This window comes from Anabrus simplex, chromosome 1 (genome assembly GCF_040414725.1).
Source record: "Anabrus simplex isolate iqAnaSimp1 chromosome 1, ASM4041472v1, whole genome shotgun sequence".
Lineage (NCBI taxonomy): Eukaryota > Metazoa > Arthropoda > Insecta > Orthoptera > Tettigoniidae > Anabrus > Anabrus simplex.
This window is the reverse complement of record NC_090265.1, coordinates 371,060,800-371,198,051: the sequence shown is the minus strand read 5'-3', so window position 1 is coordinate 371,198,051 and position 137,252 is coordinate 371,060,800. Positions and strand designations below refer to the sequence as shown.

The window sequence follows — 137,252 nt, the reverse complement described above, 5'->3', positions numbered from 1 at the left end:
CTAAACCAAAAATAGTGTTTAGAAATACACAGCAGTGAAGTACGGTAGTGAAGGATGCTTTCATTCAAGCTTAATTCTTCAAAGTGGTACTAGGGAGGACATGTCATGAGACAATCAAACAAGTAGAGAAAGTTAAGTGGTAGAATGGATACCTATGCAGAGACAAAGAGGAAGGCAGAGAAAGAGATATGTGTGATGTTCTGAATGAATATGCACAACCATTATGGCTACAATAGTACAAAGCAGACACTGATGAAAACAAGTGGGAAGAACCTTTTCCCATTGGTAGAAGAGCAACACCACCATTATCATTTGCATAAGAGACAACATTAACCATCCCTATCAACATTATAAATGTATAACTGATTTGTTCATTGTTGGCTACGACATCTTTTGTCATCAGCCATGTGTACTAGTGTGTGCAGTGAATGTAAACAAGTTAAAATAAGTTGGGATATCCATTTTATACATTGTACTAGCAATTTCCCGCGGCTTCGCTCATGTGATTTCGTAATTTGACAAAAGTAATTGTTTCTTGGTACTGTACTAAGACATTATCTGAAAATCCCCAAGTATAAAATCTCACCGAAAAATATGAGTTTCATTTACCCCAGAAACGCTTTGTAAACCATGTTTGGTATTGCCTCTTAGGGAAAAGATGACCATGCGACATAGAACTGTACATGTGACAAACAGTCTTCTCTCAAGTCAAAAAATATAAATTTTTCTTTATTTTTTTATTTTAAAATGAGATTCCAAATACCTATTTCCACGTCAGTAACATCTTCAGTGTTTGAGATACAAGTAGAACGAATAAAAAGAATTCCACCCCTTTATCAATCCTTTTTTCACTCCCACCTAAGTGGCTTTCACTTAAATCGCAGTGGTACATATAAGTTAGGAAAGTTGTTTAGAAGGGTTATAGGCAGGTACATTCAGGGAAACAGGGTAGCGTAGGGAGCGGTGTTAAGCGAACAGGGAACTGGAAATCAAGTAGGGATGACATAAAAATATTAGTGCTCAATTGTAGAAGCATTGTAAACAAAAGAATTGAATTAAGTAATTTTTTTTGCTAGTTGCTTTACGTCGCACCGACACAAATACGTCTTATGGCGACGGTGGGACAGGAAAGGGTTAGAAGTGGGAAGGAAGCGGCCGTGGCCTTAATTAAGGTACAGCCTGGTGTGAAAATGGGAAACCACGGAAAACGATTTTCAGGGTTGCCGACAGTGGGGTTCGAACCTACTATCTCCCGAATACTGGACACTGGCCGCACTTAAGCGACTGCAGCTATCGAGCTTGGTAAATAAGTCATTTAATAGATAATGTATATACTTACCAGATATTGTAATAGGAGTTGAATCATGGCTGAGAAATGGTATAATGGATGCAGAAATATTCTCACGGAATTGGAGTGTGTCAATTTAAGATATTACTAAAATTTATTAGGATCAACCTATTCAATACAATAGAATTTACAAAGTTAGGACTTACATCCTATTAAACTAAAATTTGAAGGGACATGTTTCGCCCTTTAAAAGGGCATCATCAGCCTTTTTACACTCATACTCAAAGATAAAAATCAGGATCCTGACTGTCATGGTAAAAAATATAAAATGAGAATATAAGATTAGAGTGAAATTATACAATGTGAGAAATTGTTATGAGTTCTTAAATAATAATTTACAATTAAAACTTCATTTAAAATGTTTGTGATGAAAAAGTTGAAGTTGGTATGACATTACACTAGTAATTTTAAAATGATTTTATAAATTAGACAAACTAGGCCTTAACCACATAATAACAAGAAGGCCTATGGCTAAAGTTGCCGTATCAAAGTTCGAGTGAAATTCGGCTGGAAGCAACTTGATTTACATGTTGAAGAGAAGGTTAATGGAACTTAGTAGCCGCTTGAGATGATATTGAAACTTTCTTGTTGAAAAGTCGTAATATTTAACTGTAGTATGGCGCTATGTAGATGATAAAGTTGTATCCAACTAATTCATTAATCTCGTTATTTACGCAGTGGGTTCACGGTCTCCGTAATTTTGTTGAAGGAGTTATAAAGAGTTCATAATTGAATGTTGCCGTATAGATCTTTGTTAACTCGTATACTGATAGTTAAATGGGAACATTCTTACTTGTTGTTGGCTGTAGTTTTGAATATAGATTGACTATTGAAGGATATATGGTGAAGAATCTGTAATGAAAAGAGAATAAAGGATATGAAGTTTAGAGGAACCACATCTAGTTTAACCAAAACTCAAAACAGAACTAATGAAATTTGGCTCAAGCACAAAATCAAAACATCCTACAGAAAGAAAATGCTTTTAAATCTACTGTGATACAGAACATATTTGGCAATATCTCAATACGTATCCCCAATAAAATGGAGCTCATTTCAGCTACATGTAGATTATAAATTAAACTATTTCCTAAGTAGAAAACAAAAAACTTTGGACAAAAAGCTTGCATACTTAAAGGAAACTCAAGTAAAATCATCCAATAGGAACGTAGAAATAATAAAAAGCAATTCACCTTTCAACAACTCACCAGTCATAGTTAACACGACAAAGACAAACTTTTCAGAACAGGAAATTGACCTACTAAGCATAGGTCTAAAACATAATTGGCCAAGCACACGAAAAGGAAATGACATGATCAACACTGTAGCAGAGATTGAATCCAACATTACCAAACTCCCTTCAGATTTGCGGAACGATACTAGATACGAAATAAAAAAGAAACTACAAACAGTCACCAAAGAATTATATTAAAACTTCCGACTTCAATCATACAAACGTAATAAAAAGTTAAAAAACTAAGATCAACGACAACAATATCATAGTAACTAAAGCGGACAAAGGAGGGACTACCGTATTATTAGATAAGAACGAATTCATTACAAAAACAGAAAACTTTTTTGCAGATGGGACTTTTTCAATAGTTAATAAAGATCCTACCATCAGAATCCAGCGAAATTTGAAAACACTGATAAAGAATTCAACTTTTTTACTCAATGAACAAGAGCAACAAAAATTATTCACCATGAATCCTAATATTCCCACGGCCAGAGCTTTACCCAAACTACACAAAAAAGATACACCCATGCGTCCCATAATTAATTGCAAAAAAAGCCCAACTTACAAGACCTCAAACTACATCCACCATTTCCTTAAAAGACACTACACTTTTAACAACAAATCCCCTCTAAAGAACTCGGTTGATTTTTGCGATTTTTTAAAGAAATTTAACTTACTACCTAACCACATCATGTGCTCCTACGATATCACGAACATGTATTCTAACGTACCAACAAAACAAACAGTAAACATTATCAAGGACAACCTATCCAAACATAGCAATCTTAGCACCCCTGAAATAGACGAATTCATCAATACTCTAAACTTCGTACTAAAGAACAACTATTTCACTTTCAATGGCAAAATTTACCACCAAGACAATGGGCAATGGCAATGGGAGATCCCTTATCAGGCATCTTGGCAGATATATACATGGACTCGTTAGAACACCATAAAATAACTTCAAAAATAAAAGGACTCTCAGCCTGTGGCTCAGATACGTAGACGACACATTTGCAATAATCAACAGTAATCTCAACAATAGCAACAATATTTTAGATTTTTTAAACACCCTTGATCAAAATATCAAGTTCACCAAGGAGGTCGAGGTCAACAGATCCATCAACTTTTTAGACTTAACTACAACATGCGACAAGAACATATTTGATTTCCAAATTTACAGAAAACCCACCCACACTCCAGTAACAATCAAAAATTCATCTATACACCCCAACTCCCATAAACAAGCTACTTTTTACAGCTTAATTTACAGAGCTTTAAAAATCCCACTATCACCTAAGAGTCTAAAAACAGAAATTCATTATATTAAAAGCTTAGCAAAATTCAACGGTTTAAAATAGAAATAATCAACCGAATAATTAATAAAATCAAATATAAACTAGCAACAAACCTCGTCCTTGACAAACCTAAAAAAATCTAAATTCGCCACTTTTACATACAATAACCCAGGCATCTACCAAGCAACAAACCCTCTGAAAAAACAAAACATTAACATTGCCTTTAAGACGACAAACACCAACCGCAGCCTGTTTTTTAGTCACAATGCACTCAACATAAACAATAGTATTTACTCAAACTCAGGCATATACAGGCTCAAATGCACGCAATGTGAAAAATCATACATTGGGCAAACAGGCCGGAGCTTCCTTACTAGATATCAGGAGCACTATAATGCCAATAGACATAACAAATTTTCAGCCATGAGCTCTCATATGAAAGATACAGGTCATCATTTCACAACTATCGAACAGGACCTAACAATCATCAAAATAGTAGGCATAGGAAAATTAATGAACGAATTAGAAAACATTTACATATATCTGGATCAACATTACAACAAAGACCTAAATCTCAATGATCCCGTCGAAATAAAAAATCCCTTATACGAGACTTTACCCAATTTATTACAATCTTTAAATCCAAATTTAAATAAAATCCTTAAAAATCTTAAACTAACTTCCAATAAAAATCCCAACTTCCCCTTAAAGGTAACTCCCTCAGTTACCGCCCCTGCTAATCTTCCACAGCCAACAGCCCGTAAGCTCAACCCTCCGTCCACCTCCTCTTCTCCATTACACCCCTCTTCCTCAATTCCACATCTTCAACAGCCAATGGCGCACAAGCTCTAGGCTCCGCCCATTTCCTTTCCTCCATCACACCCCCCTCCCTCAGTTCCACACAGATACAACACACGACATTCAAATCTTACTCGTTCCAAGACCATACAGACAACCAGTTCATACTGCAAAAATTGAGAATGTAAGAAATTGAATATATATCATTTCGCCTAATTAACCGTTTTTTCCTCTAAACTTCATATCTTTTATTCTCTTTTCATTACAGATTCTTCACCATATATCCTTCAATAGTCAATCTATATTCAAAACTACAGCCAACAATAAGTAAGAATGTTCCCATTTGACTATCAGTATACGAGTTAACAAAGATCTATACAGCAACATTCAATTATGAACTCTTTATAACTCCTTCAACAAAATTACGGAGACCGTGAACCCACTGCGTAAATAACGAGATTAATGAATTAGTTGGATACAACTTTATCATCTACATAGCACCATACTACAGTTAAATATTACGACTTTTCAACAAGAAAGTTTCAATGTCATCTCAAGCGGCTACTAAGTTCCATTAACCTCCTCTTCAACATGTAAATCAAGTTGCTTCCAGCCGAATTTCACTCGAACTTTGACACGGCAACTTTAGCCATAGACCTTCTTGTTATTATGTGGTTAAGGCCTAGTTTGTCTAATTTATAAAATCATTTTAAAATTACTAGTGTTTTAAATGAAGTTTTAATTGTAAATTATTATTTAAGAACTCATAACAATTTCTCACATTGTATAATTTCACTCTAATCTTATATTCTCATTTTATATTTTTTACCATGACAATCAGGATCCTGATTTTTATCTTTGAGTATGAGTGTAAAAAGGCTGATGATGCCCTTTCAAAGGGTGAAACATGTCCCTTCAAATTTTAGTTTAATAGGATGTAAGTCCTAACTTTGTAAATTCTATTGTATTGAATAGGTTGATCCTAATAAATTTTATTAATATCTTAAATTGATGTACATTTCAATACGGACCAAATATGAAATTTGTAACATTGGAGTGTGTATCGTACAGATAGGATAGGAATGGTAGGAGGGGGAGTATTCATTCTGGTGAAAGAAGAATTTGTAAGCTACGAAAAAGTTAAGGATGAAAAACATGAAATTCTGGGTGTAAGGCTCATCTCTAAAGATAATAGGCAACTTGATGTCTTTGGAGTGTACAGACCGGGAAAGTGTAGCACTGATGCTGATTCAGATTATTTGATAAGATAATCAGCTATGTGGGAAACGATAAGGAAAGGAACGTGATTGTAGCAGGTGATCTCAGTTTACCAAATGTCAATTGGGAAGGTAATGCGAACAACAGGAAGCATGAACAACAAATGGCAAATAAGTTAATATGGGAAGGGCACCGGATTCAGAAAGTGATGGAACCAACTAGAGGGAAGAATATTTTGGATGTGGTGCTGATAAAACCAGATTAGCTCTATAGAGAAATTAAAGTAATAGATGGTATTAGTGATCACGAAGCTGTTTTTGTGGTAATTACAAATAAATGTGAAAGAAAGGAAGAGATTAAAATTAGGACTATTAGGCAGTACCATATGGCTGATAAAACAGGCATGAGGGAGTTTTTAATCAGTAAGTATCGGTGATAAACGGCAAATAAAAATGTAAACAGACTCTGGGTTGGGTTTAAAGCGATTGTTGAGGAATGTGAAAATAGATTTACACCTTTAAAGGTGGTAAGGAATGGTAAAGATCCTCTATATTATAACAGGGAAGTAAAGAGACTAAGAAGGAGGTGCAGACTGGAAAGAAATAGAGTTAGAAATGGCTGTGGAAGTAAGGAGAAATTGAAGGAACTTACAAGGAAGTTGACTCTAGCAAAGAAGTCAGCTAAGGATAACATGATGGTAAGCATAAATGGTGGTCATAGAAATTTTAGTGAAAAATGGTAGAGTATGTATAGTACTTTAAGGCAGAAAGAGATTCAAATAAGGACATTCCAGGAATCATTAATGAACAAGGGGAGTGTGTATGCGAGGATCTTCAAAAGGCAGAAGTATTTAGTTAGCAGTATGTAAAGACTGTTGGTTACAAGGATAATGTCCAGATAGGGGCTGTGAGTAATACTAAAGAAGTATTAAAATTTACCTATGATAACAATGACATTTACAGTATGATACAAAAGTTGAAAACTAGAAAAGCAGCTGGAATTGATAAGATTTCTGGGGATATACTAAAGGCAATGGGTTGGGATGTAGTAGCATATCTGAAATACTTATTTGATTATTGTTTGGTTGAAGGAGCTATACCAAATGAATGGAGAGTTGGATAATAGCCCCTGTGTATAAAGGAAAGGGTGATAGACATAAAGCTGAAAATTACAGGCCAGTCAGTTTGACATGCATTGCATGTAAGCTTTGGGAAAGCATTCTTTCTGATTATATTAGACATGTTTGCAAAATTATTAACTGGTTTGACAAAAGGCAGTTTGGGTTTAGGAAAGGTTATTCGACTGAAGCTCAGCTTGTAGGATTTCAGCAAGATATAGCAGATATCCTGGATTCAGGAGGCCAAATGGACTGTATTGAGATTGACCTACTTAAGGCATTTGATAGGGTAGATCATGGAAGACTACTGGCAAAAATGAGTGCTACTGGACTAGAACAAAGAGTGACTGAATGGGTGGCTATATTTCTAGAAAATAGAACTCAGAGAATTAGAGTGGGCAAAGCTTTATCTGACCCTGTAATAATTAAGAGGGGAATTCCTCAAGGCAGTATTATTGGACCTTTATGTTTTCTTTTATATATATCAATGATATGTGTAAAGAAGTGGAATCAGAGACAAGGCTGTTTGCAGATGATGTTATTCTGTACAGAGTAATAAATAAGTTACAAGATTGTGAGCAACTGCAAAATGACCTCGATAATGTTGTGAGATGGACAGTAGGCAATGGTATGATGATAAACGGGGATAAAAGTCAGGTTGTGAGTTTCACAAATAGGAAAAGTCCTCTCAGTTTCAATTACTGTGTTGATGGGGTGAAAGTTCCTTTTGGGGATCATTCTAAGTACCTAGGTGTTAATATAAGAAAAGACCTTCATTGGGGTTATCACATAAATATGATTGTTAATAAAGGGTACAGATCTCTCACTTTGTTATGAGGGTATTTAGGGGTTGTAGTAAGGATGTAAAGGAGACGGCATATAAGTCTCTGGTAAGACCCCAACTAGAGTATGGTTCCAGTGTATGGGAACCTCACCAGGATTACTTGATTCAAGAATTGGAAAAAATGCAAAGAAAAGCAGCTCGATTTGTTCTGGGTGATTTCTGAGAAAAGAGTAGCGTTACAAAAATGTTGCAAAGTTTGGGCTGGGAAGACTTGGGATAAAGGAGACAGCTGCTCGATTAAGTGGTATGTTCCGAGCTGTCAGTAGAGAGATGGTGTGGGAGGACATCAGTAGACGAATAAGTTTGAGTGGTGTCTTTAAAAGTAGGAAAGATTACAATATGAAGATAAAGTTGGAATTCAAGAGGACAAATTGGGGCAAATATTCGTTTATAGGAAGGGGAGTTAGGGATTGGAATAACTTACCAAGGGAAATGTTCAATAATTTTCCAATTTCTTTGCGATCATTTAAGAAAAGGCTAGGAAAACAACAGATAGGGAATCTGCCACCTGGGCGACTGCCCTAAATGCAGATCAGTAGCGATGTTTATTATTATTTTTTTGCTATTTGGTTTATGTCACACCGACACAGATAGGTCTTATGGTGACGACTCTTTAATGGAGATTCTAAATACTAATCTCCACGTCTGTTACATCTTCATTTTTTGGGATATAAGTAACACACATACATACATTATCATTATAGACTGTTATGCCATTCAGCGTTCAGTCTGCAAGCCTCTGAGAATTTACTAAACGTCGCCACAATCCTCGATTTGCAACTAGTGTTGTGGCCTCATTTAGTTCTATACCTCTTATCTTTAAATCATTAGAAACCGAGTCTAACCATCGTCGTCTTGGTCTCCCTCTACTTCTCTTACCCTCCATAACAGAGTCCATTATTCTCCTAGGTAACCTATCCTCCTCCATTCGTCTCACATGACCCCACCACCGAAGCCGGTTTATGCGTACAGCTTCATCCATCGAGTTCATTCCTAAATTAGCCTTTATCTCCTCATTTCAAATACCCTCCTGCCATTGTTCCCACCTGTTTGTACCAGCAATCATTCTTGCTACTTTCATGTCTGTTACTTCTAACTTATGAATAAGATATCCTGAGTCCACCCAGCTTTCGCTCCCGTAAAGCAAAGTTGGTCTGAAAACAGACTGATGTAAAGATAGTTTCGTCTGGGAGCTGACTTCCTTCTTACAGAATACTGCTGATCGCAACTGCGAGCTCACTGCATTAGCTTTACTACACCTTGATTCAATCTCACTTACTGTATTACCATCCTGGGAGAACACACAACCTAAATACTTGAAATTATCGACCTGTTCTAGCTTTGTATCACCAATCTGACATTCAATTCTGTTGAATTTCTTACCTACTGACATCAATTTAGTCTTCGAGAGGCTAATTTTCATACCATACTCATTGCACCTATTTTCAAGTTCCAAGATATTAGACTGCAGGCTTTCGGCACAGTCTGCCATTAAGACCAAGTCGTCAGCATAGGCCAAACTGCTTACTACATTTCCACCTAACTGAATCCCTCCCTGCCATTTTATACCTTTCAGCAGATGATCCATGTAAACTATGAACAGCAAAGGTGAAAGATTACAGCCTTGTCTAACTCCTGTAAGTACCCCGAACCAAGAACTCATTCTACCATCAATTCTCACTGAAGCCCAATTGTCAACATAAATGCCTTTGATTGATTTTAATAATCTACCTTTAATTCCATAGTCCCCCAGTATGGCGAACATCTTTTCCCTCGGTACCCTGTCATATGCTTTCTCTAGATTTACGAAACATAAACACAACTGCCTATTCCTCTCGTAGCATTTTTCAATTACCTGGCGCATACTGAAAATCTGATCCTGACAGCCTCTCTGTGGTCTGAAACCACACTGGTTTTCATCCAACTTCCTCTCAACGACTGATCGCACCCTCCCTTCCAGGATGCCAGTGAATACTTTGCCTAGTATACTAATCAATGAGATACCTTGATAGTTGTCGCAATCCTTCCTGTTTCCATGCTTGTAGATAGGTGCAATTACTGCTTTTGTCCAATCTGAAGGTACCTTACCAACACTCCACGCTAATTTTACTACTCTATGAAGCCATTTCATCCCTGCCTTCCCACTATACTTCACCATTTCAGGTCTAATTTCATCTATTCCTGCTGCCTTATGACAATGGAGTTTATTTACTATCCTTTCCACTTCCTCAAGCATAATTTCACCAACATCATTTTCCTCCTCCCCATGAGCTTGGCTGTTTGCAACACCACCATGATGATTTCCTTTTACATTGAGAAGATGTTCAAAATATTCCCTCCACCTCTCCAGTGATTCCCTGGGGTCTATTATGAGTTCACCTGAATTACTCAAAACACTGTTCATTTCCTTTTTCCCACCCTTCCTAAGATTTTTTATTACTGTCCAGAAAGGTTTCCCTGCTGCTTGACCTAGCCTTTCCATGTTATTACCAAAATCTTCCCATGACTTCTTTTTGGATTCAACAACTATTTGTTTCGCTCTGTTTCTTTCATCTACGTACCAATCCCTGTCTGCCTCGGCCCTTGTTTGGAGCCATTTCTGATAAGCCTTCTTTTTACGTTTACAGGCTGCTCTCACTTCATCATTCCACCAAGATGTTCGCCTTTTCCCATCTTTACACACAGTTGTTCCTAGGCATTCCCTTGCTGTTTCTACTACAGCATCCCTGTATGCCACCTATTCACTTTCTATATCCTGAACCTGCTTACTGTCTACTGTTCGAAACTTCTCACTAATCATATCCATGTACTTCTGTCTAATTTCCTCATCCTGGAGATTTTCTACCCTTATTCGTTTGCAGACAGATTTCACTTTCTCTACCCTAGGCCTAGAAATACTTAGTTCACTACAGATCAGATAGTGGTCTGTATCATCGAAAAATCCCCGAAAAACTCTTACATTCCTAACAGATTTCCTGAGTTCAAAGTCTGTTAAGATATAGTCTATTATGGATCTGGTACCCATGTGTAGCGGTGAATAGCCTTATGCTTGAAGAATGTATTCGTAACAGCTAAACCCATACTAGCATAGAAGTCCAGCAAACGCTTCCCATTCCCATTAGCTTCCATATCTTCCCCACATTTACCAATCACCCTTTCATATCCTTCAGTTCTATTCCCAACTCTCGCATTGAAATTGCCCATTAGCACTATTCTATCCTTGCTGTTGACCCTGACCACGATGTCATTCAATGCTTCATAAAACTTGTCAACTTCATCCTCATCTGCACCCTCACATGGTGAATACACAGACACAATTCTTGTCTTAATTCCTCCCACTGACAAATCTACCCACATCATTCGCTCATTTACGTGCCTAACAGAAACTATGTTGCGTGCAATGGTATTCCTGATAAAGAGCCCTACCCCAGACTCTGCCCTTCCCTTTCACACGCCCATCAAGTACACCTTATAATCTCCTATCTCTTCCTCATTATCTCCCCTTACCCGAATATCACTTACTCCTAGCACATCCAGATGCATCCTCTTTGCTGACTCAGCCAGTTCTACCTTCTTTCTTCCATAAGCCCCATTAATATTGATAGCTCCCCATCGAATTCCATTTCGTTCGCCAAGTTGTTTCCAAGGAGTCCCTCGCCTGTCAAATGGGAGTGGGACTCCATTACTCCCATAGGTCCGAGGCTTGCTTAAAGTGTTCTGAGCTCAGTAAATTCATGAAGCAGGATGCTGCCCTACTTGCACACAGTCCAAGTGAGGATCTCTCCTCTAACGGGTTATGGACCACCGGTGAATTGTATAGTCCTAGCCGCCTGAGCACAAGGAGGGCCACGACTCAGAATATGTCCGAGATGCCCACTCCCATTCAATAGCAACTGGTATCCCGACTCTCAGGACCACTTACTAGGCCACTCAGCCGTTGCCCATGGTTCACGAACTAGGACGTGACTACAGTAACCCCATAAAAAATAATTCAACTCATTTTCACTTCTTTTCACTCCCGTTAAGTGCCTTTTCTGACAAAAAACATGTTCCTGTATTTTTGAAGGACTTCCCAAATACCAAGTTTCTTGTCTGCAACCAATTCAACTCATTTTTCAATTCTTTCATCCCCCTTTAAGTGGATTATCCAGAAACAGAAGAATATGTGTTTCTTTGTTTTTGAAAAAGATTCCAAATACCAATTATCATTACTGTAACATTCTCAATTTTTGAGATCCTATGTATCCTCATAAAAAGAATTAAACTCCTTTTTTCACCCCCACCCCCCCATGTGGACTTTCCAAAAATGCATGTCTCTTTATATGTAACGGAGATTCCAAGCACCAGTTTTCACGTTTGTAACATCTTTAGGTTTTTTCAGATATAAATATTTTTCAATTTTTCAATTCTTTCACCCCCGTAAGTGGATTTTTCAAAAACAAAAGCATAGATATTTCTCTATTTTTAAAGGAGATTCTTTCAACAAAGAAATATGTATTTCTTTATTTTTAAAGGAGACTCCAAATATAAATTTTCACCTGTGTAACATCTTCAGTTTTTGAGACATAAGTATCCTCATGAAAGGAATTCAATCATTTTTCACTTCATTTTAACCACCTCCTTATGTGGATATTCCAAAAACGAAAGAATATGTGTTTCTTTATTTTTAAAGGAGATTCAAAATACCAATTTTCATGCCTGTGACCTTTTGTTTTTGAGATAATAGTATCCTCATAAAAATAATTCATAAATAATTTATCCACTTTCTTTCACTCTTCCCCCTTAAGTGGATTTTCTGAAAACAAAAAACGTGATTCTTTATTTATAAAGGAGATTCCAAATACCAATTTTCACGTCTGTAACATGTTAAGTTTTTAAGATATACTGTAGATATGCTGATTTTAAAAATTCACCCCTCTTTTCTCTTCCCCTGAACTGTATTTTCCAAAAACAAATTATGCATCTTCCTTTACTCTTACAGGAGATTCTAAATACCAATTTTCAAGTTTGAAACATGTTACGTGTTTTAGATATACTGTAGATATACTCATTTTTATAATTCACCCCCTTTTCCGTGGTCCAACTGTTCTGCACTCAGACCAGCCAACCAAGTAGAGGAGGAGTGACCACGGCTCTCCGTGGCTCTATGCCTCTGCATCCGGGAGATGGGACAGGTATAGACCTCACGGCTAGTCCCAACCGTCGGCTGTCCTGAGAATGGTTTTCCGTGGTTTTCCATTCTCCTGCAATAAGGCAAATGCCAAGAGTTCCTAGTATAGGCCACGGCCGCTAACCCTCTCACCTTCTCCGAGCATCTCCTTCACCATAACAAATCTCCTGGCCTGAGAGACGGCGTTACCGTCTAAGAGGCCCGCCTCCCTCTTCAGGGGGAGGAATGAAAACATTTTAGTAGTAGTAATAATAATGAATACCAGTCTTTATATATCAATTTCTTCCCAGCCCTCTAAGGGCTTTTTCTGCTTCCCAGTTTTATCAGGGAGGCTAGCATCAACGCTCATAAAGTGAATATCTTGACAAATCTTCAGTCCTGATGCAGAAAGTGTAAGATAAGTGGAGAGAGCCCATCTATTTAAATACAGCTGTGAATGAAGATATTGACAATGTCCTTGTCTCTTCTTTAAATCCCTCTTCCCACACTGACCTCTCATTGTGTGTATCCTAATATGTGGTTCTTTTCATGTTCTTATTAGGGCTAATAATGGGACTTGGGTAACTGGGTACTCATCGCGGGAGTTACCCAAAGCAAATATATCGAGTACAGATCCAAAAACCCTTGTAACCACCTATATATTACATCCAATACCAGTCAAACCCTATGAGAAGTTGCTTCCATGTATTCCCAGTGATGTGTCTGATTCCCTTTTCCCATGCAAGATTATTTCTCAGATCTGCCACCTTTCTCTCATCCTAACCAGTGTAAAGAATTGCAGCATGAGTCACTGCTGCCTTCTATATCATTCATCTGTTCAATATGAGATAAAATTTGATGTCAGAGTGCAAGAAACTCTATTATGAGTATTGTCTGCCTTCTGACCAACCTTCAACACAACACAACACAACACAACACAACACAACACAACACAACACAACACAACACAACACAACACAACACAACACAACTTCTTTATTGTCTGCCTCCGTAGTGTAACGGTTAGCATTATTAACTGCCATCCTCAGTGGCCCGAGTTTGATTCCCAGTACTGCCCAGAAACTTAAAAATGGCAGGACGGATGGTATGTGGTTAAAACGGTACCTGCAATTCACCTCCATTGGGTGAGTGTCTGAAAAGAGCTGCACCATATCGGAATGTGGACATAAGTTTACTTTACTTTTACTTGTTCATTAGCTTCAAATCTAATGGAGAGAAAACAAAAAATGCCAAATGAGTTGTCATATGGCAGATCACATCTGCAGTAAGAAAACATTTGCCATTCATTAGCTCAAAGATAGTGAACATCTTCTTGCCAGAAAACTGTTCCATAAGCAAAATATCAATTTCCATTACAGTATTTGGCAAATTCATAAAGATTGTAGAACCTAGATATAAGGTGCAGAATCCACAGGCAATTAGAGTCTGTCTCAAATTAACTTATAACCAATAGAGGGACAAGGTGAAACTTGTACTTCTGAACTCAACCACTTTGTCTGCACTTCTTTGATACCTGGAAACTGTGAAGCTTCAACTTATGCACATAGGCTATTGAAGAATGTTCTATCACAGAGAATTTGGCATTATCCTTACAGACAGTTTGAAAATAGCTCATAAATCTGATGTAATGCATGATAATGCAAGATAATGCAAATTCCATTACAGCTGCGGTTCAAGTCTTCGCTGATGTCAAGCACAGTATAAAATGTTTGGGTACATGCTCCAACGTTCCATAAAAGATACTTTAATAGGTACACAAGAATATTGTACTGTTTGTGATAAAGTAAGTCATGTTGTCAGTCATTTTAAGCACTCCACTGCCGCATCTTCTGTGATGCAGAAAAAGCAAACTCAGCCCGGTCTGAATGAAGAACAGCTTATTCAGATTTGCCCTACACAGTGGGATTCAACTTTCATGATATGCGACACTTTTCTACATAATCACAGACAAACATTCAAAGTGCTGCCACTGCAGCTAAACTTGAGGTCTGCAAATTTGATTGCTTCCTGCTAGAAACCCTTAAAAGCTGCTACAAAATAATTTTCTGATGAAAATAGGGTCGCTTTTTCAGTTGTCTACCCATTGATTACACATCTATTTGATAATCACTTCCATACAAATTAAATGGATGGTGAATTAGCAGCATCTCTCAAAACCTCTATTCCAATGTCCCTTACGTCTTGGTTTCAAAGTGGGTATAAATATAATGTTTAAGTCATTTTTCTATGTTTTTTAAAATCACTGACATAAGGACTTGCATGTCAAAAAGGAGACTGAAGGAGTCATGATTCGTCGGAAGGTGACTGACATTTCCTTAGTTATCATAACAACAATGGACGACAGGTTCCTGACCAGTCAGACAATATGAATTCACATCCAGGCCTTGTATCTGCTACACCCAAGAGAGATTGGGTGACACTTTATTATTTTTGTTATTTAAAAAATATACGTATACCTTCTGTAAACTAAATTTAGTTTGTTTATGTTCAGAAATAACTAACTCAATTTTCTGACAGATTTGTACTGTAAACTGGTTGGAATGTTAAAATATTCACCCATTATGCTTTATTTTTATTAATTAAAAGATCTAATGTGTGACCATCAGGTTTAAATGCAGGCCTAAGTAATATTTTTTAAAATAAAACAATTTAACTCGAAATAAAAGTTCAACTTATTAGGTCGTGTTCAGTACATATAGTACATATTGAAGAGATGTACAGAACAAAAATGGCCAACTGGACACCAGTGGGATCCAAACCCAGAATCTCCCGATTTTGTATACAATGTATTCATGAAAACTAAAATATTCATTTAAAAAATTTATCTTGAAGACTAAAAAATAGCCTATGACTAAAATAAATTCCAACTCATGTATGGGGGGGGATACACATATTTTTTATAAGAAAATCCCTCCCTTTCAAACTGGTGGATATGTGGAGGGAAAATGTAAACAAACTATTTTACATCAGTATTCACATGTCATTTATATGTCACAGCCATTATGTAGGGCACAAATTATTTTTTAACACACAAACTCTATTACTTTCTTGAGTAATAGGAAGATTTTTAAATAACCAATCTCTATTCATCCTCCACATTATAAGGTTATAGATTAACTTTTAAGCTTCTTATTACCCAGGTATGAAACACACTAGGAAATGCTCGGGTAGGCCAACAGAGCCCCCGAGTAACCAGTTATCACTAGCCTTAGTCTCTCTCTATACATATTTGCTCCTTTTCATTACTTATGAACTTGATGAGGAATACCACAGTGATGATGGATCCTATCAAGGCTGGGATTCAAACCTCAGATGTAGCTTTTTCAGTCCTGTTGAGAAGCAGACTTAAGTGCTAAACTATGGAGCAACGTTACTAGACAGAGGGAATGGGCAGAAATCAACCTAGAATTCTATTCCATCGCTGCCATGCTGAATCAAAGCTGGACTGGACCAAACAACAACCTAACTAGTGTTACACAGACTCCACCATACACTGTGTGTTTGTCCAGATTTTCACAAGCTCGAGAGAGACATATATTATTGCAACGACCTGTGTATCTATAGCTGTTAGGTTCTCCAGTCTGTTAAAACTAGCTTATGATTAATAAAATTTAGAAAATACCTGAAAAAGAAAACATTTAACAACAAATAATACCTGAAAAAGAAATAACTGAATAAAAATGGACTGACCCTACAGCAATATATATTATTACTTATGACAGTGAGAACACAGCATACATGGTTTCATATATAGTGTGCTATACAGGTGATACTGCTTAAATAGTTGTTTCGTTTTCAAGTGTAATCTGTTGTTAAACTGATAAGAAATGGCTCAACCTGTGTGAAAGTTATCATCGATTGTTTCAAGAGAAAGAACCCTTATGGGAATATTGTAAATCGTAAAGGTCATTTGTGCACAATTCATCAATAATAATAATAATAATAATAATAATAATAATAATAATAATAATAATAATAATAATATCTATTTTTTTTTTTTACGAGGGATTGTGGAAAATCTTCAAAAGACACTTGTGAAGGGTCCGCACTCCACAAGTGTGTGGGATTCTTACCCACTAAAAACCACACACCCTTTTCCCACGATGTGTATCATCACCCCGGAACCGCTCTCGCATTACTTCAGGGTGATATCGTGCTTTGTCTTTCAGACGTCTTCTTTCTTCATTTCTCCTTTACGAACGTTCGTGTGCTTTCAAATCCTTCTTCTTCTGACGAAGGACATTCTCCACGTACACTGCCACGCGATCCCAGGATTCCTGGTTTCGCAGCATCACCGAAATAATATTATCTGCTGTCAATTCTCCTAGTTCAGTTTCCACACATCTTCTCTGAATCGTCCAATGGCCGCATACAAAAAAGGTGTGAAATACGTCGTCAATGTCATCACAGTATATGCATGCTGCGTCATTCGCTCTGCCCACTTTATGCAGGAATTTCCGGAAATATCCATGCCCTGTTAGAAGCTGCGTGAGGTAGTAATTTACTTCACCATGGGCCCTTTCAACCCAGATATCCAAGCGTGGTATCAGTCGCTTGGTCCATTTGCCTCGAGGGTCACTTTCCCATCTGAGTTGCCATCGCCTCATCTGTTGACTGAAGGCACGCTTCTTTGCACATTTCTTTCCCAGCTCTCCTTGGGTTCGCCAGATTTCATGTCGCTCCAATGCAAGTAGGTCTATTGGGGCTATTGCTGCCACCGTGAGGATTGCAGGTTCGGAGACCGTGCGGTATGCGCATGCAATACGTAAAGCCGCTCTCCGTTGTACGGCAGCTATCCTTCTCCGATACCAAGCGAATCTCAGGGATTCAGCCCAGATTTCAGAGCCATATAAGAGCACTGACTGAACCGTCGACATGAGAAGACGTCGTTTGCTGGATTTCGGACCTTTAATATTTCCCATTAATCTGCTAAGTGCAGTCATGTATTTTACTGCCTTGTCTGTCGCTCTCTGAATATGATTCCAGAATGTGAGCTTGGAGTCAATAATAATAATAATAATAATAATAATAATAATAATAACAACAACAACAATACTGAAATTCTATATATAAATTGAGGGCTATACTCTTATAAATCAAAGGATGGGAAGAAAATAATCTAAATCACAGCAATTTCTTTCACGTTTTTATTTTGTTATGTTACTACAACATAGTATAAAGTACTATGCAGGTGATACTGCTTCAACAGTTGACTGCGTAGCTGAAGAAGAGATTCGACCAGGATTCTGAAAAATATAAAACAAATATACAGCAAATTATAGTGAAAGCACATCACACATGATCTCATACATAGTGCATTTGATTATACAGTTAACCCACATTATAAAACACTGTTGTTTGTTCTTGGAATAATAAAGAAGAAGGCATTAACTCGATGTCACGTTTTAAAACATTCATTTGAATGACTTATGCAATGTAGTGATATACTGTACAGGAATATCCTGGAATATTATTAATTCATCATTTAATTATGTAAGTATTCTGAATTCGTACAATACCATGACAGATGTTACATGTAAATTTTATACAGCTACCATAAGCAAAGTAAAGCCCATTTATTTAGGTCTGAAAAATTATTTCACTGGAGCATACAGATACACAGATAGGACTGAAGTTTGTAACAGGTCAAGGCGAGCTAGCACCAAGCTCTTTCCCCTCTAACTGCTTTGCCCAGGGTTCCAAAGCTATTCTCAGAAACAGTCCACAGTGTTAAGCTGTAAGTAAATTCCCACTGTACGCCATTATCATTCATTCAGAGCAAATGTAGTAAGTTTGTTGGGCTATGCCAATTGAGATAATGAGCTACTAATGAGGGTCAGTAGCATCCAGCCTGTTCACATTCCTAAAAGATTGGGTAAAAGCCACACTCCCATTGGAAGATAAATTTTCAGGGTTCCTGCCAATTTTTAAATCAACAGTTGATGGTATATAGAGTACACTTTTAACACTATACAACATTTCTGTACCTGTGCTACCAATGGCAAATGGCCATAGGTGAGGGTGGCATTATATCGAGGTAGTTTCTATGCTACTTTCATCACGCTCTACCGTGTCCAATATGGCAGTGTACATCAATTTCATTTCAGAATCTCTGGCCAGGAGGCAACAAGGGGATGTTGTTTACACAGACTTCTCCAAAGCCTTTGATTCAGTTCAACATGATCCTCTACTCATTGTCAGCATACGGGATACGAGGAAGTGCTTTGGAGTGGATTAGAAGCTATCTCACTAATAGGATTTGCGTAGTAAAAGCTGATGGTATTATGTCAAAGCCGTACTACCCTACTTCAGGTGTCCCCCAAGGCTCTTTACTGGGCCCTCTTTTCTTAATAATAATATTATTGGCTTTACATACCACTAACTAGTTGTACGGTTTTCGGAGACGCTGCGGTGCCAGAATTTAGTCCCACGGGAGTTCTTTTACGTGCCAGTAAATCTACCGACACAAGGCTGACGTATCTGAGCACCTTCAAATACCACTGGACTGCGCCAGGAACGAACCTGCGAAGTTGGCCAGCACTTCAACCCTCTTTTCTTTGTCATATTCATAAATGATATAACATCATTTATACAACACAGTAATTGCCTTCTCTATGCTGACGATCTAAAGATCTTTAGGGTGATCAATAGAGAGTTGGACTGTAGGTTGCTGCAGTCTAACTTACACCTCTTAAGTAACTGGTGTAAAAAGTGGCTGCTTGGTTTGAATACTTCAAAATGCAATGCAATTAAATTTTCACGTAAGCTGGAACCAGTAAATTTCCCTTACCATTTATGCAATTTCCAAATAGCTCATGTGAATGAAATAAATGATCTTAGTGTGACACTTTGAAACTGTTATGGTCTTTCCTTTGAGAAACATTTAGACAAGATTTCTAGGAAAGGGTTTAAATTACTTGCCTTTCTGAAAAGAAACTGTGCTGAATTTGTTTCTCCTAGAACTCTAATAACTTTGTTTTGCACTCTGATCAGGCTATCGTTAGAATACTGTTGCGAGGTGTGGCTACCTTCTCAGCAGTATTTAATACAAAACTTGGAAAGAGTCCGAATAAGGATCATGAAATTGATCAGCTACACGGGTTTGGGTATTTCTCTCTCTTCCTCAGATTACGAGTCTTTTTTGTGAGACTATGAGCATGAGGACCTTGCACTCACGCCACAGATGTGCCAATGCTCTCTTACTTTATGAGTATCTGACGAATAGAGTGGATTGCTCTACATTATTGAAGCTGATTCCATTACATGTTCTTCGTCGCAATACTAGGCAAAGGTATATTTTTCATCTGCCTAAAGTGAGAACTGTGGCTCGGGCTAACTCATGGCTTGTGAGGGCACTAACATCACTGAATGAGGTGGGTGATTCAGTGGACCTTTTTCACTCGTCCCTGTCTAAAATCAGACATGCCCTAATGACCTCATGAATGAAAGCCCTATCTGTAAAATATGTACATGTAAATATGTAAATGTTACTAGATGTAGTTTAATAATGTCAATTATTTAAGGAGATGTAGTTTTATTTGGTTATTTATTTATTTATTTATTTATTTATTTATTTATTTATTTATTTATTTATTTATTAGTTTATTAATTTAAGGTACTGTAAAATTGCAGTTTTGAATTTTATGTCATCTCTGTCTGTCTGTCTGTCTGTCTGTCTGTCTGTATGTATGTATGTATGTATGTACATGCATCACAAGAGAAAGGATAAACAGAATTTAATGAAAATCGGTATGCAATGTTGGAGTGTCGGCCTCCGGATCCTAAGATAGTGGGTTAAAACCCGGCAGAGGCAGTCGGACTTTTGAAGGACGGAAAAAAGTCCATTCGACACTCCATGTCGAATGATGTCGGCATGTAAAAGATCTCTGGTGAAACATTTGGTGTTTACCCGATAAAATTCATTAAATCTCAGCCATAGACACCCAAGAGAGTTTCAGTTTTCTCGGTCTGCCATCTAGTAGGCCTAGAGTAAAATGGAACATCAAAATTGACGAGCAGACAGCCAGATGGCATCAAACTGAAATGTCTGCACATGGTAGCCGAGGCCATACGATTATTATTATTATTATTATTATTATTATTATTATTATTATTATTTATTAACTAATTTTATTCAGCCTGGGCAAAATGATATTTTGGGGAAGGCCTAAAATTTTATTCTCATATATCTATGTTATTATTGGTCCTATCAAAAAACACTATATAACAAAATTTATAGATACAATAATTTACGATCACTTAACCCTCTACTACATGAATTATTTTTCGTTTCCGTTTGGTGAAGAAAATTTCAAGCTTTAATGTTCAACATACGCTCAGTGTTTTAGATGTATCAAAAATTCTTAACTGGGCCTAATAGCTTAACACTGGTATGTGATGTGGATTGCCATATTGGAATATATAGACGTTTTTTCTTGATTTTACGCTAAGCTTTTAACATTCAAAGACCGAACATGGGTACGTATTGCAGGGCGCAAGTATACTTGCACGACCGTTGGTCGGTAATGTCTTTGAGGTTGAGCCAGAGGTACTCCTGAAGCCTGTGGTAATATGACGGGGAGGGCCCACGTAAAATAAACGGTGGTTGGTACGTGTGGATGTTGACGGGGTGGAAGGAGTACCTTTGGTTGTAGGGCTGTTTTGTCTTAAGTTATGTAAAAAAAAAAAAAACAAGGCATCACTGGAATATATGTTTAATTAATTGTACAGTTGAAGGTGTGACGTAAAAATACCTCTACCTACAATATTTATCCATGTATACAGGTGAAAAGTTATTTGTTGCCTAATGGCAACAGTATGCAGTAGAGGGTTAAGTCTAATACTTTTTTTTATTTTTAGAATTTGCTTTACGTCGCAATGACATAGAGAGCTCTTATGGGATAGGAAAGTACTACGACAGTGAATGAAGGAAGCGGCTGTGGCCTTAACTAAGGTACAGCCCCAGCATTTGCCTGGTGTGAAAATGGGAGACCACGGAAAACTATCTCCAGGGCTGCCGGCAGTGGGATTTGAACCCACTATCTCCCGGATGCAAGCTCAAAGCTAGGCGCCTCTAACCGCACGAGCAACTTGCCCGGTTATACAGTTTTACTGTGACGGCTATGATAACAAAGATATTCATGAATTTCGATTTTTTATGCTTAGTCCATATCAATGCCGAGCCACAAGTAAATGGCTGAAAAAGAATTTAATGAAAATCGGCATAAAAATTCGGGGAATAAGGCAATATAGTCTAGGCTATAAATAATTTTATTCACGCTGGTTTAAATTGTAGATTAGGGAAAAATGAAATTTAATTATCAAATATCATTGTTTTTAGTGGTCCTATCTATAGATAATACGCAGATATTGGCAAGGAAATCTCTAGATGATTTAAAATGAGAAAAATTTGTGGAGGAATGTAATGAAAGGAGGAAGAAGGACTCTCTTCATGCTGGATGCCCTAATATCACAGTCAAAAGAAAAATAGATGTGAAAGCCTACAGTACTGGAACCCGATACTTCGCTTTCTTTTAAACCGGAAGGAAGAGATAAAATCAAGATGAGCAATAACACAAAAAAATATGAAACTGCAAAAAGCCACAGAAAGCAAGGAACCAAGTATGGCACAACAAGTCATTGACAGCGAGAGAGAGGCATGTCCACTTATCCACCTCACAATCTAGGGAACAACATGAGGGGTTCACAAAGAATATAATCATGCACATGCTAATTAATTATCCTGTCAACGATGAGTACTTCAGCTTGTATTTCATATGAATAAAGGGAGACAAAGATTAAATATATTTTGGATCCACCTTTTCAATACAATAATAGTTTTTTATGTAAATTATATTACATACCGTTCACAAAAGAGTGGTACTAGTTTTGATACTAATTCTGTGTCATCATCAGCCAATGATGTGAAGGTGCAAATTATAAATAGCCAAAGTCAATATAAAAAAACATGTCAAGAAATATACAATAGCCAATGATAAGTTAAAACTAAGCTTAAAAGTATGGTACAAAAACTTATAATGTAAATATGGTGCTTTAGACCATGGAGTAAAATTCTACAAAATCTTGAGTGAAGAACAAGGTTGTTAAACCTATGTACACATGATTGGTAATCTTGCTTAAAGTATATAAGTCTTTAAAATGTTTATATTTTGTACCTTGGTAAGAGGAAAGCGTAAAACATATGTCATCCATGTGAAAATATATCTTGTTATGGAAAAACTATGGTATTCGACAGTTTCATTCCTTGAAGTCTTAAATCAGGCGGTTCTACAGGAAACAAGGTGATCATGTGAAGATCTTACTTTACAAGAACCATGGTGGAGTTCCAGTTCGATACGGAACAAAAGAGATCTAATAAGAAAGACGAAAGCCAAATTAGGTATGATAAACTAATAATGCGAGGAAAGAGAAGAAAGAAGAAAGGTATTAGACTCACCTTGTGCAGCGTGTTGCAGTAGTTGATGAGAGGAGTGGAACCGGATTTCTGGAAGTGTGCAAGAGTGGAAGACAAAGCAGCAGAAAGGAGGGAGAGTAGGGAGAGGGTAGAGAGGAAGCAACAGCAGGGGAGTGGGATTACAGCAGAACAGAGGAGCAGGGTAGTGGAGATAACTGACGAGGGCATATTGCGCATAACGTGAAAAATCGAGCTCATGTTTGGAGATCTAACACTGATGATGACACAGAATTAGTGTCAAAACTAGTATCACTCTTTTGTGAACGGCATGTAATATAATTTACATCAAAAACCATTATTGTATTGAAAAGGTGGATCCAAAATATATTTAATCTTTGTAATCCCAGTTCAATACGGAACATTATGAAATTCGCAACTTTCAATAAAGGGAGAATAATAAGAAGGTACAACAGGTCTCCCCGAAACAACGCACAGGATGTAGTAAGTATACAAGAAGGAGAGGAAGGAAGGAGAGAAGTTGTAATATTATTAATAATAATGCTATTTGCTTTATGTCCCACTAACTACTTTTACAGTTTTCGGACACGCTGAGGTGCCAGAATTTTGTCCTGCAGGAGTTCTTTTGTGTGCCAGTAAATCTACTGACACAAGGCTGACGTATTTCAGCACCTTCAAATACCACCGGACTGAGCCAGGATCAAACCTGCCAAGTTGAAGTCAGAAGACCAGCGCCTCAACTGTCTGAGCCACTCAGCCCGGCAGAGAAGTTGTAAAAAACAAGTGGGCTAATGTATTAAGGGGAAGGAACTTGAAAGCCAAGGGGTCTAGTCAGGGGCAGAGTTCAGAAGAGGTATCAGTGAGGAATAAGAATGAGTAATTGCAGGGAGAATACCAGAGGGAAGACAAGGAACAGGGATATCTTAGAGAAGAGGAGGAGGGCTGTAAGAGAAAAGCAAAACACAGAGTAGAGGATAGGAAGCAGGAGGCTGAACAAGATCATAAGAGGGAGAACAGGGAGGATGAAGTAGGTTCTACAGCTGTCAGAAAATGAAGTGGACTAGGAGGGAAGGGAATCTGCTGACGTGGGTGGAGTTGAGGCTCTGGTCATGGAGAACTCTATTGTTAGGCACGAGGGGAAAGTGTGTGCAAGAAAGGGAACCATGGTCGAGTATTATCTAGGAATTATGTTACGGTAGATGTTGAGGTAAGTAGAAGGAGGTAAAAAAAACTAACCCCATGGCACTACAGCCCTGAATGGCCTTGGCCTACAAAAGTGACTGCTGCTCATCCCGAACACCTGCAGGTGTCATGTGGTCAACAAGACGAATCCTCTCGGCCGTTATTCTTGGCTTTCTAGGCGGGGGGCGCTATCTCAACGTCAGACCTCAGATCCAAGTAAAAATCTCTGACCTGGCCGGGAATCGAACCCGGGGCCTCCGGGTAAGAGGCAGGCACTCTACCCCTATACCACGGGGACGGCAAGTAGAAGGGAAGGAGGACGGTAACGAGTACGTGGTAGTTGGTACCAACAACAAAATGCAAGACTTTGGAGTGAGATTAGGATATCCTAATGGGTGGGTAGAGAAACAATACTGATATCATTACCATAGCCTATGAACTTCAATTATCGTGAGTTGGTTCATTATCATAACCTATAATGGCTCCTTTCCACTAAAGATGTTGTATCTAACTTGACCCAAAGAGGATAGGTGGCACTGATATGCCATCTGTCTCCAAAGATTTTCTCTGCCCTAACTCTCTCATTGTAATTCTTTTATTTGACTCTTTTAGATGAAGCATTATCTGATCCTGTAATGATTAAGAAGGGCATTCTGCAAGGCAGTGTTATTGGATCTTTTTATTTACAGATACAGTGAAACTTCCCCAGATGACCACCACTTTAATCAGACTGTCTGTTTCCATGACCATTTGCCTCTGACACAGAATTATTATTCCATTAGGCTAAGAACAGGAAGATGACCATCCCTTTTCCTGACTGACGACAACTCATTTTAGACCTGTCTTCCATAGCCACCTGAATATGACCACCTTTGTCTCGCAACCCCAACTGCAAACCATTTTTATATCATCAATTCTATTTTCTCAGGAATGTGGGAAACTGCATGTACAAATAAACTGTTGCTTCTATCTGCTGGTGGTGGGCCACCTTGTAATTCCATTCCTACATCCTAACGGTAATGTACTTTCACCCCCTCGTTTGCTGTATTCAGACTCAAGGCTCTAGAATACATCTCTACTGTACTGGTGCTTTGTGTTAAACCACTAACTCTAGGTCACTGACCATTGATTACGAGTAACGTGTTGTTCTCCTGTGAGGGTGTGAGAGCAGATAATAAGCTATTGTATTTCGTGTTAAAATCTTAAGAAATGCACTAGTAATTGTTCTGTCTTCAAAGGCAAAGCGAGAGCAACTTGTCACAACAAAGAGAAAAAAAGGTATGTTCTTTCTCTAGAAGAAAGAATTTCCATGATTACAGAAAGTGAAAAAGGATAACTGAAACGTGATTCAGTGAATCAATTTTAATTGCGGAAAAAGCCATAGTTTAAAAAAAAGTTATAAATATTGCACCGTATTGTTCATTCAGTAGTAGTAGTAGTAGTAGTAGTAGTAGTAGTAGCAGTAGCAGCAGCAGTAGTAGTAGTAGTAGTAGTAGTAGTAGTAGTAGAATGTTTTTCACATTCAAGATGACCACTCCTCTAAAAGACCAAATCTGTAAGTCTTTTAATCTGGTCGGCTTAAAGGGGATTTCACAGTATACTGTATATCAATTATATGAGTAAAGAACTGGAATCACAGATAAGGCTTTTTGCAGATGATGTTATGCTATATTAAGCAGTTCTTCACAAACTTTGAATGCCGCGCCCCCTTCTGGAGCTAACCTGTCTTGCGGCCCCATTACTTTTCCTTCCCTCCCGCTCATTACACATTACAGAGCACAAGATTCCAGTTGAAGACAACTTCTGTTAATAATAATAATAATAATAATAATAATAATAATAATAATAATAATAATAATAATAATAAGTGGCCTATGACAACAAATGATAACAGTTAACATTTTTTTATAAATATGGTAATAATAACTCATTTATTTAATGAAACTTAAAAAGTGCACCTTTGTGTGTGATCATAAAATAAGGCATTTGTCAAAGAAAGAGCCAATTCAGAAACTTCATTTACACTAACTAAAGCACGTTAAAGTTCTTAAAGCTCATGAAATTCCAATAAGTTTGTAGAAAATGATCCTGTAATATTGTGGTTCTTGTTGTTATTACTTAAAGCTGGCACCGAAGATTTAATATTACAACTATTGTAACTCGTAAATATTACTGGTTGCATGTACAGTGATCTAGCGTTGCAAAAACTGGTTCAATTCACTTCAGGAACATTGTCACTAATTAGTTTCTAACCAACCCACATCTGTGTTTCCATCGCTGGCATGGAATGACAGTAGTAGACAAATAAGCCTGAGTGGAGATTTAAAAGTAGAAAAGATCATAGCATGAAAATAACATTGGGATTCAAGAGGACTGATTGAGACACATGTCTGTTTATCATCTTCTACCGCTTTGCCCGCATCTGTGGGGTCGCAGGTGCGAATCGTCAAACATGCAGATTTGGCCTTGTTTTACGGCCGGATGCTCTTCCTAACACCAACCCTATATGGAGGGAAGTATAATTACTATTACGTGTTTCTGTAGTAGTTGGTAGTGTAGTGTGTTGTCTGAATATGAAGAGGAAAGTGTTGGAACAAACACCCAGTCCCTGGGCCAAAAGAATTAATCAGAAGCGATTAAAATTCCCGACCTGGCTGGGAATTCAACCCGAGACCCTCTAAACTGTGGAAGGTCTCAATGCTGACCATTCAGCCAAGGTGTCAGACAGACACATATTTGTTTATAAGAAGAGGAATTAGGGATTAGAATATTTTACTGAGTGGAAATGTTTGATAAATTTCCTACTTCTTTGAAATCATTTCAGTAAAGATTAGGTAAACAACTGACAGGGAATCTGCCACTTGGTGACAGCCCTAAATACAGAGCAGTGGTGACTGATTGGATGAAGCTGTTTAATTTTTGTTTCCTTACTTTATGTATAAAATTACACAATAAAAAATTAACTTCCCTGACCTTCTGAACTATGAATCATTTACTGTTCATTTAATGATTTATAAGCAGCAGCTATGCTATAAAACTGGGTTTAAGTACATCTCCCATCAACTGTGTTATGTCTGTCCTCAACTGTACTTCACTTTCAACAAACAATAACTGAAGTGTTCATACAACTGGTGGTAAATTTAATTATTTAAGAAGAAATCAGCCTAATTAGAAATTATGTAAAAGAAAAATAAAAGATTGTGAATATGTATATAGAGTGATTGAAAAGGTTGCACAGAAACTGAAGTAACCCATAGAGGGGTCAAAATACAACTATGAATAGGAACGTATAGTCTAGGATGAAAGCTTTCATTAAGGCAAGCCTGGGAATGTCAAAAATTACATAATGGACAATTTGTTAAATTTATTTTTCCAAAATGCTCTACATTCCTACATACCAGTATGACAACAGAGTGCCCGTCTTCATCCAGTCCGGTCACTCATTTCACCGTATTCCTCTACCAGAGCTTAATTTGCTGATATGCCTGTAATGTATGTGGTGGGCAACAGTTCAAACAGCTTTTGTAAACAACATTCAGTGTCCAGTGTCTAACTTCACTGATAATAACTCTTTCACTTGCTGTTTGCATTGTCTACTCTTAATACTCATTTGAACTCTTGATTCCACTGGTAACAACAGACAACTCTATCGATTGATTTCTCATTCCCTTACAATCATTTGAACATCTTACATTGAAGAGAGCACTTGCTATATCACACTTTTCTTCTAGCTCTGAAGACTTTCCTTCCTGTGCTGCTGGGCTGAGCGATTCAGACGGTTGAAGCGCTGGCTTTCTGACCCCAACTTAGCAGGTTCCATCCTGGCTCAGTCTGGTGATATCTGAAGGTGCTCAAATACGTCAGCCTCGTGCCAGTAGATTTATTAGCATGTAAAAGAACTCATGCGGGACTAAAATTCATCAGCACCTCGGCATCTCCAAAAACCATAAAAGTGCAGTTAGCGAGACGTAAAAACTAATAATTTATTAACACACTGTGCTCAGCACATAATACTGAAACATGAAAAATATAAACATCTTGTATGAATCCATAAAAATTATATTGATCGATCAATCAAGAAATCAATCAAAATACAAGAGAAGTATAATTGATCAAGACTCTTAACCCAAGAAGTGCCAAGGATCTCTAAAAGTAGCTCACTGCACTTTCCTGTGGTGCCAGGATTACTGTTTGATATCCTCAGTAAGTGTGTGTTTTCTTGATTATTATGTCATCTGCTGATGAAGCATTCGTACTACATCGATTTGAATGTCTCTATTTCACACTTATCACCACTATTGTTGCTTTCAGTAGTATTTGTTAGAGTTTCATGTCCATACAAATCTCGTATCTAGTAATGGCCATGTGACAGTAGTAAACAAACATGACAGCGTCAAAATCAAAAACATTGCTAACTGAATTGGATATTTTATAAGCTGTTGATGAGGGTAGTGAGTTTAGTGAAATTACTAGTTAAAATGATTCTCAGGACATTGAAAATCTAGGTGAGGCTAGAGGAAGTTTGGATAATTTGTCAGATGATGATACGTCATTGCAGAAAACTGAGGAAATGCACTGTATGTGCGACAACAGAAAAGCGAGGGCAATCCAGACATTGGTATTCAGGATGTAATGTGGGAGTACATAAAACAAGCTGGAATCAAGTAGAGCACTTCTTCAGAGCAAGGGTACACAAAAGGAAGAAAGCCCAGGAAGACGAAGTAGAATCAGAATAAGCTGCAAGGAAAAAGTGAATGTTTCCTTTTTCCACTATTGTGACATGAAGTATTCTAGGAGTGTTAATTACGTACAGATTTTCTTGAAACTTTCAGGGTTATTCTAGCACTGTATGGGGAACATTTTATATATTTCTGCTTTTTTTGTTATGACGACAGTTTTTTGTGCAAATTCACTTTGTATTTTCAAGAAAACAAAAATTCAAAACAACAAAAAGTTTGCTTTCTATAAAGGATCTTTAGTTTCAATATTTTCAGTTTTTATATGTCTTTTTACTGTAAAACCGCTCTTTCTGATCAAAATGGTGCATATGTTGTTGGTTTCTGATAATATTTACCAATTTTATAAAATAATTTCTAAACCACTACAGTTTCAGCATTAACGCATGGCACTACAGAATATAACATTGGCACTTGTAGGGTTATGATATCAACCAGTCTTCCCTACCTGTTAAATAAAAACTACCTTTGATAGAAAAATACCATGTTCTCTTGGCATAATCACTGCCAGGGCATGATTTCTGTCCCCTGATTTTACAGCACATAATTTGGTCTAAAAGGTTTTTCTCTGCATAATCGTTGCTATCATGTGGTCATATTTGCTAAGTAATTTTGAAACCACTGTATGATTCAGCAAATGCTCAGTGCTGTTATTCTCGGGTAACTTTGGGAAATTATAGTATCCATTGCAAGGGTGACTCACGGTTGAATAATGCCAGTTTTCTGACAAGTGCCTAACTACTGTAACTAGACATATTTATGGAGTGAATGTGTATTTTTAAACATGAGTTGTGCTATATATATATATTTTTTTTACAAGTTGCTTTACGTCACACCGATACAGATAGGTCTTACGGCGATGATGGGACAGGAAGGGGCTAGGAGTGCGAAGGAAGCGGCCGTGACCTTAATTAAGGTATAGCCCCAGCATTTGCTTGGCGTGAAAATCGGAAACTACGGAAAATCATTTTCAGGGCTGCCGACAGTGGGGTTTGAACCCACTAGCTCTCGAATACTGGATACTGGCCGCACGTAAGTGACTGAAGCTATCGAGCTCGGTGCTATATGTTTCCTTTGGTTTTGTTGAAATATAAAAAACATACAGCAATCTTCAAATTAATGTCATAGCATATGCTAAATGACACAAAAATTGAGCCGCTATAAGAGTTTTTTGTTTAGGAAAAGTTAATTCTTGCAGACAAGACCCCGAATATCTGAAATACTCTCTCTTCAGTATATCTTCAGTAGATACTCAACATTGACTTGGAAGTTGCTATCACTTTGGCATGTCACCAAGTAATGTCTTCAGGATGTTAAGTTGTACACCAAAACTAAATCTGTCATTCATGGCTTGGACCTAATACTGCAACTTGATTCATAACTGTAACGGCTTCCTTGTCAAATGGTTACTAATGAACATATCTTTGCTTTTTCTCTTATCTTGATTAAGCTTAACTTTTATTACTTCTATCAGGATTTGTTTATAAACTTCTTGACTATCCAGCTTGTCTTCCCAGTCTCTTCCAAAATCACATTTCTATGGTCTCCAGTTTCCAACTGTTCCCCTCTCATTTCTCATGATCATATGTCGTTATACAAAAAAAAAAAAAAAAAACAATGGTTTTAAGAAATATTTTTCTGTTTTTCAAGTTGCATATTTAACACTATATTCTTGTTATTATGGAAGACTTGTTTTACTATTAGTATTCATTTTCTGATCTGTATTAGGCATTTATCTACAGTGCCAAATATACTGCTGCAATAGCTAAAACTAATAAACATAAATTCACACAAGGACTTACCAAATTTTTTGCTCGGTTCTCCAAGATACCATACGCAAAGTGGTTTAGCTAAAAAAAAAAAAAGGAAATATATATATAAATTCAATAGAATTTTCAGCGACACAGAATGAAAGGAACAAAATTAGGAGTAATTTAAGAGAGTGTTTTGCCATAATCAAAAATTTTCTGTTTGAGCTTCAGAGACATGTAGTGTTGCAGGTTTCAATAACTTAACACGTTTCAAGGTGTGGTTTTTTTTTTGTTTTGTTTTTTAATAATATGAAGAATTGGTGAATTGAAAAATAGTTTCCTGCTTATAGCAAATTACTGTAAATATGGATGAAACATGAGTGCCCACTGTTCCTAACAAAACTCCCAAGATAATTAGCCCATAGGGACAAAATAAAAACAGTTTGCAATGTGTCTAGTGCAGAAAGGCAGAAAATAGTCACAGTTGTATGCTCTATGAGCACTAAAAGTATTTTTGTGCCACTTTCCTTGATTTTTCACAGAAAAATGATGAAGAACTTGTTATATAAAGATGCTCCAACAGGCATTTTGCCTCGGATTAGTGACACACAGTACATGAACACAGATCTTTTTCCTGACTGGTTGAAACAATTTGCAATGTACTGTATGTCAAATCCACAGAAGATGACCCAGTTTTATTGATAGCAGACAAACATTTGACTCATTGTTCACTCAATGTAGTTTTATTTTTTATTTTAGTTTCTTTTTTTAACCCTGCCTCTTTGTGCTAGTCGCTACATCCAACTTCTAGATAGGAGATTCTTTGCACCAATGAAGGCCACATAAACAGCTGAAGCAGAGAAGTGGCTAGTCTGAAACCCAGGAAAAGAGATAACATTTTACTAAATTTCAGGCATTTTCAGAGATGCTTACAGTGCCACTGCAAGAGTTCAACTTGCTGAAAGAGCATTTAAAGCAACTGGACTTGAGCTATTTAATCCTGATGTCATAAGTGAAGATAAGTTTGCTCCTCCATTAGTCACTGCCCAAACTTCCAATTAACATCATACAGTTAAACTAGTATCTCTTGAAGCTCAGAAGAACTCTACTCCTAAAAGATTTTCTTTCTTCAGAACAACTTCTAGAACCGGTACAATAAAAGTTAATATTCAGACAATTCTGCCATTTTTACAACACAAGCAGCAAGAAAACAAACACAAAAGATCAATTCAAAACTCATACATCATTACTTCATCCGCATTTATAAGTATTTTAGAAGAGGATGAGAAAGAGAATGTAAAACAAGAAACGGAGAAGGCTAAAGTTAATCCAGCTTTTCTAAAGCAAAAACATCAATCGAGAGAATGAGCAAGGAAACAAAAGATTTACATCAAAGAAAAAATCAACATTTAAAACTTTAAATCCAGTTCGTTCTACAAGTCATACCGAATCATCCACTGAAGCAATGATTTGCCGAGCTTGTAAAGAATCACGTGACAATGACTGGATCCAGGTTGGCATCTATAAAGAATGGTGGCATGAGAGCTGTACCAATTATGAAGATTTCGGACCATTTCTTTGCGGCTACTGTTAATGCACCTTCTTAACCTCACAGATGCGGCATCTTACTCACCTAGTTGGTTAAGAGTATGCAACTGACATGTTTTTCTACAAAGTTTTCAACAGTTTTGTGTTTAAGATGTAAAAAAAAAATTATGTTTTGTTGTTGTTTGAGTCATCAGTCCATAGACTGGTTTGATGCAGCACTCCATGCCACCCTATCCTGTGCTAACCTTTTCCTTTCTACGTAACTATTGCATCCTACATCTGCTCTAATCTGCTTGTCATATTCATACCTTGGTCTACCCCTACCATTCTTACCACCTACACTTCCTTCAAAAACCAACTGAACAAGTCCTGGGTGTCTTAAGATGTGTCCTACCATTCTATCTCTTCTTCTCGTCAAATTTAGCCAAATCGATCTTGTCTCACCAATTCGATTCAGTATCTCTGCTTTCGTGATTCGATCTATCCATCTCACCTTCAGCATTCTTCTGTAACACCACATTTCAAAAGCTTCTATTCTCTTTCTTTCTGAGCTAGTTATCGTCCATGTTTCACTTCTATACAATGCCACGCTTCACACGAAAGTCTTCAAAAACATTTTTCCAATTCCAATAAGAAGTTTACAGTTGAACAACATGTGTCACGAGAAAAACATAAACGTGGTGTGCAGCGACTTGAAGATAAAAGAAACCGTGGCTTACACCAGACACTACTGGGTGAATGTTCAATATTTTCTCCATTTTGTGAGAAACTGTGTACAGCATTTTTATGCGCCGATATTCCACTGAACAAATTGAACCATCCAAAGCTGCGTACATTCTTAGAAGAGGAGACTGGAAAATCTGTACTAGATCCCAGAACATTAAGAAGAACCTATGTAGGAAGATGCTATGACAAAACGTTACAAGAAATAAAGATAAGGGTAGGAGACGGTAACAGGTATGCATAGATGAAACAGACAGTATGGGACGATATATAGCCAACGTTATTGTAGGCGTCCTGGAAGCAGGGAATGCTGGAGAACCATTTCTACTACATTGTGAGCAATTGGACAAAGCTAACTGGTCAACAATTAGCAAACTGTTTGACCAGTCTTTGAGGCTATTGTGGCCCGATGGCATTTGGAATGACAATGTGCTGCTTTTAATAACAGATGCAGCACAATACACGGTAAAGGCTGCAAATTCGTTACAAGTGCTCTTCTCGAAAATGGTGCATGTCACATGCCTAGCCCAAGCGTTACATCGGACTGCGGAAGAGGTACGACATAATTTTCCTGAAGTTGACAAGTTAATTGGGTGCATAAAGAAAGTGTTTTTAAAAGCCCCATCTAGAGTTCTAGCATTCAAAACAGAAGCTCTTGAAATTCCCTTGCCCTTTTCACCTGTTTTGACTAGATGGGGAACGTGGATTGAGGCTTGTTGTTATTACTGCGAGAACTTTGAAGTTGTAAAGAAAGTGGTCGATTCCTTCGACAAAACTGAGGCTGGATCAATAAAAACAGCCCAGGAACTCTTGGCTGACAAAGAAATTGCAGGTAAACTTTCCTACATAAAAACAAATTTTGGATCCCTTCCTAATGCAATAAGTGCTCTAGAAAAATCCCAAGTGCCACTAGTGGAGCAGCTGCAAATTGTGTATTAAGTTGTGAATGATCTGAATTGTGTGTGTGGTAAAGTGGGTGAAGTTGTATCCATGAAATTGAATAAGGTGTTGCAAAAGAACAGTGGGTATAAAACTTTGTGTTCTATTGGCAAAGCATTGTCGGGTGAAAATTTTTCTCTTACTGACTGTGAATTGAATCCGGGAGATATTGCTTGTTTTCAGTATGCACCAATTGTTTCAGTTGAGGTAGAGAGAAGCTTTTCCATGTACAAATCGTTACTTGCAGACAATAGGCAATCGTTTTCATTTCAAAACCTACGCAAAGATTTTATTGTGCATTTCAATTGGAATTTATTGTAAACAGCCACTGAAGTTTGGTTTCTTAAATATTCTCTGTTAATTAAATGACACCTATTTGCTAGGAGAGTATTTGAAGAATATGCCAGATCTAAAATATTTCATTTTTTTTCACAAGGGGTGCAAAGTGATATTTACTTTGTTGTTGTTGTTGTTTGAGTCACCAGTCCACAGACTGGTTTGATACAGCTCTCCATGCCACCCTATCATGTGCTAACATTTTCATTTCTACGTAACTATTGCATCCTACATCTGTTCTAATCTGCTTGTTATATTCATACCTTGGTCTACCCCTACCGTTCTTACCACCTACACTTCCTTCAAAAACCAACTGAACAAGTCCTGGGTGTCTTAAGATGTGTGCTATCATTCTATCTCTTCTTCTCATCAAATTTAGCCAAATCGATCTCCTCTCACCAATTCGATTCAGTATCTCTTCATTCGTGATTCGATCTATCCATCTCACCTTCAGCATTCTTCTGTAACACCATATTTCAAAAGCTTCTATTCTCTTTCTTTCTGAGCTACTTATCGTCCATGTTTCACTTCCATACAATGCCACGCTCCACACGAAAGTCTTCAAAAACATCTTTCTAATTCCGATATCAATGTTTGAAGTGAGCAAATTTCTTTTCTTAAGAAAGCTCTTCCGTGCTTGTGCTAGTCTGCATTTTATGTCCTCCTTACTTCTGCCATCGTTAGTTATTTTACTACCCAAGTAACAATATTCATCTACTTCCTTTAAGACTTCATTTCCTAATCTAATATTTCCTACATCACCTGCCTTCGTTCGACTGCACTCCATTACTTTTGTTTTGGACTTATTTATTTTCATCTTGTACTCCTTACCCAAGACTTCATCCATACCATCCAGCAACTTCTCGAGATCTTCTGCAGTCTCAGATAAAATAACAATATCATCGGCAAATCTCAAGGTTTTGATTTCCTCTCCTTGGACTGTGATTCCCTTTCCAAATTTCTCTTTGATTTCCTTTACTGCCTGTTCTATGTAAGCATTGAAAAGGAGAGGTGACAAACTGCAGCCTTGCCTCACTCCTTTCTGGATTGCTGCTGCTTTTTCAAAGCCCTCGATTCTTATCACTGCAGACTGATTTTTATACAGATTGTAGATAATTCTTCGTTCTCGGTATCTGATCCCTATCATCTTCAGAATCATAAATAGCTTGGTCCAATCAACATTATCGAATGCCTTTTTTAGATCTACGAATGCCATGTACGTGGGCTTGTCCTTCTTGATTCGATCCTCTAAGATCAGACGTAAAGTCAGGATTGCTTCACGTGTTCCTACATTTCTTCTGAAGCCAAATTGATCTTCTCCCAACTCAGCTTCAACTTGTTTTTCCATTCTTCTGTAAATAATACGTGTTAAAATTTTGCCGGCATGAGATACTACTTACTTGTTACTTTGTTAGTAACAAAAATAATTAAAACTAAATGAATTGTCATCCATTAAAATTCTCTCTCAAATCAGCTAATTGTTTCTTAAAGGATTAATAAACAAGTGACTTACGATTAATTTATTGGTCATTTTTTTCAAATTTTGTGTCATTTTAAAACCATGTCATAAATGCATTTTTTATTTTGTATTTTCTTGCTATTTTTTGGTCATTAAATGCCTTGCCCTAGTGATTACATCCTTCCATATAAGGTTGGCACCAGGAAGGGCATCCAGCCATAAAACAGGGCGAAATCCATATGTGTGACACAGTTCGCACCCGCGACCCCACAGTTGTGGGAAAAGCAGTAGTAGAAGAAGAAGCAGACTAGAATGGAAATCAGATGAGTTTCCATATGAACTATTGATAGCATAGAAAGACAAACATAAGTAATGGTTTTTTTTTACCTGCTTATGTTTGTCTTCCTAGACATATGGCATTAATATTAAAAATGAAGCTCTACATTATTGGAAAAATAATGAAGTCAGCATACCAGAAAGCCACGAGGCAAAGCCACACCCTGGAATCGGTACCTCACACCATCAGCAGTTTCAATTCTATGGACCTGAAACAATACATAAAAAATACATCATTCATGAATATACTGTATACAGTACATCTGAAAAACTTTTCTAAAACATCAAAACAAAACAGGACTTACTGACTAAATTAACCCAAAAAAATAACAACTACTGGTAATTTCTTGGTAGTATTACTATGTTAGCCTCCGAATTCCACGGTCGTCAGTTCAACCTGGCAAATGTAGCTGGATTTTTGAAGGGTAGAGAGAAGTCACTTTAGCACTCCATTGTACAATGCCAGAATAAGAGCTCTGCATGACTGAGTATTAATTAAGATGACAGGCTAAATGAAATAGTCTGGCTAAATCAGCAAACCATTAAACATTTCTGTAAAGCAGTATGGTATACTACAATCAAGTGTGGAAGATCCAGCTAAATGTGCGTATGTTTGGTCCTTTCTGCTCTATATCAAATCTGTCCCTACAGGCAATTCCTTTCTTTGCTGTAGAATCGTACCACCAACACCACCAACATAGTCATATTACAACTTTTTATTATAATACTGGGTCCACCTTATTCAATACATAAAAATTGTTGCATAGATGTAATTACAACATATATTTTTTCAGCCAGTACTAGTTTCGACGCCTCACTGCGTCATCATCAGCTGATAGAAGTTTGTAGAAAAACTGACAATCATATAAGTTTATCAACGTCAAATTCATCACAATTTAAAACCATATAAACAACACAAAACTGTGTTAAAAATATACTGTATCTAAGTTCATAATTTCAACTAGTCAAAGACTTGCGAGTCTTAAGCCATAAACTGATAAAAACATATGTAAACTGGTTTGCTCACTTATGATATCAAGTGGATTTAAAAAAGAATATGGTTTTAAATTGTGATGAATTTAATGTTGATAAACTTATATGATTGTCAATTTTTCTACAAACTTCTATCAGCTGATGATGACGCAGGGAGGCGTCGAAACTAGTACCGATTGAAAAAATATATTTTGTAATTACATCTATGCAATAATTTTTATGTATTGAATAAGGTGGACCCAATATTATCATAAAAAGTTGTAATCTTGGTTCAATACAGACAAGCAATGAAATTTATTAATTTAACATGGTCATATGGTATGATGGATTTTTGCTCTGTTTTAATTCCAATTCTGAGTGATAAAATAATTTTGTTTAATTATTATACACTAGTCATCTATATATATAAAATAAGAGTTTTGTCTGTACATTGCTCAGAATTTGAAAAGAATGCCATTTTTGTATCGGTCATGTTCACAATAACAAGAAAATGCATTTTTTACATTTCCGTAATTTCTGTCTGTCTGTCTGTCTGTAGGTATGTACACGCATCACGAGAAAACGGTTGAAGAGAATTTAATGAAAATCGGAATGTAAAGTCGGGTGATGAACCGCTACAATCTAGGCTATAAATTATTTTAATCACGCTGAGTGAAATGGTAGTTTAGGGGAAGACTGAAATTTAATTCTCAAATATTTCTGTTATTAGTGGTCGTGTCTTAATGAAAATCGGTAGACAAAGATAGGAAATAAGTCGCCACAATATAGGCTATACACGCTGAGAATAATGGTAGTTTAGGGGTAGGCCTAAAATTTAATTGTCAAATATTTATTGTATTAGTGGTCTTATCTTCACGAAAATTAGTATGCAAAGTCGGGGAATAGGTCGCTATAATCTAGGCTATCAATAATGTTATTCACACTGAGTGAAATGGTAGTTTAGGGGAAGGGCTGAAATGTAATCTATATACAGAGTGAAGCGAAATTCGCGCACTCGGGCGTCGCAGTGCGACTCCCTACATGCCAGCAATAAAAAATGTCTTTCACAAAAGTTCGTCCTGCGAGTATATCAGGCAGAGAAAGGACGTTGAATAGTGGCAATCTGGCAACACTGTAACCACATGTACGGTAAGTACCTCTGTCAGAATCATGTATCCGTGCTGAGCAGTTGGTGCATTGGATAGGGTTTTGGGTTGGCATGCAGGTGGTAGAGAGTTCGATCCTGGGTTAAGGCGCATTTTTTTGTTTACTAATTTCCATCGGACATTACATACTGTAATACAGTAAGACACCGTACCTTAGGTCTCATGTATCCTACATTTACAACATTTTGTAACGCTGAACACAACAAATACCTTGCTAGGCCTACTGGTAACGTAAGCCCTTACGAAATACAATGGACTTGAACGAGGCAAGAATAACAGTTGCTACTAATCTATGAGATCGTTGGAGGACGGTAGAAAGAAAACAGGTTTCGCATTTAGTATATGAATTTGTGCGAATAATTTCACGCCCACGACGTGGAAAGGACGTCTTTCAAAGCTGACCAAGGGAAACGATTGTTCGTCCATTTGTAGGATCGTAGTATGTAAGTGCAAAGGGTTTCTAGAGGACCCGCTGCAATGGCTGTTGACGATTAAGTTGCCAGATACCATACCACCTGGACTACATTTATGATATAAAAAAAATACGCTTCAACCCAGGATCGACCCCTCGACCTCCTGAATGCTAACCCAAAACTGTAACCACTGCACCAACTGTACAGCACAAAGAATACGTGCTGACAGAGGTAGTTACCCTACATGTGGTTACAGTGTTGCCAGATTGCCACTCTTCAACGCCCTTTTTCTGCCGGATATACTCGAAGGATGAACTTTTGTGAGAGACATTTTTTTATTGCTGGCATGTGAGCAGTCGCGCTGCGACGCCTGAGTGCGCGAATTTCGCTTCACTCTGTATATAAATTAAGAGTTTTGTCTGTACATTGCTTATAATTTGAAAATAATGGTATTTCTGTATCGGTCATGTTCACAATAGCAAGAAAATGCATTTTTTACTTTTCCGTAATTTCTGTCTGTCTGTCTGTACACGCATCACGAGAAAACGATTGAAGAGAATTTAATGAAAATCGGAATGTAAAGTCGGGTGATTAACCGCTACAATCTAGGCTATAAATTATTTTGATCACGCTGAGTGAAATGATAGTTCAGGGGAAGGCCTGAAATGTAATTCTCAAATAAGTTATTTATGTCATTAGTGGTCGTATAGATAAATCTATATATATCAATCTCACAGCTGCGCGCCCCTAACCACACGGCCAACTCGCCTGGTCGTACCGACTGAAATAGCCTGCCTGTATATTGGCGGGAAGTAGCATGCCTATCCTCTGGTTCATACATTTTCTGATATATCTGGTTTGTAACACATTGGTTCATCATAGTATTCGAGCTATTCAATCCCTACTCGGAGGCACTGATTGGAATGAGTAGTGTGCATGTTTAACGGAATAATGACAGAGGAGTGTTCACGGCATTCTGCGACCTGGTGATTCCAGCTTTGGAACTTCGGACTCTTATATCGGCACCGTAGTACTGTTCGTTGAAAGTGAGAAAGTTTGCGGTGTTTCATTTGATCGAGTATTTTATATGATAACATTGCTTTCAATCGCTACATTCCTACTGACGTTTTTGTAATGACCTATGTTGGATTAAGTTAGGAAAACCACCAAGTCAGTCTTTCTGAGAATCCCGTAGCGAAGCACGGGTACATCAGCTAGTTAATTAATATACTTTACAACCCCATGCAAATTATTCAGGACAAGACAATAGCATACACATTAAATACTTTTTTCACTTACCTAATACATACCTTCCATCTTTCCTAATAGCTAGTATGTCTTATATAAGTTGCTTTACATGATTAGACATAGATTCCACAAACTTATGAGTATATATTTTTAAGTTCACCAACATGAAACCACATTTCAGCGTTCAGAGGGTCTCGCGTTTGAATCCTGGTCGGGTCAGGGATTTTAATTGCGTCTGAATAATTCTTCTGGCGTGGGGACTGGGTGTTTGTGTTTGTTCCAATACTTTCCTCTTCATATTCAGACAACACATAACACTATCAACCACCACAGAAACACCCAATAGTGATTACATCCCTCCATAAAGGGTTGGCACCAGGAAGGGCATCTGGCCGTAAAATAGGGCCCAATCAACATATGTGACACAGTTTGCACCTGCGATCCTACAGGTGTGTGGGGAAAGTAAGAAGAAGAAGAAGAAGAAACCACACTCTAACTAGAGACTCTAATCATGCATATTTTTGTTGAACAGTCCAGTTTTGTGCGTCTCTTTTATAAATAGCCCACAAGTTTTCTATTGGATTAAAGGGAGTGACCTAGCCACTCTAAGACATGAATATTGTTCTCACTGAAGAATTTCTTCACTTTCTTTGAAATATACCAAATCTTGCGGAAAAGATCTGTCACCATCTGGAGACCTCTTCTGCAGCTCACCAACAACTCTCCTTTCCAGTATTTGGATGTATCAATCAGAGTCAATCATCCATCAACTGGTACTAAGGGCCCCCAGCACTTCATGTGTGAAACACCCATAAAAAAATCTTCTTCTTGGGTTTTTAACAGTCTGTTGCAAATGTGAAGTTGGTGGCTCATTCTTCACTCGGTGCACATATTAAACCCTATGCCCCTTGCTCATCAGAAAAAATAAATCTCTTCCAGTGTTCCATTGTCCAATGCTGATGACTAAGTGCCTACAAGATTTCCTGCAAATTTCTCCTGTATTATTTATTAATCATGCCCGCCTGGTGGCCATGATTGTTAAGGCGTTGAGGTCTAAATGGTCTAACACCGTGGTTAGCCGGTTTGAGTCCCTCTGGTCGAAAATAATTTCACCATCAGAATGTTGTCCGGAAGGGAAGAGGAGGTGGTGGTATACAATTTCTTATCACTAGACTGCGTGCCAAAAGCCTGGATTAAATTCCAAACCTCTCCGCAGTGCTCATGTGGAGTGAAGGCGTATGCCGCTGTTGATGGTGATTCGTCCGTCGGATGGAGACATTAAGCCTTGAGCATACCCCTTGGTGCTATTCGACAGGAGTAGGCTATGTTCTGGCCCTGGGTTTCATCCTCTCGTTTCGTACTATCATATATCACGTCATCCATTTCATCTCATTTCATTAATATCACCCCAATTTGGCAGGTTCAATCCTGTGGTATTTGAAGGTGCTCAAACAAATCAACCTCCTGTCGGTAGATTTTCTGACACGTAAAAGAACTCCTGCAGGATAAAATTCCGGCACCTCAGTATCTCCAGAAACCGTCAAAAGTAGTTAGTGGGACATAAAACAAATTACATTTCTTTTTCACACTGTTATGCCCAACTGAGGAGCATGCTTGAATTTTTTTAGCTGATGTTTTTGCTTTCTTCTCTTCCCAAAATCTCTTCATCGTCTCACTGAAACTCTTCTTACGTTCTTCTGCCCAGGTTTTATTAGTTCTAGCTTTTGGCTCCGTGAAACAATGATTATTAATCAGTGTTCTGAAAGCAGATCGGTTCTTCACAGTTTCCTGGTTGATGTTGATTTCCTGAAGATCTGATTCTATTTCATTTAGCCAGTTGTTCTTGACTTTCAGTGTGAGGGCAAGATTTAGAATTCTTTTGGTCAGTCTATCATTGTTCATTCTGATAATGTGACCATAGAACTTCAACCTCCTTTTCCTGATAGTGTCTGAGATTTTTTCAGTATGGCAATAAATTTCATGAGATTTCTTTCCCTCTGTGCAGACTGGACCGAATATTTTCTGTAAAAATTTTCTTTCTTGCTATTCTATGTCTTTTATGAGTTATCTACCGACAATGATTAAGGTTTCCGAGGTGTATAATGCTTCAGGTTTTATTACTGTGATTCTCCTGTATTATTTATTAATCATGCCCGCCTGGTGGCCATGATCGTTAAGGCGTTGAGGTCTAAACGGTCTAACAGCATGGTTAGCCGGTTTGAGTCCCTTTGGTCGAAAATAATTTTTAAGGGTTATAAATTTCATGTTGTTGGTCCGTATTGAACTGAGAATAACATATAAGTAAACAACACAGTAAAGGTTTCCGCCTATTTAATACAAAATATATTCACAATATTTTAAAGTTACATGGAACTAGTTTCGACCCATCTAGGGGTCATCATCAGCCACATCAAAGCAGGAGGGAAGAGGAGGTGGTGGTATATGTCTTAGTTTTGTTTTCCGATTTTTTGTTATATGTATTCCACGTGATTCAATATGCTTTCTGTAATTTAGTAATTTTCTCCTTATTTGCTTCATGATTTAATCCAGAAGATTGAATGATTTCTCCAAGGTATTTGAATTTATTTATTTGGGAAATTTGTCCAAATTTAGTCATTATAGCTTGCCCATCTAGAAACTGCGAGGCTCCTTCCATGTACTGGGTTTTTTCATATGATATTTGAAGTCCTGTTTTGGCTGAAATTTCATGTAGGTTTTCGAGGGAATGGATTGCTTCTTGCCCATTATTAGAAAAAACTGACAGGTCATCTGCAAAAGCTAGACACCGCACATGAATTCTGCTTTTCAGTTGTCTACCAAGAGTCATTCCTTTAATTTCCTTTTCCCAGCTTCTGATTACTTTTTCTAGAACACGATTGAACAAGTGAGGTGACAGTCCATCTCCTTGTCGAACCCCTGTGTTGACATCAAAAGGCTCAGATATTTTTCCTAAGAATTTAACTCTGGAAGTAGTGTCAGTTAATGTTTGTCTGATCAGTTCTCTTGTTTTCCTGTCTACTTAAAATTCTTTGAGTACTTTGAAAAGTGTCTGTCAGTCTATGGAGTCATATGTTTTTCTAAAGCCTGCGAAGGTGATAACTATTTGTCTAGTTTTGCGCATTTGTAAGATAGTTTTGAGATTGAGTATTTGTTCTGTGCATGATCTACCCTTTCTGAAACCTGCTTGGTATTCTCCAGTGAGGTGATCTGTTTGTCTTTCAAGTCTTCTCAGTAGAACTCTGGAGAAAATTTTGTAGGTAACTGACACCAAGTAGATACCTCTATAGTTGTTGATGTCAGTTTTATCACCTTTTTTGTGCAGTGGGTGATTTTGTGCACATTTACAATCCTCAGGAATCTTTTCTGTGATCCAGATATTGCTGAGAATAGCATGAAGTTTCGAGGTAAGACTTTTGCCACCAATTTTCCACATTTTGGCAATTATACTGTCCTCACCTGGAGCTTTGTTATTTTTCAGTTCACTGATAATTTGTTTGATTTCTTAAAATGTAGGTGGTTATAAATCTGGATTTGGTGTAGATTTTTCAGAGGTGAGTTGTTCTCCAGGAGATTCGCAGTTTAAAAATTTCTGAAAATGGTTTGCTAACAGTTTGCAATTTTCCTGGTTATTTGTTTCTAGAGTTCCATCCGGACATTTGAAACAAAGGCTTGATGCCTGGTAATTTGATATTTTTTCTCTGAAAGTTCTGTAAAAGTTTTGTGTGTTAATTTTTGTGAATTCCAGTTCAATTTCTGCCAATCTTCTGTGATTATATTTGCACTTCTCACATCTGATGATTTTTGAGGTTTATTTCTGGATCTTAATGAATTCCTGCCATGTTTTTCCAGTTTTATGGGAATTCCAATCTCTCCAGGCTCTTGTTCTAAGTTCTATGGCCTTGTCACAGGATTCATTCCACCATCTGTGTTTGCATTTGCTGGGAGGGATGCCTATACTTTTGGAAGCTTCTACAAAGGATTCTTTGAGTTCTAACCAGTTGGATGGATTTTGGTTGGAGATATTTGCAATAATATTATTATTATTCATTAGTTTTCACTTCCAGCAAGCCAGGTAGGGTGTTTGAAAACACGCATCTTCCAAAGGTGCCTATTCAAAAAATTTGTTGTCCATGACAGATTTCCAATTCCATCCTCTTTCTCCACGTCTTCCCTCAGTTGGTCCATCCATCTTCTTCTTGGTCTTCCAGCTGGTCTTCTACCTGTTATTCTCTTTTCCAAATAAGCACATGGTAACCTTGTGCTATTCATTTGTTTAACATGCCCAAACCATTTAAGTCTAGATGACCTAAGTCTTCGTTCCATCGACTCATTTAGACCTAGGTTAGATCGGATCCCATCATTTTCCACGTGATCAATTCATGCCTAAAGGAGAGCAGTTCTAAGAAATTTCATTTCACAGGCTTGAATCCTACTACAATCCTTTGATGTTGGTGTACAGGTTTGCAGAGAATAAGTAAGGATGGGAATGAAATATGACTTGTACAGGATCATTTTTGTTCTTTGTGGGACCTTCTCATCCCATAGTAGGTGTCTAACGATACTGTAAAAGTTAGAGCCTTTGGTTTCTCTGTTTGTTATTTCTATCTCAGCTCTATTATTACTAGCCATTGCGTTTCTTAAATATCTGAAGTGGTGTACTACTTCAACTTGGTGGTCCTGTATTTTTATGATGCATTCTGTATTATGTCTGCTGATTTTCAATGCTACTGTTTTTGATGGGTTCAATTTCATTCCATAATCATCAAACTTCTTACACCATGCATTCAGATTATTTTGCACTCCCCCCCTCTGTTTCATCCCATATTGCCACATCGTCTGCAAACACCAGAGCCTGAAGATCTTTATAACCTTTTCCTTTTAGTTCCTTTAAAATGGTATCCATAACTGCTATGAATAGAAGAGGTGATAAGGCACTTCCCTGTTGTACTCCTTTGGTTGTATTGAACCATTCAGAGTGACCATCTCCAATACTGACACAGCTTTTGCAATTAGTAGATAGCATTTGCATCTTCAAAATAAGGTACTCCAGTACACCAAGTTTTCTAAGACTTTTCCAAATAGTTGATCTAGGAACATTCTCATACTCCTTTTCAAGGTCCATAAACACAATAATTAGGTCTTTTCCTCTTTCCCAGTGTTTCTCTGTCAACATCCTCAAAGCAAATATCAAATCTGTTGTGCTTCTTCCAGCCCTAAAGCCATGTTGTTCCTCTTCTAGGATAGGCTCTAGTATATCCCTTACTCTGGCCTCAGTGATCTTTTCCATAATTTTAAGGCCATGTGATAGGAGGGTAAATACCTCTGAAATTTTCACTTTTCCTTCTACTCCCTTTCTTAAAGATAGGAACTATCATCCCTTTTGTCCAATCTTCAGGTATTTCGTTATCCTTCCATGTTGTTCTGAGAACTATATACAGCCACTGTATTCCTGGTGGACCAGCAGCTTTAATCATGTCAGCTGTAACTTAATCAGCTCCTGCTTGACTTACCACTTCTCATCTTATGTCCATGTAATTGGGATATCTTCCTCTATTGTTTTCTGTCCTACATCCTCAACAGAGATCTCATTAGGGCCATTTAGGAGCTTGTCAAAATACTGTCCCATTGTATCCCTGATATCTTTCATATTGTGAACTATATTCCCATCTGCTGTCTCCAGAGCTGTAATTGCTTCTTTATCTGATCTTTTACTTTTTACTATTCCATATATCATTTTCATATTCCCTTCTTCCCTTATTCTTCTGTCAGACTTAGCCACATCAAGAGCTTTTTTGGCTTTATTCCTTCACATTATGACTTCTTTCACTTTATCATTCCACTATGGTGTTCTTTTCTCTCTAATTCTGCTTGTTCTTCCACATATTATTATTATTATTATTATTATTATCATCATCATCATCATCATCATCATCATCATCATCATCATCTTGAAAACCCCACTTCAACAAGTTAGATTTGCATCTTGCGACACCTGAGTGCAGTCTGCAGAGTGCTTTCCATGTCACCATATTTCTGTATGCCAAGGAGGAAGTTCCTCGCATGGTGTCATCCATTCTCCAGGACTATCGAGTCTCCCTCACCATTTACAAATTTGGGCTTGGTGTGCTGTCCCTTGAAGAGCCTCTGTTGTTCTGAGGAAACTTTTTCTAGGACCTAGGTGTGGGCATGCTGGCTGGTGGTCACACAGAGGGTGAGCTTCAGATGTGACCGCTTTTTTCTTCTCGCTCCGCTCCTTGCCGCTATCTCCCAATGGATGTCAAGAGGTGCAATTCCAGAAAGACAGTGCAATTTATCCAAAGGCATAGACAGCCTGTGATGATGCTGCAGGTCTCATTCAGTGCACTTGTCTTGTATGGCTAGATCTATACCACACTGGGCACACATACTCAGCAGCAGAATAGCACAGTACAAGTGAAAATATCCTCAGTGTATTGGCTGTACTCGCCCATTTGATGCCTGTCAGTTTCCATACCACACGGTTTTGATTACAAGGTATTAGAATCATTCCATACAGACGGTTTTCACTTTACCAAGGTAAAATTAAGTGTATCCTCCTAATTCAATACATCATATAATTCCATCATTAGATGGAGTGCTGTTTTGAGCTGACAATGTTTGCGTGATCTTAGAGCAGAGCTTCTTAAAGGTGACAGCACAATTCAAACTTACTCCCAAATGCATAAGGTTTGTACAGTATTCCAGAGTGACCCTTTCCCAAGTGATCTGGTGTGATCTAACAGCCTCTCTGTTTTTAATATTAAAAGCACACTCTTTTGTCTTGCAAGGATTCAGTTTCAATTGATTTTCCTTGTAGTAGGTTATTCAGGTTGCCAGAGAGCTTTTGGTCAACTGCAGCTGGCTTGTGCAGTATAGTATGGTCATCTGCGTAGATGAAGCTTTCCATTTCTTCAGGTAGAGGCTGGTCGTTGGTATAGATGTTGAAAAGGGATGGTGCAAGGATATTTTCTTGGGACAACTCCATTCTTCTGGGGTCTCCACCTACTTCTTTTTCTCCTGAAATTCAACAAATCTTCTTTGCCTGGTTTGTGAACAACAATGACCCTAACTTTCTTCCATTTTTGGGGATTTTGCATGATTGAATACAACTGTTCATAAGCTCAGTTAATCAGTGGATTGTTATGGGGCCAAAGTTCAACTCTTGTATTATGTACACCAGATGCTTTGCCATTCTTACATATCCTTATAACTCAGTGAGAGGTAGAGGCAGAATACTACTTTCTTGATTTGGCTGATGATCTATTGTTTTCTTTCCAATCCTAACATAATGAGGTTGTTTACTATTGTTGAAAGAACATGGGAGTTTGCTGTCATGTGTGATGGAGAGCTGTTTGGTTTCAGCCCAGGAAAAGAATGCCTCTCCATTATCACTGTCATGCAAGTAGTCCTCAAACATTACTTTGGCTGATGAAATTGCCTATCACTATAGATGTATTACTTCTGTTAAAGTTCCCTGATGGAGTGAAAGTAAACCTTACAGTGGGCAGCTTGTACACAAAGGTGAATACACAGTTGCCGAGTTCCAGAGATATGATCTTAATATCGTAATCATCTGTATAATGTACACTAGTGACTTCTATTTTAGGATTTACAAAGACAGCACTTCCATATTTTGCATGTGGTCTTTCTGCAATCAACATCATTCTGGGTATATTAAGACGTCTGTGCTGAAAATCTCTACGAGTTTCCTGAATGCATAAGACAAAACATCTCTTTTTATGACACAAGTTTACCTAGCAATTGTTGTTTGACTGATGTATGCCTTCAATATTTACAAAGATAAAGGTCAGGGTTGGTTCTAAAAATTGACGTTTGATTGCACTGCTATTTAAACAGGTGCTTCTGGCACGAGAGACTTGGCCATCAAGGAAATGTCCAAGTCCATTACCCAGGGAAAGCCCAGATGAATGTGATTAATATTCATAACACATTCTATGGGAAGGCTACTCTCATGTTCTCCTGTAAGAAGTGTGTCTTTACAGGTTTGCAGGCTTTCCTTCCAGCTGCCAAAAATCTATGATGAATATTAGAAATATGCATTCGCAACCCAAGTTCACAGTAGTGAGCCAGGGGTGCTTATTCTGAGGAGAAAACATTCATGTTCATGTTTGTGGGTTACTGTAGTCACGTCCTAGTTCGTGAACCATGGGCAATGGCTGAGTGACCTAGTAAGTGGTCCTGAGAGTCGGGATACCAGTTGCTATGGAATGGGAGTGGGCATCTCGGACATATTCTGAGTCACGGCCCTCCTTGTGCTCAGGCAGCTAGGATTATACAATTCACTGGTGGTCCATAACCCGTTAGAGGAGAGATCCTCACTTGGACTATGTGCAAGTAGGGTAGCATCCTGCTTCATGAATTTACCGAGCTCAGAACATTTTAAGCAAGCCTCGGACCTATGGGAGTAATGGAGTCTCACTCCCATTTGACAGGCGAGGGACTCTTTGGAAACAACTTGGCGAACGACATGGAATTCAATGGGGAGCTCTCAATATTAATGGGGCTTACGGAAGAAAGAAGGTAGAACTGGCTGAGTCAGCAAAGAGGATGCATCTGGATGTGCTAGGAGTAAGTGATATTTGGGTAAGGGGAGATAATGAGGAAGAGAGAGGAGATTATAAAGTGTACTTGACGGGTGTTAGAAAGGGAAGGGCAGAGTCTGGGGTAGGACTCTTTATCAGGAATACCATTGCACGCAACATAGTTTCTGTTAGGCACGTAAATGAGCAAATGATGTGGGTAGGTTTGTCAGTTGGAGGAATTAGGACAAGAATTGTGTCCGTGTATTCACCATGTGAGGGTGCAGATGTGGATGTTGACAAGTTTTATGAAACATTGTGTGACATCGTGGTCAGGATCAACAGCAAGGATAGAATAGTGCTAATGGGCGATTTGAATGCGAGAGTTGGGAATAGAACTGAAGGATACGAAAGGGTGATTGGTAAATGTGGGGAAGATATGGAAGCTAATGGGAATGGAAAGCGTTTGCTGGACTTCTGAGCTAGTATGGATTTAGCTGTTACGAATACATTCTTCAAGCATAACGCTATTCACTGCTACACATGGGAGGCTAGGGGTACCAGATCCATAAGAGACTATATCTTAACAGACTTTGAATTCAGGAAATCTGTTAGAAAAGTACAAGTTTTTTTCAGATTTTACGATGATACAGACCACTATCTGATCTGTAGTGAACTAAGTATCTCTAGGCCTAGGGTAGAGAAAGTGAAATCTGTCTGCAAACGAATAAGGGTAGAAAATCTCCAGGATGAGGAAATTAGACAGAAGTACATGGATATGATTAGTGATAAGTTTCGAACAGCAAACAGTAAGCAGGTTCAGGATATAGAAAGTGAATGGGTGGCATACAGGGATGCTGTAGGAGAAACAGCAAGGGAATGTCTAGGAACAACTGTGTGTTAAGATGGGAAAAGGCAAACATCTTGGTGGAAAGATGAAGTGAGAGAGCAGCCTGTAAACGTAAAAAGAAGGCTTATCAGAAATGACTCCAAACAAGGGCCGAGGCAGACAGGGATTTGTACATAGATGAAAGAAACAGAGCGAAACAAATAGTTCTTGAATCCAAAAAGAGGTCTTGGGAAGATATTGGTAATAGCCTGGAAAGGCTAAGTCAAGCAGCAGGGAAACCTTTCTGGACAGTAATAAGGAATCTTAGGAAGGAGGGGGGAAAGGAAATTAACAGTGTTTTGAGTAATTCAGGTGAATTCATAATAGATCCCAGGGAATCACTGGAGAGGTGGAGGGAATATTTTGAACATCTTCTCAATGTACAAGGAAATTAATTCATTAATTCATTCATTCTTTCATTCATTCATTCATTCATTCATTTATTTAGCTTCTATAGACTGTACAATTACATATTTTGTAATATGCCAACAGTATAGGAGTTGTCAAGTGATTTCCTAATACTAACAATAATATATGCACAACAATGAACATTTTGAAAAAGAAGAAAAACAGAAACACCACATACCTCATACGTTAGGACAGCACATCTTAATTTTTTAAAATAATATTAATAACCAATATTTACAAGACAAAATAAAAATATATTGGTGTGGTGTTAATAATGTGAACATAGTCAATGTGACATTAACATATTTTTAAGGCTATATACTAGATTACAAGTTAATAAGTAGTAGCATCATTACCAGCACTTCATCATGTATTCTTCTGTACTGTAGAAGCAGCTACTCAGCAGGAGATTTTTTAAAGCTGTGGTAAATGAACTGACGGGACTAATATCTTTAATCGTATTTGGAAGCTTATTATACAATCTGATTCCAACAGAGTCTACATGTCTCAAGGCAATGGTTTTACTCTTGTGCTCGATAAAAATATTATTCCTTGTTCGCGTCTGGTAATTGTGATTGTCAAAATTCTTTCTGAAGTGATCAATATTTTTTTTCACGTGTAGAATGCATTGCCTGATGTATATACTTGGTACTGGGAGTATCCTTAGTCTCTTAAATAATGGTCTGCAATGATCTAACCTGTTACGTCTCAATATAATTCTGATAGCTCGTTTCTGTATTCGAAAAATAACATCAAGATTTGATTTGTAGCAGCCCCAGAGACCAATAGCATGAGTGATGACTGAATGGAAATATCCAAAATATGCTATTCTAACATATTCTTCACTACAACTATTAGACAAAATCCTTAAGGCAAAACAAACAGAACTCAGAGACTTCACTATTTTTTTAATATGACAATCCCATCTTAATTTTTCATCTATATGGACATCTAAAAATTTTGTGGTCAACGTATTTTCAATTGCATTTGCATTTAATATAAGGTTGTGTTTTTTTGCAGTTTTGTCATGGTAGTTAGATGCCTTGAATTCCATGTATTGGCTCTTTTTAAAGTTCAATGTTAATTTGTTTTTCCTGAACCATGATTCTAACCTAGACAGGACTGTATTTGCTGTAGTTTCTATAGACGTAGGGTCAGGATTATTAATAATTATGTTTGTATCATCAGCATACAGAACTGCTGTTTCTACTTAATTATTGTGAGGAAGATCATTCACATAGATCAAGAAAAGAACAGACCCCAAAATACTACCCTGCAGAATACCTAAGTCTATGCTTTTTACTTGCGAGTGATATGTCTCATAATGCCCTTTACTGTTACAATGTGTAATTTCAACAAACTGGGATCGTTTGTTCAGGTATGATCTAAACCAGTCATTAACAATTCCTCTAACTCCAATCTGATATAATTTGTGCAACAATATTTCATGATCAACAGTATCAAATGCCTTTGAAAGGTCAAGAAATAGTCCTATCACAGTTTCATCATTATCAAGAGCATTTACGACCAACTGTATAAAATGTGATGAAGCACACAAAGTACTTCTGCCAGCTCTGAACCCATGTTGTGCATTATTTAACAAGTTATATTTGATTAAAAATTTAGTAAGCCGATCTTTCATAGCACATTCAAATATTTTTGAAATAACAGTAAGTATTGATATTGGTCTGTAGTTATGTAAATCGTGTAAGTTTCCACTTTTAAAAACATTTACATTTTTGACTTGAAATCCATATACCCTTCGTGATCCATGGCTTTTTTGAAGATTCATTAATTACTGCAAGTTTTTTTGGAAAATGTAATTCAAATTCCGTTAAAAAAATGCTTAAAAAGGTTCTATACTTTTGGTCAATGCTATGACCGAATGTTATTGGAGTCCAGGTCTGAAGTTTAAGGCTTTCAATGAAACTGCCACATGCAGCTGCAGAGAAAAAATGAGTTAATTGTGCTTGTTTTATTTTGGTTGAATGCTTGCTAGCATTCTCAAATTCTAGTTGTAAAATTTGAGCATGATGATCTGATAATCCAAAATTTATATTGGATGCTTGCATTTTAGAACAATGGAAATTAATACAAATGTTGTCTATCGTTGTAGCTGAGGTGGCAGTTACCCGAGTGGGTGTAAAAATTAAGTGTTTTAGATTACAGCTTTGAAGAACATGCAGTAGTTGTGATGTTGATGGAAGGTTTTCTTCAGCAAAATCTATGTTAAAATCACCACAAAGTATTACTTCTGCGCTGCTATTCCTACCGAAAATGTTATGAAGGACTTGATCAAATTTTTCTAAGAAAATCTCCACATCAGCATCCGGTGAACGGTACACGGTTAACAGAATTACCCTTTTACCATAGGGAAGCTTAAATTCCACTGAAGTTAGTTCAAATTCTAATTCAGAATTATGCACTTCAAGATCCTTCCTTTCTTTACATTCAATTCCTGACTTAGCAAAAATACAAACTCCCCCATGCTCTTTATTAACCCAACTGTAATTACTTACCAGATAATAACCTTCAATATTAATGAGTTCAAGTTCATCATTATTACACCAATGTTCATCCAAACAGATAAACATAACATCCTGTATTGAATTTAAAATTACTTGTAATACTAAAATTTTATTTTTAAGACATTGAATGTTCTGATGAAATATTTTGAACCGCCTATTCCCACCCTCCAAGTCATTACCGGTATTTAATTCTGGACCCACATTTTCGATTGAAATGTTATTGGGTCCAGAATCTAACACACGTTTCCCAGACTAGGTAGTTCTAGGACAGTCTTTTCCTGATCTTTACTTGTAATGATGTTACTTATTAACTTGTTTACATATTGCTTCCCAAGTCTATTCAAGTGCATGCCATGCCTCGTATGAGAAGTTCGGTTTAATTTACTAATGTCTAACAGTATAACATTTTTGAAATGACTACATATTTGCCTGAATTTCTCATTTGTGTCCTTGACAGCTTTATTCACAATTGACCAGTCTGTTAAATCATGTCTATGGGGTACGTTTGTCACTATCACATTTGTATGGGTCAGCTTACCTAGAGTCCTTTTCAGAATACTTGCAGCATGATGGCCTTAATTTCTTGCTATGTCGTTGGTTCCACCGACAATAACTATGACATCATTTGACGAGAGTTTATCAGCATTCCTCAAGAGGGGTTTCACTACTTCTGAAAAGGGGGCACCTGGTTGAATAACACCTGTCACTTCACTGTCGGCTCGCAACTCTGCTATATTTGCTGAAAGGCCTCGACCGTGACTATCACCAAACAGTTTCACTTTCTTCTCCTTCCTTACTTTCTTGATCACGTTATCGGCATGAATTCAGCGTTTTTTCGTCGGTGAACTCACATCTCGGGAAAAACAAGTGCTTCCTTGCTCTTCCCGAACTTCGTGTAAAACGCTGAATCTGTTCGTTACTGTAGGTTGATTTCCAGATGAATTAGGCCTAGTTAGCGACACTTTCCTGTGCCGTAACGTAACCTCACTCCACGACGCACCAACACCAACACCAACACCATCGCATTTTTTTAGTTTTTCCACCTCTTCAATCAGATTTGTCTTTTCAGATCGTAACTTTTTAATTACAAGGTTTGCTTCTACCAAATCCTTATGTAGCACTTCTATTATTTTGTGTAGTGATTCAACAGTTTCATGGACATATCAAGGCGTCATTTTAGGCCTACACACACACTCGCGTTCGTAGAAATCATCCTGGTGGTGTTGCAAACAGCCAAGCTCATGGGGAGGAGGAAAATGATGTTGGCGAAATTATGCTTGAGGAAGTGGAAAGGATGGTAAAAAAACTCCATTGTCATAAGGCAGCAGGAATAGATGAAATTAGACCTGAAATGGTGAAGTATAGTGGGAAGGCAGGGATGAAATGGCTTCATAGACTAGTAAAATTAGCGTGGAGTGTTGGTAAGGTACCTTCAGATTGGACAAAAGCAGTAATTGCACCTATCTACAAGCAAGGGAACAGGAAGGATTGCAACAACTATCGAGGTATCTCATTGATTATTATACCAGGCAAAGTATTCACTGGCATCTTGGAAGGGAGGGTGCGATCAGTCGTTGAGAGGAAGTTGGATGAAAACCAGTGTGGTTTCAGACCACAGAGAGGCTGTCAGGATCAGATTTTCAGTATGTGCCAGGTAATTGAAAAATGCTACGAGAGGAATAGGCAGTTGTGTTTATGTTTCGTAGATCTGGAGAAAGCATATGACAGGGTACCGAGGGAAAAGATGTTCACTATACTGGGGGACTATGGAATTAAAGGTAGATTATTAAAATCAATCAAAGGCATTTATGTTGACAATTGGGCTTCAGTGAGAATTGATGGTAGAATGAGTTCTTGGTTCAGGGTACTTACAGGGGTTAGACAAGGTTGTAATCTTTCACCTTTGCTGTTCGTAGTTTACATGGATCATCTGCTGAAAGGTATAAAATGGCAGGGAGGGATTCAGTTAGGTGGAAATGTAGTAAGCAGTTTGGCCTATGCTGACGACTTGGTCTTAATGGCAGACTGTGCCGACAGCCTGCAGTCTAATATCTTGGAACTTGAAAATAGGTGCAATGAATTTGGTATGAAAATTAGCCTCTCGAAGACTAAATTGATGTCAGTAGGTAAGAAATTCAACAGAATTGAATGTCGGACTGGTGATACAAAGCTAGAACAGGTTGATAATTTCAAGTGTTTAGGTTGTGTGTTCTCCCAGGATGGTAATATAGTAAGCGAGATTCGATCAAGGTGTAGTAAAGCTAATGCAGTGAGCTCACAGTTGCGATCAGCAGTATTCTGTAAGAAGGAAGTCAGCTCCCAGACGAAACTATCTTTACATCGGTCTGTTTTCAGACCAACTTTGCTTTACGGGAGCAAAAGCTGGGTGGACACAGGGTATCTTATGAATAAGTTAGAAGTAACAGACATGAAAGTAGCAAGAATGATTGTTGGTACAAACAGGTGGGAACAATGGCAGGAGGGTACTCGGAATGAGGAGATAAAGGCTAATTTGGGAATGAACTCGATGGATGAAGCTGTACGCATAAACCGGCTTTGGTGGTGGGGTCATGTGAGGCGAATGGAGGAGGATAGGTTACCTAGGAGAATAATGGACTCTGCTATGGAGGGTAAGAGAAGTAGAGGGAGACCAAGACAACGATGGTTAGACTCGGTTTCTAACAATTTAAAGATAAGAGGTATAGAACTAAATGAGGCCACAACACTAGTTGCAAATCGAGGATTGTGGCGACGTTTAGTAAATTCTCAGAGGCTTGCAGACTGAACGCTGAAAGGCATAAAAGTCTATAATGATAATGTATGTATGTATGTATGTATGTATGTATGTATGAAAACATTCATCATTTGGAGTCATTTTCGTTTTCCTTCTACAGTTTCCCTTTTTTCTTAAGTGAAATTGAATCAGTCTGTTTGTTATTATTTATAAGCTTCATATCCGTATTGATTGGTATCACTATATAGAAATAATATGAGTCACCACCTTATCAATACACTATTTTATTTACTACCAAACTGGTAAATTTTACTTCATATTGTGTAATATAATTTGTTAAGTAGAATAGAGTAGAATAGCATGTACCTCTCAGTAAATGTACATACTTAATAGTCAATTCACTAGCATTTTGTCAAATGGATGAATTACATTCAATATAATACTTTTGACACTGTATACAAGGGAACAGAAGACCTATATAATAGCTCAAATAGAGCAAACTTATAAATCCCATAATATACGCATATCCAAACTAAGATGTACTTACCAGCATTTTAATGACATATGAATTTTAAATATTAACCATTATATGTGATGTTTTTGTAGATATTTTGTATGTGTCAACTGAGGATGACCCCTTACGGGTCGAAACCGGTATTGACCCTATTTACCAATTTGGTAGTAAATAAAATAGTGTATTGACAAGGTGGTGACTCATATTATTTCTATATAGTGATATCAGTCTGTTTGTGCCACTAAATAATTATATTTATAGTGCCTACACCGACACCAAATTTAGTAGCTAACTGTCTTTGTGTCACGGAAGTGTTCTGAGATAAAGCTACAATCACACTATGTTTCCTGGGAGTCGTATTCATTGAAGACATAGATATTACTAATCACACAAGGAAACCTCAACATTCTTCAAAAGTGACAAACATCAAAATAAATACACTTTTAATCAAAAACAATCATCACATAGGTTAATTACCAATGAATAACCATGCAAAGAATGCATAAAGAGTGCAGGATCTAAGAATAAGCAATGTGCAGCACACTGTTACCAAAGATTGGGAAAATCAAGAAAGAAAGAAAGAAAGAAAGAAAGAAAGAAAGAAAGAAAGAAAGAAAAAAGTGTCCTGGTTCATTTGTTATAATGGAAACCATTTCATTTCAGTTTCGACTTCTAATCACTTCCCGTTACACAGTGCAGCGACAGCACGGGAATGCCCGCACTTCACAGTTCAGGTCCGTGCTTAGAACGTGTTGATCTGTCGCTCCAACTGTTCTCGAGTTGTGAAGTGTTACTCCGGGTTTTAATTCCCACAATGCCTTCACATATGTACGCAGTAGAGGAAAGGGTATTTATGTACGATAATTATGTGAAAAAAAGAATCTTGCAGGGAAGTTGTTAGGTGATTTGAAACACAATTTCCAGGTGTACTCCCTCCATATAGAGACCGTATGGAAACTCGTAAACAAATTGAGAGGAACTGGTTCTTGACTCGATAAGAAGTGAAGTGTTAAGAAACGTGTACGTAACAAGGACAAATTAATCTGAAATTGCAGAAAGATTAGAATATACGCCTACAAAATCCCTAAGATGACTTGGACAAGAAGACAGAGCTCAGCATGACGGGCTAAGAAAATGTTTAAAAAAATTGAAACCATACAAGGTAACTGTAGTACACAAACTGCATTTTCTTATCTTATTTTCTTAATTCTTATTTTCTTAATTTTAATCTCATGTCATGCATGGATAAAGTGAGTAAAGTGCTGTCCTTGTAGCTATGCCACAGAGTGGGGAGGGATGAATCAACGGGAGGTAGATAAGCTGGGCGTGCCTGCCGGCCAATCGATGAAACTGACTCTAGTATTGTGGTAGAATATTTATGATAACATATAGGTTATTTTAATGGTCACTATCTGATTTTCTTCTGTGACATTACCATCATACAACCTCCGTGACATCATTGTGGGGTACCTTCTATGACGGCTTTGCTGGTCGATTTCTGTAGCACTGTCGTTGAACAAATGACGACGTGTTAGCGTTGTTGTTGTTATTATTATTATTATTATTATTATTATTATTCTGTCACCTCACATCACCTGTTCACCTTTATGTTAGTGAAAAGAATTATCTGACTCGGTAAGATATATCATTCATAAAGAGCATTATTACAGATTAACCACACACACCAGAGTATTCTTGGAAAGTATCAGGCACTTTGAGTACTGTGTCTACATTTATTGAATGCAAGATGTGTCACAGAGAATTTACAAAGAGGGTATTAACATAGTACCATATCTGAAGTACTTATTTGATTATTGTTTGGTCGGAGGAGCTATACCAGATGAATGGAGAGTTGCTATTGTAGCCCCTGTGTATAAAGGAAAGGGTGATAAACATAAAGCTGAAAATTACAGGCCAGTAAGGTTGACATGCATTGTATGTAAGCTTTGGGAAGGCATTCTTTCTGATTATATTAGACACGTTTGTGAAATTAATAACTGGTTCGATAGAAGGCAGTTCGGTTTTAGGAAAGGTTATTCCACTGAAGCTCAACTTGTAGGATTCCAGCAAGATATAGCAGATATCTTGGATTCTGGAGGTCAAATGGACTGTATTGCGATTGACCTGCCTAAGCATTTGATAGGGTGGATCATGGGAGACTACTGGCAAAAATGAGTGCAATTGGACTAGACAAAAGAGTGACCGAATGGGTTGCTTTATTTCTAGAAAATAGATCTCCAAGAATTAGAGTAGGTGAAGCTTCATCTGACCCTGTAATAATTAAGAGGGGAATTCCTCAAGGCAGTATTATCGGACCTTTATGTTTTCTTATATATATAAATGATATATGTAAAGGAGTGGAGTCAGAGGTAAGGCTTTTTGCGGATAATGTTATTCTCTATAGAGTGATAAATAAGTTACAAGATTGTGAGCAACTGCAACGTGACCTCGAAAATGTTGTGAGATGGACAGCAGGCAATGGTATGTTGATAAACAGGGTTAAAAGTCAGGTTGTGAGTTTCACAAATAGGAAAAGTCCTCTTAGTTTTAATTACTGCGTTGATGGGGTGAAAGTTCCTTTTCGGGATCATTGTAGGTATCTGGGTGTTAATATACGGAAAGATCTTCATTGGGGTAATCACATAAATGGGGTTGTAAATAAAGGGTACAGATCTCTGCACATGGTTATGAGGGTGTTTAGGGGTTGTAGTAAGGATGTAAAGGAGAGGGCATACAAGTCTCTGGTAAGACCCCAACTAAAGTATGGTTCCAGTGTTCCAGGATTACCTGATTCAAGAACTGGCAAAAATCCAAAGAAAAGCAGCTCGATTTGTTCTGGGTGATTTCCGACAAAAGAGTAGCGTTACAAAAATGTTGCAATGTTTGGGTTGGGAAGAATTGAGAGAAAGAAGAAGAGCTGCTCGACTAAGTGGTATGTAGATCTTGATTCCCAATTTGTCCTGAATGAGTAAATTTATAATACCAATATAATGGTCCGTTACTGGACATTACAAATTTTCCAGCTAACTCATTCTTGGTTGCCTGCGTTTTGCCCTTGTGTGCTAAGTTAGGCTTATCATTTGGGACTTAGCACACCACCCAAGATGCAAGGCTAGTGCATACCGTGGAGGCCACTGCATAGGCTACTTGAAGCCACCAGCAGTGCCAATGCACTATGAGAGCTATGTCTCTTTTCCAAAAAATTGATGCCTGCCTGGCCATCAAATGATGTAGATGTTGATTCCCATAGGGAACCTAAAATATTTGTCCTGAATGAGTAAATTTATAATACCAATATAATGGTCCGTTATTGGGCATTACAAATTTTCCAGCTAACTCATTCTTGGTTGCCTGCGTTTCGCCCTCGTGTGCTAAGTCCAATAACGGACCATTATATTGGTATTATAAATTTACTCATTCAGGACAAATATTTTAGGTTCCCTATGGGAATCAACATCTACATCATTTGATGGCCAGACAGGCATCAATTTTTTGGAAAAGAGACACAGCTCTCATAGTGCATTGGCACTGCTGGTGGCTTCAAGTAGCCTATGCAGTGGCCTCCACGGTATGCACTAGCCTTGCGTCTTGGGTGGTGTGCTAAGTCCCAACTGATGAGCCTAACTTAACACACGAGGGCGAAACGCAGGCAACCAAGAATGAGTTAGCTGGAAAATTTGTAATGTCCAATAACGGACCATTATATTGGTATTATTAAGTGGTATGTTCCGAGCTGTCAGCGGAGAGATGGCATGGAATGATATTAGTAGATGAATAAGTTTGAGTGGCGTTTATAAAAGTAGGAAAGATCACAATATGAAGATAAAGTTGGAATTCAAGAGGACAAACTGGGGCAAATATTCATTTATAGGAAGGGGAGTTAGGGATTGGAATAACTTACCAAGGGAGACGTTCAATAAATTTCCAATTTCTTTGAAATCATTTAGGAAAAGGCTAGGAAAGCAACAGATAGGGAATCTGCCACCTGGGCGACTGCCCTAAATGCAGATCAGTATTCATTCATTCATTCATTCATTCATTCATTCATTCACACACATATCAAGAGCTCATAAATCACTATCTCAGGATTCATAATTTGTCGATAATGAAGAATTGCACGTTAATTTAGAAATTCCTCAGGCATCTCAAATATTTCATTCCAGGTTACCAGTTAGCCACACTGTGAATTCTTTCAATCAGACATATGACAATATAAATTCTCAGTGCCCACATTATTCCAGTTCCTGTGGGGTCAAAATATGCATCAGCAGAGCTCATCCTGAAATTCACAGTCAAATTTTAGTTTCTAGAAGTCGACAGGGGGTTGAACACTCTCAAAATGTTGAAACAGTTGCTCAAGAAAGTGACCCTATCGCTAACACAGAAACTAAAGGTATCTACACTTTACTGCATGAATTTAAGCAGAAAATGATGCAGTGGTGAAGCAGATTTTTAAATAATTTCACAGACGAGCAATTTAACAATGAGATGATGTGAATTCTTGGCTTCAGCGCTTGATTTACTCCCTGGCCCCAAATATCCATCATGGAAATACTACCAATACAGGAAAAATAAACAAACCACGGATAACCAAAGGAAATACAAACAGACAACCAATCCTGAACAGACAACAAAACGGGACCGAATAAAACTCCACGAAAGATACAAATATCAGCTTACCCAGTATCACTTTTACAATCAGTGCAGAAAGGCTATTAGATCTGTTTTAAATTCCAATGCTGAAAATTGTAAAATTCCTTCGGATGAAATATTCCATCATTTCTCTGAAATTCTCGGGCAACCTAATGTCTTAAACCCTAATCAACAAGGATTTATTAACTCCTCTGGCACGCATGTCGACGCTGCCATTCTCGAATCTCTTCTCCGAGAAGCCAAAAACAAACAAGACAATCTAACTACTATATTCTGAGATATACAGAGGCCTTTGACAATGCTGGTCGTGCTCATTTAAATGAAACACTGAAGGCATTACCAATTCCAACCAAACTTGTGAATTTAATTATGAATCTGCAAATACGAAATGTCACACAAATTCAGACGCAGGGAAGCAAAACAAGGCCTCACTTGATGGAGTTATGCAAGGTTCTCCTGTCACCAATCCTGTTTAATCTCGCCATCAATCATATTCTGGATGACCTGTGAAACGTCAATATCTACCCAACATGGTTTTCGATTGAGTCTAGAGCATGAAGCGCTAACAGTACTGTATTAAGTTTTGCCTATGATGTGATTATAATTATTGGAAAAGATTCTGAGTCAGCTTTATTAGTTGCTCATGCTGTCATACATCAATTAAAAGACAGACTTAACATCAATATTAGAAAATGTAAAGGAATATGCATCAAACATGGTCACCTATCTGAAGAAAAATTCACAGCAGATGAAAAACAGATACCATGTCTGAAGAAAAGAGAATCTATTAATCTATTAAGTATTAAGTATTAAATTTCTCCAGTGAAATTACTTTCTAGTTCATCGAGGTCCTAAATAAGCTCAAAACCACCCTAGAAATCCTCATTTCTTCACTACTTTTGCAGTCCAATCAAAAGTTTGTAATCCTGAACACTCCAATCACTACCGATCTGCATTTAGGGCAGTTGCCCAGGTGGCAGATTCCCTATCTGTTGTTTTCTTAGCCTCTTCAATCTGCCCCAGTTTAGTATACAAATTTCAGACAGTACCAGCACAAGAGATTCCAGTCAAATTTATTAATGACGCCGATATTATGGTTAGGGGAGCATTAAAGGAAATTTTGCAGTTTCCAATGGATGTCCCGAATAATATGATATATGCTGAAATGAAATTTAAAGGTATGGGTTTATTTTGTGCATCATGGGAAATACATATCTGCAACATACTAATGCATGCAACCTTTTCAACTCTTCCAATATAGTTTTTTTACACTCAACGGGAAACTTATGCCAAGAAATCAGCACAAGCCTCGCCACATTGAATGTACCAGAAACAAAATCTATTCGAGGCAAAAGGCATGGTTTTGTGGATACAAGGAAAGTTCAACTGGAATTGAGAAGAAGAGCTTTTGACAACTGGAGCAAGAAAGAGCATAAAGGCAAAGATATAGTCCTATTTAAACAGTCTACCCCAACGAATACATGGATTCGTAATCATAAAGGCTTGTCTTGCAATAAATGGCATGACGCAATAAAAATGAATGCCAACGACTCTGCTGTGCATATTGAACCTGGCAGATTCCAGGTGTTGGGGTCCTTTTTATGTTGTTTAGCATTTACGTTTACGAAAATTGATAATGAATGAAAACCTACAACCTGTTTTCCAGTCATTGTCCGGGTCAGGGATGAAATGAATGAACCATATATAGGCTCTTAGTACAATGGGGTCGCCACTCCCAAAGTTAATGAAAATTGATAATATCAGTAGATAAATGAGATAATACAAAATGCAGAAAATCCAAGTTATAAGTCAGTGTACATGTAGAAGCGAAAGCACGGAGCCCAAGGTCACGCACAAGTGAAAACACCAGCCAAGTCTATTGTAGCGCATAAGCAGTACTCGCAAGTTCAACTACCAGATGACATAGGAAAATAAAAGAGGCATAGCAATCAGAATAAATTCCAAGGTGTCAGCAGAATAGCACAGAGATTATTTTCAGGACCTTTACCCAGGAGGTATACCGTGGTAAGTACATAAAAGAAAAAAGGGGAGGGGAAGCAGGGATAGCAAAAACAGGCCAAACAACAAGGTTTAAATCACAAAATGTATTACAAGACCACCAGAAGGGAACATTTTTACAATCAAGAACACCTTTGATAAATACGAAACAAAATTAACAATAATTACAACGTTTAGGTGCGTAAGCTAGAATTCGAAACTTTGCATGGAACTCCACAAGGGTAAGTAGATTCTGAGATAGTAACAAAATCTTCTAAGTTGTGTTGGTAATAGAAAAAGAATTTATAAGGACAGTGATAGAGACTACGAGTAGACCTAATTATGACCCTATTAATAAAACATAATATGTACATCCGCGGAAACACATTATGGAATAACTGGAAATAACTTATCTTATGGATAATACCAAAGGGATCTACAACAACATTTTTACATTAAAAGAGAGAAAGCACCATAATTACACACCATGTGAGAAAAAGTTAACAAAGAGTATAGGCCACTATTACAATTAAGAACGACGTAAAATTTGTGAAAATAGAAAGGAGGTCAACGGAACAGAAAAAGAAATACGCAAGGAGAGGGAAAAGAATGCAGGATTCAAGGGAATGGCGAGGGTGAGAGAGGGTAAAAATCAGGTTGCAGTGTCTATTTCCGTATTAATAAAATCACGCACACACAGGGCGTAGACAAAGTTCCGTGTCAATGGTAGAGTTCGCCGAAGCACAAGTCCTTTTTCACAAGATTCTGATCAAGTCTGTAGGATTTGAGGTTGTTTAACAAGCGACATGAAGTGCCCAGAATGGGCCAAAGTTAAAAAAAAAAAAAAAAGTATGCTAAGGCCTGAAGGGCTAAGGAGTGAAGAAAATCGAAAATATTAAGACAAGTCTGCTCACCCTGCACAAAGATGATATGATGTGACGTAGAATAGAATGTTTAAAATCGGCACGGGCCAGCCGTGCGAACGAGTTCCTGCTCCCACTGCTTTACATGCACAATGAACACCTAACCGCCGATAGAAAGGCAGCGGGGAGTTATATAGCGGAGCGGAGCGTTGTCTGGAATATACGAGAAACAGGTGACGTAATCGAGAGCCGGCAAGGAAGGAGAGACAGCACGCAGTCGCTGGTGAGGCGAGTGAGCAGACGGAGCACAGTAAGTCCAGGAGGAATGTTTACGGCAGCATGACGGCGAAGTATGCAGAAGGTAAGATGTAAGATGGACATAGAAGCCATGATTTAGGGAGCACGTAACACAGGGCAACAGCCTCTGTTGGTGTCGGCATAGAAAGTTTGAAACTCTTTCACATGTCCTGGGAGCGTGTCCTCATGGTGATTTACTACGCACTTCAAGCCACAATGTAGCCAGATAAATGATTTGTACCTTCCATGTACAAGCTATTGAAATCCCTCAGTTTCAAGTTCCAGGAACTATTGAATTCATTAATGTCTCCTGAAAGAGTCAAACAAACTTTATGGATGAACAGTTTCCACCATTCTGCTGAATTGAAGAAGGATCAAAAATAACTACCTCCAGGTCATAACAAAGGTTAGTGGTCTCAAACTATTTATGATTCAGTGTTGAATGGTCAAAAGGCAACTTGAAGAAGTGGAGAACTCTCAATGATGTACAAAAGCTGTGCAAATGGGTATGGAACAAACAACTAAACATAAATATGACTCTCTCATCTCCAATCATATGCAAAGACTCAGACAGCCCAAGCCAGCAAATGGGCTTTAGTGATTGTCAGATACTAGGCATGGATGAATAACTTCATTTATGAACAAACTAATCTTCTCAATATGATGAATTGTGTTCTTTTTTGACATTGACAAAGATGCGAAGGAAACAGATAACAGATTAATATGACTTATAATGTTTCTAACAAAAAAAATCTTGACAATGAGCTTTAGGTTAATATAATTCATATAAGTAGCAGCACTTACAGCGGTAACAGTACACCTGCCCACAAAACAGGTGTTGGCAACCATTGGTCCACGGCTGATGTCTATATACTCTCCAATACGGTACAAAGTAATTTCATTTCCTGCATACATAAACAACAACATATTATAAAAAATAAAAAACTGACAGCAATAAAAATGAAGTACAAAATGATTCACCAATGCTAGTTTAAACATTATTTTAATGCACAAAAGATAGTTTGAATATTTATACGAAATACAGACCTGCTCAAAGTGTAAGGAATTTACAAGTATGGTCACTGTCCTGATTACAACCAAATTTTCAGATATGTTCAGCAAAATTCAGGATAATATGAACATAGACAGCCAGGGTCACAGAAGGAATACATAATAAACGTGCGTGATCAGGCAGTGCAAGTCATACACTGAATGCACATTTCCGAGTGTTACTATGTAGAAAGAAGAGTGTATACTTTCCGTAGCTCAGCAGAGTAACTTGAATGAAGTTATGAGGGAAGGATTACTGGACAACTGGAAGCCACTTATAGTTATGAATTTCATTGGTTCCGTATTGAAGTGGGATTACAACAAAATTAAATTCTTTTCAAGGTCCACCTATTCAATACAATGACGTTTTATTGTGATTCAATCACATGTCAAATAGTCAAATGGTACCAGTTTCGGCATCTATGTGCCATCATCAGCCTTGGGTACAAATTAAAACAAGATATACATTCCTAAAACATCTAAAACACATTTTAACACATTATAAAATAACATACAATTAATGTGGTGATACATGAAATACGATAAAATTATGATACAATTGGTATGATATAAAATTCTTAAAATTCCGGCTGTTCGTTACATAATTCAGTCTGTGTGCATCCGGGTGAATTTTTACAGTTGTATGCTGTCTATGTGAATGACATTTGTTCCTTTAGATATTAGGTGGTTCCAGGGAAGTTTACTTTGATCATGTAAGATCGCGATGTATTTAGAGATGACGAAGTCCGGCTCCGTCTGTGTAACAACACGTTCACATGCTGCTCAAGGTTCAAACTGAAGTGGGAAGTCATCTCTAAATACATCGCGATCTTACATGATCAAAGTAAACTTCCCTGGAACCACCTAATATCTAAAGGAACAAATGTCATTCACATAGACAGCATACAACTGTAAAAATTCACCCGGATGCACACAGACTGAATTATGTAACGAACAGCCGGAATTTTAAGAATTTTATATCATACCAATTGTATCATAATTTTATCGTATTTCATGTATCACCACATTAATTGTATGTTATTTTATAATGTGTTAAAATGTGTTTTAGATGTTTTAGGAATGTATATCTTGTTTTAATTTGTACCCAAGGCTGATGATGGCACATAGATGCCGAAACTGGTACCATTTGACTATTTGACATGTGATTGAATCACAATAAAACGTCATTGTATTGAATAGGTGGACCTTGAAAAGAATTTAATTTTGTTGTAACTGGAAGCCAGTCAAACATAAGCAGAGGTGAAATGAAATGGCGTATGGCTTTTAGTGCCGGGAGTGTCCGAGGACAAGTTCGGCTCGCCAGATGCAGGTCTTTTGATTTTACACCCGTAGGTGACCTGCACGTCGTGATGAGGATGAAATGATGATGAAGATAACACATACACCCAGTCCCCGTGCCAGGAAAATTAACCAATTAAGGTTAAAATTCCCGACCCTGCCGGGAATCGAACCCGGGACCCCTGTGGCCAAAGGTCAGCACGCTAACCATTTAGCCATGCAGCCGGACATAAGCAGAGGTGTAGTACTCTTTGAGGTTACAAGAAGACAGAGAGATCCAATGATGCTCAAGCAATGGACGTCCACAAGACAACAGTCTGGGAGAAATGATACATGGTGTGAAGTACTAAGTTGTTTTCTTGCAAAAAACTTTTTCCATTTTGTTATTTTTAAATCACATACAGTGCAATCTTGATGCAAAGATACTGCACGACAGAATTGTGGAGGGAGTTATCATTATAAAGAGAACTTTAGAATAACAGGTTCTCATGTCAAATGGAAACATAAACATCTGAAAATCGAATTACATTAACTACCAACCACATCATATCATTTAATTCCCACTAATATGAGGTCTGCAACAACAGAAAAGACAAAACAAAAAATACAAAATGACAATACCTTACCATGTCCAACAGAGTACATTCATACTGACCATGTAATTTTAATTTCTCACACATTGTTCCTCACTCTATGCAGCACTCCACTACTGCAAACTACTGCTGTTGAGGAAATTTGAAATTACAGTCTATTTTGCATTCCTCTTTACAGACTGAGAAACACGCAAAGACCTAAATGTATTGAGATACAACAGTCCTTGGAATGTAGAAATAACCAAAAATATTAATGTTTTATTTGAAGAAATCATTACTTTTTTTGACAAATAGAAACGAAAAGACTAATCAGTGGTCACGTACATTCCAGCTTCCCCTCGCTACCTTAACCATACTCCAATCCTTTCCTTTCTGCCTCCTTCCTAACAACAACTGTTTACTGCAACAATCCAGTTGCCGACAGTCCTTATGTAGTTTCACCAGCACACACAGCATTTAACAGGCACCAGCAGGGGAGTGAGTACTTATTTCTCTACCTAATGAAAGTTCCAATTTTTCCTTTCAACATCCAATTTAATTTTCACATAGCTTTTCTTTTTAGACTCCTCCTTTTAAAAATACCACCCTTGCAATTTTTAACATTCTTCAAGTTCAGTGCAGCATTCACATTAATTTCAACGTATCCGAGAATTACTCAACTTTATTTTGATAAAAGTTTCCCTAGCGTTAAGAAAATAAGAAGCACAATACTGGGATTGTAAATAAGGGGTACAGATCTCTGCACATGGTTATGAGGGTGTTTAGGGGTTGTAGTAAGGATGTAAAGGAGAGGGCATATAAGTCTCGGGTAAGACCCCAACTAGAGTATGGTTCCAGTGTATGGGACCCTCACCAGGATTACCTGATTTAAGAACTGGAAAAAATCCAAAGAAAAGCAGCTCGATTTGTTCTGGGTGATTTCCGACAAAAGAGTAGCGTTACAAAAATGTTGCAAAGTTTGGGTTGGGAGGAATTGAGAGAAAGAAGAAGAGCTGCTTGACTAAGTGGTATGTTACATGTGATAAAATTCATATTAAAACATACAAGTGTTATTTAATAAGTGGTATGTTCCAAGCTGTCAGCGGAGAGATGGCATGGAATGACATTAGTAGACGAATAAGTTTGAGTGGCGTTTATAAAAGTAGGAAAAATCACAATATGAAGATAAAGTTGGAATTCAAGAGGACAAATTGGGGGCAAATATTCATTTATAGGAAGGGGAGTTAGGGATTGGAATAACTTACCAAGGGAGACGTTCAATAAACTTCCAATTTCTTTGAAATCATTTAGGAAAAGGCTAGGAAAACAACAGATAGGGAATCTGCCACCTGGGCAACTGCCCTAAATGCAGATCAGTATTGACTGAGTATTGATAAAAGGAGTATCCTGTTTTTAACAACATAATTATGTCCGCCAATAATCAATTAACTCCAAGGATGTAATGATTTTAATGAAAACTATTTTAAATAACATTTCATCATATCATCTCTACTGTATTTTTATATCTAACATGTGTCATCTCCAACATCAAGATCAATAATTACTTGGGACTGTCAATCACTATATTTAATCAGATCCCCAACAAAACTGGACGTTTATTGAACAATAATGTTCCTAAAACACAGTGTATATCCATTTGTTTTTATAATCCCAAATACCACAAGCACTTTTTTTAACAGAAATAAGCTCCTTAAATTTGGGTGTGGGACATATTTAAACCTTTTGTATCATGGTCTCATAATACATTGTTCCGAAGACGTGTCAACAGCGATTTCATGTCACGTGATTCAACGACCGAAATCTTGCTCCCTTCTGCATTACCGGAACCACATGGTGTGGCAGTTGAATTATTAATCAACTGAGTGTTCTGAGTGAAGAAGCATCAATGATAGCAAGTGATGAATTCAAAAAAGTGTTTGCAGTCATTTACTGTAAGTGAGAAACTTATAATTGTAACGGAAGCTGAAACTATCGGAAATCGTGCCGCCGGCAGAAAATATTATAATAATGAATCATGTATTCTTGATTGGAAGAAAAAGAAGGAAATGTTATTAAAAGGTAATAGTGACTGTAGAGCTTTCAGGGGGCAGAGTGTACAGTTTCCTGAAATTGAAGAATGGCTTTATATATACGTGACTGAAAAGCGTGAACTAGGTAGTGGTGCATCGACTGAAGTTAATTAAAATCATTAGGGATTGCACAAGAACTTAAAAAGGAGAGTTTTACTGTAAGCTGTGGGTGGCTAAGGAACTTTTATCGAAGAAATGAATTGTGTATGCACCACGTCTCCCTATTGCCTACGAAGAAAAATTGATGGCCTTTCATCGCCATGTAATTTGTTTGCGTAAACAAAATTCCTATTTGCTTTCTCATACTGGGAATGCTGATCAGACGCCCAGTTATTTCAAAATGCTACTAGACAACACAGTTCACATTAAGGGCTCTAAAAGCATTACTGTCAGGACAGATGGTAGCGCTGCACGGTAATGTTATGCATGTTGGCTGATGGAACCAAACTTCCTCTGTATGTGATTCTGAAAAGAAAAACACTTCTGAAAGGAAATTTGCCATCTGATATTTTTATTCAAATCCAAGAATCTGGCTGGATGGACAGAGAGCTAGACTGGGTGAAGTGTGTTTGGCAACACTGCCCCAGGAGCTTTATTGCAAAAGAAGAGCCTGCTTGTGCTCGACAGTTAACGTGGGCATACTCCAGATGCCATAAAGGAATTGATGAGTAAAGAAAAAATTGATCTGGCAATAATTCCAGGATGGCTGACCTCTATGCTACAGCCATTGGATGTTTGTGTGAACCGGCCTTTTAAAGCTGCAATGAAAAGAGCTCTACACCGAGTGGATGGTGTCTGCTGACGATCACGCACTGACACCAACTGGACAAGTGAAATGACCTGAAGTGGAACTTCTATGCAAATGGATAAAGACTGCATGGGATTGCATCTCCAACGACTTCATGAAGAAAAGTTTCAAGAAATGTAGAATTTCAAATTGTATGTGTGGTAGTGAGGACGACAATGTATGGGAAGGAGACAGTGACAAAGTTCTGATGGTGGTAGTGCTCATGATGCTGAATTGTGACTGATTTGTATACTGAACTAGTTTTATTTCTCACTGCAGTGTTTTTAGTGTATTTATTACTCGTAAAGTGTTTTAAATTAGCAATTTTCTGATACATCTACAGAAATTTAAAAAGTTGGTAAGTTAACGTGTGATTTATTTTTTCCAAATTTTGCGGTTAGAAATTCAGGTGTACGGGTCTTATTTGGTGGTGGGAGGTATTCAGGATTATACTTAGACTATCTGGAATATACAAAAATAAATAGCAGCACTTTTCCAAACATCCTCATGTGGGCCAGGTATATTGACGACACATTTGTTATAATGGATGAAGAATTCAAGAACGCTACCTCTACCCTGCAAGAACTAAACAACATTGACTCCCACATCAAATTTACGCTTGAGTCCAAAAATAATAAAGTAATTAATTTTCTGGATTTAACTATTCTCAGAAATCCATCTGCTCTTTCATATAAAATCTTCAGAATACTATTCGTCAAGATTCCATACACCCCCAAACACACAAACGTGCAGCGTACAATAGCATGGTTCATCGTGCATTCACGATACCTATGTCTAAAAAAGACCTCAATAGCGAACTCAACACTATAAGAGCAATCACCAAATTTAACGGTTACAACAGATCATTTATAGAACAGATAATTAATAAATTTAGACACCGGCCTAAGACTACTCTCACAAAAGAAAAACCTAAAACTACAGTTTCATCTACTTTTACATTCAACGACGATGTCCATCAGATCGCCAAAATCTTTCGAAAACATAGTGTAAAAATTTTCTTCAGAACTAATAATAGGACTTCAGAAATTATACACAATTCAACATCAGTCAACACCTATAACAGATTTTCTAAATCTGGAATCTATAGATTCAAGTGTATCGACTGCAGCGCCTCTTACATGGGACAAACAGGACGCAGCTTCACAACCAGATATTCAGAGCACGTCAACGCAGTAAGATATAACAAGTTTTCTGCTATAGGCCAACACATTCATGACTCTAATCATAAGTTCACTGATATAGAACATGATTTTGAGATACTTCAAATAGCAAACAAAGGGCCAATCATGAACCTTGTCAAAAACTGTTTCATTCACTGCGATCGATATTTCAACCCTAACTATAATTTAATTGAGATTTCTGAGAAATCGAATATTCTGTACGATCTCTTAATTAAATGGTTAAAAAATATTAGACCCTTTCCTCCCCTTCGCCTCGCCCCTCAACCTCATGACCACATCCATCAGTCCAGCTCTGTCCACTGATCACTCAGGCTGCTCAAGGTGAGTTCGTTTCCAGTCGTCTCTCGTCTTTTCTAGATGTTTCTTTTTAGTCTTTCCTTCCTATCTCTTGCCTAATTCGACTTTTAATTTCTTCTCCAGATTCCTTAACCCATATTGAAGTGGGAATTAATTTTTTGGATCTAACCAAATTCATCATATGCATGTTTACTTTTCAGAACCAAACTACAGAACATACATAGTGTTAACTTCATATTATATTAAACTCCGCAGCATAATTTTAACAGATTAAACTAAAGACCTATACAAGCTTGAAAGACTGCCATGGGCATACAACAACAAAGTCCTCGTCATTTTAAAGGATTTTTTTTTTTGCTAGGGGGTTTACGTCGCACCGACACAGATAGGTCTTATGGCGACGATGGGATAGGAAAGGCCTAGAAGTTGGAAGGAAGCGGCCGTGGCCTTAATTAAGGTACAGCCCCAGCATTTGCCTGGTGTGAAAATGGGAAACCACGGAAAACCATTTTCAGGGCTGCCGATAGTGGGATTCGAACCTACTATCTCCCAGATGCAAGCTCACAGCCGCGCGCCTCTACGCGCACGGCCAACTCGCCCGGTTTAAAGGATTTTAAACTAATATGCAATATCATCATATACCATATTTATTTCATATTCATCTGTGCAAGTGTTATAGTGTGTTTTAAAGTTGTTTTTAAAGTTATATTGTGTTTGCCCGATTTGACTTGTTGGCTGATGATGGCACAAGTTTAGTGACGAAACTAGTACCTCATGTGAAGAATATGTGATTCGTTCATGTCAATAAATGTTTTTGTATTGAATAGGAGAAAATCACATTGCCCTAATGACATCCGGTGAGGACATGGCGGCAGAAGAAGAAGAATACGAAGAAGAAGAAGAAGAAGTCTTGGTTCTACCTCACCAGGGAATTTACGGAATGTAATAGGTTCTGTCTGATAGCCAGGCCAGGTATAAGAGCTTCCCCGAGAGATAATGAAAGAAAATTTCCACTTGCTGCTAGCCAGTTAAGTGGTCATATCTGAACCGAGAAGGCATATTAGAGTGAAAATATGATACACAAGATAAATATTTCTTATTAAGATGCATCTTCTCAACATCTGTTGTAATTAAGGCCACGACCGCATGCTTCCCACTCCTAAGCCTTCCCTATCCCAGCGTCGCCATAAGACCTATCTGTGTCGATGCAACGTAAAACAAATAGAAAAAAAAACCACACCATCTGTTCTAAGAGGTATCACTGAAGTTTTATATGTTTGTATGTATAAAGTGCCAGTGACTCATAGATTAACCCATAGTGATCCAGATGAACACTAATTTTTGCAGGTGGATTTTATCATATATATACAATGGAACAATATGCAACACACACTTCTTTCAATGAGCGACGAAGCTCGGTTACATCTTAGCGGACGTGCGAATGATTAGAATACATGGTATTTTGCACGCAATTCTCTAAGGCAGATTACACAACCAAAATGTTATGATATGGGGTACATTTAGTGCAAGATGGATAATTGGTCCTAACTTTTTTACCACTCTGTGAATTTGGAGTTCTATGTAAATGACATTTTGCAACCATTCTCTAAAATACAAACAGAAGAAGGAAATCAACATGCATACTTCCAGCAGCACAGTGCAACACCTCACATGCTGGTTTGTTTAATGGAAGTTATTTGAAAGATTTTTGATGAATGAGTAATTAGCCGTGAACTTTGACCCTCTGTTCGCCAGGCTTAATGGCTTGTTAGCTGTTTGGGATACAGAAACAACCCTCCCACTCTCCAGGGTCTCAAACTGGAGATCACAAGAGAACGTAGTACAAGCTATGATGAACTGCAACAAGTTTTCCAAAATTTTCAGTGCCTCAACGATTTGTGCTTGGAAACAAATGGTGAATGTTTTCAATAGATAAGACAAAGCCTTCAGTAACTTAAATTTTCAGTTAAATATATTGTATTATTCCAGTGCCGGCCCTGTGGTGTAGGGATTTGTGTATCTTTCGTGTGTATCTATTAGAGCATAGCAAGATAAAATAGTACTAATAATCTGTCTACGTATTTAGATTTGTTGGTAATCTTTGAGTAAACTGTATATAGGATAATATCTTTTTTTTATTTCCACCTATTCAATACATCAATAGGTGGAAATAAACAAAAGATATTATCCTATATACAGTTTATGAAACTTTCAATACGGACGAAAAATGATTTTCATCACTTGTAATCTTTGAATAGTTCATGCAAATTTCAAACTTGCAATTTTCATTTCTGTTTGTGCTTAGTAGTAACATTGTTATTTAAAATTAAGATACGTCTGAACGTAGTTAAAAATCATTGTAGTGTACTGTAGTATACGAGTAATATCTTTAGAAATCAGCGTGCATATTCTATTATTGTAAAATATTTGTGTAGTATAGTAGAGATATCTGCAGAAACTCTCTTACTAGAATTCCGATGTAATTAGGATGGGCTTCACTGCAGTTTAGAATTGTGTAATTCTTGTGTATTCCTTTCGGTATTCAGTAATTAATGGCAATTTTTATCCTGTTAGGGTGTTGTAGGATAAAAATAGAGTACGACTAAGTAGTAGCGTAGTGTAGTAGTATATTAATTACCTTATTGTTGTGTGATCTTTGTGTTATCCTTGACAATATTTCTTTCCTTTCTTTTTTTTACATAATAAGTTATTTTATTTTTTCTTTTATTTTCATTTTCTTGTAAAGAATGGCTAAGGAGTGCAAGTGTAGGAACTGTGGGTATAGCCAGGCATCAAGGAGTATGAGGGAGAAGTTGGAGAGTTTGAGGGAGATAATTAGGATTCTCTCAGAAGAGAAGAAGGAAGGTAGGCCTCTCTCAAACAACGTACAAGATAAAGTACGTGGAAAAGAGGGATGGGAACGAAAGGGGAGAACTGTAGAAGACATGTGGTCTGATGTTCTAAGGGGAAGGAGATTGCAGGCTAAGGGCTCTATTCAGGATCAGAATTCAGGACAGGTGTCTATGCGAAATCGGTATGAGTCACTGCAGGTAGAACAAAAGAGGGAAGATGTTGCTGAGAAGTGTGGAAGTAGGAGGAAGGAAAAAGGTAGGAAAGTGAAATGTAGAGTAGAGGATAGGAAAAGACAGGTGGAACAGGGTCATAGGAGGGAGAAAAGGGTGGAAGAAGTAGCTTCTGCAGCTGTCAGGAAAGATAGGGCTGACTAGGAGGGGAGCGGATCAAATGAGGTGGGTAAGGTTGAGGCTCTGGTCATGGGGGATTCCACTGTTAGACATATGGGGAAAGTGTGTGAAGGAAAGAGAACCAGGGTAGAGTGTTATCCAGGAATTTGATTGAGGCAGATGTTTAGGAAAGTAGAAGAGAAGGAGGGAAAGGAGACGGTTGTAGTGTTTCATGTTGGTACCAACAACATAAGGCAAGCAGGTATAAGTACAAGCATAGTTGGGGATGTGTGGGATCTGGTAAATGCAGCACAGGTGAAGTTTAAGGAAGTGGAGATTGTTATCAGTGGAATACTGACTGGAGGGTGATTGGGCATTTAAATGAGACTATGGAGTGGGTATGTGGGAAACTGGGAATGGGATTTCTAGATCCTAATGAGTGGGTAGGAGATAGGGATCTGTGCTCAGATGGCCTTCATTTAAACTTAGGAAATTGGTTTGGAAGGGTTATAGGGAGGTACATACAGGGAAACAGGGTGGTCTAGTGAGTGGTGATAAGAGTACAGGGATCTGGAAGTCAAGTAGGGATGACATAAAAATGTTAGCGTTGAACTGTAGAAGTACTTTAAAGAAAGAAATAGAATTAAGTAATTTAATAGATATATACTTAACAGATATAGCAGATATCTTGGATTCAGGAGGTCAAATGGACTGTATCACGATTGACCTGTCTAAAGCATTTGATAGGGTGGATCATGGAAGACTACTGGCAAAAATGAGTGCAATTGGACTAGACAAAAGAGTGACTGAATGGGGTGCTATATTCCTAGAAAACAGATCTCAGAGAATTAGAGTAGGCGAAGCTTTATCTGACCCTGTAATAATTAAGAGGGGAATTCCTCAAGGCAGTATTATTGGACCTTTATGTTTTCTTATGTATATAAATGATATGAGTAAAGATATGGAATAAGAGATAAAGCTTTTTGCAGATAATGTTATTCTGTATAGAGTAATAAATAAGTTATAAGAGTGTAAGCAACTGCAAAATGCAGACAATGGCATGATGATAAATGGGGTTAAAAGTCAGGTTGTGAGTTTCACAAATAGGAAAAGTCCTCTCAATTTTAATTACTGCATTGATGGGGGTGAAAGTTCCTTATGGAGATCTCTGTAAGTACTTAGGTGTTAATATAGCAAAAGATCTTCTTCGGGATAATCACATAAATGGGATTGTAAATTAAGGGTACAGATCTCTGCACATGGTTATGAGCGTGTTTAGGGGTTGTAGTAAGGATGTAAAGGAGAGAGCATATAAGCCTCTGGTAAGACCCCAACTGGGGTATGGTTCCAGTATATGGGACCCTTACCAGGATTACTTGATTCAAGAACTGGAAAAAATCCAAACAAAAGCAGCTTGATTTGTTCTGGGTGATTTCCAACTAAGAGAAGCGTTACAAGAATGTTGCAAAATTCGGGCTGGGAAGACTTGAGAGAATGAAGACGAGCTGCTCGACGAAGTGCTTGAAATCCCATAAACAGGCATCCTTTCACAGCCTAGTCAATAGAGCCTTCAAAATAACTTTATCACCAATTAACTTAAAGAATGAACTCAGATTTATAAAAGAACTTGCACTGATTAATAGTTACAAAACAGAAATAATTAACTGAATCATTAACAAAGTAAAACTTAAACTGGCCACTAATCTTACTCCAGAGAAAACTAAAAAATCAAAATATACTACTTTTCCTACACTAATTCTGCGATTCACCAAATTACAAATCCTTTGAAAATAACGAGATTTATAAATAGCATTCAAGACACATAACACTGACAGAAATGTAGTTTTCAATCATTATCGAGTTAATGCAAATGAAGATGGATATCAGGGTTCTGGAATATATAGATTAACATGCATACAGTGAAATGTTTCATATGTTGGCCAGACTGGGTGTAGTTTTATCACAAGATATATGGAACACTATAACACATTAAAACATAATAAGTATTCCGCAATGGCTAACCAAATGAAAGAGACTGGGGAAAAAACCTAAACGATGTAATCAAAATAAAAAGCCCATTAATAGAACAACTACCAAAATTGCTACAAGCTTTTAAATCAGATAACAGTAAAATTTTTAAAATTTTCAACCATAAACCTTATAATATGTCAACAAATACAACTTCCACCTTGAATATACATATAGCCCCCCCCCCATCCACAAGTTAAGCCAGCATCCAATACCTGGCCCACACCCCATTCCCCTACGTCCCATACTTGTCCTCCTCATGTCATGCCAGTACCCGATGCTCCGCCCACAGCTCCTTCTTCTTCCCCACCTATTCGCACTCCACGAGTTAAGCCAGAATCCAATACCCAGCCCACATCCCGTTCCCCTACTTGTCCTCCTCACGTTATGCCAGTACCCAACGCTCTGCCTACAGCTACTTCCCCTTCCTCACCTACTCGCCCTCCACCACACCTGCCCCATACGTATAACACAAGTAAGAACATGAAGACAAAAAGTCTCAGTACTGCAATAAGCACAGGTAAACACTAAAGCGTGACATAAAAAAGGGGTAAGTGATGTTTCAACCTTAAAAATCTATATAAACGATTACAAACCATCACACTCATAACATTTTTTTTTGTTACAGACATATTCAACGATAACGTTGCAGTAAACAGCACACCAACAACTAAGTAACAAATATTCATGTCCCTTTTAACCATGCTTCAATAACAAACAGACCAGTAAAAATTGGCCGGATCAAATCGGTTGGGGATTGGTGAAGACTACAAGTACGATGCATACAACAGATTACAAACCTCCAATGTTCCATTTTTTAATAATGGTGTAATTTGCATCTAATGAGAATATATTGCAAGTTTAATCTTCTAATTCATTAATCTTCATATGAACATTTATACTTCAATAAATAACTTAACACTAGCAGTGTTAGAAAAAACAGGAATTTTTAGTCAAATCTTACAATTTCATTGGCACATTACTATGACTTGGATATCGACTTCCTGTGATTAACGTCTAGTCTATGATAGACCCATTTTAATTGTTACTTCCTCCTGTTTACTTTTTATACAGTAATGATATTTTATTGTATAATAACATTTTAATGAACAAATAATTGTAAAATAAGGTTTAATATAATAACTCAACCTTAAGATAATTGTACAAAATGGCTGAAGATGCTCGACACAACAAGCGAAAATTGTCCCATTTAATGTTTGTATTGTGGTAAATGTCCTTTTAGAGACAATAAACATTTTTATGTATTGAATAAAGTGGATATAAAAACAAGAAATTGTAACTATTAAGTGGTATGTTCGTAGCTGTCAGCGGAGAGATGGTGTGGAATGACATTAGTAGTGTCTTTAAAAGTAGGAAAGGTCACAATATGAAGATAAAGTTGGAATTCAAGAGGACAAATTGGGGCAAATATTCATTTATAAGAAGGGGAGTTAAGGATTGCATTTTTTTTTTTTTGCAAGCTACTTTACTTCGCGCTGACACAGATAGGTCTTACGGTGACGATGGCACAGAGGGGCTAGGAGTGGGAAGGAAGCGGCTGTGGCCTTAATTAAGGTACAGCACCAGCATTTGCCTGGTGTGAAAATGGGAAACCACGGAAAACCATCTTCAGGGCTGCCGACAGTGGGGTTCGAACCCACTACCTCCCGAATACTGGACACTGGCCGCACTTAAGCGACGTTAAGGATTGGAATAACTTACCAAGGGGGATGTTCAATAAATTTCCAATTTCTTTGTTATGAAAACAACAGATAAGGATTCTGCCACCTGGGTGACTGCCTTAAATGCAGATCAGTATTGATTGATTGATTGATTGATTGATAGCGTGCCCACTTCTTACCCGGAGGCCCCGGGTTCGATTCAGGTAGTGAGTTTCACAAATAAGAAAAATTCTCTCAGTTTTAATTACCTGGATCTGAGGGCTAGTTCGAGGTCCATTCAGCCTACGTTATTAGAACTGAGGAGCTAACTAACAGTGAGGTAGCGGCCTCGGTCTAGAAAGCCAAGAATAACGGCCAAGAGGATTCATTGTGCTGACCACATGTCACCTCATAATCTGGAGGCCTCTGGGCTGAGCAGTGGTTGCTTGGCAGGCCAAGTCCTTCATGGGCTGTTGTGCCATGGGGTTTGATTTGTACTGTATTATTCTAGCACATAATGATCCGAATACTCGTCGAAACCTCTTGCACAATCAGTCACACGGGACCTGCACTAGAGTGTGAATTTCCTCGCGAATTTATTGCACAATAATGAAGTGCACTATTTAAACTGAAGGCATACAAACAAGAATGTAGAGCACTTTTTAAATCTGTAGGAATAACACTGCATAGCATGTTAAAAAATAGAAATATGCTTGAATGGGGAAAAAATGTAATGATATTTGCAAGTTTGGAACCTACATCAACACACCAAGTTTTTTAAACAAAGGTGACCAATAATTGAATAGCACATACCTGATGGAGAATTTGATGCAATGTCAGGAATTTGTTGACTTTTATGTGGGTTGTCAGCAAATAACTCAAGAGCAAAGTCAGTTTGTACAGTGAGACGTTCTATACGTAATTCTTCACGGCAGAACTCAACCATTTGTCCTGACAAAATTCTCAATTCATCCTAAAAGTACAGAGAAATGAATTGGTATATATTCCATATGAATTACATCTACAATGAATCTACAGAAGGGGCCGATGACCTAGATGTTGGGCTCCTTTAAACAACAAGCATCATCATCATCATCATCATTGAATCTACAGAAGAAGTGTAAATCTACCAGTTAAATATTATACAGCTGGCTACATTTATATTAACATATAATTTGGTCTTGGTAACATTACTAAAAGGGCAAGGGATTGATACCTAAAAAAAGGGGTTGAATGTATGATGTGCAGAATTGTGAAATGTTAGAATAGAACTAAGGTTCAACAAACTGATCCAGGAAGACTTCATGACCAATTTAAATGCACTTAAATGATTAGGTCCAAAGACTGCATACAGCTACAATTCTTCTGCCCCAGTAGATCCTGTTTCTTTCTCTTTGCTGGAGTTGACACCTATACCATTCCAACAGGCTTTTGCAAAGGTCATTACTCCTTCTTTTTCTTGGTGTACCAAGAATTCTCTTTCCATGGGGAGCAAAATCCAATATCTTCAAGGGTCAAAGACAGGTGATCATCAGTAAGACATGCCCTGCCTACATGAGGTGCTTGCTTCTCTTCAGGTCCATGATACTTGGGTTACCACACAATACTACCAACTCAGAGAATGACAAAAAATGTTAAGAAAAGGAGAAGTGGAGTCAGAGAGTGAGAGGGCTATTGTAACAAGAAGTAAGAATAGGGGAGGTAATCTGGAGGGGGAGGGGGTAAGTTATAACAAAATTGGAAAATAGGATTTGTGAATATTGAAGGGTTCTTAGGCAAATTAGGCAATAAAAAGGTTAAAAGAAGTAGTGAAGCGTTACAATATTGTGGCACTCTTGGAGACATGGCTTGAAATAGGGAAGGAGATAACATGGGAAGGGTTTGTGGTTAAATATAAATACAAAAGAAAGGAGAGGAATATGGGACGAACTCCAGGAGGAATAGTGGTTCTAATAAAGGAAGAAATTAGTGGACTAGTAGAGGATATTGAGACAGAGATTAAGAAGTGATCTGGATTAGATTAAATATGGGGAGGGAAGAAGGGAGGGTTAAGAAGGTAAGTTTAGCTTTTGCATATTGCCACCCTAGGAGTTCGTTATACACAAATAAACACTTTTTGAAGAGTTATTGATGGATATTAGTATGATAAGAGAGAAGTTTACAGAAGAAGATGGTATGTTGTTATTTGGAGACTGGAATGTGAGAATAGGGGAACAGAGCCCAGTGTACAGTAGAGAAGAAGGAGGGGTAATGAGGACAAGTAGAAGTGAAGATACAGGCATAAACAGTTATGGAGATAAACTCTTAGAAATGTGTGCAGTGGGAAATTTATATATTCTAAATGGATGGAAGGAGGGCGACAAGATTGGGAAATTGACTTATGTTACAGAGCAGGGAGGAAGCGTGACTGACATAGTAATAAGCTCAGAAGATATGTTAGAGGAAATTTTAAGGATGGAGGTAGGAAATTGGATTGAATCACATCACTTTCCAGCATGGGTGTTGTTAAAAAAGAGGGAAGGGAGGCACAAAAAGAGAGAGATTAAGAAGAATGATAAACTAGGGAGAGGGTACATTAAATATAAATGGACAGAGAAAGCAGAACGGGAATTGGATACAATAATAAAAGAAGAGTTACAATTAGTAAAGTATGGATGGGAGGTTGTGTTGGAGGAAAACAACATAGATAGAGCTTTGGAACTGATTTTACACCCAATCAAAAAGATAGCACAGACTGACAGAGGCAGGAGGAGAAAAAAGAGAGAGGGACAGGATGATACAGTAAAGCGTGTGAGGAAATGCGAAATAGGATTACGGCGGCGTTAGAAGAGTATAGAAAAAAAAGGTAGGAGTACAGAAAGAGAAGTTTTCTGTAATTTAAGGAAAGACTACAAAAGGAAAGTCAGTAAGAGAAAAAAGTCAAGGATGAAAGAACAAATGGAAGCGATAAATAAAGAGTGTAGGACAAATAAAATGAAAAAATTTGGGAGAGAATAAACATAATAGTCAAGGGTGGAAGGAGATTTGAGAAACCAAGTATTGGGGATGAGCAGTGGGTGAACTACTCGGGAGGAGGGGGGAGGAATGGTATAGAGAGAAGGGGGAAGAAGTTATCTGGAGAGATAGGGGGGTATCAATATTTGATCTGGACAAAGAAATTTCAAAAGAAGCAGTATTGGGAGTGATAGGTAAAATCAGGGGTAGGTCAGCGGGAGGATGCAATGGTATCAACAATAGGTTTTGGAAAGAAGTAAGCAAAACTGGGATGATGATAGAGAGCATAGTGAAATTATTTAACAAGATTTTTTTATGAGGGTAAGTACCCTAAAGAATGGGAAACAGGAATTGTCTGTCCAATATACAAGAAGAAAGGTAACAAAAACAGCCCTAATAATTATAGGCGTATATCTCTGTTAGATTCCCTAAGTAAAATTTATACAGGAGTTTTAGCTAATAGATTAAGTGACTGAGCAGAAAAGAACGTGGTTTTGTCAGATTGCCAAGGGGGATTTAGAAAAAGAAAAAAGAACAGTAGACAATATAATGATAGTGAAGAAGATTTTAGAGAAATACATGAGTATGGGAAGAGGCAAAGTGTTTGTGGCTGCAATTGATTTTGAAAAGGCGATTGATAAGGGCGTTCATAGAAAAATTGGGTAGGTTGGGGGTTTCGGGGAAGATGATACGTGCAGTGGAGGCGATATATAAGGAGGACAGGTACTGAGTTAAACTGGAGGAAAACAGGATGAGTAGGCCCTTAGAGTCTAAGGTGGGTTTAAAACAAGGATGGAAATTATCCCTGATATTGTTAATTTTATTTATCCCAAGAGCAAGGAGTAAGGGGATGGCAGCCTTAGCCTCAGTCAAAATTTTAGTGGCCAAATTTCCAGGAGGAAAAGAGAGTATACTTAAGACAAATTATTAGTAAATTTGGTAAGGCAGTGATGGGGCTCCCTCAGTGCACAGCGAATGCCAGGGTGGAATTAATGTGCGGGGAAGAAATAGAGGTTGAGTTGTGAAAAGAGTAGTCAAATATTGGATGAGGTTGAAAAGAGGGGAAGGAGGGATGGTGCTCCAGGCTGCGTACAAACAACAAAAGAAAAACATGTATAAGGGGTGCTGTCTAAAAAAATTAAACTATACTTGAAGAGGGTGGGATTGAGATACATGTGGGAAGAGGTTTGGAAGAAGAAAGAAGCTAGGGGTTAGGGGTGCTTTCGAGGAGGATTAGAGATATACAAAGGCAGAAATTGTTAGAAGAGTGCAGGAACAGAGGATCGCTTAGTGTTTTTAATTAAGTAATGGAAGTGACTGGGTTAAATATTAAGAATGTAGATAGGTTAAACAGAGGATGATTACTATGGTGGCTGATGGGGCTATACAAGAGTAAGGGATGGACAAAGGGTAAAGATAAGACATTATGTGTATTATGTAGGATATCAGGCAATGATCTACACTTAATAGGCAATTGTAAAAATACGGAAAAGGTAAGAAATAAAACTTTTGAGTGCTAAAAATCGTAGGGTGGATTATCAAAGAATGGGAGAACGGAGGTGAATTAAACAGGTATTTATGTGCGGTAAAGTGAGTTTGTGAAATAAAATTAAAAGAGGAAAGTTCATAGAAAGAAAGTGTAAAGAGATAAGGGAGTAAAGTGAGGAAGAATCTGAGGAGTATGTATGAGAGATAAGTAAAATTTTTAGAGATAAGGATTTGCATGTGTAGAGTTGATTAGTGTGGTTAAGTAGGAAAAGTATGGTCACAAATGTATGTGAAGTGTGAGTGAAAGTTAGTTAAGTTAATGACAAAAAGTTAGTAGGATTTGTTATATTTGATTGTTAAACATGGAGTTACATGGTGAATGTGAAAGGTGTGTGAAGTGTAAATATGAGTAGGGAAGTAGCAAGATATTGTAATTTGGAAGGTGCAAGTGAAAAAGACAGGTCATGTTTATAATGATATGGCAAGACATAGACGTATTATTGAAATAGTAGTAGAAAAACATGGGTCAACTGTTGACTCACAAGTGATCTGAAATGTACTTGGAAGTAGGTTAGTGCATAAGTAATATTAAGAATTGCTAAGTTGGTAGGTGAATACGGCGATTAGGTAACAAGAATGAAGACACATGCGCTGCGGTTAACAGATTGCTAAATAAGCAGAGCTGGAAAGCAGTGTTATGCTGAGGATGAAATGTTGATTTTAAGAGGTTTGAATTATATAGGGCAGGTCTGACGGTCATGAGTAAATAAGTATATGTAAGAATTAAGGTAGAGGAGTTTAGAATAAGTTAGTCATGGGGGGGGGGTTGCTCGCACGAGGATTGATTTCTGCCCATGTGAGCGTCCACATAGTAGACTTTGTATAGTGGTGGCGCTCACATGCGAATTGATCTCCACCCATGTGAGCGTCCACATAGCAGACTTTGTGTATATATATTTGGGGGGGGGGGGGAAGGAGGGAGGGAGGGATAGGGCGGGCCTATCCCAAAGGTTGTGACAAAGGTGAATAGATTCCAGCGCATGGGTGCCTGTAATCAAATGGAATGGTGAGGATATAGCTTTGTCAACTGTGTAGAGGGCTGGACGTGCCGTTCCAGGGAGGGCGGCTCCTTTTTATCCTCACCGGGGGGGGCATGGCCGGACAGTAAGGTAGTTACAAGGGTGGTGCTCACATGTGGATAGGTTTCCCACCCATGTGAGCATCCACATTAGATTTAGTTTATTTTTATGTTTTAAGAGTGGCGCTTGCTTGTGGCCCGGTTATCCGCCCATGTGAGCGTCCACATTGTAGACTTAGTTTATTTTTATTCTATTATTTTTCTGTTTTTCATCCACATGGTAGATTTAGTTCATTTCTTATATCTTTTTCTCTTTGTAACGGGAACATGCATTTGGGCCGAAAGCCTGTAATGTTCTTCAATAAATACTATACTATATTTCAACTCATGACTGTACTACATTCTCTAGTGGCTGCATCCCCTAAAGGGAAAAATCTCCTCGAAGATTTTCCTTTCCTATTTTAATCTTATTTCTCGACACTCCAGGTCTTGCAAACCATATAGCATAACAGGTAACATCAACTTCTTGTATAGCTGGAGTCTGAACTGTCTTGAAAAATGGCTTCACTTGAGTAGTTGACTGAGGCTATAATAACTGCGGTTTCTGGCTTGGATCCATGCTTTGATCTCTATTCCCTATGTTGCATTTTCCATGAAAATTATACCTGGGTATCTGAACTTATGGATATTTTTCTAAAAACAATTCCCAACTACCAGTGGTTGGACTTGCCTCTACATCAGCTTGTACCCTACTTATCAGGAGGTATCATTTTTGTTTCGTTCGCAAGAAGCGCAATCTTGCTTGTAGCAGTCTTTGCGGTTTCAATTGTCCACATCACTCCCTCCCTAGATCTAAACAACAGAACCATATCATCAGCATAGACCAAGTGCATAATTTTCTCCCCTCAGATCTGGATCCTGTGAAAATTCTCATGCAACTTTTTTGCACAATCTTTTCTAGTATAAGGTATAGTCATCATCATCATCAGTTTGACCTTCCAGCGAGCCAGGTAGGGTGTTTGAAAACGAGCGTCTTCCAAAGTTGCCTATTCAAAAAGATTTTATTGTCCATGATAGATTGCCAATTCCATCCTCTTCTCTCCACGTCTTCCCTCAGTTGGTCCATCCATCTTCTTCTTGGTCTTCTAGCGGGTCTTCTACCTGTTATTCTCTTTTCCAAATAAGCACATGGTAATCTTGTGCTATTCATTCGTTTAACATGCTCAAACCATTTAAGTCTAGATGACCTAAGTCTTTCCTCCATCGATACATTTAGACCTAGGTTAGATCGGATCTCATCATTTTTCATGTGATCAAGTCGTGTCTTTTGGGGGCAGTTCTAAGAAATTTTATTTCACAGGCTTGAATCCTATTACAATCCTTTGATGTTAGTGTGCAGGTAACTATTCCTGCGTTAACTACAGATGAATTGTGTGAGTTTTTGGCAGTGGTTATAGATAAATTGTCAGAAATTAATGCAATTCTTGTGTCTTTTTGTTCTTCTGAGCCCTTGCATGGTCAATTAACACATGTGAAAGCGCAACTACAACATTATCTGGATTGAATTCGGGATTTGTTGTCTCTCAATTTGTCAGTAGATGAGCGGCAGAAGTGTGAATCTTTATTAACACAATTTTCTAGGATATTTGATGAAATCGTAGGCTTGCTTGAAGGGAATGAGTTGCCTAAAGTTCTGAGGTTCAAGTGTCTACCCCTTCTGAATCATGTGAAAGTGTTACTCCAATTTCTATATCTTCAGCTTCTCAAACTTGTACTGTGGTCACTAGTGATAATGTTGTTCTGGAATCTAATGCGGGTAATGTTCCCCTGGGATCTTCTTCTGCTCTTCTTTTCAGGTGCTTTGGTGCCTGTAAGTAATTCATGTAATGGGTCTTCTACACATGTTGGTATTCTTCTAATTTCCCTATGGCACCTGGTAACTATACTGTGACTCAGTGTGAGCGTACTGTTGCTACATAACCTGTTTTTCATGTGATGATGCAAAAATATCGCCCTGTCCAAGTGTTACTTTAGGTTGTATAACCCCTAAACAAGTGGTCAATGTTCCGGTGGTTTCTCAAATTCGTGAGAATGTTTCGCAGATGAGAATATCTGTGATTGTTTCATTGCAGTCTAACGCTAGTCCTAACCTCACTTTCAGTACCCCATCTTTTTCTCAAGGGCACTCGAATCAAGGTTACTATGCTGCTGTAATTCCTTCTCAGGACCACTCTAGTGCTTCCCAGATACCTCCTACACCTGCCTTCTCCCAGATTTTTTCCAATTTACCTCATCCATTGACTGCTGTATTTAAGGGAGTGTCAAAGTTTACTGCTAACTCTATTGATAAGGTTATTTCCTTCCTTCAGTTTTTAATAAAATTTAAGGATCAGGCTATAAGTAGCGATCACATTTTTCAAGTCTTATATCCACATGTATCTGGAGCTCTGTCTGAGCATATCATTAGAGCCATTTCTGAAAGATGGACAGTGGATCATTTTTTTTTTTTTTGCTAGGGGCTTTACGTCGCAGTGGATCAATTTCATGCACATATACTTTAATTCTTTATTCCTTCTCGTGCCTTGTCTTCGTTAGTGCAGAAACATTATTTCAGAGTGCAGCATTTGAACGAATCGTTGTATATTCAGGATATTTTCTATGCTAGAATTTTATGCTCAACTATTTTGAGTCTCAAATGATTGCCAGCATAGTTGAGGGACTTGCCCCTAACTATCGGTCATATCTTGCTCTTTCACCGCGACCAGCAACTTTTGCTCAATTGGAAGCTATCACTGTTTCTGCCGAAGATATGCTGACCACATTCCTGCCAACTTTCAAAAAGAGAAATCCAGCGGAAAAATTTTAACAACGTGCCGATTCGTCGCAAAGTCTTGAGAAATAGTGAAAAAAGGACGGCAAGGGGGGAGATTACAAACAATACTAATACAAGTCGAATACATGTTATGATCACCTCTGAAATTAAATACTTACACAAAGTTACATCTTTATGAGTACTCATCTGTTTTCACTTAACACTGGGATAGGGTGACTAACCGCCCAGCATTTATTATTTGTTATTAAATGTCTGGCTTTTTGCATATTGTATTCTTAGTCATTCAGTTTCCTATTGTTTTCTCTGTTGCAAAGCCATTTTTGTTGCACTTTCTCTATCTCAGTCCATATTCTGGATACCCCTACAGACTACGTCATTTACTCACTTAATAATAAATCATATCTTAAGTTAGAGCTGTCTGAAGGGCCTGCCACAAAAGTTGTGACACGGCCCGATGTGATCTGAATGTGCTTGGTCGGGGCCGGGGAATTCTCGGCGGGGATTAACTAGTCAAGTAATGCTGGCTGCGGTATTACGTAGTTTTGTTTTTGTGCTAGTTGGATTCGGACCTTCTGTGTGAGTGAAGTGTTTGTGATTTTATTATGAAATTTGAATAATATCAGTATGTCATCACTCAAAAGTGGCGAGGTACAAACGAGGAAATGTAAGTTCTCAGAGAAACCGAAACAGAAGTACCAGTGTTTTAGAGAGGGTGAGAGGGACATAACGAAAGTGAGGCGAAATTTTATATTAGTGACTGTTATGTAACTGTTGGAAACAAATGTGCAGGTGATCTCGAGAGACATATTGCTACTGAAAAGCATAGAAAAACAATTAGAAGCAGTTCTTCTAGCAGTAATATGGATTCATTTTTCCCGATTAAACATTCCCCCACTAGACAGGAAAGTTCGGGCAACAGAGGCAACAATGGCATATCACACTGTTTCTCACCATCAGTCGTATAGGTCTATGAACTGCACATCAAAGTTGGATAAAGTGCTGTTTGCAGATTCTGAGATTGATAACAAAATATCATGCGCTAGAACCAAAACTGAAGCTATCATAAATAATGTAATCGCCCCTCATTCCATTGACATTATCACTAAAACATTGAATAATAGTATTCCTTTGTTCAGAGTGGGTACTGATGGTAGCAACCATGGGGCTTTGAAACTTTATTCCTATTGTTATACAATATTTCGACTATAAAGAAAATGGTATTCAAACTAAAATCAAATCAATTGTAAATTGTATTTTCAGCACTTAAAAGTAAATTAAATGAACATATAATCGAGGTTGGATGCCCAGCACATATACTGCATAATTGTTTGCAACAAGGTGCTAATGTACCGCAAGTTGATGTAGAGTATTTTAAAAGTCTTCAATTATTTCCATATCTATATAATTTGCACTGAACAACTCAAAGAATTCTGCGATTTTGTTGAAATAAATTATGAACAACTTTGTATCACAGCAAAACAAGGTGGTTAGGTTTGTTTCCTGTAGTAGAAAGAATGCTAAAACTGTTTGCAGCTCTAAAGTCGTACTCTCTTTTTCAGCCTTCAAATTCTGTTCCTGCTATAATTAGGTCCTTTTTTGAAAACGAGTTTTCTGAGCTTTACCTGTGGTTTGTTCATTCCACTATGCACATCTTTCACAACACAATTTCATACATTAAAAATGAAACGCTCTCTATAGCAGAAGTTTGTGATATATTAGGTTCAACTCTGGCCACACTGAATGAGAGGATGGAAAATAAATTCATACCTCTAAGTCAAAACGTCTCTAAAATCCCTCAATGAAAATGGCTTCGAAAGAGAATGCATTGCATTTGTAGAACATGTTGTTGGTTTTTATGAAATATGCATTCAATACCTGTTAAAGTGGTTTAACCCTATGATGGGAGAATTTAAGTGTTTCCAATGGATGAAGCTTCATGGTATGAAAGACATTCAGTTTGAAGATGTTCTTCTTTGTCTCGAGTATTTGCAATCTAAAGGTGTGGGAGATAGACTATTCTAAACTTTGTGACCAATTTTACAATGTTCAGAATTACACTAAGAGTTCCAAAATTGATAAACACACAACATTAGATAAGCAGTGGTGTGAGTTTTTCAAATATAGCCCTGACATTCTAACATTTAGTGAGCTGCTTAAAATTTGTCAGTTTTATTTCGCTATTCCAGGTTGAAATGCAATCGTTGAAAGAGTGTTTTCCCTGATTAATACACAGTGGTCAGAAGAAAGAAACCGTTTGCTTACCGAGTCGGTTAAGGGTATTATAATAGTGAAGTACAACTTTAAAAACATGTCATGTAGAGAGTTTATAATTATTTATTACAAGAAAATAATTTATCTTTGCTGTCGAAAGTGGGTGCAGTCGATAAGTATCAGCATAAAATAGCTACAACTTCAGCATCTTCATCATCATACCAGTTATAATACTAAATTTTGTATGTAAATATTAAAATTCCATTTGTCCTCCATTTTTAGAACATTTTTATGAAAAGTCCTCCTTTTGTTAAGAGTCTGTCCTCCATTTGAAAATTTAGAGTTGGTCACCCTACACTGGGAACAGTTCACAAAGTACACAAAAAAGGGTTTTTCTGCACTTTAAACTTGCGGGTCACAATATGAATGTCACCGTCAAAATTAAAATAAACATGTACACTTATTTACAAAATTCTATCAAGTTCACAGTATGCAGGCTATTATCCATCACAGGTTGGAGAGGACAGATGAAGATGGGTTGCTTTCTTTGCTTTCTTCATAAATTCTGGAGAAAAACTACGAGTAACATGGACCAGTACTTCTGGTTTTCAAAACAGAAATAGAATCCAGAATTTCATTTGACATTGAGGACCTAAACTGATTCTGGTTCTTTTTCACCAAGCTGAACACATGTTCACACTCAGCATTGCTGTGCGGTAGAGTCAGAACAGAAAGCATTAGTCTGGATATCCTATCATACTTAGGAACACCATCAGCTCCACATATGTTCATCAAGCGAGCCCATTTGGCTTCATCTGTCCGATTCTCATTCTCAACAGTACCACAAATTGGTTCTGAAGCACATTCATTGCATCCTCAACCGACTCAATGTCCTTCCTCTGCAACAATGATGGAAATCTCTCTATAAAGAATTGTACAGAAGAAAACTGGGCATCTTCAATTTTTGAAACATCTGCAACCTTTGCATGTTTCAGTACTTCATCATTGAGAGGGAACTTGTTAATAATATAATCACATGCTGTGCAGAAGTAACCCCTGGCAGATGAAAAGAATGCTGATTTATCTCTATCATTAAGTTTCTTCACCAAGTTCATTTTCTCAACGCCAATGACTAGCTCATCATTGTCTCTCTGATTCTCAATAGAATGGTATGGAACTTTTACTAAAAGTGAACTTGTGATCACTTTTGGTTTAACAAATCTGGAAAGCAGCTGCTTTACCAGGTTCGTCATTAGTTCTAGTAGTTTATGAATGTGAGGGCAAGCACTCTGTAGTGTAGAATTAAGATTCTCAAATAAAGGAATGACAGCATATAGAAAGGCACAGTATACCTTATTTAAGCCTGATGACAGAACCATAAAAAAATTTTCTTCACGATTTCAAATAATGTTCTTATTTTTTAACACAGGAGTGTCAGATTTTGAGACACATGCAAATCTTTTGGGAGCGACCAATTCTGATGACACAGTAGCTTTCCTCTTTTCATGGTCTTTGGAACTACCAGGCTTGGCTTTTGGGATCGTAAACGATGTTAAGCTAGCAGTTGATGCACACTGAGCATTAACAAGCACCTCATCTTTAAAGAAACCCAGTAGTGGATCCCATTACTCTAACAGCCTCTGCAGACATCTTCCTAACAATAGCTATCTTGTGCAAACATGTTTCAGTATCTTCTTCGTTTCCTTGTTGTGAAGCTCTTGGAATTTCCTAAGGCGTTCCTTTCTCTTACAACTCTTTTCTAAATAATAGAAGATGTCGACTAATAGCTCATCAACTTTAACAGGCAAACTGCTTGCACCTTTCTCAGCAGCCAAGTTAAATAAATGGCATGAGCAACCCAGTACAAAGACAGATGACTGTGCTTCCCTTAAAACAGCAGCAACTCCATTCTTTTTTTCCAATCATGACTGGAGCATTGTCGGAACAGAATGCTACACACTTTTGAATGGGTATTTTGTAACACTCTAACTGTGAAACTATCAAATTACCAATATTACGTCCCGTTGAATCATCCACCAAGGCTGGAACAGACAACACTGAGCTAACTATCTTTTCCTGCTTTGCCACAAAAAAGGTGACGACAATAGGGTAAAGCTTAGCATTACTATTATTGCTCCCATATGTAGCTAAAGAAAATGGTTCACGTTGCATATAACCAACGAGTTCACTTCTTGAATCCGTAGCCATTTCTTTTAAAATGTGTGTGGTTTTTGTACGACCAGAGCCATATATTTTTTTTTTTTTCAATTTCTGAACCTGGAAACATTTTCCTAAACAGAGCACCAGCATGATCGGCAGCAGCTAATGAGATATTATGTTCAATTAAAAATGAAGTGAACAAGCATTCCGCTCTTACTATATCAATGTCAGCTCCAGAAGAGGTAAAAAATAAATTAATTTTCTGACTGCCATCCTTAAATTTTGTACTGGAGACGTGTTTAACAGATTTAATGTGATTTACTAATTCTGTTCTACCTCCGTGAGAAACGTTTATATCACACAAGCACATGGAACAGAATGCAAATATTTTGCCCTTCCGTGATCGCATAAAACAAGGAAATTGAGCAGAATATGCCTCCCTAAAAGATTGATCATATCGTTTCTTAGTTGAACTCATTACGAACACCACTAGAAATACTAAATCGCTTACAAATTCGCCACACAATTCCACAAGTTTCAGAATAACTGCCAATGTTACTCATAACCTCATATCCATACACACAAAGAAAGCCTTTCAACTGCTACGAAGCACTATGCAGTTACTAAAATGTTATATATAAATTCACAGCCTATTATTTTTCACTGATTTATTTCCTTCTAAATCACAGCCTGCTACTTGTTTGCAAACATCTCAGTGAATGAAGTAGCAGTTGAGGTCAAACAGGTGACAAAAGCACAACGATAATCGATAAAGTGATTATTGATACATTTACCGGTCAAATTTCAGCTAGTTTGAAAGTCAAACAAATCCGATTTGGAAACAGAAAGAAAAAACAAGCGCAGTTATTAAAAATCCATACAATAACATTGTTCATCCGTACAACCATAAAACACACTCAAAACCGTACATTTTACGGAAAAATCGAAATACTTGGCAGGTATGCGACCAGCTACACATTGTGTTAGCTTCCCCTCCTATGACCATGTCTTTTCCTCAGGTTACTAAAACCGCTCCTTCTCTTTCTTCCAAGCCACGTAATTCTCGTGCATGTTTTAATTGTGGCTCCACTGAACATTTCCAGCAGAATTGTCCTAAGATTGGGCCCTTAGGCAATACAAAACCTGATGTGGGTGGTCCCACTGAAAATTTCCAGAGGAACTGTCCTAAGATTAGGCCCTTAGGCAATTCAAAACCTGATGTGGGTACAGTCTCTTCCACCGATAATTCTTGTCAGTACTGTGGGTCGAATAGGCATTTCTCTAGACAGTGCCCCTTGGGGCAAACCTCAAAGTGTAGCTTCATGTTTTGTCTGTTATAACTGCATGCTAAAGGATGATTCACCAAATTCTGTGGCTGATAACAGGTCCCAGTCTGAACCTAGGGTCAATTTCCTACAATCTTGCAGCATTTCTGCTATCCCTCCATGTAAATTACCTTACATATGCTTAGAGGTAAATAATGAACCTCTCTGTGCATTGGTAGTTTCAGAAAGTAGCATCACACTGATGAGTGAGAACTGGTATAAGTTGATGAAAACTGTTTGCAAGTTACCTCCATTGAAATCTGTATCTTTAACCTGCCAAACTGCTAACTGTAACTCTTTGAATATAATAGGATCTCTAGATGTCAAAATCAGAATCCATGATTTTACATGGAAAATGCCAGTACTAGTTGCGAAAGATTTATCTTGTCCTTTCATTTTGGGTGCAAATTTTATTGCCAAAACTGGTATGATTTTGGACCTGCAGTACAATGATTTCCATTTTAGATTTTCCATGAGAATTCTTAAGCTGTGTAATCGCTCCCCTATTCTTCCTTGTCATGTCAACGCTGTTCATGAAGATACGGGTGAACCCAAAGCTTTTGATTTTGACCATTTGCTTGATGATCAGGCCAACCAACTCAAGAATCTCTGCGATAAATTTCCAGATGTATTTACTGACAAGTTAGGTGTAGCTAATGTTTCAGAGTACAAAATTGAAGTCACTGATAATTTACCTGTTCGCTCTCCTTCGTATCGGCTGTCGCCTCCCAAAATGAAAGCCCTTAAGGCTATTATTGATCAAATGCTTGCTGACAGTGTAGTACGTCCTTCTAAATCTGCTTATTCTTCTCCCATGTTCATTGTCCCTAAACCGCAGGGTGGTTATCGTCATGTCGTTAAGTATAGGTTGTTGAACAAGAGAGTTGTCCTTTAATCTGTTCCCCTTCCTGATTTGCACTCTTGTTTCTCTTGGTTTGCTAATACCAAAATTTTTAACACTTTTGATTTGAATCGGGCATATTATCAGATACCTCTTGCTGAGGAATCCAAGCATCTCACTGCTTTTGCCACTGACTAGAACCTCTATGAATTTGAAAGAGTGCCTTTTGTATTAAGTACGGGTGCTGTTGTCCTTACTCGGTTTCGTCAGACATTAAATTCAAGTCTGTGTACAATTACCTGGACGATATGGTAATTTTCAGTGAAAGATTTGAAGAGCACCTTGTCCATCTCAATGAAGTCCTTGAATGACTGCATAAAGCAGTTCTAACCCTTAAGGCTAGCAAGGTTACTTTCGCACAACCCCAGATGTCCTTCTTAGGGCACACTGTGCTGAGAAAGGTATTTCTATTAATCAATCTCGTACTGCTGCCATTCAAAATTTTCCTACCCCTAAAGTAGTCAAGGCTGCAGCCAAGTTCATTGGCATTATTAATTTCTTCCGTAAATTAATTCCCAATTTTGCTGAACGAGCAGCTCCATTAAATGCTTTGAGAAGAAAAGATGCTAAATTTGAGTGGGGTGATGCCCAACTTAAAACCTTTTATGACTCAAAATCTGCTTTATGTACTGCTCCTATATTGGCTATGCCATATTTTTCTAACTGTTTCATTCTTCATTGTTTCAACCTACAATATGTAAGTGAATAATCTCTCTTGATAAGATGCATAGAAACTAAAATAAAAGTTTCGTCGCCATACGACCTATCTGTATCGGTGCAACGTAAAGCCCCTAGCAAAAAAATAAACTAAAATTTAAAAAAAAATAAAAGTGAGAGCGTACTATTGTCACTTAATTTACTAACATGTCATTAATAATACTTGTGAAACATGCAGAATGACACAAATAAATTCTGGGCCCCTGCCCCCCCCCGCTCCCTCAACATCATCACCAAATATCAAATAAAATTTGTACAATAATGATTCAGATGTAAGGATATTCTTTTGGTTTCTTTTTTCAGAAATATGACTTAATATATATATATTTTTGCTAGTGGCTTTACGTCACACTGACACAGATAGGTCTTATATAGTGATGATGGGATAGGAAAGGCCTAGGAATTGGAAGGAAGCGGCCGTGGCTTTAATGAAGGTACAGCTCCAGCATTTGCCTGGTGTGAAAATGGGAAACCACGGAAAACCATTTTCAGGGCTGCCGACAGTGGGATTCGAACCCACGATCTCCCGGATGCAAGCTCACAGCCGCGCACCTTTAACCGCATGGCCAACTCACCCGGTGTTCATATTATTCCAAACAAGTATGAAAATTATTCATATTAATGTCAATAACTTTTTAAGTCTGGGTTTCATGAATATTTTTCGTTGTCCATGTGAGATTCTGCAACCCCTTTCTCCAGTGGAATTCACACAAATAAAGATTAGCCTAAAGTAGTTCCAATGTTGCTTGAAATTATGCTCTATACAGTATGCTTTACACATTATTTCATGCTGCTATTGCAAGCCTGGTGCAGCCTCTGTAACGCAAAACCTCCAAGAGGCACATTATTCAAATTGGTAATGCTCTGGTTCAGGTTAGGTACTAAATTTATATTGTATGATGTTCTTTGTTGGTTTGGCAAACTCAATCATTTGAGGAAGAATAAATAATAATAATAATAATAATAATAATAATAATAATAATAATAATAATAATAATAATAATAATAATAATAATAAAAATTAGTAAAGTATTCAGCTACCATATATCTGCTTCGAGCTATGATACATACTACCTTTCGTCAGAAACAGAATGATAAAAGCTCAATGGCTGAACCAAAATAGCTGATCTGGCAGTCATCTGAATTTCAATTGTCAGAACTGAAGGCAAAAAATCACAGCATTATAAAATGATTTCAAGAGAGCTGTTCTGAAACATTAGGCTAAATATGTAAATCTTTTTAGCTGACATTTTTTTATTGGGCTACCAAATCCACTAAACTTCTGGGAACAAGCGAGCTGGCCATGTGGTTAGGGTCGTGCAGCTGTGAACTTGCATTTGAGAGATAGTGGGTTAGGATTCCACCGTCAACGACCCTGAAGATGGTTTTCCGTTGTCTCCCATTTTCACATCCCACAAATGCTGGGGCTGTACTTTAATTAAGGCCACAGCCACTACCTTCCCAATCCTATCTCTTTCCCATCCTTCCATTGTCAAAAACCTTTGACGTGTTAGCACGACTTTAAACCGGCGTTTAAGTGTTTAAAATAAAAGTTTGGGCCTCCTGAAATGTGTCCTCTTTGCTCCCCATCTTTTTTGGGCAGGCCTGGAAACAGGTAGGGTATGACATTCAAAGTGAAACCCAAGTGCAATAATAAAATATGCAAAACTTCATGCACAACTCATGTTTACAACAGAATGTTTTAAATCTTAAAAAATGACAATGTAATTGGTTTTATATCCCATTAACTACTTTTATGTTTTTCTCTGTACAAATTATTTTATGAGTCGGTAAATCTACCAACAATGCTATCATATTTGAGCACCTTCAAATACCAGTGGACTGAGCAGTGATTGAATTTGCCAACTTGTCAACTTCTAATATTTGAGTAACTCTCAGCCTGGTAAATTGTAAAACAAGGGGATAAAGAAACTGAGGAAAGGATGGGAGAACAGCAATGCTGAATGCAGTTAAAACAGTTGTTACCTGAGTAGGCTGCCAATTTTCCACACCAAGCTCGACATCATACACAAAGCTACCACTCTTCACTGTAAATATAGGAAAAAAAAATATATATATATATGAGACTGCACAGCAAACAACATGAAACTGAAGTTACTCTATAATGTAGGTTTCTTATTTTAAAGACAACAGTAATACTTACCATTTGGGGAAGGAAAGCTGTGCAGTATGACTGGAATATTATCCTTAAAACTCTTCTCCACTACAGCTCCAAGAATCATGGAACACGTTCTCCAAAATGCTTTGTTAACATGATAAGGATCACTGTCTTTAAAATGCAGGAACTTTAACTGGCATGATTTATCCAGAGGACGGTGCATATCCCAGAGTGCTACTTCATCCACCAGAGCTAATGCTGATCTTTCTGTCAGCATTTGTGAGATATCTGAATCAACAAACCATTCATTAGTAAAAATCTTGAATCAATACGCCAAGAAAAAAAAAAAAAAAAAAAAGAAAAAAAAAAATCAAAATTCCCTGTTAAGTTGCTCTCAGTGTGATCAAGTTCTGATTACACAAATTCTGGAACAAGAAGAGGCTGTTGATGTTGAAGAAATGGGAGACCCAATTTTACGGTCAGAGTTTGACAGAGCTGTGAGCGACCTAAATAGAAACAAGGCACCTGGAATTGATGATATTCCCTCTGAATTACTGACTGCCTTAGGAGAAACCAGCATGGCAAGGCTATTCCATTTAGTGTGTAAGATATATGAGACAGGAGAAGTCCTATCCGATTTTCGGCAGAATGTTGTTATACCTATTCCCAAGAAAGCCGGTGCTGACAGGTGTGAAAACAACCGCACCATTAGTTTAGTATCTCATGCCTGCAAAATTTTAACGTGTATTATTTACAGAAGAATGGAAAAACAAGTTGAAGCTTAGTTGGGAGAAGATCAATTTGACATCAGAAGAAATGTAGGAACACGTGAAGCAATCCTGACTTTATGTCTGATCTTAGAGGATCGAATCAAGAAGAAGAAGAAGAAGAAGCCCACGTACATGGCATTCGTAGATCTAGGAAAGGCATTCGACAATGTTGATTGGACCAAGCTATTTAAGATTCTGAAGGTGATTGGGATCAAATACCGAGAACGAAGAATTATCTACAATCTGTATAAAAATCAGTGTGCAGTTATAAGAATCGAGGGCTTTGAAAAAGCAGCAGCAATCCAGAAAGGAGTGAGGCAAGGCTGCAGTTTGTGCCCCCTCCTTTTCAATGTTTACATAGAACAGGCAGTAAAGGAAATCAAAGAGGAATTTGGAAAGGCAATCACAATCCAAGAAGAGGAAACCAAAACCTTGAGATTTGCCGATGATATTGTTATTTTATCTGAGACTGCAGAAGATCTCGAGAAGCTGCTGAATGGTATGGATGAAGTCTGGAGTAAGGAGTACAAGATTAAAATAAATAAGCCCAAAACAAAAGTAATGGAGTGCAGTCGAATGAAGGCAGGTGATGCAGGAAATATTAAATTAGGAAATGAAGTCTTAAAGGAAGTAGATGAATATTGTTACTTGGGTAATAAAATAACTAACGATGGCAGAAGTAAGGAGGACATAAAATGCGGATTAACACAAGCAAGGAAGAGCTTTCTTAAGAAAAGAAATTTGCTCACTTCAAACATTGATATAGGAATTAGAAAGATGTTTTTGAAGACTTTAGTGTGGAGGGTGGCATTGTATGGAAGTGAAACATGGACGATAACTAGCTCAGAAAGAAAGAGAATAGAAGCTTTTGAAATGTGGTGTTACAGAAGAATGCTGAAGGTAAGATGGACAGATCGAATCACAAATGAAGAGATACTGAATCGAATTGGCGGGAGAAGATCGATTTGGCCAAATTTGATGAGATGATACTTACCATACAACCAAGAAGTCGTAGTTTTAGGTTTTATTGACCTTAATGTCAAATCAAAAATCTATTGTACTGTCATCCAACACATTGCACTGTATGGTAGCGAATGTTGGCCGACTACGACTGAAACAGAGTATAGACTAGGCGTCATGGAGATTAAGTTGCTCAGGTGATAGGACACATCTTAAGACACCCAGGACTTGTTCAGTTGGTTTTTGAAGGAAGTGTAGGTGGTAAGAACGGTAGGGGTAGACCAAGGTATGAATATGACAAGCAGATTAGAGCAGATGTAGGATGCAGTAGTTATGTAGAAATGAAAAGGTTAACAGAGGATAGGGTGGCATGGAGAGCTGCATCAAACCAGTATATGGACTGATGACTCAAACAACAACAACAACAACAACAACAACAACAACAACAACAACTGTTAAATACATATACAAGGTAGTATAATTGCATAAGTTTCTTCAACTTTATTTGCTCATTCAGGGTAATATTAAAAATGCTGTACAGTATACTTTGTTAGTGCAACAGACTGTTTATAAAGGTGTATTGTTCAAAGTTCTTTTAGGTGGTCAAAATTTGAAGACATGAAATTACAAATTAAATGTTCTGAGTATATTTCTAAAAAGAACATTTTCAATTTATTTTTGTGTGTGAATGGCTATAATACTGTACTAGAGGCCCCGTACTGCTCTGCAGCATTCATTATGAACAGGTGAAATAATGTGTCTTGACATGAAATTGCCCCATGCGTTGCCCGGATACTTTCTTGAATGTTTATTTTTAGGATTTATATTACCAGTTAATTTTGTGTCAAGCAAATTTTTGTAGATTTCTTTATTGTGATGGTGATTGATATTTTACTAACTCTTTTGTCATTTTAGAGTTATTGTTGAGTGTTTAATTAACAGTTCTAGTTTTAGATTATTTTGATTTTGGGGTCGATGACCTAGATGTTAGGCCCCTTTAAACAACAAGCATCGTAATCATCATTATTTTGTTTTGCGAGGAACTTTGTTTATTAAAAAACATACACACACATGTAAAAAGGAATCTTTACTTGATCTTGATTTGGAGAGATTATATATCTTGTAGAATTCTATAGATTGCTGGTTGTCAAGTGTTATTAAAACAAGGTTTTAAATATAATTGTGCAGAAAAGGGAACTTCTCAAGCTGTTGTTAATAAAACAGACCATGTATATTCTTATGAACGTATCTCTGAGGATATATGGTACATGTAGTTTTTTTAAGTCACCTCCCCGCAGCTAACTGAAGTGCCGTCACCTGCCTGGCTGCCTGTCGTCTTGTGTACTTTTATAAGAACTGTTACAAGCAAGAAGTCGTAGTTTTGGGTTTTATTGACCTTAATGTCAAATCAAAAATCTATCGTACTGTCATCCAACCTGTTGCACTGTATGGTAGCGAATGTTGGCCGACTACGACTGAAACAGAGTATAGACTAGGCATCATGGAGATTAAGATGCTGGCGTCACTAAACTGGATCACACTTCCAATGAAGCCATCAGGGAGAGATTTGGCATTGCACAGATTCAAGAAAAAATGCGCACAAGTCGTCGACAACGGTTTGGACATGTACTAAGGGCAGACGCCAACACTACCGCAAAGACGGATTATATACTAGAAGTCACAGGTAGGAGACCAAAAAGACGACCGAAATAGCGATGGGCCGATACCCTTCACAAAGACCTGAATAGCATCAATTTCCACCCTGACACGGCCCAGGACAGAAATAAATGACACAACAAATCCATGTAGCAGACCCCGCTAGCAGGAGGGGAGGGAGAAATGCTGAAGAAAAAGGAGAAGAATGTATTAATGATTATATATATGACAGGATAGCTTAAGCACCAGGAATACTGCTTAAAAACCTGTTTTAATTTACTTTAAATTTCAATCTTTGTTCTTAGGTAGTGGCTGATGATGTCCAAATATCAGATGAAACATGTTCCGCGAATAAAAGGATAATGAGACAATAATCTATCGATTATTTTGTGCAGTGAACAAGTGGACCCTCAAATTGTACTTGCTCATACATGTGGTATTTCGAGCTGTCAGTGGAGAAAGGTGTGGAATGACATTAGTAGATGAATAAGCTTGAGCAGAGCTTTTAAACGGAGGAAAGATTATAATATGAAGATAAAGTAGGAATTCAAGAAAACAAATTGCGGCAAATATCCATTTTATTACAAGTTATAAATCTCATTTTACAACCGTATTGGATTTCAGAGTAATAAATTATTATATTTAAAAAACCACCTTTCCAATACACAAAAACCTTATATTTAGGATGAAACCATTTAATTACAAATTAATTTCGCTCAATCTTAATGAGCATCATCAGCCGTAGATAACATAAATCATTGGTGGGTCAGGGCCCTGATCCTGGTGTATATCACAAAAGAATGTCTAATATACATTGATAAAAATATATGAATTTAACACTTTAAAAATAATCAATAAGATTATATGTGTCTATTAAAACAAAAATTGATCATTAAAATTGCTTAAAATGTAAAATGGAATGGATGACTTAAAATGTTAAGATAGTATGTAGCGATTATATGTTCTTAAAAATCGTTGTTCATTATATCTACGCTCGATTGCATTAGACTGTTTATGATAAAAACAGTTTTTCATATCAGGGTGAGCTCTTATTATAAACTATGATGCTGTTTTTTTAAGAATAATCATGATGAGGAATGCTGAAATCACATGTGATGGTTGAAAAACGAAGTTCACTGATGATAAAACGTCGCCTAGATCGGCGTAAATTAGCCTTTATGGGATTCCTCGCGTTGTGTTTCAGACATTATTTTGTGCAGTAATGTGTTGACATTGGTCTCCTAATGGAGAATTACTTATCTAGTAGGTGAAATTTAAATCGGGCGTAACCCGTGTGTGAATTGGTCCCTTGGTTGTTTACTGAGGTTTGATGGTAACTGACTTACTGCACATTCAGGCATTTAATTTCTGTTCCACTTGTAGTGGAAGACTGCACAGTTCCTGCGGTTGGTTCGAATCCTGTTCAGTATGGACCATAGTCTATGAGGGACGATGAAACCACGTGGCGGCATCTTCTTCACAGGAAGCTTTGTTGGGTAGTATTTGTCGTCGAGTCTCTTCTGCCGTTCAACGGAAGTTTGGTAGCTGCTGTTCAACGGAAGTTTGGTAGCTGCTGTTCCTCAAGTTCGTGGCATTTCTTCTTGGTGGTTTTCTTGAATGCAGGCGATTAGTATTTGCATCAGCAAAATCATCATGTATCGGCAGTTCTGGATTATTCATTATTTTGTTGAATTCTCATAGAACATCTTTATGTATGAGATCTGGAGGAGAAATACGACTTAACACTGGTAACCACTGTAAGGGAGTAGATTTGATTGTGCCAGTGATGAGATGCATCATGGTGTTCAGTTGAGTAGGCCCCTATGTATGATATTTGTGTGGGCACTATTTAGCCCGACAGCAGCACAATATTCAACAATCGAATACACCAACCCTAGAGCTGTTGGAGCTGTAGCCCTTGATCCCCAAGTTGTTCCACATAGTTTATGAATTATGTTGTTGCGAGTTCTTACTTTTGCAGCAACATTCTGGAGATGTTGTTTGTAAGACAATGTTCTATCCAATTTGACCCCTAGATATTTAGGGATCTATCGTGTCTCAACTGCCGGTTGTCCATGTACACCTTTAACTCCCTGTTAGCTATTTTGCTGCTTAGATGAAGGCAGCGAACTTCAGTTTTGCTGGTATTTGGTTTAAGTCCCTACATTTTAAAGTAGTGTGTCAACTTCTTAAGGTCTTCTGTCAAGATTTCTTCCAGCAACAAACTAATTACATATAACTATATCGTCACTGCACCTAGAAAAAATGCTATGTGATAATATTTCAGCTTAGAACTTTGACCACCGGGCAAGCTGGCCGTGCAGTTAGGAGCGCGCAGCTGTGAGCTCACAACCGGGAGATAGTGGGTTCGAACCCCACTGTTGGCAGCCCTGAAAATGGTTTTCCGTGGTTTCCCATTTTCACACCAGGCAAATGCTGGGGCTGTACCTTAATTAAGGCCATGGCTGATTCCTTCCCATTCCTAGGCCTTTCCTGTCCCATCATTGCCATAAGACCTCTCTGTGTCGGTGCAACGTAAAGCAACTGGGAAAAAAAAAAAGAACTTTGACCAGAAAGGTTCTGTCATATAAGGTTCAGTATTACATGAACTATATCATAGAATTTTCATTCTAAGTGATACATTTGCTGCGGGTCAGCATTTTCCCCCCTCAATATTTTCACATACAGCATTTTGAGGTGCAATGATGATATATAGTATTATTGGTAGCTACAATGTTTTACCTATTATGTGATGAAGAAAGATAAATCATTCTCATCCGAACATAATAGACTAGTCAACATCATACTGTATTTTAAATTAATTTCAAGCCCCTATGACACATGATGTCGTTAAAAGTGATCCTTTGTTTCTTACATTATTTGTGAAATAAATTGCTGATAATGAGAAGATGACAACAGTCATGAACAGAAGACCTGTAAAATAGGGGTGTAAGTAAACCCATACTTGAAACACCTTGTTTATCCTATCCCACTTAAATAAAAGTGTTGTTGAGGAGAGATTTATAGCTGAAAACCTAGCTACATTTAAAGTAGCCTATTAAATTAATCCATTACCACCGATCTAGATTTTGGCCTGTCACCCAGGTGGCGGATTTTCTCTATCAATTGTCTAGATAATCTTTTTTTAAATAATTTCAAAACATTTGGACATAGGCCTATAAGTTATTGACCATAGGTCCAGAAATGTTCTTTGTTAATTTTTCTTCTTGGATTGCTAAGACGTTTTGGGAAAGTTAGTAAAACATATTTATTATTATTATTATTATTATTATTATTAATAATAATAATAATGAGTAGGTGCACAAATAGTCTAAACAATTTCGGTTATATTTGTGGTCAGTTTGTGTTACAACACAATGGAGAAATATAAATTCCATTAGGCCTATAAGAACAGAATGTTAAATTGGCAAGTTATGTAATATAAGAGGGAGGATGGATACTTTTTTTTTTTTCTTTTTGCTATTGGCTTTACGTTGCACTGACACAGACACGTCTTATGGCGACGATAGAATGGATACAACTGCTGAACTGTTCATCAGGGTTGGTGGGAGCTTACATGCATCACAAAGATTTCTGTTAATAGCATATTAGGCCAATTACCTATCTCAATACATTCTCTGCTAATATAGGGGAATGATAAGCACTGGTTAATCATCAAGACGTCCGCCTCCGTAGCGTAACGGTTAGTGTTATTAGCTGCCATCCTCGTGGGCCCGGGTTTGATTCCCAGTACTATCAGAAATTTAAGAATGGCAGTAGGGCTGGTATGTGGTTGAAATGGTACATGCAGCTCACCTCCATTGGGAGTATGCCTGAATAGAGCTGCACAACCTCGGGATGAGGGCACGAGTTTGCATCATCAAGACAGTCGAGGTCTAGGCATGTGAGAATTTTTAAACCAAAACAACTGTTTTCCTCCAGACCCACCCAGGTAATCAAAATGCTATAGGCTACCTTGATACAAACAAAGCACTGAAATTTGTAGGGCATGAAAGTGCAAATAAATCTCAAAATGATTAAACATTTAGAGACTTGGGATACACCAATTACTGAAACTAGGCTATTGTATATTTATTTTTTTACTATTAAACAGCACTGACACGGTCAGGAAATATGGTGATGATGGGATAGGAAAGGGCTACGACTGGGAAGGAAGTGACCATGGCCTTAATTATAAACGGTATAGTTGCCTGGTGTGAAAACGGGAAACCATTTTCAGTACTGCCGACAATGGGGTTCAAACCCACCCAAACTGAAATATTAGAAATGTTACTCCATATTCCTAATTGTATGATGGTACCCTACATAATTTCATGTCTTTCTGCAATATACATTAATAAAAATAATTAAGGGTAAGGAGTACGGAAGGAAGACAGAAATAACCACAAGGATAAGCACAATGGCTAGCCAGAAAGGATAGACAAAGATATATGTGCGAGGCCTACCATGTTGTTAATTCATAGCTACATATTTAGGTAATTAACGTACGAGTAGCATGGGATTACTCTCTTCCTTATCTTCTTTTGCTCGTCCCTTCTCAGCCATACCATTTTTTGTTAGTTCTTGATGGAAGACATAAAAAGTTACTGTATAAATATTGTCTCAAGTATTATCACAGAGTAGGCCTACTATTATCAATGCCCTAGCCGAAGAAAATAACCTCCAAGGAATGAATGTCAGATCAGGACGAGATCAAACACAGAACAATAAAGGCGTGAACTACGGTTAATCTGTTAGGGTAGATAGATGACTTACGCTGAGCACATTGAAATGGAGTTGATATATGCTTATTCATAACCAGCGTTGTATCCTCTGGTACACCTGTATAATGCACTTCAATTTTTTCAATACGACCAATACTTTCTCGTTGTCGCCTTCGTTCCTCTGTAAACATCGAGTTACGTCTGTTTCGAAGGTCGGCATTGCTTGATACACTACCTGTTAACATAAAATTAAGGTCATTTATTCGCTCTTGGCTGTAAACTGTACTGTATTTAAAAAAAAAAACCTAACCTAAAATAGAAAACACATGAAACTCACGAAATATTAATGAAGATGGATGAAAATGACACAAATTACATTTGGTGGTGAAGAAACAGTTTTTAATACCAAAATACAGGCGATTCCTCATAATTAACTTCAGTGTTCTAAGAATCACAAATACTACATAACCTCCACCGTATATGCGGAGCGGCGGAGACAGCGATGCGGTTGAATAAACAAACTCAAGATCAGTATTGCCAACAAATACAAGTGAAATTACCCTAACATTATCAAAATTTTACCCTAAATTACCGTAGATTTATAAAATGAATGAATACCAATGAATACTTTCAAAGAGAATAACTTCAAGTAGCTGGTAGCTAGTGCCCATTAGACTCAAGAGGATAGTAAATAATAGGAAAACGTATATTTTTATGTAAAGCAGTCTAAAATCTATAGAAAGATGATCTTAAGGGGACAGAGTGCCATTTCCCCTTTCCCCCCCTTAGGCCAGACAAAAATAATGCTCCTCCTATAGATAGATTGGGGCCCGAGTCACGAATTACAGTGTAACAAGGTTTAAAAGGGAAGTCACCGGGCGAGTTGGCCGTGCGGTTAGGAGCGCGCAGCTCTGAGCTTGCATCCGGGAGATAGTGGGTTCAAACCCCACTGTCGGCAGTCCTGAAGATGGTTTTCCGTGGTTTCCCATTTTCACACCAGGTAAATGCTGGGGCTGTACCTTAATTAAGGCCACGGTCGCTTCCTTTCCATTCCTAGGCGTTTCCTATTCCATCGTCCCCATAAGACCTATCTGTGTCGGTGCGACGTAAAGCAAATAGCAATAAATAAATAAATAAATAAAGAGGGGAAGTCCCAAACTTGGTTGGTCTGCTGGGAGATGGGTTAAGCAAGGTTAAGCTGCACTACTCTGAAATTCCAGTTTTCCAGTAATCTTTTTGTTATGGATTTGAGAAGAGCGACGGGGATACTTCCCTCCAAAACCCCAGTCTCCGCCATGGAGTGATTTGGCGGGTGATCCGAACTGACTTGACATTTACAGCAACTACATACACTGTACGTGGACTCTCTGCAATTAACATGTTATCCATGTACAGTCAAAAGAGGTGCAGAATTGCGTGTTGTAGGAAAACATGTATTTCGTAAGTATGAGTTAACTCAACGCAGCCAAAAGTAGAAGTATTCTATTCAAGCAAGGCATGTTCAGGCCATTTATTTACGAATGGTAGGCCTATTAACTTTCTATTATATGGGTCTCCCAATCACGAACCTTATCGTACGATCAGTCGAGAATTTTCGAACAGTATAAAAGCAAAGGTGCGTGATAAGATTTGTGAACGGCTATCGAAGTTGATGAGAAGGACATTCCGATACTTGCTGCCCCTAAGCACGTACACAATTAAAATTATATTCTGTGACGTTTGCAGCAAACAGGTGAGTAAAACTTGTTTTAGATTTCCTCCTAACGATTTATTATCAATTTAGCAAAATAAAAATGGTTTTTAATTTATGCCTATTAAAGATTTAATTGAAGCTGCCTACAATTATTTTTGAACCTATTTGAGAAAACTATTTTAGGCAGCTAAAATAACATTTTAGCACCTAAAACTCCGAAGTGTTCATTAAAATCCCGTGGCCAGATATATTCATTTCAGGCAAGGAAAGCAGTACAGCCCTCAGAACCGCCCAGTACTACATTACACTCTGTATCTCATTGATCATATCCATGCAGAAGCATAACACATGCACACATCTGAAGAGCGGGGAGATGGAGTAGCGAATGACTTGAGATCTAACATGAACCAAACAAGCGCAGAGGGTAAGTTACTTCCTTCCCCACCTGCTCACATGCCCGTCTCGCTCAACCGTGAATTTGCACTAGAGAGGGGAATAAAAGGAGAAACCACACGGGCTTGTATGACAATTCATTGGGGGTCATATTCTCCTATTTCTGTGTAATTCTTTTGTGCGAAGGCTGGCTGAAATGTTAGCGGTCTCGACCATGACCTTATTGTCAAATAGCATCGCGCCCTACCATTGTAAGAAAGAACAACAGTAGTGTAACAAGGAGGATTCAAAAACAATGGGTACTGAATCAGTATTTCCCATGAGGTCATTGACCCCTAGCGAGGTCATTGACGCCTAGTACCACGTGCTATTTTTACAAACAAGACCACGTGGTCTTGTTTGACAGGTGTCAACACGACCACGTGCTCTTGTTTGACATGTGTGGTGCGCGGAATTCGATTTTTATGTGAACATACCCCATCTTTTGCTTTGACAAAAATACATCCTCTATACATGTTCAAAATGAGTATCAATGACTTGAAATAAAGTGCAGAATCTTTTATAAGGTTTTATGCATTGGATTATATCATCGCGGAAGTAGATTTAATGTATGGCACAGTTTGTAGAAGAAAAATATGTTTTATTTATTTTAGACTATGCTTTACGTCGCACCGACACAGGTAGGTCTTATGGCGACGATGGGATAGCAAAGACCTGTGAATGGGAAGGAAGCGAACGTGGCCTTAAATTAAGATACAGTCCCAACATTTGCCTCTTGTGAAAATGGGAAACCACGGAAAACCATATTCAGGGCCGCCGACAGTGGAGTTCAAACACACTATCTCCCGAATACTGGATACTGGCCACACTTAAGCGAATGTAACTATCGAGCTCGGCGAAAAAATTAAACTCAGGACAAGTGAAAGAATATTTAAGTCTTTGACCTTTTAAAGGGAACCGATATTTTCTTCCCGGTCATGAGGCGGCCACTCCTGATTTTGAGCACAATCCCAGACACTGCGGCTAGCAGCGGCGATTGGGAATTAGAAGTGGGGAGGGGTTAGGGCCCAAAATGTATAGGCAACAAATAGTGCCGCGATTTTGCCGCATATAGTGGGGGCGCGGAAGGGTAGACAACAAAACAGGAGAAAAAAATGGATTCTCTGTGAGCGAATTTCGATAGAGAAGTACGAGTTGACAGTTTACCAGCTTAACTGCGGTGATAATAGTTTTTTTTGAAATGTTGATTCAATACTATACAATAAAACTTTCAGCAAAAGAGCAATTACATTACAATTAAATAAATGTACGGCATTATCATACACTAAAAAGCCATTTAGTATTTTACTACACAGTATGAAAATAAAACTAGATAGAACTACATACACACATAAATAATAGATATTTATTTCAATAATTAATTCCAACTAGCCAAAGGATCATACAGGGGAATTGTACAATGAAAAATATATTCAATGGCGGATCTACAAACACTGATACTTAATGATATAATCAGGTGATTTAATAAAAGTAGAGACATCAATACAGAAAGTGTAAAAAATAAAATGCGATTGTATAGTTCCTTAATTATACTAAGATACTTAAACTATTTAGTACTACAAGTGAGTAACAATGCAACAGATGATTGACATAGCGGGGCGGGTGGTTGTTTTAAACATTACCTATTTATATTTGACCTATGATGTCTCTATTCCATAGATTTTCCTTTGCCTTTCGTTTGAAAGTTATAAAGGTGGGGGCATTTTTTTACGTCAGCGGGAAGTTTGTTGTACGCTTGAATTGATGAGAATTTACAACTGTTCTTCCCATATTTTGAAGAGTGGATGTGATACAAGACCAAACCATCTGCATGTCTAGTTTGATACCTGGTGTAAGGCGCTGGCCTTCTAACCCCAACTTGGCAGGTTCAATCCTGGCTCAGTCCGGTGGTATTTGAAGGTGCTCAAATACGACAGCCCCGTGTCGATAGATTTACTGGCACGAAAATAACTCCTGCGGGACTAAGTTCCGGCACCTCGGCGTCTCCGAAGACCTTAAAAAGTAGTTAGTGGGACGTAAACCAAATAACATTATTATTATTATTATTGATACCTGTGGTTGTCTGAATTGGTTATTAAAACAGTGTTGTGAAGTATTATGTTTCTTTTTATTTTATACATTAGTATGACAGAATTAAGCTCTGTAATTATGCTGAGAGGTAGAATTTTGGTCTGAGTGTACAGGTCTTTTACTGGGGTGTATAATGGTAAGATAAATATGTTCCTTATTGCCCTGTTTTGTATCACCATTAGTTCATTCAAGGAAGACTTTATACAATGTGACAAATTACATATAAGTACTGCAAGTGACTATGTACTAGTGAATAATAAATTTGTAGGAAGAGGTATTTAGGGATTAAATATCTAAGTATTTTTAGTAACCCAGCAACGGGGGCGGTTTTCTTAGTTATGTATTCAACATGATCATTCCAGGTCAGGTTCTCATCAATAATTAATCCAAGATATTACACTTTATTTACTTTTTCTATTTCCGTATCATTTATGAGTAAATTTTCGCTATTTGAGTGAAGGATTTTCTGTTTTGAAATAATTATGTATTTAGTTTTCGCAGATTCATTGTCAATTTTTTACACTGGAACCACTGTAAGAGAGTATGGACCTGCTGCATGTTTTCTGAAAATGTGTCCTTATTTTTGCCCTATAGAAGATATTGGTGTCATCAGCGTGTAATGTGATATATCCATTTAGATTACATGAAGAAATATCATTTATAAAAATGAGAAATAAAACAGGACCTAGCATGAAACCTTGTGGGACACCAGGGGTTACGTAACTGGCAGAGCTCGAGTAATTATTCACGGTAACAAGTTGCTTTCGTCCTGTTAAGTAATTGCGAAACCAATTCAGGGCAAGGCCATGAATTCCAGCCTTTTCTAATTTCCTTCAAAGAATACTGTGATCAACAGTATGAAAAACTTTGGTAAGATCAATAAATAAGCATGCTGCAATGTTGTTGTCAATGGTAAGAGTAAGGTGCTATTTGAGGATCCAACCAGTCTCCTAGCTGATGACCTAACAGACAGATAGACAGACATACATAAAATCTGGAGCCTTTAGAAGTCTGAAATTTGTTTTTATTGTATCACAATCTCTGTTAAACAAATATTTAAAAATATTGTAATACCATAAATTAACTTGTGAAAAAGCATAACGCACCTTTTAACTTCCATTGTTCCAGAAATGTCTTTCTCCTGCTGCTGCCCAACTTCTGATGCGAACAAAGGATGGTGATACAAGAGCAGAGTATCCTTCTGAACTACGCTGCTTTGCAGTTACATTGAATTTCTATTCAAGTCGTGCCTACAGCTACTTGAGGGATGTATTTCCACATGGTTTGCCCCATCCAAGTACACTGCGGAAGTGGTATCAGTCGGTGAATGGTAAGCCAGGAGTCAGTTCAGAGGCCGCAAATGCTCTCATTTCCAAAGAGAAGGAGATGGCTATCAATGGAAAGGCCGTAGTGTGTGCAATGATGAAGGATGAAATGTGCATCCGGAAGTTCATTGAATTTGATGGAAAACAATTTCTTGGTTATGTGAATTGTGGTACTGAAATCGAGGATCATGATTTACCAAAAGCCAAGGAGGCTTTAGTGTTTATGGTGATCTCACTAAATGGACACTGGGAAATTACAGTGGGTTATTTTTTGATTAATGGCGTAAGTGACTCGGGGAGAGCAAACCTAGCGGTTGAGTGCCTTACATTTTTAAATGACCTAAATGTAATCGTAGTGTCACTTACTTTTGAAGGTACTGCATCCAATTTATCCATGGCCCGTTGCCTGGGAGCTTCTTTTGATGAAAATAATATGGTGAACTGGTTTGAAAACCCTCAAATGATTCTAGTTTATTCTTATAGATACTTTCCATGCTATAAAATTAGTGAGGAATAATTTAGGAGCTAAGAGAACTTTTGCCAGGGGTGATAATGTACTTAGAAGAGTTAGAGAAACTTCAGAGTATCGAGGGCCTTCATCTAGGAACAAACCTTACCAAAATGCACATTCACTGGGAGAAGGAACCCATGAAAGTAAAGCTCGCCACACAAACATTCAGTGAAAGTGTTGCAAGTGCAATGACATATTGTGACAGAGACTTAAATCTTCCACAGTTTCAAGGGTGTGAGGAGACTGTAAAATTTGTTAGGCTCATGAACAATATATTTGATATCTTGAACAGCCGTAATCTTTGTTCAAAAGGATGGCAGAAACCATTGAAAGCAGAGAATATCCACATTACGAGGGCCTACAATCAGGAGGTTATTGAATATGTACAATCCCTGCAGGAGATGGATGGTGGTGTTTGTCTAGTGAAGTGCTCTAGGAAAACTGGTTTCATAGGTTTGGTCGTGTGTCTAAAGTCTGTCTTAGGAGTGTATGACTCAATTTTGAACATGCCACAGCTGAAGATGCATTTTCTGCTCACCTACAAACTTAGTCAGGATCACCTGGAAGTATTATTTAGTGGCATTAGGAGTCATGGTGGTCATAAAAACAGCCCCACAGTTAGGCAGTTTGAAGCAGCATATAAAAGACTTTTGGTCCATATACAGATAGGAACTACAACCAGTGCCAATTGCTCTGCAGTTGATCCTACTGTAATTATGAATTGTAGAGACCGCACTCAAATAACTGGTGATCCTATTCATCTGCCTGCCAACAGTACTGATGTACTTTTTGTTAGACATGATCATGACTACATTCCACATCCAGCCAACTTGACACTGTATGTTGAGGATGTAGTGGAATATATAGCAGGTCTTGTGAAAAGATTACACAAAGCAGTTAAATATGATGTTTGTAAGGCGGTTCTTCAAACAGCAGTTTCACATTCAGCACTCCTGAAGAGAAAAAACAGAGGTGGCCTTTATATCCCATCATTAGATTTGATTTACCTCTGCAGGGAAGGTGAAAAGATGATGCGACAATTCCAGCATAAAATGACAAGGATGAAGGGCCCTTTAAATGTACTTATAATGGCAGTACTGAACCATGCTAAGAGAGAAGTGTTTCATGAACTTCAGGAGCATACGTTTTGAGACAATAATTTACGATGCCCTCATTTGTTGAACATATGTATTTGTGTGTGGGGGCTTTTATCTGCAATTATCGGCCATTGTTTTATGGCCGTTAATTTATGTGCCGGTACTGTGGCTATTTAAAATGCATTTAAAATCCATTATTACGTCAATAATTTTGATTTTCCGTATTGGCCCAATAAGCTAATCCTTGACTTGAGCATGCGTAGTGTCTCTCTTGAACGGAGCGCTCTGCAGTTGTTTTTCTGTCTCGTCAACTAGCGAGCGAGGAGTCTTGTTTTGAGCGAGCTGTGAGATGGACGCCATTAGCCTTGTTCCTTAAAAGACTTTGAAAAGTAACGAAATGGAGCTGGATACTCCCGGTTAGGCGGGAGATACAGTAGGCAATATGCCTAAATACGTTTTCAATCTTATGTTCCTCTAGTGATAGTGATTTGGTATTTTACTGATTCTTTAAATTCTACTGTGTGAGTGTTAAGTGTGGGCCTGCGTGCCAAGGCAGGCAGATTACCTCTGAAAACATGTTTCTGGTGTAAGTTTGTGATAAAGGATTACACTAATTTGGATACAAAACCACCAGCATGTAAGTAATATTTATTCAAAAATTATTTTGGAGCAACGCCAACTTCAGTGGATTACTTGGAGGAGACATTGTTTACAACCGTCGTCTTGGAATTTTCAAAAACATTATCTTGTCCGTTCACGAACCAGCGTGTCGCAGTTATTTATTTAGGCCTACCTCGAGTTATCGCCAATGTAGTGTGAATTGAATCTGAACTCTATACCCGGTATTTGGAAATTTAATAGCCGACTGACAAATTTAAATCACTATTGATAAAATTCTCATGTAAGGGTGATATGTAAATTTAATTACGTGGCTAATTGGAAACTCGCGGTGAGCGTATGTGCATTATGTCATTCCTACCTTGCTGTTATTGAGATTGTTGTACGTTTTTGGTTTTCTGCTCCATATACGGTGTGCGTATTGTTTTGGTTGTTTGTATTATTATTATTATTATTATTATTATTATTATTATTATTATTATTATTATTATTATTATTATTATTATTATTGCACGGTGTGTTTCTCTCACTGCCTGTTTTCTCTGATTTTGAAATGCGTACTCTGATTGTATCTGATTTCGTGTGATTTTCCAAATTGTGTCTTGTGGCTATGTAATCCCTTTTTTGCCGATGTCTCCCGCGTTCGTTCTTATCTCATGTGCTCATTGTCGTGGTTCCAAGGCCACCTCGTAGTTAATTTAATAACGACCATCTTGGTCTTTTGTAAAATTATTCCTTATAGGAAATGCCACCTTCTATGAATTTAATCTCATGATGCATGTATTTATAATTTTATAATTATTATTATTAGTCATGTCGGTACTCCTCGGTTGTAGAAATCTGAAATTTCTTTGCCCGGTTCATGAACTTCGAGGTGATTAACGCTCACATTCCTTCTTCTTACGTAGTTTTGTTTTCTTCTTGCTTTGTTACGTCACTAGCCTAAATATTTATTATCTGGTGAACGCTAAAGATTTTGGCAGGCTTTGCCTATTATTAAAAAAATTTAATAGCTTGGGTCGTGAGTTGCTGACCTTTAGCGTGTGTTGTTGTTCTGTTTACATTGTGGAACATAATTTTTTTTCCTCCCCTTGTAATATTGTATGAATTTGGGGAATATTTTTCTGGTTCCTAGTTATTAACTTTTGGTTCGTTTCTTTAATTTATTTTGTAATTTTGGTTCTGCTTGCCACATATTTCGGGTTCGTGTGTATGGTGTGTATTGCCTAGTGATTGACAAAAGGAAGATTGAATCCTTGTTGCAACAAGTTAATTATCTATGGCCAGTAATTAATTTACAAAGGTATACCTTAAAGTTTAAAGTCTAATATTAAAATTAAAAATATTTTTACAAAAGGGATTTGTTAATGAGATTGTAAACCTCTTCTGTATTATAATTCTGCTACTGTTCTGAGTTAGTAGATTTAGTAATATTATATTGATTTATTTACCTTATTGCTTCTTTAATTATTAAAGTTTTGAAAGTAGGAATATCTTACTGTAAGTTTTAATGAATTCAGTTCATTTATTTAAATGTTAAGTGTTTTGAAAGAAAGTAATTTACCCTTTATTTTTTTTTAAAAGAAAGAAAGTATTTATTTAACTATAAATGCTATGAATTTTTTTCCCTTTAAGTAAACATCTTATTTACAATTTTATATCGTCTGTCATTTAGTAGTTAACAATGTTGACCTGTCAAATGTTAACGTAAGATCCTGCCCTTTTCACTCCCTATTTTGCCCTCCACGCTTCGTATTTGGTGCTACTGCCCTTATGGTAAGTATTGTGTTTTGTTTTCGTTGTTGTTTGGTGCATTTCTGGTAAGGTTGCACATTTGATTCTCCGCCCCTTGACATCCACATTCATCAGCTGAAGCGGGCAGTTTTGATGGAATATTTTAAAGTGATGTTCTACCATAAAGCACGGCTTGAAACAGAAAAACTTCACAGTGTGAGGGTATGAAGCTTTCACACAAAGACTGTTCTATTCAAGAACCAGTAATGTAAGGTAGGCTGCTTTATAACATAATTATTGCATTTGCTATATAAACGTGTAACAGTGTGTAGGCCTATATGAGGATTTATATGCTTCCTGTGTCTGGAATATTTATATAGACTCAAGTTGCTTATGTCAGAGGATGCTGGTGTGGTACGATAATTTCACTGATTTGTATTAGTGTTCTACTTTAGGTATATTCCCTCTAATAATTCTGTCTATGCGTCAGGTTGATTTTTTTATAGAAATTCATTCTTAAATTACTTTTTATATTGGCATGTCTTGTTTATGTACTTAGGGAACAACATTACTGAATGCTGTAGGATGTTTTTCTTTTCTTCAGATGTTACCTCCTATTGTTAGGCCTACTTCAAATGTCACATGTGCATTAGTTTATGTTGGGCTTTAAACTAAGCTTTATTTAGTAGATGGCAGTGTAGTGAAATTTTACCTGTGTAGCATTTTATGTATCCCTTTTTATTATTATTATTATTATTATTATTATTATTATTATTATTATTATTATTATTATTATTTTGATGATGTTGTTGACGCAGCGTATTATAATAGATCCCTGCTTCATAGGCATACATAGGCACTACAACCAGTGCCAATTGATATGCAGTTGACCCTACTGTATGGAGAATTTTTATAACTTATGATAAGTGAATATTTCTTGTTATGGTACCTGTTTATCGTTTACCCTGGAGTGTTCATTTTTGTTGCCATCTGTTCAATCAATCAATCAATCAATCAATCAATCAATCAATCAATCAATCACAATCAAGCAATCACTACTGATCTGCATTTAGGGCAGTCGCCCAGGTGGCAGATTCCCTATCTGTTGTTTTTCTAGCCTTTTCTTAAATAATAGCAAAGAAATTGGAAAATTATTGAACATTTCCCTTGGTAAGTTATTCCAACCCTTAACTCCCCTTACTATAAACGAATATTTGCCCCAATTTGTCCTCTTGAATTCCAACTTTATCTTCATATTGTGATCTTTTCTACTTTTAAAGACACCACTCAGACTTATTCGTCTACTGATGTCTCCCACGCCATCTCTCCACTCACAGCTCGGAACTTACCACATAGTCGAGCAGCTCGTCTCATTTCTCCCAAGTCTTCCCAGCCCAAACTTTGCAACATCTTCGTAACGCTACTCAACCAGAACAAATCGAGCGGTTTTTCTTTGGATTTTTCCAGTTCTTGAATCAAGTAATCCTGGTGAGGGTCCAATACACTGGCACCATACTCTAGTTAGGGTCTTACCAGAGACTTACATGCCCTCTCTTTCATGTCCTTACTACAACCCCTAAACACCCTCATAACCATGTGAAGAGAGATCTGTTTCCTTTATTTACAATCCCATTTATGTGATTACCCCAATGAAGATTTTTCCTTATATTAACACCCAGATACTTACAGTGATCCCCAAAAGGAACTTTCACACCATCAACGCAGTAATTAAAATTGAGAGGACATTTCCTATTTGTGAAACTCACAACCTGACTTTTAACACCGTTTATCATCATACCACTGCCCACCGTCCATCTCACAACACTACCGAGGTCACCCTGCAGCCGCTCACAATCTTGTAACTTATTTATTACTCTGTACAGAATAACATCATCTGCAAACAGCCTTATCTCTGATTCCACTTCTTTACACATATCATTGATATATACAAGAAAACATAAAGGTCCAATAATACTGCCTTGAGGAATTCCCCTCTTAATTATTACAGAGTCAGATAAAGCTTCGCCTACTCTAATTCTCTGAGTTCTAGAAATATAGCCACCTATTCAGTCCCTCTTTTTTCTAGTCCAATTGACTCATTTTTGCCAGTAGTCTTCCATGATCTACCCTATCAAATGCCGTAGATAGGTCAATCGCAATACAGTCCATTTGGCCTCCTGAATCCAGGATATCTGCTATATCTTGCTGAAATCCTACAAGCTGAGCTTCAGTCGAATAACCTTTCCTAAATCTAAACTGCCTTCTGTCAAGCCAGTTATTAATTTCGCAAACATGTCTAATATAATCAGAAAGAATGCTTTCCCAAAGCTTACATGCAATGCATGTCAAACTGACTGGCCTGTAATTTTCAGCGTTATGTCTCTCACCCTTTCCTGTATACACAGGGGCTACTATAGCAACTCTCCATTAATATGGTATAGCTCCTTCAACCAAACAATAATCAAATAAGTATTTCAGATATGGTACTTCATCCCAACCCATTGCCTTTCCACTTATAAATCTTATAAATTCCAGCTGCTTTTCTAGTTTACAACATTTGTATCTTACTGTAAATGTCATTGTCATTATAGGTAAATTTTAATACTTCCTTAGTATTACTCACATCCCCTATCTGGACATTATCCTTGTAACCAACAATCTTTACATACTGCTGACTGAATACTTCTGCCTTTTGAAGATTTTCGCATACACACTCCCCTTGTTCATGAATGATTCCTGGAATGTCCTCCTTTGAACCTGTTTCTGCCTTAATGTACCTATACATACCCTTCCACTTTTCACTAAAATTTGTATGACCACCAATTATGCTTGCCATCATGTTATCCTTAGCTGACTTCTTTGCTACATTCAATTTCCTAGTAAGTTTCTTCAATTTCTCCTTACTTCCATAACCATTTATAACTCTATTTCTTTCCAACCTGCACCTCCTTCTTAGTCTCTTTAATTCTTTGTTATAATATAGTGGATCCTTAACATTCCTTACCACCTTTAAAGTTATAAACCTATTTTCACATTCCTCAACAATTGCTTTAAACCCATCCCAGAGTCTGTTTACATTTTTATTTACCATTTTCCAGCATGGATTCAAGAATGGCACGTCAGGAGTCAATATACGAGGGTCAGTCAATGGATGACCCCATGTCACAGATTGGGTGAATTGAAGAGCACTGAACAGACTGCGCTCTGGTGTTACGCGGTGCAGGGTAAACCAGAAGAAATGGGGTTTCGAAGTGGACAGTACCTTGTGTGTATGTGGAGAAGAGCAGACCACAGCCCATTTGCTGCAATGCAGTTCATGCCCATTCAGCTGCACAACAGGAGACCTGGTTAAAGCGAAGCCAAATGCACTTGATGTTGCAAGGTTTTGGGCTCACATAGTTTAATTTGGCTCTTCGCCATTGGAGTATTTATATTATGTTTTATGTTTTTTCTCTATCTTTAATTTTAAACTTATGTATGCTTCTGACAGGATATAAATAAATAGTTACTTTTTAAAAACTCCCTCATGCCTGTTTTATCAGCCATATGGTACTGCCTAATAGTCCCAATTTTAATACCTTCCTTTATTTCAAATTTATTTTTAACTACAACAAACACAGCTTCGTGATCACTAATACCATCTATTACTTCGGTTTCTCTATAGAGCTCATCTGGTTTTATCAGCACCACATCCAAAATATTCTTCCCTCTAGTTGGTTCCATTACTTTCTGAATCAGCTGCCTTTCCCGTATTAACTTATTTGCCATTTGTTGGTCATGATTCCTGTCGTTCGCATTACCTTCCCAATTGACATTTGGTAAACTGAGATCACCGGCTACTACCACATTCCTTTCCATATCATTTCCAACATAGCTGATTATCTTATCAAATAATTCTGAATCAGCGTCAGCGCAATCCTTTCCCGGTCTGTACACTGCAAAGACATCAAGTTGCCTATTATCTTTAGAGAAGAGCCTTACACCCAAAGTTTCATGTTTTTAATCCTTACTTTTTCGTAGGTTACAAATTCTTCTTTCACCAGACTGAATACTCCCCCTCCTACAATTCCTATCCTATCTCTACGATACACACTCCAGTTCCGTGAGAATATTTCTGCATCCATTATATCATTTCTCTGCCATGATTCAACTCCTATTACAATATCTGGCAAGTACATATCTATTAAATTACTTAATTCGATTCCTTTCTTAACAAAACTTCTACAGTTGAGCACTAACCTTTTTACGTCATCCCTACTTCCATTTCCCTGTACCCATATCACCGCTATCTAGGCCACCCCATTTTCCTGACTATAACCCTTCAAAACAGATTTCCTAACTTACATGTACCAATGCAGTTTAAGTGAAGGCCACCTTAGCATAGATCCCTGTCTCCTACCCACCCTTTAGGATATAGAAATCTCACTCCCAGTTTCCCACATACCCACTGCATAGTCTCGTTAAATCCCCAATCACCTTCCAGTCAGTATCCCTCCTACACAGTATTCTACTGATAACAATCTCCGCTTCCTTAAACTCCACCCGTGCTGCATTTACCAGCTCCCGCACATCCCCATCTATGCTGGTATTAATACCTGCTTGCCTTACGTTGTTAGTACCAACGTGAAACACTACCACCTTCTCCTTTCCCTCTTCCTTCTCTTCTACTTTCTTCAACATCTGCCTCAACCTAATTCCTTGATAACCGGGCGAGTTGGCCGTGCGCGTAGAGGCGCGCGGCTGTGAGCTTGCATCCGGGAGATAGTAGGTTCGAATCCCACTATCGGCAGCCCTGAAGATGTTTTTCTGTGGTTTCCCATTTTCACACCAGGCAAATGCTGGGGCTGTACCTTCATTAAGGCCACGGCCGCTTCCTTCCAATTCCTAGGCCTTTCCTATCCCATCGTCGCCATAAGACCTATCTGTGTCGGTGCGACGTAAAGCCCCTAGCAAAAAAAATTCCTTGATAACACTCTACTCTGGTTCCCTTTCCTCCACACACTTTCCCCACATGTCTAACCATGGAATCCCCCATCCCCATGACCAGAGCCTCAACCCTACCCACTTCATTTGATGCTCTCCCCTCCTGGTCAGCCCTATCTTCTCTCACTGCTGCGGAAGCTACTTCCTCCTCCCTTTTCTCCCTCCCATGACCCTGTTCCACCTGTCTTTTCCTTTCCACTACACTACATTTCCCTTTCCTACCTTTTCCCTTCCTCCTACTTCCACACATCTCAGCAACAGTTCCCTGTTCCTCATCATCCCTCGGTTGTTCTAACTGCAGTGACTCGTACCGATTTCTAACCGACACCTGTCCTAAATTCTGATCCTGAACAGAGGCCTTAGCCTGCAATCTCCTTCCCCTTAAAACATTAGACCACCTGTCTTCTACAATTCCCCCATTTCATTCCCATCCCTCCTTTACACCTCCTCTATCCTGTACATTATTTGAGGGAGGCCTACTTTCCTTCCTGTCCTCTGGGAGAATCCTAATTATCTCCCTCGAACTCTCCAACTCCTCCCTCGTACTCCTTAATGCTTGGTTACACCCACAGTTCCTACAGTTGCACTGCCTAGTTATTATTTACAGAATAATGGGAAGAAAAGAAAAAATATTATTCTGTGCAAATAAAAATGAAAGGAAAGAAATATTGCCTATAAAAATGAAAGGAAAGAAATATTGTCTAAGATAGTCCACAAAAATCACACAACAACAAGGTAATTAATATAAGCTACTACTACACTACAATACTACTTAGTTGTACGAATTTTTTTTCTACAGCACCCAAAGAGAATGAAAATTGCTGTTAATTACTGAAAACCGAAAGTAATACACAAGAACTAGGTCTACACAATTCTAAACTGCAGTTATGTCTGCCCTAATTAATGCAACAGAATACTAGTAAGAGAGTTAATACAGATGCCGCAGATACTATAGATACTACAGATACTATACTACACAAATATTTCACAGTAATAGAATAGACACACTCATTTATAATAAGATACCTACTATAATACACTACAATTATTTTAAACTACGTTCATACGTACCTATCCTAATTATAATACAACAGGTTATTACTAAGCACAAACTGAAATGGAAATTACAATTAAAGTTTGAAATTCGCAAGACTACTCAAAATAATAGAATAGGCACTCTAAATCCTAATAAGTCACTAAAATACACTACAACAGTTTTTAAACTACGTTCAGACGTATCCTAATTACAATGGGTTATTATTAAGCACAAACAGAAATGAAAATTGCAGTTAGGCCTAAAGTTTGAAATTCGCAAGAACTACCGTACTCAGGGATTACCAACAAAGTTAAACGCGTAGACAGAAGATTATTTCTTTAGTATAACTTTATCCTACTATGCTCTAATAGAAATGAAAAATGCTTAAGTATCGAAAGGATTGCCATACACACAGAAAAACACGAATATAACAGGCAAGATACTATCTAATATACCCTATCTTCACTACAATTCTCAACTGAAACGTGGTTATGTAATTATTACAGCTGGTGTATAAATTACAGATGCTTTAACTACCTGCTCAGAACAACAAATGATTGGAATACAAGATCAGATGATTTATATTTACTTGACTACACTACACCCTTTGTTCACGGCTGTGGCCAACAATGCAATATTTGAATATGAAGAGCGACGATAATCAATAACAATACAACGTTAACTTCTTTTTAAATTGAAGTTTACAGGCGTATAGTGTTTTGAATGTAGTAAATTATTACCTTCGCGATAGTTTGAACGGATATCTATACGAAGTACCGGAGATGTTGCGGCAGAAGTTACAGTACTATTCCTTATGATAATCTGCCTTTGTAAGTATTATACCAACGAACCTACAGATATTTACATTAAAAGTTAATATTATTACCTAAATCTAAATTCGAAACAAGGTACACCTAGCTAACGTAGTCAAGTAAATATAAATAAAAATCAGCTGATCTTGTATTCCAATTATTTGTAGTTCTGAGTAGGTAGTTAAAGTATCTGTAATTTATATTGCGCTCTCTCGATCTTTCAGTATTTATGAGCGGTTAGATAATAATAAAAATTTCATATATTCCAGTAATTGCAATTCAAGCCCCTGGAGTAGTTTTGACAGAAATATTTTTGAGAAATTATTGTAGACAACCTCGTATTTTTCAGTAGGCCTAATTAAGGATATTTTTATCTGGCGGCTGGTGGTATCTGAAGCTGGGTGTTGCACCAAAATTTTCAATGTTGCAATCTTAAATGAGAATCTTACAGAAATAACAAGAATCCCTAGTATCCGTATAATGAACTGCATTCCTATTAAAACTGAAATATAACCAGTAATTAAAACACAGGAAATAATGGGCTATTTATACAGTATAACTACAGTTATTCTTACCTCACTTGAATTGAAAATTTGCCCTCCTGTTTTTCATTGAAACAAACTTGTCAGTCACCCGTTGATTGAAGTCTGCGATTTCCATCACCAGATCTCTTTCTATAGAAAGCATTGCCAAGGCCGACAATCTTTCCTGGGTCATAGAGTTCCTTAACCCTTTCAGTCCCGGTGTACAGTATACTGTACATCAAATTCATTAGCTATAGCACCAAGAAATATCAGTGAATGGAGGAGAGAAAGTTTTTATCCTATTCAAAGTAGAAAAACATCTTTCTGCTCCAACAGACGTCATAGGAATTGTAAGAATTAATTTCAACAGTTTCAAGCACTCACTGAACGTTTTCTCTAGATTGTTGGTTATTATAAACTCTGCTAGACTAACAGCATCCGACAATGATCTGAATTCTTGTGCTAAATAGATGGACGATAGTTCATTGCGTAGTTTTAGTTTGTCCAAAAACGTATACGCTGAACACACTGTCTGTAAGGTACCTTCCAGGGAACTTAGAACAGTACAAGGAGAACTTCTCTGGAAGAAACAATGATGAAGGTACAAGATGACCTGAGAAGCTAAAACGCTTTTTAGCTTGGGAAATTATCACATCGCACACTTCCTTTGCATCTCATTTCCATTCAGTCTTGTCCAATTTATTTTTCTTCAGTAAGTATTCGGTAGGTTCAGTACCGCTCGTGAGGCAAATTTCTTCTCGGATCTTGGAGATGTTTACTTGAAATGCTGAAACGGCCTTATGTGCAGAACCCGCATCAGTGTCTCCGTGTTGTAGCTGACCGAAGAGAACTTCGACTAGTGGCATAACTTTACGGAAGAATTCCAGCCAAAAATTGAAACTAAACTGGAAAGAACATTTTTATGACCAAGAGCCTGACAAATTGTAGCTTCACTCATTACAGAGTCACCTTCCAATATCTGGTTCATGCACTCAATAAGATCTTCCTTGCAGTCATAAACTGTATTTACGCATCGTGATTGAAAATTCCACCTAATAGGGAAAGCCCGCGGCAAACGTTTCCTCATTACCTCGTCAAGTATCGCGGTCCGCTGTGGGCTGTTGGAGAAGAATGCACAAATTCCTTGCAAACTTGAAAAAAATATTTTCACATTGCGATTGATTGATGCCGCCTTGCTCATTACAAGATTAACTTGATGGGCATAGCAATGCACATATTCTGCGTTGGGGTAGGATTTTTTACAATAGCTTGTGCCCCAATAGAGGAACCAGCCACCCGGATGCCCCGTCATATGTCTGTGCAATTAACTTTTGGGGAGTTTCGTTTACTTTGTGCTTCTTTAATTCTTCCAATAAACACGTAGATAATGTCTGTGCGTCATGTTTTGCAGGAGACAGGAAACTCCAGAACCTTTCTATTGGTTTGCCTCTTACTACGTAACGGTACACAACAGCCATCTGGAATATATTGGAAATGTCACTGGTTTCATCTGCTATAATAGCTAAAAAAATCTGATTCCTTTATTTATTTTGATATTTCTTCCTGGAATACCTCCAACATAATTTTTAAAAGTTCATTTTGAATTGTTTTGGATGTTCATTTGAAAACAGTTGCCTTTTCCAAATGACCTTTTAGCACGGCATCCAATTCAGCGCTAAAATTAATTAGTCCTCTGAAAACACCTGGGTTTGATGATGATTCAGTTTCATCGTGCCCCCTTAAGGCCAGTTTAAAAGAACCGCAGAAACGAATACAGTTTATAAAAATATTTAACACATATCTGTTATGCCTAACTTCATCGTTATACTCCGCAATTTCCCTTCTATACGCACTATCGAGTTGTGCAGGTACGTTGACAGTTCCAAAAAGTGTCAGTCGTAAACAGTTTTGAATGTGAACTGCTGAAGATTCATGTTTCTTTACTTTGGTTCTTAAATGGTTTATATCCGTAACACCTACTTTGGTCCACGTGGGTTCACCACCAAACAACAAGCACGGGAAGCAGAATAACGCATTTTTAAGTTCGCAACCACATAACCAATCACTATTTGTATAAATATCCCTTTTAAACACCCTCCTAAACTGTCGATTTCCAGTATTAATATTCTGCACAATATTTAAGTCCGGTAATGGTCTTCCGACTGTCTTTACGGTAAGTTTCTCCTCATCAGAAAGCTGGAAAAACTCTCTAACTTTTAAATTACTTACAGTATTCATTTTCACCCACACTCCGCTACACATGATATTGCACCTTGAAAAGTTAATATTTCAAACCAAACATTCAGTTAAAACAAAATACTAATACACCCACAGGTGATAGATTTGACCGATAATGCCATGACACTAACAAATAGTCACACTAAACTACACTAACACCGGCAGCTTTGTGACGAACTCTTACTCACAATCTAGAATCCATCAGTTATAATAATAACGCACAGAAAAACTATCTACAACCAAAACACTCAATCACCTGAAAACACACCAAGACCTACACGTAATAAATGTAAACATAACGTCTACAGTAACACCAACAACTCCATGTCGCAAATCGCAGTAGTCCAGCCGTTTATCAACAATCAAGATGTGACAATGTTTTCACAAAACTAATTTTACGGTTGACAAAAGTATAACATGAAGTTATGATGATGAGAAAACGTTTTCTCCGAAAGTATATCCTCAAAACAAATTTTGCGATTTAAAAAATGGCCATGATTGCCCATGAAATACAAATGTTAGTAACATTGTGAATGGTGCGGTACAGCTTACCCTAGTGGCGTGGAAAATAAATTACCGTTGCGAGAGGAGAGATAGAAGGGATGAAGTCATCTCTGCAGAGTGGTCAATCTAACGGGGACATTTGAAATTGTTTTTCGTTAGGGGACCTCTGTTCTCGTGCAACTCCCTAGGACCGATACTGGCGGGCTTGCTACCTGATACTACACATCGTATACAGGCTTAGGCTCGTCCCTGCTGAAACTAAATAGCGGCGGACTGTGCGCTAGGGAGTTTGCTGTAGGAAAGTCACCCCCCTGAGTTTGTTTTGAAGACGGCGGAGTTTAATGGTCCGTTACGAAGCATCAGTACATCGAACGACAAAAGATGGTTGGTTCTAACACATTTTAGAGTACATGTTAGGTTTATTAAACTGCAAAATAGGAATAAAAGTCGAGCTATGAAGCGTAAAATTATTGGGAGCTGTGCAACCCTGAAACAATACCACGCACCGCCCTTGATAAATACTGAAAGATCGAGAGAACGCAATATAAATTACAGATACTTCAACTACCTTCTCAGAACTACAAAGGATTGGAATACAAGATCAGCTGATTTTTATTTATATTTACTTGACTACACTACACCCTTTGTTCACGGCTGTAGCCAACAATGCAATATTTGAACATTGAGAGCGACGATAATCGATAACAATACAACGTTAACTTCTTTTTAAATTGAAGTTTACAGGCGTATAGTGTTTTGAATGTAGTAAATTATTACCTTCGCGATAGTTTGAACGGATATCTATACGAAGTACCGGAGATGTTGCGGCAGAAGTTACAGTACTATTCCTTATGATAATCTGCCTTTTTAAGTATTATACCAACGAACCTACAGATATTTACAAATATTTTAACAGTTAATATTATTACCTAAACCTAAATTCGAAACAAGGTACACCTAGCTAACCTATATAACCTAGAAAACATAATTTACTGAAGACCAACTGAATTACTTGTTAGAAAATTTAAATAAATATCACTACTCCCAATTTCTACCAACAAGCACTAAACACCACTATATAAACAGCACTAAAAGAATCAGAAATACACAAAATTAAGCTATTTCAATAGGTTTTAACTACTTGATCACTACAATAATGCAAGAGCTCTCTCAACAGCCAACCGTTCTCAAGCGCATCCAACAATGCAATCTGTTGGTGGTGTATGGTTCACTTAAGTATGATACTTGTGTTCTTTTCTTTCCATAATGGTCCCGTAGGCTATTTGTCACTCTTTGCATCTTGTGCTTGGGCATTGGTTTGAAGTAGGCCTATTTCAGTCAAAAGTACACCAAGCGCGGTAAACACAGTATTTTAAAGTTGTTTTTGGAAGTTATGAATTGTTTATTGTAGATGTCAGTCGCATGAATTGTACCATTTCATTGCCCTGGTCATTTAGAATCGCGATATTAAAATCGTCGTTTTGCCGTGAATAGCGATAAAGTGTCGGAAATCATGCGGCAGAAAATACGACTTGTAATATACAGAGGTGCAGAATTAAATAGGCCATGAATATCTTGGAAGAAAGTGCAGACATGTGGAATCCAAATGGCCGTGATTTAGATGAATGCAGTGACTTTTAATTGGAAGAAACAACAATAGGAACGGGTGAACATCGCATGAAGTCACCAGGAAGAGATTTACGAATGAATTGATATGCAACTAGAACAGAAGATTTAAAAGGGATACTTCCTAAAGTTTTGTAAAACCAGATTGCATTATAAAGTTATGACAATATATTTTTCGTAGTCGTAACGGAAATCCAAAGCGGAGTATAAAAAAAGGTATAAACGAAGTAAATAGTGGGGCGCAGGTTCTGAGTAAACTAGAGCATCAAAGCGAAAATCGATCAATTAATGTATCTAGTGAAGACACGGCAACATTGAAGATACCTCTTAAGATAATTCAAATTAAAATATTGACGTTTGTCACATCATAACCTACTCTGCTCAACATAAGTATAGTTTAAGGAAGATATACGAGTAGCATGGTTGTTAAGCTAACGATGTCTTCAAATATGTGTTTTATGCATGTCTTCGAGAGCTACGAGATGACCGGCTAGACTGAAGATGGGACGAGAGTCTGACGGTAACCCGCCAACCATTCCTACGGACCCGAGGATCGTGGCCGCAGCCCAGTCATGATGCAGCGATAACCCGGAGATGAACGTCCTAGGAGAACCAGGAAGCAGCCATCCCAGTCCAGAAACGCAGATGGATTAAGTTTCACAAATTTCTTTTCTTAAATTGTAGTTATATGTATATCATTTGATATCAAGTTGTCGATGGTGATTGTACAAGAGCTAGGTCGATATATCTTCGAGAGGTGATCTCAATATCGAATTTCAGCGCGAATGTACCATGTTGATGTTTAACTGATGGATTTAGGTAATCTTCCAAAACTAATAAACACTCCCATGTGTAGGAAAGATAACACTCGCAAATGATGTGCTTTGCTTGCAATGTTTAGTTTTCTTTCAAAGAATATTGCCGTACATAATGTGAAATGAGATATTTCAAACGAGAATATATAGTATATTGAATTATAGGTTAACGTGCGGATACGACGTAAACTTTTACCCAATGTAAATAGATACAGGCTTAATATCTTCGTACTTTGATGAGAGAAGTATGCGTCGATATAAATGATAGTTGTTGATCCATATAATATGAATTCTGATGAGATATTGAATATAGTGAATTGAGCGGTACTTTGAAAAGAATTAATGATGTTTATATTCACGGTGAGCTCATATACGTCGGGAATATTGAGGCAAGACTTGTGAATGTTATAAATAATATATGCATTGAGATATTAGGCGTGGAATTATGATTAATACGACGACGAATAAGGAATTAATGTCCGTTTATTTCAAACAGTTATGGATCAGGATATATTTGACGCATATAGCGATATGTAATATGGCTTGTCTTATTATTTGAGTTATTGACATTTGGTTAGTGAACTTGTAGATTGGTAATAATGTACGATCCTCAAAATAACCCTAGATAACCTGTAGTAGAGCATAATGACGGCATTTTCTAAGAAAATGTTACATGTTATTCAATATTTAAAATGACTTAAGTGGGAATAGTATATCATTGACGGTAGTGTCTTCATACTGTTATGTTATTGCTATTTGCGAGTGTGGAAGTTTCATCTACGGTAGCCCTTGACCATTAGCACTCGGTGATTGGATTTATAAAGCATTTCGACCTTAATTTGACCTAGACATAAACTTGTTGAGATTTTACTGAAGAATTATTACATATTTCTTAGGGAATATTTTGAATCTGACCAAGTATGATCAAACATATATATATATTTGTTCATTGGTATATCAGCCTAGGTAGTAGAGATGGGCACTATCGACTGATAACTATCGAACTAGTCGATAGTTTAAACTATCGTAACAGTCGACTACTTTAAAAAACAAGTCGACTGAATTCAGTCGCATTCCCGCCACGCATCTCTCCACGTTTCACTGTCCAGTCAGCACAAAACAAGTCGACTGAATTCAGTCGCACTCAAGTCACAGCGACATGGAAGCGAATGGAACTATCGGTTTATGGTCACTTCGGATATGTAATATATAATTATGTTAACTTCATATGTACCTACGATATATGGCGATTTTCTCTTGTCGTTTATATGCTCTTTATTTCGTTGCATATTTGTTTACGTTAATTACGTTAAGCCCTATTCATACATAAGGTATAACCATAGCGTATCGCTATGGTATAACTATAATAATAATAATAATAATAATAATAATAATAATAATAATAATAATAATAATCTAGAAAATACGGTAGTATTGTGTTTGGCTGTTCTCATCTACAGTATATCTTGATTGTGTATTACAGCAACGCGTTTTACAAATTATTATTGTTAACATTGTTCGGGAATAGAGCCTCATTGTCGTCTTTCTACGTTTCACTGTCCATTTAGCACCAAGAAAGGTCATTCGTGTGATGTTGGTTCGTATTAAGGGCATCTCTCTGTCTATTAGCCCCGTGTACGAACGAGTGCGTAAATCGGATTTTAATACGTGTCTATACAAGTGATTTCTAATTATTGGTAAATTGCGTTAAAATGAGGCGAATTCGTAAAAGTACGACTCTCCACTTTTGATACGGAGAGTTTCGACTGGAAACATTCGAATTTTTTTCATAGACTGACTAGTTGCGTTATATGAATACTTTCATTCGACTGAAAACATTCGACTATTTAGTCGATAGTTCGAAGGGACTATCGCCCGACTAGTCGATAGCGGTTTTCAGTCGATAGTGCCCATCTCTACTAGGTAGCAATTGAAAGCTACGGATGTGAAACATTGCTTACTCCATCTACGTTATTAATGATACAGTCACAAAAATGAAATAATGTTAGGATGAGACACCAAAAAGGAGCATTCTTTAAATACATGGCCGAACAAACCTTTCAATAATTACGTACATATGTAGAACATAATATTATGTAATCATTTAAGATCTTGATAAAAGTTAATAACAAGTTAGAATTTGATATTTGAAGAGGATTTGAGAGTTCTATTCCCAGATAATTTCATGTTAGTTCATTCTTAATATAACAGTTCGTTAATTTTGAATTAGCCAGAAGGAATCATAGAATTATTTTATGGTAGTTTAGTGGACTAAACATTTTAATTTTTTTAATATATGAGACTGAGGAGATGTAGGAGGTAATCCATGTCAGGTCAGGAGAGCTTCCTGAAATGATACAATTCCACTTCACAACTGTTTATCAGAGTAGACGAGACCGTGGATGTTGAAAAAAAAAATTAATAATGTGAAATGTAAACCAATAATTAGAGTGATACCTTCAAGTCAATATTTTTTAAAAATTTTTGATGAGATATCTACATGTACACAAGAATCATTTAAATGACAACTTATCATTAGTACAAAAATAATTTTTGAATAAAATTAGTGTTTAAGAATTTAACTTATTAATATTATTTATAGGTTATAAGAAAAATTTAAGGTAATTTCATATGGAAATGATGGAATTTAAGATTGGTCGTATTTTGAACTATTGACCTGTTAGTCAGGCAAACATGATGGATATATTTGAGGTGCGTATCTCAGTCGGATTCACGTTAAAAAATTACAACATTTTAGTTTGAAATAGGATAATCCCTGAGTTGTATGGCATAGCTAGCTGGAGATTTTCTTGAACGCCTGCGTGTAGTTGATTGGAAAAGAGACTGACACCCCAGTGAAGAGTAAGTCGGTTCAGAATATTTAAAATTAGGCTACATTTCCTTATGGGCAACTTTCAGCTATTAATCCCAATATGATGCGGTAATTGGAAAAAAATAACTTGTCTCTTACATTATAATAAATAATTAACATTAAACAATTAGTGTTACTCACGGGGATGTAATACTTGCAAAAAATACAATCATCATGAGGGTGTATCCTATCGTATGTCTCTTTTGGTTTTAAGGATTTCCGTCGTAATTATGCATTTATGTCCACGGTTTTTATTGTAATTTACGCTTAACCACAACAGCTAAGCAGGGTATATCTCATATTCCAATTACGCCACCTTTTCGAATGTCACTGTTTGACAATCTTCTTATATCCTCTCAGACTGTGTTTCGAACTACCCTCCCCTCCAGTCAGCTGATCGAGATGTTGGCTTCAAACCGCAACATAGACAAGGTGGCGCTAAGCGCACTCCATAGTATTAATGCTCTAAGGTTAGGCCTATTAGGCTGACTGATAAATGGTTCTAGAGAACTCAGGAATGGAGCGTCACTATTCCGGTTAGGACTGTATCCGGCAATAATATTAATGCTATTGCAACCTTTCCTTTTGAACCGATATCTGCAAATCACATTCCACAACAAGCTATGATTCAACTCACATTTTGATACCCAGCTTACTTTCCAACTATGCGATACGTAAATACCCACTCCACCGCCCTCTCTACCATCTCTGTGAGTAAATACACAATCATAATTCCTTAGATTATAGAATTTAGTTTCATTGCTAGTCATCCAAACTTTAGACACAACCACAATATCCACTTCACCAATGAGGAATAACAACTCAATATCTTCAAGCTTATTTCTGATACTTCTGGTGTTAAGATACAAAATCCTAACCTCAGTAAGTAAATTAACTGAACTTGAACTATGACTCGAGTTCACGGTAATATCTAAGGGTTTCTGCTGAATGAAATCGTCCAAACAGTTGAATTTGACTTCATAGCAACCTAGAGGAAGTTTTGGTTTTCCTTTTATAAGACTATTTAAAGTAGTCCTATCACTAGTCATTTCGAGGCTGAACAATGTGCCTGGGTGGCATAGACTTGGTAATATCTTCTCCTTGAAGCGTTTAATATCCTCTGAATGTGGATTGATCGGTGATTCTTCGATTTCCGTACGTATATTTTGCAGTCTTTAGTCCACACTAATTTATAACCATGTCTCTTCAGGTCCCTCGCCAGTTTATGTAGGTATTTGTTGGTAGGTGTCAGGTGTTCTTTTAAGCAGACAGTTCCAGGTGTAGCCTGCGAAGGAAAGTAGCTTTGATCAGAGAATACAACAAGATCCTAGCAAACCCTGGACTACCGGTTCACTCTGACATCTGAGACCTCAAAATCAAACGACTTCGTTCGAGACATCCACCTCTTGCAGCCGAGATCAATCACATCGGATTCAACATCACCGATTCCTGGAGGGAAGAATGGATGCAAAATGCTCCAGCTACATGCCTGAAAATGCCATGCATCGATAAGACAGTTCCAGGGTTTGATCAACCCCGCAAGGTATGGTCAATGCTCAACCGACTCAGGACGGGACACGGAAGATGTGGGGATTCACTTTTTAAATGGCGAATGCTCTCCTCGCCGCTATGCGACTGTGGTGCACCGCGACAAACTATTAAACACATCAGGGAGGAATGCAGCATCAGAGCATATGGAGGGCCATATGAAGACTTCTTGATGGCAACCACAAAATGTATTGAGTACATACAAGATCTAGATATTTGTTTGTAGATTGGTTCATTGGTTATTTTTGTTCATTTGTAATAACGTATTTGTATGCCATACGCTAAATAATAATAATAATCTTCTTGGCCAAAAGAAAGTATTCTTTCTTGAGGCGGCTACAAAATTTCACAAGGAGAGATGGTGGGAATTCTGTCTTTCTGGAGGGTAGTCTATGACATGCATCGATATAACAATCGGCCACTTCGACATCGAGTGATTTACCAAGGGATTTCACTATCGTAAGTGGATTTCCATTCTGAACTTGAGGCAGACCGTGGATTTCCAAATTATTTCTTCCAACATATTGTTGCAATTCTTGGTTTTCTATCTTTAGTTTTACCATCACTGCTTGTGTTATTTTACGTTCTTTCTCAAGGTATTTACCTGGCATTTTAACATTGCGATTTCAGACATCGCCATCTTGAAGTCTTCTGTAATTTTACGAAGAGAATCTTTTACCTCGTCGAACGAGTCCGCACAAAATGAATCTCGTCCTGCTCCGTTTCTATTCCCTCAATCTTTGAAAGTATTTTATGAACATCTCTAATCACGTGATCTATATCACTAACGTTAGACACACACTCAGTCTCATACATGCCGCATGGTCACACCTACCACAGTATCATTTTTTCGCCTTATCATCAACAAGTTTCCTGAAATCTTTCTTATTGATTTTTACACACACTCTACGATGCCTTCTACGACACATTCCGTCACATATTATGTAATCATCTCGTGATTTTATGTTAGCGGTGCACAAGCCACACACACACGACTGAATTGGGACAGCTATCTTGTCCATTGATTGAGTGAGACTGCCAGACTGACGAACCCGCGTGGCAAGCGGGTGAATCATACCTCAGTATCCATGACTTTGCCCAAAATATACCCCTGTTCCTTTCTTCACAGCAGATGCTCAAAGTGCGATTGATATCTGATGGCACAAACTTGCGTGAAGCCCCGAGCTTGGAGTAGAAAGTAGGGGAAGGAAATGAATTTAGTGGAGGGGTAACTACTGCGGAGCTATTTGGAGCGAAATAAAGCCTTGTTACACTAATGTAGTCGCCAGGAGCCTTATAACATGGCAACTTGCAGAAATACAGTGGAACCTGTCACAGAACTGAAAACTGCACTACCAATTATGATAGCCATCATCCACATACTTTTCTGAAGGAACTATATCCTCCAAAACTTTCTGATCTTTCAACGCAACGTTTTTACCGTTTTTTGTTAGGACAGCTGACAGTGGCGTCAGATGAAGATAGAAAAAATTAAAATAGACATTCAGAAAATAAATGAGGGCACCAGTGTCTGGGCCTAGTAATGTGAATAAAACAGATTCAAGAGGTAGAGTTTCTAGTCAGGCTGAGGATGAATGTTCTAGTAGGCCTAAAGGTGTAGATTGTGTAGGCAAAGTAAACTCTACTATCCTAAAAGGAAAAGGACGAAAGCGGAAGGGAGACACTACCATATGGAACCGCAATGTTTTGAAGAAGAGGGCAAGTGGAGAAGAACTCATCAATCCTACAATCGTCATTTTAACCACAACCATAAACTGTCTTTTGGCACACCAAATACCGACACATGTCAGAAATGCGATCAATTGGAGAACCGAATGAAATTTGAAAATAACCCAGAATCTTTGAAGACATTACAGCTTGAAAAAGAACTTCATCAAAGGAAAAGTGAGGAGTTTTATAAAGACATGAACTTAAAAAAATCAAAGCATCCAAAACGAATGACAAGATTGAAGTTCTAACTTTTGACTTTCAGCAGAATTTACGTTTGCCGGTAGTACCAAGAGGAGATGTGTTCTATAAGAGACAGCTGTGGTGTTATAACTTCACTATATATTGTGCAAGCAATGGAATATCATACTGCTATATGTTCAATGAAAGTACCGGAAAGAAAGGTCAGAATGAAATTATAAGTATGATAAACCATTTCATAACAAATTACATCAGTCCCAGCTTAAATCAACTTTATCTGTTTTCTGACAACTGCTCAGCTTTTTACGCTCTGGTCAAGGGATATAGAAGGTTTTATACGATTGTTCACAGATATCCAGAGCCAGGACACAGGTTTTTTTACCCTGCGGCCGTTCTTTTGGCATCATTGAAAAGGAGAGACGGAAAAGAGAACGTGTTTTTCATCCCAAAGATTACGAAGACATGGTAAAAAAGACATCAAAAAATTTTGTTGTTGTACACGCCACACAAAATACTTCTTAGACTTCACAATCCATTTTAAGGGAAAGTTCAAAACATTACAAACGTTATACGCTAAACCTCAGAATGTAAATGAAAACAATACTCCCAATAAACCTACTAAAGACAGTAAGTTCACAATATGGAAGTACAGGTACGGTATGTGGAGTACACCAAGTAAATCATGTTGTGCAGTTCTTCGGCAGCCGTAGTGCCTTTAGTAAAAGCTGCTTTCCTGCTATTAAAAACAAACAATACTTTCTCCCTACCCGAATATTACAACGTTCTTTACCATGGGCCTTTGAAAATAAAACAGCGAAAGTTCAAAAATGTGAAGGAGTTAGTTGAAAAATATGTTTCCCCAGATTGCTTGTGGTTTTACAATGAACTGATTCAAGAAGATGATGCTAAAAGTAACATGAGTGATGTAGAAGATGGGGAGTATGATGATTAAAATAAAGAGAAATCCTGTCACATAACGAAGAAGGTAACTTAGTTTACTATTATCAAAATACAACATTGTTTTTGTCATAAAGCAAATATGTAACCTAATGTAGTATTTCCAAAATATATGATTGTTTTTGTCACTATTCTCTCCTTTTTACCACGAAAACACATGTATTTCGAGCAAAAACAGGACAACTCCAATACATACATGAATATTTAAGCCGTATATTATATGAAGAATAATTTGTTTTTACAAAGTATCTTTGAATTCGGTTTTTAAGTGACAAAGTCTAAACTAATGCGAAATATAAAAATAAAATCTTTAAAAATAAATTTTTAAACGTTTTTGGTTGTTTCTGAAAAGTTTCGTAAAATGGATTGTCCTGTGATTCATAATCACAAAATTAAGATTCATGTAAAACTGCAAACTCGCTTGCTTTTATTACGTACTACCTGAAGAAAACCTGCTTCAGTAGTTTTTTTGTACATCCGTGTGGTTTTCTATATAAAGTACAGAAGACGTGCATTAAAAGACCACTCTTTTTTCTGTTTCTTGTTTTTTGGGGTACATTAATGTCTTACACTCTAAGTCATTTTATAAACATATATTCTTATACACTACATTTGATGTCTTGTTGTCTGGCGCATGCACAGACAGATTTTCTGCTTGTCCGACACGGGAGAAAGCAACGTAGCGATCCCCATTTGTGAAACAGGCATCTTTCATATTATCTCCACAGTTTTATGGAACGTTTGACCCTGAGCCTTACTGATAGCATACTTCATTGCTCTGAGCTAATATCACTGGAAATTGTAATAGTTTGAAACAAATTGACAAATCCTTTGAGATCAATGGAATTCTTCGTATGAAAACCGATTAACCTTTTTCTTTTCCGGTTAGATTACTGCTTCAATGATATTGTTAAGGGGGTGTTTCAGTAAGAATCTGCTTTATATTGAAGAATCACAGAAAATACTCGTAGACGAACTCAAGCAGCAAACTGTTATGGCTCTGGGATCACAATACTCCTGCGTAGAGGCGGAAAACTATCGATAGTGCTATCGATAGTTATCGATAGCGACCACTATCGCCTGATATCGATTGTCAGTTGCCTACTATCGATAGTCAACGATAGGTTTTTTCCCCTCATTGGCTTATTTTATACCCTAACAGAAATTGTTCCGCTGTTTGCAATTAACTGGTGAGGAGTTTGTTCCAATTCAAAGGTGTGCATTTAAGTATATCTATGTACCTGCGACTTCAGTGCCGCCAGAAAGACTTATTTAGCATTTTGGAAGGTGGGATTCTCCATTCAACCTAACCTTAGTTGAGTTGGTGCCAATACGGGACGAAAAATGAGATTTATAAGTTGTCAGAGATTGTATGTTGGCGAGAAAAGATAAGGCACATTTTAGGTCAAAGACTTAATGAAAACAACTGAAAACTCTCCTGGCAGCTGTTGAGAATGCTGTAAAACATTTTTCCAAAGATATTACAATACCCAAGAAAATGTTGGGCGATCGCAAAATGAACACTGCAGCTGAACAAGAATTTCTCGGGCGGCCACGTTATGGGCAAGCGCGTGCAGCCCGAGAATGTCTCGGACGTGCCACTGAAGAGATTTATGAGTGATTCCGATTTGAATTTCAGAAATTACACGGCATGAAATTGTTGTGCTTTGTAATGATTTTTTGTAGATTGTGTTCAATAAATGTTCTATTTTCAGGCATAATGGTATGATTCGTTCCACGTTTTGAAAACTATCGATTTTTTAAATGTTGTTTGTTCGGGGCGTCAGCCTAGAGAGATCTTTTGCCTCTACTTGCACTATGTGATATGAACCTGCGTGTAATTGGAATGGAGGAAGTGTAGAGTGTTGAATGTGAGGAAAGGAACGTTAAGGATGACACAAACACCCAGTCCCCAGGCCAATTACAATTAAACACCCCTGACCCAGCCGGGAATCGAACCCGGGCTACCGGATGACTGGCGGACGCGTTGGGCCCCCACACCGCGGGGCCGGACAAACTATCGATTACTATCGATAGTAGAGCTCATAATATCGGAAAATATTGATGGCGATTACTATCGATACTTTGCCGCCTCTACTCCTGCGAGATGAATCAAAGATGTTATATAAAACCAAGGAATACGCATCAGAACGTTCTGGAGTATATTCTCACTCCGATCCTTCCAGTACATTATCATTCATTTTAATACATTGAATGACGAAGTCGGCTACTTTCAAGCTCCATATCTCCCACACCACCATAGCTACCGACACGCATTCGCCATAGAGCACTATGGGAGACTCGAGGCTACTACCACACACAATCACCATTGGTCTGAGATGGGAAGTTGTGGCTGCAGACGTTTATTTTTATATACTCTGGCGCTTTCAACCCCCACATCTCTCACACCACCACTGCTACATACACACAACCACTATAGTGCACGATGGGGTACTCGAGGCTACTACCACACACAAACACTAGTGGTGAAGGTGAAATAAAATACACGTCTACATAATATAGATTTGTTTCCATTATGATATTTTATGTCTTATTTTCTTATGCTAATACGGTTCAAGACTTAGAATATAATGTAGATTAAAATTAAATTCCCTCTGTTTTCTGTAAATGCAAACGTTCAAACGTTCACAGCTGGCTGCCATAAACTATTTAAACATTTTGAAGGAATCCGAAAAATTTTCGTAGGTTTTCATACTGGAAGGAAATTCTTATTAAACTTTGAATATACGAGGGCTGTATTTAAAGTAGTGGTAACATAGTCCAGACACTCGTAGGGGATTGGGCATGCACAAATAGGATATGGGAGAGGTGGAAAGGCGCTGTTGTCGATGTGTAGTGTGCATTTGACGGGCATCCAATTGGGAGTGTTGTTGCTATGTGGCGTTGAAGTGAAGAATGTCGATTTCACCGCTGTAAAGCATGTTTTCAAAACTGATCTGTGTTCGTGGATTAAAATCAAGGTTGCCAGTGGCAAAAATGCATCAGAATGTTATCGGGAAATACGTGAACCCTGTGGCGAGGATGGATTACCATATAGGACGGTTGCACGATGGGTCAAGGTGTTACGTGCGGATCGGAATGAAACTGCGGATTTGCACCGCACACCCTCCGTGCTCATAAGACATGAGTCGTTGTGACTTCGACCTGTTCCCGAAATTGAAGGAACCCCTCCGAGGGCACCGTTTTCCTGACGTGATATCTGTACTCCTCACAGTAGTGCGCTCCATCTCTGACGTCAAGAGATAACTCGTTGTCAACGGACCCCAACGACTTCGCGACATTTGGCAAAATATAATAGACTTTGCTGGTGACTAAATGAAGGAATTTAATACAAATACTTGTTAGTTCATTAAATATCGTGTTCTATACATATTGCCATTACTTTATACACAGCCTTCGTATTATTATTGTTTTATAGGTTTAAATTTTAAGACTCACTAACAGTAGCAATTCCGCTTAGTAGTGTCGAAGATCAAATTAGGCCTACTATGTATCGCTTAAGTAAGATGTTAATTAATTTAATTATGAGGTGTGATTCGATTGCTCAGATTTCACTATTTCATTGCATTACACTCTGGTGGCCCCTTTGTGTCTTGAACGGTGAGCAATCGATCTTCAAAGCTGTTCCTGGGTTCAAACCTGGCGACTACATGTAGTATTTGTGCTAGATAAAGCAGAGGCAGGACTGGTTTTCACCGGGATCTCCGATTTCCCCATATTTTTCCATTCTAGTGATGCTCCATTCATTCATTAAACATCCCTTCGGAGGTGCATGACAAGCCTTCATCTTATTCCTTGTATTCTTCCCATCTTAACAGGTCTGCCTTTTTCCATTTCGCCCTCCATTTCGACCGGTCTTCAGAGTCCGCAAGACCTGCAGCTCTCCTGACCTCCCTCAGACAGTTCCTACACCTCGGTCTTTGAGGCCACTGTCCACCTGAACTGAGTGTAAGTGCTCGCTTCACGACAGATTTTGGGTCAGCTCAGACCACATGACCATGCCATATGAATGTTGCCTCTCTCATTTTGCCGGGGATCAGGGCAACTGTATGAGTGTTTCTGACCTCTTAGT

General features: G+C 37.7%; 1 protein-coding gene across 1 annotated transcript; it reads right to left on the bottom strand.

The window, feature by feature from the left end:
- Nucleotides 1-18,160: 18,160 nt before the first annotated feature.
- On the bottom strand, nucleotides 18,161-104,326 carry mRpL39 (mitochondrial ribosomal protein L39). Its single transcript, XM_067143011.2, has 9 exons — nucleotides 104,152-104,326; nucleotides 103,867-104,049; nucleotides 95,750-95,992; nucleotides 95,572-95,633; nucleotides 78,692-78,851; nucleotides 64,515-64,615; nucleotides 36,607-36,678; nucleotides 31,180-31,227; nucleotides 18,161-18,273 (listed from the first exon to the last, which is right to left on the bottom strand). Exons 1-9 carry the CDS (start codon nucleotides 104,240-104,242, stop codon nucleotides 18,211-18,213), a joined length of 1,023 nt encoding a protein of 340 aa, XP_066999112.2. The 5' UTR covers nucleotides 104,243-104,326; the 3' UTR covers nucleotides 18,161-18,210.
- Nucleotides 104,327-137,252: the final 32,926 nt, after the last annotated feature.

Excerpts from the sequence above, each read along its gene's own strand:
- mRpL39 (XM_067143011.2), bottom strand. The coding sequence starts at position 104,242 with ATGAGGAATCGCCTGTATTTTGGTATTAAAAACTGTTTCTTCACCACC. Across the intron at positions 104,050-104,151 it reads TCCATCTTCATTAATATTTC|GTAGTGTATCAAGCAATGCC; the intron begins GTGAGTTTCATG and ends TTATGTTAACAG. Across the intron at positions 64,616-78,691 it reads TGCATCAAATTCTCCATCAG|GAAATGAAATTACTTTGTAC; the intron begins GTATGTGCTATT and ends TTATGTATGCAG.